At 46.5% G+C, this 144,179-nt stretch overlaps 2 protein-coding genes across 2 annotated transcripts in view; both read left to right on the top strand.

Moving 5' to 3' along the window:
- The first annotated feature begins 55,737 nt into the window (after window positions 1-55,737).
- Window positions 55,738-93,284, top strand: LOC143956854 (uncharacterized). Its single transcript, XM_077467022.1, has 5 exons — window positions 55,738-55,917; window positions 68,771-68,865; window positions 73,299-73,354; window positions 86,078-86,200; window positions 92,826-93,284. Exons 1-5 carry the CDS (start codon window positions 55,766-55,768, stop codon window positions 92,958-92,960), a joined length of 561 nt encoding a protein of 186 aa, XP_077323148.1. The 5' UTR covers window positions 55,738-55,765; the 3' UTR covers window positions 92,961-93,284.
- Window positions 93,285-119,249: 25,965 nt separating this feature from the next.
- LOC143956887 (uncharacterized) overlaps window positions 119,250-144,179 on the top strand; it is a 41,773-nt gene continuing 16,843 nt past the window's right edge. The window contains exons 1-6 of the mRNA XM_077467049.1: window positions 119,250-119,368; window positions 130,329-130,634; window positions 138,757-138,807; window positions 141,397-141,447; window positions 141,913-141,963; window positions 143,015-143,065. Of these exons, the coding sequence (XP_077323175.1) occupies window positions 119,326-119,368; window positions 130,329-130,634; window positions 138,757-138,807; window positions 141,397-141,447; window positions 141,913-141,963; window positions 143,015-143,065 (553 nt within the window). The 5' untranslated portion in view covers window positions 119,250-119,325. The remainder of the gene's footprint in view (window positions 119,369-130,328; window positions 130,635-138,756; window positions 138,808-141,396; window positions 141,448-141,912; window positions 141,964-143,014; window positions 143,066-144,179) is intronic.

Here is a 144,179-nt window from a genome sequence, read left to right as displayed (position 1 = left end):
GACCCGGCTTCTTCTGCGTCTGACGATCAGTCTCAATTGGCGATGGTGTGGAAGGATAATGTGCATACGGTTAAAGATGCTAATGTATTACATAATGTCAATTTGTCGTCTGTTGATTTGTCTGTGTCTCCTTCCAATGTTCCTGTATGTTCGGTTCCTGAACCGTATTTAAAAGAGGTGCTTTCTTGTGAGCTGTCACCGCTGGGTTTTCATTTACCTATGGCTCTCAAGGAAAAAATATGGAGATGTGAATATGTTGATTTAATGACACTTTTGCCGTCTTTTAAAGAGCATCGTTCTGAAAAAAAGGACTTTGACAGATTGGATATTGAGAGACATCGGTCGAGCCCTCGCAATTTTCAAAATTGGTTGCAAGCCTTTTGTATATATGCGAGTGTAATGGGTGAAAGACGCTCAGATTTATGCTGCGGTATGTTCCAGCACGTTGACATTATTTTGGAGGCCTATAAGAATTTTCCAGGTTTGTCTTGGTTTTTTTATGACGAAGCATTTAGACAAAAACTTTCTATTCATACCTCTTTGAAATGGGGTATGAAGGATGTGGGTCTTTGGCTTAATCTTTTGTTACCCCAAAAACCTGCGGCTAAACCTTTGATACCTGTAATTGGACCATTTCGTAAAGGTTTATGTTTTCAGTTTAATGAGGGTCATTGTAAATGGCTCCAAAATTGTAAATACAAGCATGAATGTGCTCATTGTGCTGGTTTACACCCTGCGGTCCGTTGTTTCAAGAAACAAGTTCATAATGCGCCTTCCAATGTGAAGGATTCCTTTCTTAAAAGCGGTAACGCCAGTGATTTTGGAAAAAATGCTTCCGTGGCTGCTTCAGTATCCAGATCGCAAGAAGGCGGACATTTTGCTTGATGGTTTTAGTTTGGGCTTCCTTTTGCCTGTTTTTTCTGGGGAAGGTTGTACTGTTCATAGGAATTTGGCATCTGTTTCTACTCATGCAGAGATTGTTCGGAATAAGATTTATAAAGAAATTGCGGCCGGGAGGGTTTCTGGTCCGTTTTTTACGCCTCCGTTTATTAATTTTAGGATTTCTCCGTTGGGAATTATTCCTAAAAAAGAAAAAGGTACTTTCCGACTTATTCATCATTTATCTTACCCGGAAGGTATGTCGTTAAATGATGATATTGACCCTGAATTGTGTGCGGTATCTTATTCTTCTTTTGATGATGCTTTGATATTGATCAGAGGTGTTGGTCAATCAGCTTTGTTGGCAAAAGCTGATATAAAGTCAGCTTTTAGGCTTCTGCCTATTCGTCCTGCTGCCTTTAATTCTCTTGGATTTGTGTTTGATGATTTGTTCTTTTTTGATAAATGTTTGCCTATGGGCTGTTCAATTTCTTGTTTTTACTTTGAACTTTTTTCTTCTTTTTTAGAATGGGTCCTTCGTTTCACCTCTCATTCTAGTAATTGCTTGCATTACCTTGATGATTTTTTGTTTGTAGGGAGTGCGAATAGTTCTGATTGCCTGAATCTATTTAATCAATTCCGATTTATTTGTGACCTTTTTGGAGTACCATTGGCTGATGAAAAATCAGTGCTGCCATGTACGTGTTTGGAATTTTTGGGTGTTCAAATAGATACGGTACGTATGGAGTTCCGACTTCCTCTGGACAAGATTCTTAAAACTAGATTTTTGTTAGATTTTATTTTATCTAAGCGAAAAGTACAATTAAAGACTATTCAATCTTTATTAGGTTTGTTGGCCTTTGCGGCTAGGGTTATTCCTGTAGGGAGGGTTTTCTCTAGACGACTTTATCGGGCCATTTCTGGTGTTTCCTCGCCGAAACACTATATTCGAATTACTCGTGATATTCGGGGGGATTTATTAGTTTGGCAAGAGTTCCTGGTTTCTTTTAATGGATGTTCCCTTTGGCAATCGTCATTTTGTGAGGCTTCTGCACTCGATCTTTATACGGATGCTTCGGGTGGTGTTGGATATGGTGCTTTTTGGTGTGGTAAGTGGTCGGCTGAAATGTGGCACCCTTCCTGGTCTGAGCAAGGTTTTCTTCAAAATATCGTTCTTCTTGAGCTTTTTCCTGTTGTCCTTGCTTTGGAATTGTGGGGCTCTCATTTTCGGGACAAACGTATACTTTTGCATTCTGATAATAAAGGGGTTGTTTTTGCTATTAATTGTTTAGTATCTAAATCTTTACCTGTTATTTCTCTTTTACGTTATTTGGTTTTGCAATGTCTACGATTAAATATTTGGTTGAAAGCAAAATATGTGCGTGGTGTTCACAATGTGGTAGCTGATGCTTTATCTTGCCTACAGATCAGCAAATTTCGAGAGTTGGTTCCGGGTGCGGAGGCGACTGGAGAACCTTGTCCTCCTCGATTGTGGACGTTGGTCTGATGCAAATACAATCTGCTATTACACAATCTTTGGCCCCTTCCACGTGGGCATGTTACGAGGCCGCGTGGGGGTTTTGGTGTTCTTTTTTGTCCCTTTATGGTCTTGATTGTGCTTATATTTCAGAAGGTATAGTTTTAGCTTTTGTTAATTCTTTAATGTTAAAAAATTACTCATATTCTTATATTGTTAAGACTTTAGCTGGTGTCTCTTTTTTTCGTAAATTAAATGGCGGTTCTTCATGCACTTCATATTTTTCTGTTCAATTGGCTCTTAAAGGGTATCGTAAAAGATTTAAGGTGCCTGATAGAAGATTGCCTATATCTGTTGATATTTTGGGTAAGCTTTGCGCTGCCACTGACATAGTGTGTTCTTCCCCTTTCGAAGCTTTATTGTTTAAAGTGTCTTTTTGTTTGTGTTTTTATGGGGCTTTGAGAATATCTGAGCTTCTTCCTCCAAATAAGTCTTCTAGTTTGGGCATGGCAATGTCTTCGGTTCACCTTGATACTGGGGTTCTTCGTTTATTTTTGACCAAGAGTAAATCTGATCAATTGGTTCGTGGTCATTGGATCACTATTCGCTGTCATGAGAATGTCGAGATTTGTGCAGTTTCTCTAGCATTTTCTTATTTGACCTTGAGGCCCTCTTTTAACAAGCAGTTCTTGATCCATTCCGATGGTTCCCCATTGACTGTTTTTCAATTTAATGCTGTTTTCAAGCGGTGTTTGGTTTATCTGAAATTGGATCATCTGGCCTTTTCTTCCCATTCCTTTCGTATTGGCGCAGCTACTGCTGCGGCTAAATTGGGTATGTCTGCCAGTGATATTAAATGTATTGGTAGATGGCGATCTCAATGTTTTCGTACTTATGTTTGTCTTGATAATTCTGTTTAAATTTCAGATTCTCCATACATCGTGTGGATCTTCGGTCATTCCTTTGTCTATTGGGCCCATGAAAGAGCGGCTTCCAGATGCTATGGTCAGAATTTGGATTTCTCTTCGTCAAAAATTTTGTTACATTGGTATGGACAAAGGGGTATGAGATGGCATCATTTGAGAGGGGTATTTTCTTTCTTGCTTTCCAGATGGCCTATTCCGCATATTGTGGTTTTCCATTTGGCTGGGAATGACCTCGGTTGTATTAGAACTTTGGATTTATTAGCTAATATGAAGGCTGATTTACTTTTCTTTCATAATATGATGCCTGGCTGCGTTTTTGTTTTTTCCGAGGTCATTCCTCGCTTACAATGGTTTTCTCCTCCTTTTAGGTATTTTGAGAAAATGAGAAAGAAAATTAATCGATCTATTGCTAAGTTCATTCCAGTTATTAATGGTTTTGCTTACCGACACGTGGAGCTGGAGGGTGGTGTGCTAGGCTTTTACCGCTCTGACGGCATTCACCTGTCGGATATTGCTCTGGATATTCTTAATATGAATGTCCAATCTAGTGTGGAGTTGGCCGTGGGCCGGGTGGGGTGCCTTGCTTATGTTTCATAAGCTCGGCTTATGGGACTGTTTATTCTGTGTGCTTAAATGGCTTGAGCTTTAATAGCTAAGCTATGTTAATGTTGTTGAAATATTATTTGTGTTTTTTGACAAATTTATGCTGAATAAAATAAATATATATTGATTTATATTTAAACCTATAATAAAAAGGCCGCGGCCGTTTAACTCCACACATATTGGTTTGTTTATTTATTATTAATGTTGATATATTAAATTTGGCTAGATATAAGTGCTGCCTAGCATACCATGAAAATGGTGGGAGGGGCAAGAATTGTCCCCACCCACCATGTATGGGATGCTGGCAGACCAATTGTCGTTAAACAGTTAAAATACTTACCTATGATTGGTGGTATCAAACAGCAACGGTCCTGGCACGAGTTGCTACCTATAAAAACAAAAAAAATTGCGTCACAAGCAGCAGTTACCGGGACAAGAAGAGAAGAAGACGTTCCCGCCCTCCCTTCCCATGTCGCGGCCTGTATTATGAGATTATTTGTCCTTTTCTTTGAAAAGGGACTGTTTATTCTGTGTGCTTAAATGGCTTGAGCTTTAATAGCTAAGCTATGTTAATGTTGTTGAAATATTATTTGTGTTTTTTGACAAATTTATGCTGAATAAAATAAATATATATTGATTTATATTTAAACCTATAATAAAAAGGCCGCGGCCGTTTAACTCCACACATATTGGTTTATTGTTTATTTATTATTAATGTTGATATATTAAATTTGGCTAGATATAAGTGCTGCCTAGCATACCATAGGAGGGGCCCAAGGACAGAACCTTGGGGTACCCCCAACAGAAAGAGGAGTAGAGGAGATGGAGTTGTAAGTGACACCTAAAGTGCTCTGAGATAGGTAGGAGGAAAACCAGGATAAAGCAGAATCACGGAGGCCAAGGGAGCGTAATTAGCTGAGGAGGAGCAGGTGGTCAATTGCATCAAAGGCAGCAGAGAGGTCTAAGCCCCTTGTACACACGGTCGGAGATTTCCACAACCAAATCCATCGGATTTTGTCCGTCGGATCTTGTCCGAAACTGTTGCATACACACGGTCGGGCCAAGTTGGCGAAAAATCCGATCTTTCAGAACGTGATGACGTAATTTCGTTACGATGGGACTACGTTCAGGCTAGTAGCCAATAGCTTTGATGTAGGAATTTGATCTGAGCATGCGTGGCACTTGGTCCGATGAAAATGCTCTACACATGATCGGATTAGGTCCGTCCGGCCCAGTTGGTCGGGAAATATTTCCAACATGTTGGAAAATTGGGTCGGACGGAGATTCGGACGGAATCAGTCCGATGCATACCACACACAGTCGGATTATCCGACGACACGGTCCGATAAGACGCAATCCGACAGATTATCCGACCGTGTGTACAAGGGCTTAAAGTATGAGTATGGAGTAGTGGTCATTGGTTTTAGCACTCAGTAGGTCATTGGTGAGTTTTAGTAGAGCGGTTTCAGTAGAATGTTGTGGGCGGAAGCCGGACTGTAGGGGGTCGAGAAGGTTGATGTCCATGAGGTAGCGACTCATTCGGTCATGGACAAAGACGTTTGATGAGCTTGGAGGCAAACGGGAGCAGGGAGATGGGTCTTAAGATATTCAGACAGGTGGGGTCTAGTGAGGGTTTTTTGAGTATGGGGGTAACCAGCGCATGCGGGGAAGGAAAGGTGGCGGAGGAGAGGGAGAGGTTGAGGTAGGGAGTTGAGGTGGGAAGGTGGTCACAGTAATTAAGAGGGGACAGGGTCCAGGGAGCAGGTAGTGAGGTGGGCCGTGGAGAGGAGTTTATCAACTTCATCTGTGGTAACTGGGCAAAAGGAGGAGAGTATTGAGCGTGGTGTTGGACCTGTTGTCTTGGGTAGGGGAGGAAGTTGGATGCTGGATATCTCCTTGCGAATTGTGTAGATTTTGCTATTGAAATGGTTGGCAATCTGTTGAGTGGTAAGCAAGTTGGTGGGTGGGGGCAGTGGGGGGGGGGGGGGGTGAAGTAAGGAATTAAGTGGTAGAAAAGAGTTGACGAGGTTTGGATGAGAGGGTTTTGATGAGAGTGTTGTAATAGGTTTGTTTAGCAGTGTGGAGGCAGGAGGTGTATTTGAGAAGGGCAGATTTGTAGAGGGTAAAGTCTTGCAGGGACTTAGATTTACGCCGCGCTCGCTCAAGAGCACGGCTGCGTCTCTTGAGACTTCTGGTGTCATCTGTTTGCCAGAGTTGTAGCAGATGGGGCTGGTTCTGCGTGTAGAAAGAGGAGCGAGTACATCTAGGGAGGATGGCAGCGTGGTGTTGTAGATGGAAGTGGATAGGTCTGGGCAGGACAGGGGTGCGATTTTGTCATTATATTATATTATGTTATGTTATATTATATTGCCTTGTATATTACCTCGTATCACATTGTATTGTATTGTATTACATTATATCATATTCAATTGAATTGTATTATATTATTTTATCTTATGTTGTGTTATATGACCTTGTATCACATTGTATTGTATCATATTACATTTCATTATATTATATTATGTTGTATTTATATTATACAATGTAAAAGAAGGTGCAGCGCAATAAATGAGTCCATACACTCATAGCTCATATATCATGTAAAGGGAGATGAAATCCACCACGTGATGAAAAGAGTGATTTTCAGCTGTGATAGGTGGGTTATATGGTGACCAGTCCTCCACCTTCAGGTTGCTGTGTGGAGCAGGGAGAGATTACAGTTACCCAAATCGCTAGCTATTTGGTACACAAAAGTTCTTTTCAGGACTGGTATAGGTGTAGTTCAGGATATAGGTTTGAGGCACTGCTATTCAAGTCATTGTTGCAGCAGATTGTCTTTTGTCAGTGCAGAGATGGACAGACAGGACGCTGTGTGTAGCAGAGAGGGACAGTCAGTTTAATCATTAGCTGTTACTATTAGGTCCACAAAAATCCTTTTCAGGACTGGTATGGTGTAGTACAGGATATAGGTTTGAGTGCACTGCTATTCAAGTTATTGTTGCAGCAGCCTGTGTTTTGTCAGTGTACAGAGGGACAGACAGGACGCTGTGTGTAGCAGTGAGGGACAGTCAGTTTAGTCATTAGCTGTTACTATTAGGTCCACAAAGGTCCTTTTCAGGACTGGTATGGTAATAGGGTTGTACACGTATAATATTCTTTCTTCCAAATATAGAAAGAATATTATACTTGACTGCTGCCCTTATGTTGCAGCAGTCCTTTATCAGTATAGGGACTGAGGTACAGTCTGCTAATCACAACCTACTAGTTCCACAAAGGTCCTTATAAGGACTGGTAAGGTATAGCGTAGTACAGTCTATAGGGTTGAGTGAGGTACAGTCTGCTAATCCTTAAGGACTGGTATAGGTCCACAATACATAGGGTTGAGGTGCACTACTGCTGACTGCTGCCCTATTCTGCAGCAGTCCTTTATCAGTATAGGGACTGAGGTACAGTCTGCTAATCACTAGCTACTAGTCCCACAAAGGTCCTTCTAAGGACTGGTATGGTATAGCGTAGTACAGTATATAGGGTTGAGTAAGGTACAGTCTGCTAATCACAACCTACTAGTTCCACAAAGGTCATGACGTTCCTAGATTTGGAAATATTTAGGGCCGGTTCACACAGCGAGGCGATGCGAGGCGACACGACTCGCCTCGCCTCGCTCCCGCAAGTCGCCCCCGTTCTGTACAATGGAACCGTTCTGAGAGGAGCGACTCGAGTCGCTCCGACTCAGAAAAAAGGTTCCTGTACTACTTCTGGGCGACTTCGGGGGCGACTTGCATTGACTTCTATACAGAAGTCCTCTGCAAGTCGCCGCTGAGGTCCCCGCAGGTCGCGGCGAGGCAAGTCGGAGACGCCTCACCACGCCTGCAGTGTGAACAGGCCCTTAAGGAAGATCAATGTCTCAAAACAAAAAAAATATTGTAAAGTGACAGACAGAAATGGATACATTCCACTAGACAGTTGCCATCATCGGTCCTGGTTATGTAATATACCAAAGGGGCAGTTTATGCGCCTTAGGCGCAACTGTACCAAGGATATAGATTATTACACACAGTCTAATATATTAGCTGAAAGGTTCCGACAGAAAGGATATAAAAAAAGAGGTGATTGCCAGTGAGATCCAAACTGTTGGAAGTTTAGATAGAGCAACTTTAGTGGCAGATAATAAAAATAAGAAAGTTAGGCAGGATAACGAATTTGAGATCATCCTTGATTTTAATATTCAGCACAAAAAGTTCAAAAAAATCATTATAAAACATTGGGGCATTTAAAAAAAAGGATCGAATTTTAGCTACTGTCTGATGTAATAAGCCCCTCGTGTGGTAGACCCTCCAGTTGTTAAAGAAAATGGGATTTTTTTTCTTTTCTTACAGGTTTTTATGCATGTGGTAAATGCCCTCCGTGTAAATGTAAATATTACAGCAAGAGGCGTAAAGACTTTACCGTTCCTACCACTGGCAGAACATATCCCATTAAAAACCTTATCACCTGTAACACTGCGGGTGTTGTATTTGTTCTCGAATGCCATTGCGGACTGCAGTATATAGGGAGAACATCTAGATCCCTGTGCATCCACATCGGAGAACATGTAAATAATATTAAAAAAGACTTGAGGTCACATAATGTACTCTAAACATTTTAGGAAATTTCCACAACAGGGACCCGCGATGTCTTAAGTTTTGGGGTCTTGAGAGGGTAAATGGACAATGGAGAGGGGGGGAAATTATATTCGCCAACTTAGTCAACGTGAATCCTTCTGGATCTATGAAACCAAAGTTTTGGTGCCAGGGGGCCTTACCGTTGACTTCGATCTAAATTGTTTTATTTCAGACAAATAAGTATTTTTAACACCAATGTGTGTGCACAGACGATCGGCAGGGTTCACGCCCTCTTATTCTGCATTTTTATGTGGTTTATGTGTTCTATGTATTTTAGATTTATGTTGCCTCTTTTTTAGGTATTCATATTTATTATTTTATTTTAACGTTATTGTTTATTATGTAATTATGCAATATGAATTGTATATATTTTATATATATATATATATATATATATATATATATATATATATATATATATATATTGTGGCAGCACGCAGGTAAAATCACCTGGTTGTATTCAGGATGGGAAATATGTGTGTCCTAGATTCAGGCTGTATGCAGACTTTTACAATTAGAGGGGAAGAGTTAATGAGCCCAGCTGTAGTAAGTGGGCTCATTAAGACCTCTACAAAAAACCCCAGCATGCATAGGGAGATGCTCCATCCTGGAACCAGTTTTGTGTGTATAGACTGGGGAGTCTGAGATCTGTTCTGTGCGGTGAGTTAACGCCTGTGTGGCAAACCCCTACAATATAGACAGGGACTGGGGCAGCACAAGGCTGCACCCAGTTGTTAGACAGGGAGTCTACGTGTGTAGTTAGAGGTCAAGCTGACCAGGATTTATTTTCTTGTTTTATTTTGTTTGGCTGTTATATGTATCACTGCATGTAGCCTAAATAAACCGGATCTTTTGTTTTTTGCACCTACACCGCTGTCTGCTGTGCCTGACTTTGTGTTGTGAACCCATCCAGGGGGTCACACACACCCGCTACCGAGCTAACCCCTCACAGTTGGTGGAGAATGCGGGCAGTTTTTTTTCAATTTTTTTTTTTAAAAGGCCAGCATGGAGGAGATACTGAGACAGCTGGCTCTAGCAAATGCAAATCAGCAGCAAACAAATGCGGCTTTACAAAAGAGCCTTGCAGCCCAGCAGAAAGCTCATCAGCAGAGTATGGAAGCTCAGCAACAAGCCCAGCAGCAGACAAATGCAAATCAGCAGCAGATAAATGCAACTTTGCAGCAGAGTTTGGAAGCTCAGCAACAAGCCCAGCAGCGATCTGAGGCCCGCTTCATAGACCTGTTGCAGAAGCAAGAGCAGAGCTTTCAACAGCAAATAGAGACATTGATACAGCAACGTCCGCAGACCAATGAAGCAAGTGGTTACAATAATACCGCATCCTTTGGTGTGAGCCGTTTATTGAGTTGTTGGTTGAGAGGATGATCCGGAGGTGTTTTTGAGCACATTTGAAAGGACTGCTGAAAGGGAAAAGTGGCCTAAGGAGCAATGGGCTGGACTGGTGGCCCCTCTGTTAACTGGGGAATCGCAGAAAGCTTATTATGACTTAGAGCCTGACCAAGCAAAAGACTATGTGGTACTAAAAACAGAAATATTGGCACGGCTGGGTGTCACCCTGGCCGTCCGGGCTCAGCGTGTGCATAATTGGACTTTTCAGGTTGGAAAACCCCCCAGATCTCAAATGTATGATCTCATTCACCTGAGCAGGAAGTGGCTGCAGCCAGAGATTTTGACCGCACCAAACATTGTGAAACGTGTGGTTATGGATCGTTTCCTGAGAGCTCTTCCTACTGCCATCCAAAAATGGGTAAGCCATGGAGACCCAGAAAATGCAGATAAACTTGTGGATCTGGTTGAGAGGTACTTGGCTACAGAGAACCTGACCACCTCTTCCAGGGACTCACGGACTTTCCATCCTAAGACCAGATCATCCCCAGTGGCGGGTAAGATGACTCCAAGGGGTGAGGGTGGAGAGAGTGAGAGGGTGGGAGTTCTACCTAAGGTCTGGCGGGAGCAGCCCAGGAAGCCCAGGCTGCAAGAGGCAGCGAAAAAAATTATTTGCTACCGCTGCCGGCAAGAGGGACATATTGCAGCCAATTGCCCAGTTGTGGATGAGCCTATGCAATGTGACTTTATAAGGGAGAGACGTCAGTCGCTGTTTGCGACAGTTGCATGCACTGCCATTCGGGGACCTGAGAAACATTTATGTAAAATGTGTATTAATGGTAGAAATGTTGATGTGTTGCTGGATTCAGGTAGCCTGGTAACATTGATAAAAGCTGAATTAGTTACTACAGAGGTCTCTGGGAAGAACAGGGTGGCTGTTATTTGTGTGCATGGGGACACCCGAGAGTATCCTGTAACTTCAGTGTTTTTTGAGACCCCCAAAGGTAACCTTTCTCATCAGGTGGGGTTAGTGTCTCACTTACCACATGATGCTATTGTGGGAAGGGATTTTCCAAAATTCTGGGAACTCTGGGATTGTCCTGAGCCCCCCACTGGTGCCCCTATAAACCAGGAAGATGACCAGAATTCCTCTGGGAGTGGCGAGGACTCGCCTGAATTTCCCTTGTCGGTATTGGCGGGGGAAACTCGAGAAACTGGGGAGGAGCCAACATCCTCAGATGAAAACATGCCGTCTGTGGAGTTTTCGGATCTTGAGGTTCACAGGGAAAATTTTGCCACAGAACAGTTAAAAGACCCCACCCTAATAAAGGCACGGGAAAATGTGGTGAAAATAGATGGCGAGTTAGTGAACCCAGATAAGACTTGCACTTATCCTTACTTCACTATGGAAAGGGACCTGCTGTATCGAGTGGCTCAAAGGGCAGAAGAAACCATTGAGCAACTTGTAGTGCCCAAACCTTACAGGAAGTTGGTGTTAGAATTGGCCCATGGGCACATTCTGGGAGGTCATTTGGGGACAGAGAAAACCAGAGAGAGGGTACTGCAGAGATTCTATTGGCCTGGGGTCATGAAGGAAATAGAAAATTATTGTTCCTCCTGCCCTGTGTGTCAGAAGTCGGCACCTATGCCACATTTCCGTAACCCACTGGTACCTCTTCCTATCATTGAGGTCCCCTTTGAAAGGATCGCAATGGATTTGGTAGGTCCGATAATGAAGTCCGCCAGGGGGCATCAGTACATTTTGGTTATATTGGACTATGCCACCCGTTATCCGGAAGCAATTCCTCTCCGAAATACCTCGGCCAAAACCATAGCCAAAGAGCTATCTCTTGTTTTTAGCCGCGTGGGTATTTGTAAGGAACTGCTTACGGACCAAGGTACACCCTTTATGTCCCGGGTTATGAAAGAATTATGCAAGTTGTACAAAGTGACGCAATTGCGTACATCTGTGTATCACCCCCAAACAGATGGGTTGGTTGAAAGATTCAACAAAACCCTAAAACAAATGTTAAAGAAGGTGGTGGATAGGGATGGAAAGAATTGGGATTGTCTAATACCCTATCTGATGTTTGCCATTAGGGAGGTACCCCAATCCTCTACGGGTTTCTCACCCTTCGAGTTGCTCTATGGGAGACACCCAAGAGGGCTGCTGGATATCGCCAAGGAAACTTGGGAAAATGAGAGTTCTCCTCACAGGAGTGTGATTGAGCATGTCGCCCTGATGCAAGATAGAATTGCACAGGTAATGACAATTGTAAAGGAACATTTAACCCAAGCGCAGTTAGCACAGCAGAGAGTGTACAACCGTGGGGCCAAGACCCGTACTTTTTCCCCGGGGGATAGGGTCTTGGTGCTAGTCCCTACGGTTGAAAGCAAATTTCTGGCCAAATGGCAAGGTCCATATGAAGTAATTGAAAAAATTAGTGAGGTGAACTACAGGGTTAGACAGCCAGGAAGGCGAAAGCCGGAGCAGATCTATCACGTCAATCTGCTGAAAGCCTGGAGGGATAGGGAATCCCTAGTCGCGGAGACTTTGTCACAAGCACAGCCTGATTGCTTAGTTCCTGAGGTTGGAATAGCAGACACCTTATCGAAACCCCAACAACAGGAGGTTAAAGAGTTTGTACTTCGTAACAAAGAGATTTTCTCTGAGCTTCCGGGACAAACATCTGGTGTAGAGCATGACATTATCACCCCGCCAGGAGAAAGGGTAAAACTAAAACCTTATAGAATACCAGAGGCCCGACGGGAGGCAATACGTGGGGAGGTTCAAAGGATGCTGGAATTGGGTGTGATAGAGGAGTCCCAGAGTGACTGGTCCAGTCCTATCGTACTAGTGCCCAAACCTGATGGGAGCTGGCGGTTTTGTAACGATTTTAGACAATTAAATAATGTTACAAAATTTGACACCTACCCCATGCCACGTATAGATGAGTTGATTGACCGGCTGGGAACAGCCCGATATATGACAACTCTTGATCTCACCAAAGGGTATTGGCAAATTCCCCTGGCCGAGTCGGCCAAGGAGAAAACTGCGTTTGTAACCCCAGATGGGGCATTCCAATATAAGAGTATGCCGTTTGGGTTACAGAATGCACCGGCAACATTCCAGTGGAAAATGGATAAGATTCTGAGGCCCCATCAGAAATATGCTGCAGCTTACCTGGATGATGTGATTATCCATAGCACAGACTGGGTCTCACATTTGCCAAAAGTACAAGCAGTCCTAGACTCTATCCGGGAAGCTGGGTTTACGGCCAATCCAAAGAAGTGTACCATTGGACAGGAGGAGGCCAAATATCTTGGGTACACTATTGGGAGGGGGGTGATAAAACCCCAAGTCAATAAAGTCGAGGCCATACAGAGTTGGCCACGTCCCAACAGCAAGAAACAGGTACGAGCCTTTCTGGGAATCGCTGGCTATTATCGACGATTCATTCCCCATTTTGCTTCTCAGGCTGTGCCCCTCACCAACCTGACAAAAGGGAAAGAGTCGGTCATGGTAAAATGGTCCCCAGAGGCTGAAGAAGCATTTCAGTCCTTAAAAACAGCCTTATGTAGCCAGCCAGTGTTGTACTCACCAGACTTCTCTAAGGACTTCGTGGTACAAACTGATGCATCAGACATTGGGTTAGGAGCAGTGTTATCCCAGGTCTGGAACGGGGAAGAGCACCCAGTCATTTACCTCAGCAGGAAGTTGAAGTCCCATGAGGTAAATTACTCCACGATTGAGAAGGAATGTTTAGCAGTGAAGTGGGCTCTAGATTCCCTTCGGTACTATCTGCTAGGTAGGCACTTTGACCTGGTGACTGATCACGCTCCTTTAAAGTGGATGGCTCAGAACAAGGAGACCAATAGAAGGGTAAATAGGTGGTTCCTGGCCCTACAGGAATTTAACTTTACAGTTAAGCATCGCCCTGGTGTTAAAATGGGGAATGTGGATGCTTTGTCTCGGATACATGCGTGTCTGGCTGCTTGTGTTACAACCCCAAGGTTGAAACAAGAGGGGGGGGTATGTGGCAGCACGCAGGTAAAATCACCTGGTTGTATTCAGGATGGGAAATATGTGTGTCCTAGATTCAGGCTGTATGCAGACTTTTACAATTAGAGGGGAAGAGTTAATGAGCCCAGCTGTAGTAAGTGGGCTCATTAAGACCTCTACAAAAAACCCCAGCATGCATAGGGAGAGGCTCCATCCCGGAACCAGTTTTGTGTGTATAGACTGGGGAGTCTGAGATCTGTTCTGTGCGGTGAGTTAACGCCTGTGTGGCAAACCCCTACAATAGAGACAGGGACTGGGGCAGCACAAGGCTGCACCCAGTTGTTAGACAGGGAGTCTACGTGTGTAGTTAGAGGTCAAGCTGACCAGGATTTATTTTCTTGTTTTATTTTGTTTGGCTGTTATATGTATCACTGCATGTAGCCTAAATAAACCGGATCTTTTGTTTTTTGCACCTACACCGCTGTCTGCTGTGCCTGACTTTGTGTTGTGAACCCATCCAGGGGGTCACACACACCCGCTACCGAGCTAACCCCCTCACAATATATATATATATATATATATATATATATATATATATGTTTTTTTTTGTATGCTGGCATATGTGCCTCCTGTGTCCCCATGAGAGGTCAAGGCGTCGTTGTACGCACGGGGGGTAGCCGAGCTTCCGGGTTTCCGCTTGCGGCTCCTTGTGTTTACATTCCGCTCTCCTTAACGACCAGGCTGTTATTTTAGGTCTCGGGTGACGCGGTAGCTCCACCCACCACTGACCAAGTCCATACAGGACGTAACGTGCGTGCGGTGGGGGGAGGAGCTACTCTGCGGACATCACCCGCTGTTTCTCGTTTGTGCTGTGTACTGCGGTTGTGAACTGAACCAGTAACACCGCTATTGTATGTTTTGTATTTTGAAGTTTTTTTTGGCCGCATGATTCGTCAGCATTTCAGTGTATTGTGCTGGCAATTTTAATAAATAGATCTACAGTGTGCACTTAGATTGTGTCTACATTTTTTATATTTTTTTTATATACCACGTATTTACCTTAGAATTTTTTTGGAATATGCTGCCGTTCTGGTCTCCATCTCCCTATTCCCTCTGTGGGAAATAAGCGTGTTTGATCATTGGTTCATTCAAGTGATCCACCTAATCTGGTAAGAGAGGATTATACTGAAGGTGGAGGACTTGTCACCATACAACCCACCTATTACAGCTGAAAATCACTCTTTTCATCACGTGGTGGATTTCATCTCCCTTTACATGATATATGAGCTATGAGTGTATGGACTCATTTATTGCGCTGCACCTTCTTTTACATTGTATCTTATTATTGAGGTGTTGTGATTTGCCTTTTGGTGTTTTCGGCTTGCAATTGTTTTATCTAGTTATTTGTTTATTTTTGTGCGCTGATTGTTTTCTATATTATATTTATATTACACTGTATCACATTGTATTGTATTATATTATATCATATTCGATTGAATTCTATTATATTATTTTATGTTATGTTGTGTTATATGACCTTGTATCACATTGTATTGTATTATGTTATATTTATATTATATTACACTGTATCACATTGTATTGTATTATATTATATTATATTATATTATATTATGTCATATTCAATTGAATTGTATTATATTATTTTATGTTATGTTGTGTTATATGACCTTGTATCACATTGTATTGTATTATATTATGTTATATTTATATTATATTATAATACAATACAATGTGATACAGTGTAAAATAACATAATATAATACAATACAATGTGACACAAGGTCCTATAACACAACATAACATAAAATAATATAATACAATTCAATCAAATATGATATAATATAATACAATACAATGTGATACAGTGTATTATATCATATTTGATTGAATTATATTATATTATTTTATGTTATGTTGTGCTATATGACCTTGTTTCAGTTTGTATTGTATTATATTATGTTATATTACACTGCATCACATTGTATTGTATTATATTATGTCATATTCGATTGAATTCTATTATATTATTTTATGTTATGTTGTGTTATATCACCTTGTTTCACATTGTATTGCATTATATTATGTTTTATTTATATTATATTACACTGTATCACATTGTATTGTATTATAATATATAATATTCGATTGAATTCTATTATATTATTTTATGTTATATTGTGTTATATGACCTTGTTTCACGTTGTATTGTATTATGTTTTATAATATTCGATTGGATTCTATTATATTATTTTATGTTATGTCGTGTTATACGACCTTGTTTCACATTGTATTGCATTATATTATGTTATATTTATATTATATTACACTGTATCACATTGCATTGTATTATATTATATCATATTCAATTGAATTCTACTATATTATTTTATGTTATGTTGTGTTATATGACCTTGTTTTCACATTGCATTGTGTTATATTATGTTATATTTATATTATATTACACTGTATCACATTGTATTGCATTATATTATGTTATATTATATTATGTTATATTATATTATGTTATGCTGTTAAGTATTATATTTTATACTCTATTTTATCTACAGTGGAGATCTGCTTCATTTTGGAGACATATTCAGCCAAAGTCTACATCCTCTTTGTACTTCCTTTTCAACAAAAAGATGAAACCACAGAAGAGGATGTTGTGATAAAAAAACTTGGACGATTATTTTTATATTTTGCTGATTTCTGTTGTTAACAATAAATAATGAAAAAGAGAAGTTTAGCAATTTCCTGATCACGGGATCGGGATCTCCCCTCCGATTATACTCCACACCCCGCTGGATCCGTTATTGGACTGGAACCCTCCCCCCACCCCACCCAGACAGACAGAATTTAAAGTCACAGAGCAGAGCGGACAACCAGGAGGAACCCGTGTAGCCTTCAGAACACCTCCAGGCATAGACCAACACAAAGTGGCACATAATTGTGAAGTGGAAGGAAAATGATAAATGGTTTTCTAAATTTTTTACAAATAAATATGTGAAAAGTGTGGGGGAGGGGCATTTGTATGGCGCCCCCCGGAGTCAATACTTTGTAGAACCCCCTTTCTCTACAAGTCTTTTTGGGGATGTCTCTACCAGCTTTGCACATCTAGAAAGGACATTGCTGCCCATTCTTCTTCTTTGCAAAATATCTCAAGCTCTGTCAGGTTGGATGGAGAGCGTCTGTGAACAGCAATTTTCAAGTCTTGCCACAGATTCTCAACGTGATTTAGGTCTGGACTGTGACTGGGCCATTCTAACACATGAATATGCTTTGATCTAAATCATTCCATTGTAGCTCTGGCTGGATGTTTCGGGTCGTTGTCCTGCTGGAAGGGGAACCTCCGCCCCGGTCTCAAGTCTTTTGCAGACTCTAACAGGTTTTCTTCTAAGATTGTCCTGTATTTGTCTCCATCCATCTTCCCATCAACTCTGACCAGCTTCCCTGTCCCTGCTGAAGAAAAGCATCCCCACCACATGATGCTGCCACCACCATGTCTCACGGTGGGGATGGTGTGTTCAGGGTGATGTGCAGTGTTAGTTTTCCACCACACATAGCGTTTTGCTTTTAGGCCAAAAAGTTGAATTTTTGTCTCATCTGACCAGATCACCTTTTCCACATGTTTGCTGCCCCCTCCCCCACATGGCTTCTCACAAACTACAAACAGGACTTCTTATGACTTTCTTCCTCCAATGTCTTTCTTCTTGTCACTCTTCCATAAAGGGCAGATTTGTGGAGAGACGACTAATAGTTGTCCTGTGGACAGATTCTCCCCCCTGAGCTGTGGATCTCCGCAGCTCCTCCAAAGTTACCATGGACCAATTGGTTCTTCTCTGATGAATGCTCTCCTTGCCCGGCCCGGTCAGTTTAGGTGGACGGCCATGTCTTGTTTGCAGTTGTGCCATACTCTTTCCATTTTCCGATGATGGATTGAACTGAGCTCCGTGAGATGTTCAAAGCTTGGGAGATTTTTTTTATAACCTAACCCTGCTTTATACTTCTACACAACTTTATCCCTGACCTGTCTGATGTGTTCCTTGGCCTTCATGATGCTGTTTGTTCACTAAAGGGTCTCTAACAAACCACTGAGGGCTTCACGGAACAGCAGCATTTCCATTCTGCCAAACAGACTTACTTTATCACTTTCAATAACACCCTCTCACGCAGTCCCCGCCAACTCTTTTCTACCTTTAATGCTCTACTCCGTCCTCCATTACCCCCACCCACTAACTTACTCACTGCCCCGGAGATTGGTAATCACTTCAAAAATAAGATTGAGACAATTTGTCTCGAGATCTCCTCCACTCTACAGATATCTCCTTCACTTTACACTCCTTGTCCTCCAGTACAATCAAAACTCTTGTTTAACCCAACTACTACAGAGGAAGTTAATCAACTTTTTTCTAACGCCCACCTAACCTCCTGCCCCCCACTGGACCCTGTTCCTTCTCAAATACTACGGTCACCCTCTGACTCTATCCTACACTCTTTAACTCAGATCTTCAGCCTCTCCCTCTCTACTGACATCTTCCCCAACCCTCTGAAACATGCGCTAGTAGTCACTCCCTGTCCCGGTCTGGAGTCAGGCTCAGAGGCCAGTAGCTATAGCAGCAGAGTAGGTATTCACACAGGTCACCCTGGCTGATGACACGGGTTCACCTGATGTGCGAGGTCTAAGCACTAACTGGTATTCACTAGAGCTCCTGATGGCGGAGATGGGCTTTGCTGCGTGTTAGTGCCAGGTTGCGGTCCTCAGGATGGCCCCACCAGGAGGTGAGCAAGCCGGGGTCCGGTAGCAGATATAACAGGTAGGGATCAAAGAGAAGCGTAGTCGAGAAACAAGCCAAAAGTCGGTAACAAATAGTTGCAGGTTAGGATTCAGCAGAAGCGTTGTCGAGGAATAAGCCAAATGTCGGTAATGAGTGGTAGCGAAGATACGGTGGGCAGCAGGAGAGGCAGGAGCAAGATATTGCCTGGTGAAGGCACAATTCCAGATGGCTCAGCAAGCAGAGTCACCACCAGATACACCAGAGGTCCCAGGTTCAAGCCAAGGTCCCAACACTCCAGTACCAAAAAAGGCCTCACTAGACCCCACCAATCTTAAAAACCTAATACCCATCTCCTTACTAGTGATGGACGAACTTCCGATGGAACGTTTCGCGAAAGCGAACCGCGAACACGGGCAATAGTTCGTGAACCGCAAAGTTCGCAGCAGACTCCATTGACTTTAATGGCAGGCGAACCTTAAAAACCTCCAGGTCATATTTTCAGCCACAAAATACTTACTAGCTGTGCACACATAGTCCCACAACATGGACACTGACATAACAAAGTATGAAGTGAATCTGGGATCGACAACTACAAGCATTCTTTTTTTATCTGTAAATTTTGACAATTCAGGAGCGCATGAAGGCCATGGAGGAGTGGCAAGGTCAGGGCAGGCTATGAAGGGGGTGCAGGAGATGATCAGTGCCACAGTCAGGGCAGCGCAGTCCTGTGCCAGTGTCCCAGTGTGCCAACCTGTGCTTGAGCCCCTCTCTCTGCCCGGCCCTTACCCCCACCTATGGAGGGCTCCACTGCGGTGGTCCAGAGGTGTCAGTCCAGTGCTGATCCTCAACCATGGTGATGGCACTGCCTGCTGATTGGTTTCTCCACTGCTATCTCCCTCACTGTCTGAAACCAGCACCGCAATAGAGACTGAGCACTGACACCAGCACCGTGATAGAGACTGAGCACTGACACCAGCACCGTGATACAGAGCACTGACACCAGCACCGTGATAGAGAGCACTGACACCAGCACCGTGATAGAGAACACTGACATCAGCACTGAGATAGAGAGCACTGACACCAGCACCGAGATAGAGAGCACTGACACCAGCACCATGATAGAGAGCACAGACACCAGCACCGAGATAGAGAGCACTGACACCAGCACCGAGATAGAGAGCACTGACACCAGCACCGTGATAGTGAGCACTGACACCAGCAACGTGAGAGAGAGCACTGACACCAGCAACTTGATAGAGAGCACTGACACCAGCACCAAGATAGAGAGCACTGACACCACACCAGCACCGTGATAGAGAGCACTGACACCAGCACCGAGATAGAGAGCACTGACACCAGCACCGTGATAGAGAGCACTGATCCCAGCAACATGATAGAGAGCACTGACACCAGCACCAAGACAGAGAGCACTGACACCACACCAGCACCGTGATAGAGGGCACTGACACCAGCACCGAGATAGAGAGCACTGACACCACGCCAGCACAGCGATAGAGAGCACTGACACCAGCACCGAGATAGAGAGCACTGACACCAGCACCGTGATAAAGAGCACTGACACCAGCACCGAGATAGAGAGCACTGACACCAGCACCGAGATAGAGAGCACTGACACCAGCACCGTGATAGAGAGCACTGAGAACACACCAGCACCGAGATAGAGAGCACTGACACCAGCACCGTGATAGAGAGCACTGACACCAGCACCGTGATAGAGAGCACTGACACCAGCACTGTGATAGAGAGCACTGAGACCACACCAGCACCGAGATAGAGAGCACTGAGACCACACCAGCACTGTGATAGAGAGCACCGACACCAGCACCGTGATAGAGAGCACTGAGACCACACCAGCACTGAGATAGAGGGCACTGAGACCACACCAGCACCGAGATAGAGAGCACTGAGACCACACCAGCACCGTGATAGAGAGCACTGACACCAGCACCGTGATAGAAAGCACTGACACCAGCACCGAGATAGAGAGCACTGACACCAGCACCGAGATAGAGAGCACTGACACCAGCACCGTGATAGAGATCACTGAGACCACACCAGCACCGAGATAGAGAGCACTGACACCACACCAGCACTGTGATAGAGAGCACTGAAACCAGCACCGTGATAGAGAGCACTGACACCAGCACCGTGATAGAGAGCACTGACACCACACCAGCACCGTGATAGAGAGCACTGAGACCACACCAGCACCGAGATAGAGAGCACTTAGACCACACCAGCACCGAGATAGAGGGCACTGAGACTACACCAGCACCGAGATACAGAGCACTGAGACCACACCAGCACCGAGATAGAGAGCACTGACACCACACCAGCACCGTGATAGAGAGCACTGACCCCAGCACTGTGATATAGAGCACTAAGACCACACCAGCACCGAGATAGAGGGCACTGAGACCACACCAGCACCAAGATAGAGAGCACTGAGACCACACCAGCACCGAGATAGAGAGCACTGACACCACACCAGCACCGTGATAGAGAGCACTGACACCAGCACCGAGATAGATAGCACTGACACCAGCACCGAGATAGAGAGAGAGCACTGACACCAGCACAGAGATAGAAAGCACTGACAGCAGCACTGATACCAGCAACTCGCTGCGGGACCCAAAAATATGACACCGCTCAACCTCTTCAAACAGGAGGGTACGGGCATATAGTACGGTGAGCTTTTTTTGTACAAGGAAGTGAGCCAAAGGTAGAAAAAAGGTCCGTGTGCTCGCTTAAATAAATCGTTTATAGAGTTATGCATATACTGTACATGGTCTACTGGTCACATGTGTTGAATTCCTCCGAGATCCATGCTTCATTCATTTTTGTAAATGTCAGGTAATCAACACTGTCGTGAGCTAGGCGAGTGCGCTTATCGGTCATGATCCCCCCTGCTGCACTGAACGTCCTTTCGGACAGGACACTGGACGACGGGCAAGCCAACAGTTCCATTGCAAATTGGGCAAGCTCTGGCCAGAGGTCAAGCCTGCCCACCCAGTAGTCCAGGGGTTCATCACTCCTCAGAGCGTCCACATCGGCCGTTAACCCAATGTAGTCGGACACCTGACGGTCTAGGCGTTCCCTGATGCTGGATCCGGATGACACCTGTCGATGGGTCGGCTGAAAGAATGACCTCATATCAGAAGTCACCAACACATCTTCAAACCACCCTCTTCTTGCAGGCGCTGTTGGATTGGTACCCGCAACTCCTTCTCTGGGAGTGGGAATTCCTCCTCTGCCAGCGCACGCAAAAGCAGAATGCAGCAGTTGTCGAAGCAAGGTCTGTAAGTGCTCCATTCTGACAGCCCTCTGTGACGGCGGTAACATTTCTGCCATTTTGTGTTTGTACCGGGGGTCTAAGTACGTTGCCACCCAGTACTGGTCCTTGACCCTTATGCTTTTTATATGGTGGTCCCTGTTAAAACACTGGAGCATGAAGGGCCCCATTTGCACTAAACTGGAAGTGGTGTGGTGGCCTGGCTCTTGCTCATCATACAGGATAATGTCGACCTCCTTGTTCTCCTCTCCCCATCCATGCACAACAACAGGGATCCCAGAAAGGTTTAAAGCATGCTCTTCTTGCTCCTCCTCATCCGCCCCGGCACCATCCTCCTCTGACTCCTCTTCAGACTCCTGTTGTTCACTTGTCTCAGATAGAGTAGCCCCCCCGGGAATTCATCCAGCATTGCGACTTCCTCATCTTCCCACTCCTGCTCCTCCACAGCTTGATCACTGACACGATGCAATGCACGCTCCATAAAGAAGGCATAAGGTACCATGTCACTGATGGCGCCATGGCTGCGACTGACCAGTTTGGTGATCTCATCAAATGAGCAGCCACTGGCGTGGTGAAACAAAACAAGCTCCCCAGAACCTGTTCTGCCGCAGAGTTAGTACAGGTAGTCGTTAACTGCACATTTCTGCTGGGGCAGCCTATCAAGCATATAGAAGGTTGAGTTCCATCGCGTCGGGCAATCGCAAGTAAGACGTCTGACCGGCATGATTGTGTCGCCGCTGAATGTCAGCAAGGCGAGCCTTGGCCGTGTAAGATCTTCTGAAATGGGCCGAGATTTTCCTTGCCTGCCGCAAGATGTCCTGGACCCCAGGGTATTTGACAACGAATCGCTGCACGACCAAGTTTAAAACGTGTGCCATGCATGGCATGTGCGTAATTTTGCCCTGTTTCAATGCGCTAAGCAGATTGGCAAAGCTGAAAGGAGTGCAGGGCCAGTGTGGCTCTTGGCTTCCAGGCACAACAGACGCAGCACAGCATGGCAACGTCTCACCTGGCATGTCGAATAGATTCTGGGGAGCTTGGGCGGCGCAGCGGAAGAGACGCTAGCAGTGTAAAAGGAGGAGTCAGCCGAGGAGGAGAGGGAGGAGGATGGAGTAGGAGGAGGAGGAGAAGAAGAGGCAACCATGCATGCAATCCGTGGCGGTAAAACCAAATCTACATGGGTGCCACGGTTTACATGCTTGACGGCCGTCAGAAGGTTCACCCAGTGGGCAGTAAAAGTGATATACCTTCCCTGCCCGTGTTTGTTAGACCACGTGTCTGTGGTCAGATGTATCTTGGCACCGACACTGTGTGCCAGAGATACATTCACTTGCCGCTGAACATGGCCATATAGCTCTGGGATGCCCTTCTCTGAGAAATACTTCCTTCCTGGGACCTTCCATTGTGGTGTTCCAATGGCCACAAATTTTCGAAAGGCCTCCGAGTCCACCAGTTTATATGGCAGTAGTTGGCGGGCTATGAGTTCTGACAAGCCAGCCGTCAACCGTTGGGCAAGAGGGTTATCCGGCATCATCATTTTTTTACGCTTGAACATTAGGCCCACGGAAGCCTGCCTTTTTCCAGAAAAACGTGAGCTTGGCGTGATGGAAGGTGGAATGGAGGACAATTGTGAGGAGAGAGGAGAAGGAGAAGTAGAAGACGAGGCTGGACGGTGAGAGCCTGGAGTGTGTCTTTGTGTGTTCCGTTGCTCCCACTGGGCTCGGTGATGGCTGCTCATGTGCCTTATTAAGGTGGTCGCCTCTAGGTGAGTGTTGGGCTTACCGCGAGTAATGCGTTGACTGCAAAGGCTGCAGATGGCAACACTATTGTCAGCAGCAGACACGTTAAAAAAAGCCCACACTGCGGAGCCATGTGACGGCGTCCTGGGAGCGTCAGATGTGACCGTACATGGTTGATGACTCGCTCCTGATACATTATCAGTCTGCTTTGTCCCTCCTGTGCAATGTAAGTTATTCCTGCTTCTCCTCCCTATCTGCTGGTCCATATCTCCCTCTGAACTCCCCTCCTCTTCCTCTCTTGTGGGCACCCACGTGACATCACTAGACACGTCATCATCAACGTCACCTTCCCCACCGCTATAATTAGAGATCTCGGAGTAGGCAGCAACAGCGGGGACCAACCTCCTCCTTGGGCTGATCTGGGTACTGTCGTCAGACTGCTGAGTGGCGGTTGTTGCTACTTCCTCTTCCTGATCCAATGCCAAGAGTGGCTGCGCATCAGAAATGTCTTGTGATGGATTGGAAAATAATTCCTGTGACTCAAGCGGAAGGTATGTGGTGGTGGTGGTGGTGGTGTTGTTGGTGGTAGTGTCTTTGGGGGTGCACATAGCAGAGAGTGAAGAGGGGGGTGCAGATCGAGAGGATGAGAAGGGTGCAGAAGAGTAAGGCTGAGTGAGCCACTCAACCAAGTCTGGTGCGTCCTTTGACGTAATCGCACGCACCTTCTGCAAATTTCCACTTTGGCTCAAGTCTGTTGCTCCTGCCCTACCCCTACCACCCCTGCGGAAGGGCCTGCCTCTTCCTCTGCCTGTCATTTTTTAAATGACCCTGTGACAAAAGTCTCTAGAGAAGTGCAGTATGTATGTGGAAAGTATATTATACATGTACAAGCCTATATACTGTACACCTATAAAAGGACCTTTGTGGACCTAGTAGCAAGTGATTTGCAGACTGTCCCTGCTCAGAACACCAAACTGTCCCTCAGTCCCTACACTGATAAAAGACAGCTGCAGAATCTGGCAGCACTCAGCAGCACACTAGTGCACCATAATATACTTTGTATATTTGAAAGAAAGTATATTATACGTGTACAATCCTATATACTGTACACCTATACCAGTCCTTAAAAGGACATTTGTGGACCTAATAGTAATAGCTAGTGATTAAACTGAATGTCCCTGCTCCACACAGCGTCCTTTCCCTACGCTGACAAAAGACAGCTGCAGAATCGGCTAATTAATAAAATTCAAAGTACTACCAACAATCTACAAAGCCATCCATAACTCTGCCCCTAGTTACATCACTAACCAAGTCCCGAAATACCAACCAAGCCACTCTCTTCAGTCCTCCTAAGGCCTCCTGCTCTCTAGCTCCCTTGTCACCTCCTCCCATTCTTGCCTCCTGGACTTCTCCAGAGCTTCTCCCATCCTTTAGAACTCCCTAGCCAAATCTGTCCGACTGTCCCCTAATCTATCCATCTTTAGGCGATCCCTGAAAACTCTTTTCTTTAAAGAAGCCTATCCTGCTTCTAAATAAAACTGTTTTACTTCCTCCATCAGCTCCTGCCCCCACAACTATTACCTTTTGTATCAATCGACTCTTCCTCCTAAATCTTCCTCCTCTAACAAGCAGGGCCCTCCGATTCCTCTTGTACCAAATTGTAATGTAACTGTAATGTCTGCCTTCATTTTGCAAAGCGCTGCGCAAACTGATGGCTTCTATGTTTGCTCCGCGGTTACTTTGTTTCTGTTGATGTCTCTGGTTCTGTACGGCTGATTTCCAAAAGTCCTATCCAGCCGGACATAGAGAAACGCGCTGACCTTCTTTTTTTTTTTTTTTTTTTGAAAAAAACGAGTTTATTGGTAGATGGCACAGTAGACAAAGAAGGGAATTACAATTTATGGTACATTCGGCAATCAAAAGTATAAACAATCGGGAGCGGCACCTGCACATCGAAAAATATACAGGACAGATCCATTAAAACTATGGCGTCGTACATGGGTAAGTACTACAGCTGTGCTAAATATCAAATAGAGAAGCAGGAGAAGAACTCCTCTCACATGAAAATACATCAATCGCATAGAGCGCCCATGAGGGTCTCAGCACGTCAATAAATCAATTCCAACAAGTATCTGGGTCATGAAGCCAACGGTCCCAGATCTTATTAAATTTGTTTGGGCACCCCCTGTGTACATATATGACCTTCTTCAACGGCAAAGTTGAATTAACCTCAGCCACCCAAGCCCTAAGTGTCGGGGTTTCCGACCGCATCCATAACCGGGCGATTAACTTCCTAGCACTGAACAGTGTTTCTTGGATGAAAATAACACTTGAGGGTTCCGCCGGGACGCCCAGCTCCATGCCTAATAAACAAGTTTTGGGGTCCACCTGAAGGGGGGAGCCCATATGGTCATGGAGGAATTGAATTACTTGCAGCCAGAAGGCCTGGACGTCCGGACAGGACCACATCAAATGGTAAAAGGAGCATGGGACACTCCCACAATGTGGACACCCCGGTTCTAGGGAGGGTTTGTACTTGCAAATTCTGGCCGGTGTAAGATAGGATTTGTGTAGGATGTACAGCTGAGTCAGTCTGTCAGTTATCCTAGGGGAGACTTGCGTGACCCTATCTAAGATCTCCTCCCACTCTTCCCCACCCCAAGCGGGCCCACGTCCTCTTCCCACCTGTATCTTGCCACCTCTATAAGTCCAGCTACAGCACGTCTTCTAAGGGAGTCGTATAGTGTCGATATTAGTTTCGTGGGCTCCTCTCCAATTATAATACCCACAACCGATAGTTCTTGAGGATCCGGGAACCCCCCCTCAAATTGAGCCCGAAGGGCATGGGACAGCTGCGCAAAATGAAAAATCATATGTGGGGGGGATCCCGAACTCCCTTTGCAGCGTCTGGAAATTACGTATCCCCAACGGGGTGACGACCTGGTACAGCTATACCACCCCCTTGGAGGCCCAGAGACCCGCACCCGGTAGCTCCCGAAGTTCCCGCAACTGAGAGTTGTACTACAGGGGTGTGTGGGAGTGCACCCAGTCTGCACCCAACATCTTTTGTGCAATGCCCCATATCCGTCTATGCTGAACCAGCAAGGGGGCATATCTCTTCACTCTCCTGTCAGACTCCTTCCCCCTAAACAGAACCTGAAGGGGAGAATGGGCACAGCTATTAGGCATTCCACATGGCAGTGCTTGATATCTGAAAGCATCCGCTTTGTGCAGGTGAAAGAAGTGGGAGAGCTGGGCCGCAATGTAATAGGCGTGGAAGTCAGGGAGTGCAGCTCCCCCCATATTGGTAGGATTCTTGAGCGTATTCCAGGCCAACTTATGCCTGCCGGAGCCCCAGACAAAGGAATTAAGAATAGTATCTATGGTTTTAAAATATTTAAGGGGGATAAGAGTAGAGGCCTGCCAGAATTTGTAGAGGAACTTGGGGAGAAGAATCATTTTGATTAAATTGATCCTTCCCATTACACCAAGGGGGAGTCTAGCCCATGATTGAGTTTTAGATTTCAAATACGAGATACGCGCTGACCTTCTTATGTACATTGATAGATGATGCCAGTGTGAGAATGATCGTCCTTTGTCTCCACCTCCTGGGCATATAGAGTATTGCATTATTGTTTTTTTTTTTTTTTTTTTTTTTTTTACTTTAAAATCTGTTTGCAGTAATAACTTTATTCAGACAAAAAAAGGTGAATTAACCTCCCTGGCGGTACCATTATTTCGGATTTTAGGTGCTAAAAGCGGTACCATTATTTTGCATGAAAATTTGGCGTTTTATATTGTAGTCCTGCAATTCTTAGGAATAACTCTCTTAAATCTGTCCAAACCAGAGTCTAGCAGACATCCCGGGTATGATAAAGTTTGAAAAATTAAATCATAAATTATAATATAAGAAATAATTATAAATAATTGTACCAAATAATAATATAACAATAATAAAAATTATTCAATAATGTAATCACATCAAAAACACTGAAATTTGCTCAGTTGCAGAATTGTCACTGTCATTACTTTTCAGTATTTGATGACGAATCTCCCCACAAATCGCTATCGCTCAATTCTGCGAGTGATTCTAATTTATTATCGCTGTTTTCTAGCTGCTCTAAAATCATTTTTGATGTACAGTGACAGTTTTGGTTGCTATGGACAATCTCCAGTTTCCAGGTATAAAGAACAGCTTTTATTACATAAAACTGCATGCAGGACACTGGGCAGACCGCTAGGGACAACGGGGATGTGAAATGTTTACATACAGCAATGTAATCTGTAAGATTACATTATACTGTATGTTTACTGTGTGTTTCACTTTTTGAATTTGGCGCCGATCTCCGTGCCCGTGGGTCGCAACACTCGCAGGGCGCGGAGATCGCCGATGTGATAGATCGAGCGAGACACGGCTCGCTCGTACAGCGGGGAGACGACGCTGGATCCGAGGGAGAAGGTGAGTATTCCTCCTCCTGGATCCAGCGATGCAGTCCCGAGTCTGACTCGGGGATACCGCTAATGGTATAAAAAATCCACCCCGAGTCAGACTCGGGAAAACCGTCAGGGGGGTTAAAAATAATGACCACAGTCAAAATTGGCAATATATATTTACAGGGTCCTCCTTGCTAGTAGCAGGTTGGACCCTCTTTATTAGGTCCTCCTTGCTATTAGAAGGTTGGACCCCCTTTATTAGGTCCTCCTTGCTAGTAGCAGTTTGGAACCTCTTTTTAGGTCCACCTTGCTAGTAGCGGGTTGGACCCTCTTTATTAGGTCCTCCTTGCTAGTAGCAGGTTGGACCCTCTTTATTAGGTCCACCTTGCTAGTAGTGGGTTGGACCCTATTTATTAGGTCCTCCTTGCTAGTAGTGGGTTGGACCCTCTTTATTAGGTCCTCCTTGCTATTAGAAGGTTGGACCCCCTTTATTAGGTCCTCCTTGCTAGTAGCAGTTTGGAACCTCTTTTTAGGTCCACCTTGCTAGTAGCGGGTTGGACCCTCTTTATTAGGTCCTCCTTGCTAGTAGCAGGTTGGACCCTCTTTATTAGGTCCACCTTGCTAGTAGTGGGTTGGACCCTATTTATTAGGTCCTCCTTGATAGTAGTGGGTTTAACCCTTCTATTAGGTCCTCCTTGCTAGTAGTGGGTTGGACCCTATTTATTAGATACACCTTGCTAGTAGCGGGTTGAACCCCTTTTATTAGGTCCTCCTTGCTAGTAGCAAGTTGGACCCCCTTTATTAGGTCCTCCTTGCTAGTAGTAGGTTGGACTCCCTTTATTAGGTCCTCCTTGCTAGTAGTAGGTTGGACTCCCTTTATTAGTTCCTCCTTGCTAGTAGTAGGTTGGACTCCCTTTATTAGTTCCTCCTTGCTAGTAGCGGGTTGGACACCCTTTATTAGGTCGTTCTTGCTAGTACCGGGTTTGACCCTATTTATTAGTTCCTCCTTGCTAGTAGTGGGTTGAACCCACTTTATTAGGTCCTCCTTGCTAGTAGTGGGTTGGACCCCCTTTATTAGGTCCTCCTTGCTAGTAGTGTGTTGGACCCCTTTTATTAGGCCCTCCTTGCTAGTAGTTGGTTGGACCCACTTTATTAGGTCCCCCTTGCTAGTAGTGGGTTAGACCCTCTTTATTAGGTCCTCCTTGCTAGTAGCAGGTCTATCTTCTTTATTAATTCCTCCTTGCTAGTAACGGGTTGGACCCCTTTTATTAGGTCCTCCTTGCTAGTAGCAAGTTGGACCCCCTTTATTAGGTCCTCCTTGCTAGTAGTAGGTTGGACTCCCTTTATTAGTTCCTCCTTGCTAGTAGCGGGTTGGACACCCTTTATTAGGTCGTTCTTGCTAGTACCGGGTTTGACCCTATTTATTAGTTCCTCCTTGCTAGTAGTGGGTTGAACCCACTTTATTAGGTCCTCCTTGCTAGTAGTGGGTTGGACCCCCTTTATTAGGTCCTCCTTGCTAGTAGTGTGTTGGACCCCTTTTATTAGGCCCTCCTTGCTAGTAGTTGGTTGGACCCACTTTATTAGGTCCCCCTTGCTAGTAGTGGGTTAGACCCTCTTTATTAGGTCCTCCTTGCTAGTAGCAGGTCTATCTTCTTTATTAATTCCTCCTTGCTAGTAACGGGTTGGACCCTCTTTATTAGGTCCTCCTTGCTAGTAGCAGGTTGGACCCTCTTTATTAGGTCCACCTTGCTAGTAGCGGGTTGGACCCTCTTTATTAGGTCCACCTTGCTAGTAGTGGGTTAGACCCTATTTATTAGGTCCTCCTTGCTAGTAGTGGGTTTAACCCCCTTTATTAGGTCCTCCTTGCTAGTAGCGGGTTGGACCCCCTTTATTAGGTCCTCCTTGCTAGTAGCGGGTTGGACCCATTTTATTAGGCCCTCCTTGCTAGTAGTTGGTTGGACCCCCTTTATTAGGTCCCCCTTGCTAGTAGTGGGTTGGACCCTATTTATTAGGCCCTCCTTGCTAGTAGTGGGTTGGACCCCCTTTATTAGGTCCTCCTTGCTAGTAGTGGGTTGGACCCCTTTTATTAGGTCCTCCTTGCTAGTAGTTGGTTGGACCGCCTTTATTAGGTCCCCCTTGCTAGTAGTGGGTTGGACCCTATTTATTAGGCCCTCCTTGCTAGTAGCGGGTTGGATCCCCTTTATTAGGTCCTTCTTGCTAGTACCGGGTTGGACCCTATTTATTAGTTCCTCCTTGCTAGTAGTGGGTTGAACCCAGTTTATTAGGTCCTCCTTGCTATTAGCAGGTTGGACCCTCTTTATTAGGTCCTCCTTAATATTAGCAGGTTGGACCATCTTTATTAGGCTCTCCTTGCTAGTAGCGGGTTGGACCCTCTTTATTAGGTCCACCTTGCTAGTAGCGGGTTGGACCCTCTTTATTAGGTCCTCCTTGCTAGTAGCGGGTTGGACCCTCTTTATTAGATCCCCCTTGCTAGTAGCGGGTTGGACCCTCTTTATTAGGTCCACCTTGCTAGTAGCGGGTTGGACCCTCTTTATTAGATCCCCCTTGCTAGTAGTGGGTTGGACCCTCTTTATTAGGTCCACCTTGCTAGTAGCGGGTTGGACCCTCTTTATTAGATCCCCCTTGCTAGTAGCGGGTTGGACCCTCTTTATTAGGTCCACCTTGCTAGTAGTGGGTTGGACCCTCTTTATTAGGTCCACCTTGCTAGTAGTGGGTTGGACCCTCTTTATTAGGTCCACCTTGCTAGTAGCGGGTTGGACCCTCTTTATTAGGTCCCCCTTGCTAGTAGTGGGTTGGACCCTCTTTATTAGGTCCACCTTGCTAGTAGCGGGTTGGACCCTCTTTATTAGGTCCTCCTTGCTAGTAGTGGGTTGGACCCTCTTTATTAGGTCCTCCTTGCTAGTAGTGGGTTGGACCCTCTTTATTAGGTCCACCTGGCTAGTAGTGGGTTGAACCCACTTTATTAGGTCCTCCTTGCTAGTAGTGGGTTGGACCCCCTTTATTAGGTCCTTCTTGATAGTAGTGGGTTGGACCCTTTTTATTAGGTCCTCCTTGCTAGTAGTAGGTTGGACTCCCTTTATTAGTTCCTCCTTGCTAGTAGCGGGTTGGACCCCCTTTATTAGGTTCTTCTTGCTAGTACGGGGTTGGACCCTATTTATTAGTTCCTCCTTGCTAGTAGTGGGTTGGACCCCCTTTATTAGGCCCTCCTTGCTAGTAGCAGATTGGACCCTCTTTTTAGGTCCTCCTTGCTAGTAGCGGGTTGGTCCCTCTTTATTAGGTCCTCCTTGCTAGTGGCATAGATACAACAAGGTGTTGGAAATGTTCCTCATATTTTGCTCCATTGTGACACGATAACATTATGCAGTTGCTGCAGATTTGTGGGCTGCACATCCATGATGCCAACCTCCTGTTCCACCACATCCCAAAAGGTGTTCTATTGGATGAGATGTGGTAAGTGTGGAGACCATTGGAGGACAGGGACCTCATTGTCCGGTGGTGAGATGATCGGAGCTTTGTGACATGGAGCATTATCCTGCTGGGAGGAGCCATCAGAAGATGGGGGACACTGTAATCATAAAGGGATAGACATGGTCAGCAACAATACTCAGGTAGGTCATCATGGTGTTTAATCCATGCTCAGTTGGTACTAAGGGGCCCAAAGTGTGCCAAGAAATTACCCCCCCCACACCATCACACCCCCACCACCAGCCTGAACCGGTGATATCTTATCCCCCACATCATTACATCCCCACCACCAGCCTGAGCCAGTGATATCTTATCCCCAACACCATTACACCACCACCACCAGCCTGAACCGGTGATACCCCATCCCCCACACCACTACTCCCCCACCACCAGCCTGAACCGGTGATACCCCATCCCCCACACCACTACTCCCCCACCACCAGCCTGAACCGGTGATACCCCATCCCCCACACCACTACTCCCCCACCACCAGCCTGAACCGGTGATACCCCATCCCCCACACCACTACTCCCCCACCACCAGCCTGAACCGGTGATACCCCATCCCCCACACCACTACTCCCCCACCACCAGCCTGAACCGGTGATACCCCATCCCCCACACCACTACTCCCCCACCACCAGCCTGAACCGGTGATACCCCATCCCCCACACCACTACTCCCCCACCACCAGCCTGAACCGGTGATACCCCATCCCCCGCACCATTACACCCCCACCACCAGCCTGAACCGGTGATACCCCATCCCCCACACCACTACTCCCCCACCACCAGCCTGAACCGGTGATACCCCATCCCCCACACCACTACTCCCCCACCACCAGCCTGAACCGGTGATACCCCATCCCCCACACCACTACTCCCCCACCACCAGCCTGAACCGGTGATACCCCATCCCCCACACCACTACTCCCCCACCACCAGCCTGAACCGGTGATACCCCATCCCCCACACCACTACTCCCCCACCACCAGCCTGAACCGGTGATACCCCATCCCCCACACCACTACTCCCCCACCACCAGCCTGAACCGGTGATACCCCATCCCCCACACCACTACTCCCCCACCACCAGCCTGAACCGGTGATACCCCATCCCCCACACCACTACTCCCCCACCACCAGCCTGAACCGGTGATACCCCATCCCCCACACCACTACTCCCCCACCACCAGCCTGAACCGGTGATACCCCATCCCCCACACCACTACTCCCCCACCACCAGCCTGAACCGGTGATCCCCCATCCCCCACACCACTACTCCCCCACCACCAGCCTGAACCGGTGATACCCCATCCCCCACACCACTACTCCCCCACCACCAGCCTGAACCGGTGATACCCCATCCCCCACACCACTACTCCCCCACCACCAGCCTGAACCGGTGATACCCCATCCCCCACACCACTACTCCCCCACCACCAGCCTGAACCGGTGATACCCCATCCCCCACACCACTACTCCCCCACCACCAGCCTGAACCGGTGATACCCCATCCCCCACACCACTACTCCCCCACCACCAGCCTGAACCGGTGATACAAGGCAGGACGGATCTATGTGCCAAATTCTGACCCCACCATCTGAATGTCGGGGCTGAAATGCAGACTCTTCAGACCAGGCAACGTTTTTCCAATCTTCTATCATCCAATTTTGTTGATCCTGTGCCAATTGTAGCCTCAGTTTCCTGTTCTTAGTGGACAGGACTGGCACCTGGTGTGGTCTTCTGCTCCTATAGCCCATCTGCTTCAAGGTTGGATGTGTTGTGTGTTCAGAGATGGTATTCTACATACCTTGGGTGTAATGAGTGGTTATTGGAGTTACTGTTGTCTTTCTATCATCTGGAACCAGTCTGCCAATTCTCCTCTGACATTTTCCTCCACACAACTGCCGCTCACTGGATATTTTCTCTTTTCCCCACCATTCTCTGTAAACCCAGAGAGATAGTTGTGTGTGAAAATCCCAGAAATACTCAGACTGGCCCGTCTGCCACCAACAACCATGCCACGCTCAAAGTCACTTCAATCCCCTTTCTTCCCCATTCTGATTCTCGGTTTGAACTTCAGCAAGTCATCTTCGCCACGTCTAGATGCCTAAATGCATTGAGTTGCTGCCACATAATTGGCTGATTAGCAATTTGTGTCACCAAGCACTTGAAGAGGTGTACCTAATAAAGTGTCCGGTGAGTGTATATTGGGGTGAATTGCACTCATTACATCACTATGGGGGGGGGGGGGTAACAACTCAATACCACCTTTCCTTTACCAGACTAGAGTGGGGATAGAGCCATCTAGTGGTATACCAGCTAACTGCACCTGCCTACAAGCTGCCTCACTGACAGTGCAATCTCGTTGGGGATCTATTGTTGCTTGGGGGGAATCTTATGTTGCTGGTAGGGATCTACTGTTGAGGGAGGGGTCTATTGATGCTGGCTGCTGAGAGATCTGTTGTTGCTGCTGGGGGGGTCTAATGATGCTGGGGTGTTTTTTTGTTGCGGGTGGTCTATTGTTGCTGGCTGCGGGGGATCTATTTTACTGTTTTTGTTCTTATTAGTAACAAATTCCATGCAAACTATTTAGCACCACAAAATTTGAATTGGTTCTGTATTCTCTGAAAGGGGCGGTACTGGGAGGTGGGTAGGGGATGGAACCAAGAGACGGTGCTCAGAGGTGGGTAGGGGGTGGAATCAAGAGACGGTGCTCAGGGAGGGTAGAGGGTGGAACCAAGAGACAGTGCTCAGAGGTGGGTAGAGGGGTGGAACCAAGAGATGGTGCTCAGAGGTGGATAGAGGGGGTAGAACCAAGAGACGGTGCTCAGAGGTGGGTAGAGGGGTGGAACCAAGAGACGGTGCTCAGAGGTGGGTAGAGAGACGGTGCTCAAAAGTGGGTAGAGAGACCGTTCTCAGAGGAGGGTAGAGAGATGGTGCGCAGAGGTGGGTAAGGGGTGGAACCAAGAGATGGTGCTCAGAGGTGTGTAGGGGGTGGAACCAAGAGACGTGATCAGAGGTGGGTAGGGGGTTGAACCAAGAGATGGTGCTCAGAGGTGGATAGAGGGGGTAGAACCAAGAGACGATGCTCAGAGGTGGGTAGAGGGGTGGAACCAAGAGACGGTGCTCAGAGGTGGGTAGAGGGGTGGAACCAAGAGACGGTGCTCAGAGGTGGGTAGAGAGACGGTGCTCAAAAGTGGGTAGAGAGACCGTTCTCAGAGGAGGGTAGAGAGATGGTGCGCAGAGGTGGGTAAGGGGTGGAACCAAGAGATGGTGCTCAGAGGTGTGTAGGGGGTGGAACCAAGAGACGTGATCAGAGGTGGGTAGGGGGTTGAACCAAGAGACGGTGCTCAGAGGTGGGTAGAGAGGTGGAACCAAGAGACGGTGCTCAGAGGTGGGTAGAGAGGTGGAAACAAGAGACGGTGCTCAGAGGTGGGTAGAGGGGTGGAACCAAGAGATGGTGCTCAGAGGTGGGTAGAGAGGTGGAACCAAGAGACGGTGCTCAGAGGTGGGGAAGGGGTGGAACCAAGAGATGGTGCTCAGAGGCGGGTAGGGGTGGACCCAAGAGACAGTGCTCAGAGGTGGGTAGGGGGTGGAACCAAGAGACGGTGCTCAGAGGTGGGTAGAGAGGTGAAACCAAGAGACGGTGCTCAGAGGTGGGTAGAGAGGTGGAAACAAGAGACGGTGCTCAGAGGTGGGTAAGAGGTGGAACCAAGAGACGGTGTTCAGAGGTGGGTAGGGGTGGACCCAAGAGACAGTGCTCAGAGGTAGGTAGGGGGTGGAACCAAGAGACGGTGCTTAGAGGTGGGTAGAGAGGTGGAACCAAAAAACGGTGCTTAGAGGTGGGTAGAGGAGTGGAACCAAAAGATAGTGCTAGGAGGTGGGTAGGGTGTGGAACCAAGAGACAGTGCTCAGAGGTTGGTAGAGAGACGGTGCTCAAAAGTGGGTAGAGAGACCGTTCTCAGAGGAGGGTAGAGAGATGGTGCGCAGAGGTGGGTAAGGGGTGGAACCAAGAGATGGTGCTCAGAGGTGTGTAGGGGGTGGAACCAAGAGACGTGATCAGAGGTGGGTAGGGGGTTGAACCAAGAGATGGTGCTCAGAGGTGGATAGAGGGGGTAGAACCAAGAGACGATGCTCAGAGGTGGGTAGAGGGGTGGAACCAAGAGACGGTGCTCAGAGGTGGGTAGAGAGACGGTGCTCAAAAGTGGGTAGAGAGACCGTTCTCAGAGGAGGGTAGAGAGATGGTGCGCAGAGGTGGGTAAGGGGTGGAACCAAGAGATGGTGCTCAGAGGTGTGTAGGGGGTGGAACCAAGAGACGTGATCAGAGGTGGGTAGGGGGTTGAACCAAGAGATGGTGCTCAGAGGTGGATAGAGGGGGTAGAACCAAGAGACGATGCTCAGAGGTGGGTAGAGGGGTGGAACCAAGAGACGGTGCTCAGAGGTGGGTAGAGGGGTGGAACCAAGAGACGGTGCTCAGAGGTGGGTAGAGAGACGGTGCTCAAAAGTGGGTAGAGAGACCGTTCTCAGAGGAGGGTAGAGAGATGGTGCGCAGAGGTGGGTAAGGGGTGGAACCAAGAGATGGTGCTCAGAGGTGTGTAGGGGGTGGAACCAAGAGACGTGATCAGAGGTGGGTAGGGGGTTGAACCAAGAGACGGTGCTCAGAGGTGGGTAGAGAGGTGGAACCAAGAGACGGTGCTCAGAGGTGGGTAGAGAGGTGGAAACAAGAGACGGTGCTCAGAGGTGGGTAGAGGGGTGGAACCAAGAGATGGTGCTCAGGGAGGGTAGAGGGTGGAACCAAGAGACAGTGCTCAGAGGTGGATAGAGGGGGTAGAACCAAGAGACGGTGCTCAGAGGTGGGTAGAGGGGTGGAACCAAGAGACGGTGCTCAGAGGTGGGTAGAGAGACGGTGCTCAAAAGTGGGTAGAGAGACCGTTCTCAGAGGAGGGTAGAGAGATGGTGCGCAGAGGTGGGTAAGGGGTGGAACCAAGAGATGGTGCTCAGAGGTGTGTAGGGGGTGGAACCAAGAGACGTGATCAGAGGTGGGTAGGGGGTTGAACCAAGAGATGGTGCTCAGAGGTGGATAGAGGGGGTAGAACCAAGAGACGATGCTCAGAGGTGGGTAGAGGGGTGGAACCAAGAGACGGTGCTCAGAGGTGGGTAGAGGGGTGGAACCAAGAGACGGTGCTCAGAGGTGGGTAGAGAGACGGTGCTCAAAAGTGGGTAGAGAGACCGTTCTCAGAGGAGGGTAGAGAGATGGTGCGCAGAGGTGGGTAAGGGGTGGAACCAAGAGATGGTGCTCAGAGGTGTGTAGGGGGTGGAACCAAGAGACGTGATCAGAGGTGGGTAGGGGGTTGAACCAAGAGACGGTGCTCAGAGGTGGGTAGAGAGGTGGAACCAAGAGACGGTGCTCAGAGGTGGGTAGAGAGGTGGAAACAAGAGACGGTGCTCAGAGGTGGGTAGAGGGGTGGAACCAAGAGATGGTGCTCAGAGGTGGGTAGAGAGGTGGAACCAAGAGACGGTGCTCAGAGGTGGGGAAGGGGTGGAACCAAGAGATGGTGCTCAGAGGCGGGTAGGGGTGGACCCAAGAGACAGTGCTCAGAGGTGGGTAGGGGGTGGAACCAAGAGACGGTGCTCAGAGGTGGGTAGAGAGGTGAAACCAAGAGACGGTGCTCAGAGGTGGGTAGAGAGGTGGAAACAAGAGACGGTGCTCAGAGGTGGGTAAGGGGTGGAACCAAGAGACGGTGTTCAGAGGTGGGTAGGGGTGGACCCAAGAGACAGTGCTCAGAGGTAGGTAGGGGGTGGAACCAAGAGACGGTGCTTAGAGGTGGGTAGAGAGGTGGAACCAAAAAACGGTGCTTAGAGGTGGGTAGAGGAGTGGAACCAAAAGATAGTGCTAGGAGGTGGGTAGGGTGTGGAACCAAGAGACGGTGCTCAGAGGTTGGTAGAGGGGTGGAACCAAGATGTGGTACTCAAAAGTGGGTAGAGGGGTGCAACCAAAAGACGGTGCTGAGAGGTGGGTAGAGGGGTGGGACCAAGAGATGGTGCTCAGAGGTGTGAAGAGCGGGTGGAACCAAGAGACAGTGCTCAGAGGTTGGTAGAGGGGTGGAACCAAAAGAGGATGCTCAGAGGTAGGTAGAGGGGGTGGAACAAAGAGACGGTGCTCAGAGGTGGGTAGAGGGGTGGGACCAAGAGACGGTGCTTAGAGGTGGGTAGAGGGGGTGGAACCAAGCGACGGTCCTCAGAGGTGGGTAGGGGGCGGAGACAAGGAGTGACTCAGAGGGGGGAGTTCCTGTATCTATTATCTGAGAACAGCTGGTTAACCCATTGATGACAGTTGAAAACTTTGCTGTTACAATGTTCTTCATTGTAACAACAAACAAAATGTAAAAAAACAAAAAACAAAACAAAATCCGTGATTTCCCCTCATATGGTGACACCGAACTAATCTGATGACATTAAAAACAGTAAAAAAAAAAAAAAAAGTAAAAAAAGAGCCTGGGTACTCCCAATAGGCTCTGTTATGTGCCGTTAACTTAGAAACCTGCAATAAAAATAATTTAAAAAACAAAATGAAAAAAAATATATATTTATTATTATTTTCATTATTTGTACATACTGTCACCGGTCAGTGTCCCTGATCACCACCGGTCATATGATGGCGCTGTACAGCACTGGTGAGAGTATATACAAAAAAAAAGGAAAAATTGTGAACAATATATATATATATATATTTTTTCAAAAAATGTGGCAAAATATTTACAACTTCAAAAAACAATTCCGGAAATCGGATGGTCACCGTCTCTCCGGCTGCTTTGTTTCTGTTGATATCTCTGGTTCTGTGCGGCTGATTCCTAACCGGACAAGGATGACGCCAGTGTGAGAAGGACAGTCCTTTGTCTCCACCTGCTGGTCATATATGGTATTGCAATACTTCTTTCATTTAAAAACTGTTTACGGTCAGTAACAGCTTTATTTATACATAAAAAAAGACAAAGAAAAGTTGAATTAAAAATAATGACTACAGTCAAAATTGCAAAAAAAAAAGAAGTAAGTATGTATAACAAAGTAATACCTTTAAATACCATATATGTAATATTATATTGTTATAATAAAATATATTTCTATTATTTATTATAGTTTCATTTTGTTATAGCTTTAAAAAACATAATAATCCCCCCCCCAGTACAAATCCGCCCCCTGCTGAAATCCCCCCCCCAGAACAAATCTTTGCCCTTCCTCACCTGCCACATCCCCCCAACACAAATGCATCCCCCAGCACATATCCACCCCACTTTCTAACACGTCTACTCCTCTCCTCAGCAACCCCCCCCCCTCCAGCCCCCTCCCCCAACTTCTAGCAACAATTGTCAGCCCCTCAAATTTCCCATCATCCCCCCTACTCCAAACCCCCCCCCCTTGCACAAATCCCACCCAATCATCCCTCCAAGCACAAATCCCCCCCCCCCCAATCATCTCTACTAGCACAAATTCCCCCCAATCATCTCTACTAGCACAAATCCCCCCTCCTAGCACAAATCCTGCCCAATCATCCCTACTAACACAAATCCCCCATCCTAGCACAAATCCCACCCAATCATCCCTCCAAGCACAAATCCCCCCCCAATCATCCCTACTAGCACAAATCCCCCCCCCCCCAATCATCCCTACTAGCACAAATTCCCCCCAATCATCCCTACTAGCACAAACCCCCCCCCCCAATCATCCCTACTAGCACAAATCCCCCCTCCTAGCACAAATCCTGCCCAATCATCCCTACTAACACAAATCCCCCATCCTAGCACAAATCCCACCCAATCATCCCTCCAAGCACAAATCCCCCCCCCAATCATCCCTACTAGCACAAATCCCCCCCCACCCAATCATCTCTACTAGCACAAACCCCCCTCCTAGCACAAATCCCCCCAATCATCTCTACTAGCACAAATCCCCCTCCTAGCACAAATCCTGCCCAATCATCCCTACTAACACAAATCCCCCCTCCTAGCACAAATCCCACCCAATCATCCCTCCAAGCACAAATCCCCCCCAATCATCCCTACTAGCACAAATCCCCCCCCCCAATCATCTCTACTAGCACAAACCCCCCCTCCTAGCACAAATCCCCCCCAATCATCTCTACTAACACAAATCCCCCTTCCTAGCACAAATCCCACCCAATCATCCCTCCAAGCACAAATCCCCCCCAATCATCCCTACTAGCACAAATCCCCCCCAATCATCTCTACTAGCACAAACCCCCCCTCCTAGCACAAATCCCGCCCAATCATCTCTACTGGCACAAATCCCCCCTCCTAGCACAAATCCTGCCCAATCATCCCTCCAAGCACAAATCCCCCCAATCAGCCCTACTAGCCCAAATCCCCCCTCCTAGCACAAATCCTGCCCAATCATTCCTCCAAGCACAAATGCCTCCCAATCATCCCTACTAGCACAAATCCCCCCTCCTAGCACAAATCCCACCCAATATCCCCCCAAGCACAAATCCCCCCAATCAGCCCTACTAACACAAATCCCCCCTCCTAGCGCAAATCCCACCCAATATCCCCCCAATCATCCCTACTAGCACAAATCCCCCCTCCTAGAACAAATCCTGCCCAATCATCCCTACTAGCACAAATCCCCCCTCCTAGAACAAATCCCGCCCAATCATCCCTACTACCACAAATCCCCCTCCTAGCACAAATCCCCCCCCCAATCATCCCTACTAACAGAAATCCCTCCTCCTAGCACAAATCCCCCCAATCATCCCTACTAACACAAATACCCCCCCCCCCCCAAATCCCCTCTTAGCACAATTTCACATCCCCGATCTACCATATCCTCTCTTCTAGCACAGACGGTGCCTTCAAACGTTCACATCTCCCCAAGCCACACTTCTGAAGGTAGCTGGTCAGAGATTGTTTGGTTCAGATAATAATAACCCAGAAATTGACCTTCCTGACTAATTACAGCTGGTAAAGTGCACTCACTACTTCACGTTTCGGGCAGAAACATGGAAATATCGGGAATTGTCGTGTTTTTAAACTGTGATGAATGAAACTGTTTCATCCCGAGGATGGGTGCTGCTTGAAGTATTTGTCATCCTATTTGAGGGCCAGCAGTTGCCGTAGCATGCACCTCATCTGCACTAAAAGCCAAGGACAGTGCGGGTTGAGCAGCAGTGGGTCTTTATCTATTTACTTGGTAAAATGTGCAGGTATAGCACGAGTTAAGTCCAAGAAGGTGCGTGCCACCTCCTGGACATATTTCTTTCATTTATATCTGAAGGTTTTACGGAGCTCCGGGAGCATAGCCATCCCTATGCTTCCGGCGCTCCGACCCCGGACCTTCGGGTCTCAGCTCCTTCAGCTACAGAATCAAATGTAGCTGTTGTGTCCGTCCCTCTTCCTCTTCATGCCCAATCACAAATCACTTTGTATAACGTGGACTCATTCACAAAATACAAAGGCTTCTGTGAATGGACAGCGGAGGGGCAGAGATGTTGTGTGTAAGAAGGCAGCGCCTCTCCTTTGAGAGCCCTAGAAGTGTAGTGATAGCTTTACTATGGTGTAAGCAGGTGCAGCTAGCTAGTCTGCCACTAGGTGTCTCTCTGCCAGAATGGTGTCTGTCTACAGAAAACAGCGTCATCGGGTGCTAGGCCACTTTTTTGTTAGAGCAGCATGCACCTCATCTGCACTAAAAGCCAAGGACAGTGCGGGTTGAGCAGCAGTGGGTCTTTATCTATTTACTTGGTAAAATGTGCAGGTATAGCACGAGTTAAGTCCAAGAAGGAGCGTGCCACCTCCTGGACATATTTCTTTCATTTATATCTGACGGTTTTACGGAGCTCCGGGAGCATAGCCATCCCTATGCTTCCGGCGCTCCGACCCCGGACCTTCGGGTCTCAGCTCCTTCAGCTACAGAATCAAATGCAGCTGTTGTGTCCGTCCCTCTTCCTCTTCATGCCCAATCACAAATCACTTTGTATAACGTGGACTCATTCACAAAATACAAAGGCTTCTGTGAATGGACAGCGGAGGGGGAGGGGCAGAGATGTTGCGTGTAAGAAGGCAGCGTCTCTCCTCTCAGAGCCCTAGGAGTGTAGTGATAGCTGTACTATGGTGTAAGCAGGTGCAGTTAGCTAGTCTGCCACTAGGCGTCTCTCTGCCAGAATGGTGTCTGGCTACAGAAAACAGCGTCATCAGGTGCTAGGCCCCTTTTTGTTAACGGCCACCTGCAGTGATGTCATTGACTCAGGGCCCAGGTTGGTAGGAGCCCTAGTGCAGTTGGGGTATGGTTGCCAGAAACCCCACCATCAGAGCCAGCAAGTAGAAGCCCTGGACAGGGCTGGAGGCCGGGCAGAGGTAGATCTGTACCCAGAGGAGCCGGCTGTAGACGTCCTGACCCTTATGGAGGTGGGGAGCTTGATTGGGTTGTAAAGGGTCTTATAGACCAGGCTAAGAGATCCCTGGAATGAGGCTTTCCCCCTGGAGGGTCCTGGAAGAGGTGTACCAATGGAGGAGGTGGCTGCAGAGATCCCACCCCAGCGAGTATTTATGACAATGGGTGAATAGAGACTGTTTAAGAGAAGATGGCTTACTGAAAGGGCTGTATGATGCTTTCACATATGACTTCTGCGGACCATCCATTGAACGTGATTGACAATGTGCTGTCAAGTGACCCCCACATAGTATTTCGGTGTGATTGGACTGTTTGTGCCACCTTCTTAAGTACCACCAGTAAAGTGTAGCAGTTCTATCTGTGTGTGGACAGTCCTTCCTTTTGGGGATATGAAGGTTATCAGGGCAGGAATGCCAGGAGGAGGCCTTCGACACGGAGTCAGGTACAAGCTGGTGAAGGGTTAAAGCCTAAGCCTGAAGGTCGCTGTGCTAACAGGAGGGGTGCGGGGCAGGGACTTGTGCTTTTGGTGCCGATTTCCCAAACCCCTCTTACAATGGGAGCTCCGTAAAACTGTCAGATGTAAATTAAAGAGATAAGTCCAGGAGGAGGCATGCACCTCGTTAGACTTGGTTCAAACTATGCCTGCACATTTTTTACAAAGGGGGCTGAATTCCTGGAGTTCGGCTTTAATTCCTGTCTAGCAGAAGGGAGCGGATATTGACCCAAGCCTTTGGACAAAAGAGGAATATTCTTCAATAAAGAAGTCTGGTAGTCACATTTTATAGTGAGCGTAGAAACATTTCTTTCCATACCCCCCAAGCTGCATTAGGGTTCCTCCCAACCTGGCCCTGACTCGCCCATGACATCACTACACTGAGGTTTCTAACTAAAAGGGGCCTAGCACCTGATGACACTGCTTTCTGTAACCAGAGACTATTTTGGAACAGAGCCACCTAGTGGCAAGCTAGTTAACTGCACCTGCTTACATTGTAGTACAGCTAATCACTACACACCTAGGCCTCCGAGAGGAAAAATGTTGCCTGCTTACACACACAGCAAACATCTTTGCTCTCAACCCTCCCCCCCCCCCCAGCTGTCCATTCACAGAAGCAGGATTGCCACCCAATGTGGGATTTACCCGGACAGTCCAGGTTTTGAACATTATTCATACAGACTGGACTGTGGCACCCCAAGTAACAGAGTGCCACAGCTGCTGAGTGCATAGGCGTGCACATGGGCTGGGATGTGCCTGGGCACACCCAGATAACAAGGGTCGCCAACCATCCATAGGGCTGGCTGCAGTTCTCCAAGTTGAGTGTCTCGGACACTCTCTCACACTGCCCAGTTCCGGCACAGTTCCCCCGCAAGACCAGGAGAGGAGAGAGGGCTTGATTTGTTCCTCCTCCTCCTGCCCTTACCCCTCGGTGTCTGCCCGCCAATACTCCAATCCCCGGCATGCCGTGCCTCAGAAAAGGAATGTGTGGGTGTGAAATCTGAAGCCCAGCAGCCAGAAGATACATTGAGGGCGGCACAGTGGTGTAGTGGTTAGCACTCTCACCTAGCAGTAAAAAGGGTCAGTGGTTCAAATCCCAACCACAACACTACCTGCCTGGAGTTTGCATGTTCTCCCTGTGCCTGCGTGGGTTTCCTCCAGGTACTCCGGTTTCCTCCCACACTCCAAAGACATTCAGCTAGGTTAATTGGCTTCTGTCCAAAATTGGCCCTAGTATATGAATGTGGACTTTGGATTGTGGGCTCCTTGAGGGTAGGGACCAATGTGAGTGTGTAATGTACAGGGATAGGGGTAGACACTCACTCAGGTTGAACTGGATGGACTGGTGTCTTTATTCAACCTTACTAACTATGGAACTACGAAAGGTGCCGATGCCTGAGTGAAGTCTCCTCCCTCTCTCCCTTCTCTCTCCTGCCTGCGAGTGAGTGAGTACACCAAGGTAAGGAGGACCCAGATATAAAGGGTGCTCTGCGGACTCTGATGTAAGGGGGGGCTTTGGGAACCATGATTTAAAGGGGGATACTGGGACCTCTGGTGTGAGTGAGGGCTTCGGTGAGCAGGAATCCCCTTACATCAGCGTTCCCCTTTGCACTAGAGTCCACAGCGTTGCCCCATAGAAAATAAAAATTACCGCTCACGGCTAAAGTGTTTTGGGTTTGGCTTGAAGAAAACGTGGCGACCCTACACAGAAGCCTTTGTATTTTGTGTGCGAGTTCACATAATACAACATGATTTGCGATTGGGCATGAGGAGGAGAGGGGTGGTTACAGGGGTTGCATTTGACTGAGCTGAAGGAGCTTAGTGTCAGGTCAGCTAGAGCCCAGGTGACAGATGCACACCGTAGGGCTTAGGAGTGCACCACAAGGTTGTGGACCCTACGGCTGACTGCTGCGGACAGGGGTCAAGGTGATAGGAAGGCAGGGCCTGCCAGAACACCAAGATGGATTCCACCGGGATTAGAGCGTAAGATTCCCCGGGGCACAGAGTCTAAGAGCCAGCAGGTGTTCACCAGAGCCTCGAGTGGTGATGATGGACTCGGCTGCAACTGGCTCCAGGTCGCGACCCCCAGGGTCCCCCAGCTCACACCCACAGTAGGCAACAGGAGGATAGGGATGGTGAGGGACAAAGCCAAGGTCCGGGCAACAAGCAGACAGGAATAGTCAGGGACACGCCAAAAGGTCAGGATCACAGGCAAACAGGGATAGTAAAGGACACGCCAAAGTCGGTAACGTAACAACAGCAGAGCACACGGCAGGAAACAGGAAGCTAAACACACAAAGGTTGATCAGCAGGGTTGGCCTGCAGTGCACAGGTTAATATAGAGTTCTCTGATAGGAGCTAGGGTGGAGCCATGCCAGAGGATGGATTATAAAAGCAGTCAGGTGAGGCTCGGCTGGTCTCTAGAAATGAACACATGGAGACAGGTAAGCAGACGAACTCTATTGCATAACCATGACACTTAGACCAGAAGGTCCAGCATTGGAGCACCGGAAGCATATGGATGACTATGCTCCAGGAGATCTGTAAAAATTGTCAGATGTTAATTTGAAGAGATAAATCCAGGAGGTGGCAGACACATTGTTGGACTCGGCTCAAAGTGGTGGAGTTCCTGGAGGTGGGATATTGTCTCAATTGTTGATCTCCGGTAAAAGAGGAACATTCTTCATTAAAGAATTTTATTTTTTTTGAGTTAATTCCAGACAGAAGTCTGATAACTGGTCAGATGCCCACATTTTATGGTGAATGTAGAAACCTTTCTTCCTGTCCCACATCCTCCATCCTACATACAACCGACACGTCTTACAGCCATAGTCTGTTCTGGGCGTTGTTGCTGCATGTATTCATTGCCGGAGGGGTCCACCGACTGGATTCTGGAGGAGAACAATGAGATGTTTCTATATCGGTGTCACCATGCTGTGTGTAATAGGTACGTCCTCAGCCTGACTATTCCAGGAGGTCTCTGTTCCTTGTCCTTCACTGAGGTCCATGTAGTGGACTTGGGAAATCATTAGCATGTAGCTACCATTTTCCATAAGGTTGCATTCACACCCGAGCGAAGCGAATTTCAGTATTTTTTTTTTTATGTGAGCGTTTTTAGAAGCACATTACAAGCTTTGTACAGCTTTAGTTGTTTTTGTTTAGCCAGAAGAAAGCACTAGGGGGAAGGAAAGGTAGAGGATGGAATATGGAGACCCCCTTTAGATATAATTTAATGAATAAAGACAGTGATTGGTAAATCTGCTTATTGGGCAGTTAGCAACTGCTTATACTGAACAATTGGAAGAAGGATACTAATGCATTATATATTTTTTTTTAATCTTGATAAAGTTAAATAATTATTATATGCTTTACTGATTTAATTACATTATTAAGTGCTTATATGCTAACGTTAGGATCATGATATAATAACAGGCTCTCTTGCTAGAATGACTTTACAGAAAGATGATATTAGAACAAATTGTTGATCTCCGGATCCTTGGAAGGCCTTGTTGTGGAACATGGAGAGAGTTGGTCTCCTTCTTCTACAATGAGGTATTTAGGAGTCTGGAGGTCGGTAAAGCTGATAAGGTGTTCAGAGATAACAGAAATGAATGTCTCTTGCAAGTGGGCAGCACAGTGGTGTAGTGGTTAGCACTCTCACCTAGCAGTAAGAAGGGTCACTGGTTCAAATCCCAACCACGACTCTACCTGCCTGGAGTTTGCATGTTCTCCCTGTGCCTGCGTGGGTTTCCTCCGGGTACTCCGGTTTCCTCCCACAATCCAAAGACATGCTGGTAGGTTAATTGGCTTCTGTCTAAAATTGGCCCTAGTATATGAATGGGGACCTTGGATTGTGGGCTCCTTGAGGGTAGGTGCCAACGTGAGTGTGCAATGCATAGGGATAATTGTAGACACTCACTCAGGTTGAACTGGATGGACTGGTGTCTTTATTCAACCTTACTAACTATGAAACTTTGAATGATGTGCTACTTGTACAAATTCTTCAGAAAATGATTTAATCTGTAAAATGTTGATGTTTGGGAAGGTCCTCCATGAGGACTGTCCAGTATTGGAGGGTAAAAGCTTCCCGTTTGATGAAGAGGTCAGATCCTTGGTCCTCTTGCCCTGTCTAAGCCCTTGTACACACGGTCGGAGAATCCGTCAGAATGTGTTTTGTCGGATATTCCGACTGTGTGTGGTCTGCATCGGACTGTTTCCGTCGGAATATCCGTCAGGCCCAATTTTCCAACTTGTTGGAAATATTTTCCGGCAAACTGCTCCGATCGGACATACTCCGATCATGTGTAGAGAATTCCGATCGGACCAAGTGCCACGCATGCTCAGATCAAATTCCTACATCAAAGCTATTGGCTACTAGCCTGAACGTAGTCCCGTCGTAACGAAATTATGTCATCAAGTTCTGAACGATCGGATTTTCCGACAACTTGGTCCGACAGTGTGTATGCAACAGTTTCGGACAAAATCCGACGGACAAAATCCAATGGATTTGGTTGGCAGAATGTCCGACCCGTGTGTACAGGGGCTAAGGATCTCCGCACACCTTCATCTCTCTACGTTCTAATCTTTACTGTTTACTTTGTAACTCTTCTAAATAAACTTCCAGAACCTTCAGCGTGATCAGAGGTTGTTGATTTTCTTATCCCCCAATCTTCTCTTCCAGGAGTCTGCGGAGAAGAGACATGGAATAGCACTCTCACCGCATGGACAGGTAAGGAACACCCTGAGATTCAGAATAATGTGCACAACGTCACTGACCCCTGCACTGTTCCAGGTTTGCCCCATTGGAGGTGATACTGTATGTAGGCAGCATCCTAGGGAGCAGAGAAGACAAGGGCACATTAGAACAGGAGAAGAACGGGAAACATACCTCTGAAGTTTGTGAATGAGGCTAAAAACCTAATTTACCAGAATATCTAAAATATATGCTGGGAAATATAAGAGAGCATGGAATTCTGAAAAAAAAAAAAAAAATTATGGTTTTGACGAGATAGGATGCGGCTTAAAATGTTGTGTTTTATATTTATTATTATTTGTGGGATTTGTACTATTGGTTACATTGGCATTTTTCTAAACTGGTAATTTAGTGAGAAAACTTTAAATTCAAAGTTGAACTTTGGTAAATATATATATATATAAGTGGAAGAGACATAATATATACAGTATATACACTTACCCGCCACTTTATTAGGTCAACCTGGCTAGTAGCAGGTTGGACCCCCTTTATTAGGTCCACCTTGCTAGTAGCAGGTTGGACCCCCTTTATTAGGTCTACCTGGCTAGTAGCAGGTTGGACCCCCTTTATTAGATACACTTGCTAGTAGCAGGTTGGACCCCCCTTATTAGGTCCACCTGGCTAGTAGCAGGTTGGACCCCCCTTATTAGGTCCACCTGGCTAGTAGCAGGTTGGACCCCCTTTATTAGGTCCACCTTGCTAGTAGCAGATTGCATCCCTTTTATTAGATACACCTTGCTAGTAGCGGGTTGGACCCCCTTTATTAAATCCACCTTGCTAGTAGCGGGTTGGACCCCCTTTATTAGGTCCACCTGGCTAGTAGCAGGTTGGACCCCCTTTATTAGGTCCACCTTGCTAGTAGCAGGTTGGACCCCCTTTATTAGATACACCTTGCTAGTAGCAGGTTGGACCCCCTTTATTAGATACACCTTGCTAGTAGCGGGTTGGACCCCCTTTATTAGATACACCTTACTAGTAGCGGGTTGGACCCTCTTTATTAGATACACAGGGGCGGACTGACCATTGGGCCACCTGGGCACTGCCCGAGGCCCCGTGCCACTAGGGGGCCCCATCAGGGTTGCCAGCCTCAGTAAAACCAGGGAAAGTATGTAAAAATATGTGTTTTTTTTACATCTGTCTCTGAAATGACCCTTACCGACATCCTTTTGGTCTAAAAATCCTTAGATTATAGCTACCCCACCCGTCCAGTACCTTCTCAGCCAATAGAAACGTGTCTGTGTATACTGTGTGATTGTATACTGTGTGTGTGTGTGTTTGTGTATACTGTGTGGCCCCATAATGTCTGATTGCCTGGGGGCCCCATAATCTCCTATTGCCCGGGGGCCCCATGATTTGTCAGTCCGCCCCTGTAGATACACCTTGCTAGTAGCGGGTTGGACCCCCTTTATTAGGTCCACCTGACTAGTAGCAGGTTGGATCCCTTTTATTAGATACACCTTGCTAGTAGCGGGTTGGACCCCCTTTATTAAATCCACCTTGCTAGTAGCCGGTTTGACCCCCTTTATTAGGTCCACCTGGCTAGTAGCAGGTTGGACCCCCTTTATTAGGTCCACCTTGCTAGTAGCAGGTTGGATCCCCTTTATTAGATACACCTTGCTAGTAGCGGGTTGGACCCCCTTTATTAAATCCACCTTGCTAGTAGCGGGTTGGACTCCCTTTATTAGGTCCACCTGGCTAGTAGAAGGTTGGACCCCCTTTATTAGGTCCACCTTGTTAGTAGCAGGTTGGACCCCCTTTATTAGATACACCTTGCTAGTAGCGGGTTGGACCCCCTTTATTAAATCCACCTTGCTAGTAGCAGGTTGAACCCCCTTTATTAGGTCCTTCTTGCTAGTAGCAGGTTGGACCCCCTTTGGCCTTCATTCTTGGTGGCATAGTTGCAACAAGGTGTTGGAAATGTTCCTCAGAGATTTTGCTCTATAGTGACATGTTAGCATCACACAGTTGCTGCAGATTTGTGGGCTGCACATCCATGATGCCAACCCCCTGTTCCACCACATCCCAAAGGTGCTCTATTGGATGAGATGTGGTGAGTGTGGAGACCCTTGGAGGACAGGGACCTCATTGTCCAGTGGTGAGATGATCGGAGCTTTGTGACATGGGGCATTATCCTGCTGGGAGGAGCCATCAGAAGATGGGGACACTGTAGTCATAAAGGGATGGACATGGTCAGCAACAATACTCAGGTAGGTCCGTGGTGTATAAACCATGCTCAATTGGTACTAAGGGGCCCAAAGTGTGCCAAGAAAATATCCCCCACACCATTACACCTCCACCACCAGTCTGAACCGGTGACACAAGGCAGGATGGATCCATGTGCCAAATTCTGACCCCACCATCTGAATGTTGCAGCTGAAATCCAGACTCATCAGACCAGGCAACGTTTTTCCAATCTTCTATTGTCCAATTTTGGTGATCCTGTGGCAATTGTAGCCTCAGTTTCCTGTTCTTAGCTGACAGGAGTGGCGCCTGGTGCTGTAGTCCACCTGCTTCCAGGTTGGATGTGTTGTGTGTTCAGAGATGGTATTCTGCATACCTTGGTTATAACGAGTGATTATTTGAGTTACTGTCGCCTTTCTATCATCTGGAACCAGTCTGCCCATTCTTCTCTGACCTCAACAAAGCATTTTCCTCCACACAACTGCCGCTCACTGGATATTTTTTCTTTTTCCCACCATTTTCTGTAAACCCGAGAGATGGTTGTGTGTGAAAATCCCAGAAATACTCAGACCGGCCCGTCTGCAACCAACAGCCATGCCACGTTCAAAAGTAACTAAAATCCCCTTTCTTCCCCATTCTGATGCTCAGTTTGAACTTCAGCAAGTCCTCTTCGCCACGTCTAGATGTCTAAATGCGTTGAGTTGCTGCCCTGTGATTGGCTGGCTAGCAATTTGTGTTACCAAGCAATTGAACAGGTGGACCTAATAAAGTGGCCGGTGAGTGTATATAGTACTGTAAATATTTATATAGAGCAGTATCTATCAAGAAATGAAAACACTAATGCAGCCACCACATCTAAGGACCGGTAATCTGGCATATGTAACATTTTTGTTCTCTGGTTTAGAGGCTCTTCAAGCTCACAGTGGTCATTGTTGCTTCATTATAAAGTGACTACATCTTGGTAAAATGGGAAGTAACTAAAAGAACAAGTGCATTAAAAAAAAATACAATAATATTGCTGGTTCAGGGGCTGTAAACAAGTTTCTAGTTCTAGAGAGTTCTTTTAGAAGAGAGATTATCGATTTTATGGAAATAATTGCCCAAATAGTCTTCCAGCTGTGGGGGGAATTTGGTGGTAACAACCATGTCCCCCAGGTGGGGGGAATTTGGTGGTAACCAGGCATGTACTGGCCATTGGGACTATCAGGAGTTTCCCGGTGGGCCGATGGCTCAGTGGGCCACTCTGATGTAAGGGGGCTGGTGATGGGACACTCTGATGTAAGGGGGCTGGTGATGGGCCACTCTGATGTAAGGGGTGCTGATGGGACACTCTGATGTAAGGGGGTGCTGATGGGACACTCTGATGTAAGGGGGCTGCTGATGGGACACTCTGATGTAAGGGGGTGCTGATGGGACACTCTGTTGTAAGGTGACTGGTGATGGGACACTCTGTTGTAAAGGGGCTGGTGATGGGACACTCTGATGTAAGGGGGCTGGTGATGGGACACTCTGATGTAAGGGGGCTGGTGATGGGCCACTCTGATGTAAGGGGTGCTGATGGGACACTCTGATGTAAGGGGGTGCTGATGGGACACTCTGTTGTAAGGTGACTGGTGATGGGACACTCTGTTGTAAAGGGGCTGGTGATGGGACACTCTGATATAAGGGAGTGCTGATGGGACACTCAAAATGTATGTGGGCCGATCTGGATGAAGTCCAGGGCCAAATTTCTGTCCCAGTCTAGCCCTGGTGGTAACAACCATGTCCCCCAGGTGGGGGGAATTTGGTGGTAACAACCATGTCCCCCAGGTGGGGGGAATTTTATGGTAGCAACCATGTCCCCCAGGTGGGGGGAATTTTATAGTAACAACCATGTCCCCCAGATGTGGTGAATTTGGTTGTAACAACCATGTCCCCCAGGTGTGGTCAATTTGTTTAGAACAATACCACAGCAAAATGACACTTCTAAAGCAAAAAAATGTAATTTAAAACTGCTCGCAGCTGTAATGAATTGTCGGTCTCAGCAATACAGATAAAACTCATTGAAAAAAAACGGCATGCCCCCCCCCCCAGTCCATTAGCAGGCCCTTTGGGTCTTGTATAAATTAAGGGGAGCCCCGCACCAAAATTAAAAAAGAAAATAGCATGGGGGTCCCCCCAAAATCCATACCAGGCCCTTCAGGTGCGCCAAATAAAACAAAAAAAGGGGGCCTAGGGGCCCCCCCCAGAATGTTGATGGGGTCAAGGGCCTCATCCCCACAACCATTGCCCAGTGATTGTGGATGTCTGCGGGCAGGGGGCTTATCTTATCGGAATCTGGAAGCCCCTTTAACAAGGGGACCCCTAGATCCCGGCCCCCTCCCTACATAGTGTGGGGCATGGACTCAGCTCCCTGAGACATGATTGGCCAAAGGCACCCCGGATTCCCAAATCTCGGTACAAATCTAAGGGGGAACGGAGATTCGCTGTTCAAGGACCACGGCTATGGAACGCTTTACCAACCAACATCCGCTTGGAAGAAAACCTCCAGGTCTTCAGGAAAAAAACTCAAGACCTTCCTCTTCTAGAAGCTGGACAACAAAGCTCCACACAGCGCCTTGATGCGATTCAGTTCGCTTTGAGCGCTATACAAATTATTCATTCATTCATTCAATCATGGCTCTCACAGCAGAGCGCGCTGTGATTGGCCAAAGCATGCAGGTCAGGTGCATGCTTTGGCCAATCAGCACCCGTCAATGCACTGCGATCTCACAGTGCATTGACGGTCGCACCGTTCATTATGGCATGTACATTTGAATTTCCCATGAACGCCCCATAATGTTCTGTATTCGGCGAACACACGATCTTCAAGTCGAACTATCAGCCATGTTCTCTAAGTGCGTGAATCTGGTGGTAGTAGTCATGTCTTCCGAGTTTGGCGTAGCTGGTGGTATCAGCCATGTCTTCCATATTTGATGAAGCTGGTGGTATCAGCCATGTCCTCCATGTGTGATGAATCTGGTGGTAGCAGCCATGACCCCCAGGTGTGATGCAGCTGGTGATACAAGCCATGTCCTCCAAGTGTGGGTAATCTGGCGGTAGCAGTCATATCTTCCAGGTTTGGTGAAGCTGGTGGTAGAAGTCGTGTCCTGTAGGTGTGTTGATGCTGGTGGTAGAAGCTTTGTCCTAAACGTGTGGAAAAACTAGTGATAAAAGCCATGTCTTCCAGGTATGATGATACTGGTGGTAATAGTAGGGTTGCCACCTCATCCCTTTAAACCCAAACACATATGAATTACACAGGTTAATTTAATGCAGATAAGGCACCAAGTGAGTTTAATTACCACCTTAATCAGCAACAGAACCCATGTAATTAATATGTATTTGAATTTAAAGGGATGAGGTGGCAACCCTAGGTAATAGACATGTCCCCCAAGCGTGGTGAATTTTGTAGTAGCAGCCATGTCTTTCAGGTTTGGTGAAACTGGTGGTAGAAGCTATGTTCTCTAGGTGTGGCGATGCTGAAGGTAGAAGCCATGTCCTCCAACTTTGGTAAAGCTGGTGATAAAGCTTTATCTTCCAGGCATGGTGATACTGATGGTAACAGCCATGTCCTCCAGGTGTGGTGAAACTTGTAGTAACATTTAATTACTCCAACAGCAACACATGCTAGTCGGTAAACTACCTGGTTACTTTGCCATCAATAAACCCAGCCAATGTCTACTGAAGGCTCTTCTTCACTTCTCTAAACACATACCATACTATATAAGTGGTATATAAGGGGCCGCACTGCGCATGCATTGGTAAATTGTCACCACACTGAGTATGCGTTGCCTCACGGACCACCTCAACTAACCTGAAAGAGAAAGACCTCCTGATGACGTCACATAAGAAGATGGTGGTGTGGGACCCCAAATGCTAAAAACGTGGTTGCTTACACCAGTCAAGACTGGACTCCCTGGGTGGGTATGTTTTTTGAGGACAACCCAGCTGTACTGGTGAAAGAGTAAAAAAAATTATAAAGAAGGGAGTGAAGTTCTTCTTTAAGAAGTACTGGGGCTCTAGTTTGATGCATTATACGTGTAGCACTAACCCCCGAAGGAGCTGCTGGTTATTTTTGGGCTTACCGTTACCTTTCGTTCTCCTTGTTTCACGTCTAGGGGATGTCCCGTGGTAGATGGCCCAGTAACTTGAGACTGACAATAGATCCACTTGAATAAATTTTATTTGCAAAAACTCAAACCATTGACCAGTCTTTTAACTTGGGATCAGAGGGTTGGAAAGGAAAGTTCAGGTACTCTCAATGTCAAAGTCCAAAAACGTTAAAGAACTTGTTTACTTTGACTGCATCCAGAGAATAGCCATTCGCAACTGGATGATCACTCAGGTTGGACAGTCCCTCTCTCACAAGGCCTACAAGGTGTTTACTCAGGAACAAAGTCTTTATCATCGACGTTGTTGTAGAACACATAGGGAAACTAAGCTGTAGAACACTTGTAGGATACCTGGATCTCTCAGCCTGCTTGGCGATATCCACAAGACCGGATTCTCTTGGTTACTTCAGCCCTTCCAGGCTCTTGTTAAGAAAACCAACCTCACACGTGGTGTTCTTCTAAAGAGTCCTCCTCTGGAATGCTCGAAGTTCAATGGGTCTCTCCCAAACCGAAGACAGCACCCATCCACCTTGGAATCCTTCCTTAGTTCTCTTGCCTTGGGCTAGCCAGCCCCGAGGTGTTAAAGTCAGGTGGATCCGCACCCCAGGCCATAGCCTTCCTGGGGGCAGGTCAGGAGGACCAGGGCCATGTAATCAGCACAGCATACTGGACCGGTACCCTGAACCACGTGACGTCCGCATCTTAAATACCCTCTCCCAGAGGGCACAGCGAGAGGGCCACTCCCACTGACCTAACTCCGAGGGAGAGTAAATTAAACGCCCAACCAGACCATAGTTCCACGCCTAGAATAAAAAAAGAAAATAAAAACGCGCTTGGCCCCCAAAAAAGGGAAATTTCTTTTCTTATTTATCAAGCAAGAAGAAAAATGTCAAGCAAGAAAAGAATATTTTTCTCAGATAAATATCCAAGAAATTAATCTTAAAGATAAATACAAATAGTCAAAAAAAAGGGAATAATCAAAAAAAGAAGAATACAAATGAATGTTTCACAGGATGTGAGGCTGCTGCTCCACAGTGGGATACACACACATAAACATAGATAAAAAATAAAGAAAAAGAGCTGCGCCAAATAATATGAGTCAGTAAACCATACAACTATAAAGAAAAGTCCATGGAAACTTTATGTTGTCCAAAGAAGGAAGACGATCGCACCACAGTGATTCCACACTTCATTATCACTATAGTGTCCCACCACCGACAAAAAAAGTGCGCTTACCAGACGGTAAAAGCACAAGGAGCGTTTAGAGTACCAAGCCACCGACAGCTCCTCGCCTTCACCAAACACTTTGTCCCTCAGGAACGAACGATACATACACTGAAGCCGCTCCACATTTTCATTAGTAACCCAGTTTCATGTTCATAATGTAAAAAGAAAAGAAGCCTCCCATAGTGTAAAAAACTTCAATGCTCTTTTAATTAATAGAAATGCACTTACATAAAAACGAACGATTTCCGTATGTAAAAACAAGCCGGCCGGCAAAAAACGAGAGCCCCTCCTCCTCTCGTAAAACACGTGGTGACGTCACAGCGTGCCCTCTCATACGCGTTTCGTCATACGTGACGTTTTCAATGGGGGGTTAAAACGTCACGTATGACGAAACGCGTATGGGAGGGCACGCTTGGTACTCTAAATGCTCCTTGTGCTTTTACCGTCTGGTAAGCGCACTTTTTTTGTCGGTGGTGGGACACTATAGTAATGAGGAAGTGTGGAATCACTGTGGTGCGATCGTCCTCCTTCTTTGGGCAACATAAAGTTTCCATGGACTTTTCTTTATAGTTGTATGGTTTATTGATTCATATTATTTGGCGCAGCTCTTTTTCTTTATTTTTTATCATAGTTCCACGCCTGCCACCAGAGACAGCGCCCTCCCCCCCCCCCCCTGTCGCCAGGCTGAACATCTCACGGCCCAGTCAGACTGACACAGAAGTCAAATTTAGGCAAATAGACCCAAACCAAACTGTAGTTTGGGTAAAGTTAAATTTTGAAAACACATAGGGCGTGCTCTTCGGGAGCCCGCCGCTACATACGTATAATATATGTAACACTGTCCAGCTACTTTTATGAGAATCCTTTGTGTCTTTTTTTAGAGTCCAATATCAGAACCTCCCCGGCGTCTCCTATGGATATCACTCATAGGAATACTAACCAAACAGAGGTTTATGGCACAAATGGATTGCTTGACTTTGCCAATATTAAGCTTGAGAATGATGACACCAATAAGGACAGAAACCCGCACCGCCGTGATGACAATGATCACAAAAGAAAAATGTGGTAAGAGCCAAAGATTTCTCCCATGGTGTAGAGAATGTTATATTGTCTGTGGTGAACTTGGAATGGTTTCTTATTGGTTGCAGGTATCTCCCAGCATGTTGTGAAGCGGTAATAGGGCATTCCAACTCTCCTCCATGCTCATTACAATGGTCCCCCCCTCCCCCCTCATATTACCCAGTTATTCATAGGTGTGCCCAGCCTATTGCATCATGTGGCCCTACAGATGAAAGACAAGGTGAGCATTAGCTGCTGGTGGGGTAAAAATCACCTGTGTACAGAGAAGCAGCTGGTTCCTTCACCTTCCCGCTTCTCCTCTGACTCTCCATTCACCTGCTGAGGGAAAACCCTGTGTAAGCTCTAAGCCAGTCTGGTCAGAGCTCACACAAGGTTTTAGGCTCTCTCCTCCCCTCACATGACATAACTGAGCCCTGGTGATTGGCTGCATTAAGGGGAGGGATTTACAGTATATGCTCCTCCATACCTTGAAGCAATGGCGTCGCTAGGGGGTGGCTGTTGGGGGCCATAGCCCCAAATCTGGGGCCCATAGACCCGAGTCTCTCAGAGGTGGCCATGGCCTCTCTGCAGCCGGGCCATGAGGGAGCATAGAGATGACATCATTTCTCACCGCCTGCCCTGCATCACTGCTGTTCCGCTCTCACTGTGCAGCCGCGGGCAGCAGAGAGATAACATCATATAGCACTGCCGTCCTATCTCTGGTGAACCTGATGTAAGGAAGGGCTCTCTGGGGACCCCGATGTAAGTGGGGGTCTCTCCGGGGACCCTGATGTAAATGGGTGGGGGCTCTTTGGGGACCCTGATGTAAGAAAAGGGGCTTTCTGGGGACTCTGATGTAAGGGGGGCTCTCTGGGGACCCCAATGTAAGGAAGGGGCTCTCCGGGGACCGTGATGTAAGTGGAGGGGCTCTCTGGGGACCCCGATGCAAGGCAGAGGCTCTCTGGGGACTCTGATGTAAGGAGGGGCTCTTTGGGGACTCTGATAGAAGGGGGGGGCTCTCTGGGGACCCTGATGTAAGGGGGGCGCTCTGGGGACCCTGATGTAAGGGGGGGCGCTCTGGGGACCCTGATGTAAGGGGGGCTCTCTGGGGACCCTGATGTAAGAGGGAGGCTCTCTGGGGAATAAAATAACAATATGTACTGCGCTAAGACCATCTGGTGAATAGATGACTAAATAAATAATTATATAAATAAAAAATACAATACAATAAGGTGAGTAAGTGAGTCCCACAAACTCTTCCTTTCTATATAAGAATAACCTAGTACACAAATCTCATAATAAATAACTATTTGGAATTTAATAATAAATGAACCCTGTGCAAATGGCCCAAAAACGTGCAGATAACATTCAAATATTATAATGTCCAAAATAAAGTGCAAGTGCTCCGTGTGCTGCACACTATCCTTAATATATTGAATAATAATCTTGACAGTCCATCATAGGGAGATGGATAAAAGTGAAGCTGGTGCCTTCATGCACTGTGCACACAATCCTGGTGTACCCCTCCACCGGATGTGCCCTCACCTTAAGGGTTTTTTTTTAAAAGAAAAGCCTGTAGTTCAGGGATATGCAATTAGCGGACCTCCAGCTGTTGCAAAACTACAAGTCCCATCATGCCTCTGCCTCTGGGTGTCATGCTCAGAGTCTTACTATGCCTCATGGGACTTGTAGTTCTGCAACAGCTGGAGGTCGGCTAATTGCATATCTCTGCTCCACATCAATATTCTCACATTTCATGATAAAAAAACAAGCCTTGGTATACTCGCGTGTATTAGGACGATGGTGTCACCTGAAGATGGATCTGCAGCCCCGACCCGTGGCGTTTCCCACCATCCTAAGCCTGTGTTTCAAAGCACTTCCTGATTCCTTACACGTCAGCCGATCAAGCTCTCTGGGGACCCTGATTTAAGTGGGGGGGCTCTCTGGGGACCCTGATGTAAGTGGGGAGCTCTCTGGGGACTCTGATATAAGGGGGAGCTCTCTGGGGACCCTGATGTAAGGGGGGAGAATCTCTGGGGACCCTGATGTAAGGGGGAGGATCTCTGGGGACCCTGATGTAAGGGGGAGGATCTCTGGGGACCCTGATGTAAGGAGGAGGTCTTTGGGGACCCTGATGTGGAGGGGAGGCTCTCTGGGGACACTGATGTAAGTGGGGGGCTCTCTGGGGACTCTAATGTAAGGGGGGATCTCTGCGGACCCTGATTTAAAGGGGGATCTTTTGGGACCCTGATGTAAGGTGGAGGATCTCTGGGAACCCTGATGTAAGTGGGAGACTCTCTGGGGACCCTGATATAAGGGGGATCTCGGGGGACCCTGATGTAAGGGGGAGAATCTCTGGGAACCCTGATGTAAGTGGGAGGCTCTCTGAGGACCCTGATGTAAGGAGGAGGCCTTTGGGGACCCTGATGCAAGGGGGAGGCTCTCTGGAGACCCTGATGTAAGTGGGGGGCTCTCTGGGGACTCTGATGTAAGGGGGAGGCTCTCTGGAGACCCTGATGTAAGGGGGAGGCTCTCTGGGGACTCTGATGTAAGGGGGAGGCTCTCTGGAGACCCTGATGTAAGTGGGGGGCTCTCTGGGGACTCTGATGTAAGGGGGAGGCTCTCTGGAGACCCTGATGTAAGGGGGAGGCTCTCTGGGGACTCTGATGTAAGGGGGAGGCCCTCTGGGGACCCTAATGTAACGGGGGGCTCTCTGTACAAAGCTGAAACTTTTTTTTATGTCATAGATAGAGTGTTACAAAAATTTCTACAGGGTTAAACCCGCAATAATGGCGGGATTTTTAAGGCACAACTTACACAATATTTGAAAACTGTACAAAAGTTTTATACAGAATTATTAAACAAAACATTAAAAAACAGTAACACAGTAAAATGTCAATGGGCACCATGCAAAACCTTTCCACAAAAGAATGTGGTAAGATGTTCAGTTATAAAGCTTTACATATAAGTGTACAATGACAGTAATAGCAGTGCAGCGGATTATAGAAAGCTCCAACACGCTCAACACGTTTCTTGGGGTTTTGCCCCGAGGGAGGGCGTCTGAAGTGCACACAGCTTATGCTAAGACACGCCGAGAGGACGTTTGGATTTCTTCCTTTTATAACAATTTTTTTTTTAGAGCTGAAAGCTTAAGCATTTAATGGTCGAAGTGAACCAACTTTAAAAATTAGCCTGGCCATTTTACGCAATTTGCAGATCTCAGACATTGTGCATGTCTATCTAAACATCTCCAAATAGTCTTCTTTGGTGTGGTGTCTGGGGGTTCTGCGCATGTACCATCTCCTAACGGGCATGAATGTTCCTCTCCTTTGCATTTTCTTTTCACATGCTTCTTCAATGAACTCCTGATGAAGTGGATTTTTATCCAAGAAACACGTTGAGGGTGTTGGAGCTTTCTATAATCTGCTGCACTGCTATTACTGTCATCGTACACTTTTATATGTGAAGCTTTAACTGAACATCTTACCACAATCTTTTCTGGAAGGGTTTTGTATGATGCCCATGGACATTTTTATGTGTTACTGTTTACAATGTTTTGTTTAATAATTTTGTAATAAACTTTTGTACAATTTACAAATATTGTGTAAGTTGTACCTTAAAATTCCGTCATAATTGGGGGTTTAAGGAATGAATGAATGAAGGATTTGTATAGCGCTGAAATTGCAAACTGAATCGCCTCAAGGCGCTTGATCAGCCTGTGTTGTCTAGCTTCTTAGAAGAGGTAGGTCTTGAGTTCTTTCCTGAACGCCTGGTGGTTTTCTTCCATATGGATGTAAGTCGGTAGAGCGTTCCATAGCCGTGGTCCTTGGACCGCGAATCTTCGCTCTCCCTTTGATTTGTAGTGGGATTTGGGAATGAGGAGGAGGTTTTGGTTAGATGATCGAAGAACTGCGGTTGGGTGTGTAGTGTGTTATCTTCTCGCGTAGGTATTGAGGAGCGTTTCCTTATATGCATTTGTGGGTGAGGCAGAGGGTCTTGAATGTGATCCGATTCTTTACGGTTAGCCAATGTAGGCTCCTCTGGGTGGGGGAGATGGATTCCCAGGGTTTTTTTTTTCCAGTTATCAGTCTAAGTTTAACCCTCTAGTGTTCTTTTTGATTATTGTAAGTGGGGTGTGGCACTATATAGCCCATAGATGGCCCTTTAGATATAATTCCATAGATAGTTATCTATGTCCCAATTGGGGGTTTTCCTTCACTCCCTGTCTTGGAAAGACAACAGGAAGTAAGATGAAATCTCTAAAAAGTAAGAAAAAACCTCTAGGACACTTGCCATTAGAGGATTTTTCTGGTGACCACACAACATTTATAATTTTCCTTCACTCTACGTTTTATGGCTGCCAATTAGGGATGCACCGAATGGGTTTTTTGGTGCGTAAAACGATACCGAAAATGAAAAATACACTAGGCCGAAAACCGAAACCGATACCGAAACAGCACCGATACCGAAAATGACTGTTTTTAAAAAATATTTTTATACAGGAGGTGGTCAGAGACTGGAGACATGGTACAGGAGGTGGTCAGAGACTGGGGACATGGTACAGGAGGTGGTCGGAGACTGGGGACATGGTACAGGAGATGGTCAGAGACTGGGGACATGGTACAGGAGATGGTCAGAGACTGGGGACATGGTACAGGAGGTGGTCAGAGACTGGGGACATGGTACAGAAGGTGGTCAGAGACTGGGGACATGATACAGAAGGTGGTCAGAGACTGGGGACATGGTACAGGAGGTGGTCAGAGACTGGGGACATGGTACAGGAGGTGGTTAGAAACTGGGGACATGGTACAGGAGGTGGTCAGAGACTGGGGACATGGTACAGGATGTGGTCAGAGACTGGGGACATGGTACAGGAGGTGGTCAGAGACTGGGGACATGGTACAGGAGGTGGTCAGAGACTGGGGACATGGTACAGGAGGTGGTCAGAGACTGGGGACATGGTACAGGAGGTGGTCAGAGACTGGGGACATGGTACAGGAGATGGTCAGAGACTGGGGACATGGTACAGAAGGTGGTCAGAGACTGGGGACATGGTACAGGAGGTGGTCAGAGACTGGGGACATGGTACAGAAGGTGGTCAGAGACTGGGGACATGGTACAGGAGGTGGTCAGAGACTGGGGACATGGTACAGGAGATGGTCAGAGACTGGGGACATGGTACAGGAGATGGTCAGAGACTGGGGACATGGTACAGGAGGTGGTCAGAGACTGCATGCATGGTACAGGAGGTGGTCAGAGACTGCATGCATGGTACAGGAGGTGGTCAGAGACTGGGGACACGGTACAGGAGATGGTCAGAGACTGGGGACACGGTACAGGAGATGGTCAGAGACTGGGGACATGGTACAGGAGATGGTCAGAGACAGAGGACGTGGTACAGGAGGCATCCCCCATTGCAGCCAGTGTGCCCCATTGCAGCCAGTGTGCCCAATTGCAGCCAGTGTGCCCAATTGCAGCCAATTGCAGCTAGTGTGCCCCATTGCAGCCAATTGCAACCAGTGTGCCCCATTGCAGCCAATTGCAGCCAGTGTGCCCCATTGCAGCCAGTGTGCCCCATTGCAGCCAGTGTGCCCCATTGCAGCCAATTGCAGCCAGTGTGTCCCATTGCAGCCTGTGTGCCATTTTGCAGCCAGCCTGTGCACTGTGTGCAGGGAAGAGAGCCGCCTCCGCTGCCTGTTTGATCACAGCGCCGGGAACATCACAGCTTTCATTTCAATAGCTGTGTGTTCCCGGCCGCGCGCCGTCACGCGCAGCCCCTCCCCCTTGTCCGGGCACTTTGATAGACAGATCATCCGTCCAATCCTGCGAATGATCTGTCTATCTAAGTGCCCGGACAAGGGGGAGGTGCTGTGTGTGACGGCGCGCGGCCGGGAACACACAGCTATTGAAATGAAAGCTGTGATGTTCCCCGCGCTGTGATCAAACAGGCGGCGGAGGTGGCTCTCCTGCGCTATACACCCCTCATGATGGGCGTCACCAGGGGCGGGGGCGGAGCCCCGCCCCCACCCAGGCCATGCCCCATTTTCGGCTCCATTATCGGCCGTTTTTCTCTTTCTGCAAATTGCCGAAAAGGGCATTTTTCGGCCGATATGTTTCGGCGGCCGAAATTTCGGTGCATCACTAATGCCAATATATAGGGGGTTATAGGCAGTACTCTAGTACTAGTGGCGGGCTTTGCTGCTGACCTCAAGGGGTCCGGCCCCATCCCAGCACAGCTGTAGACAAAAGTGTCTGCTACAAGTCTTCAGTTATCAGTTCTCCTCTCTTCCAACTTGGAACTCTGCTCTAGAGCAGGGTTTCTCAACCAGGGTTCCTCCAATGGTTGCTAGGGGTTCCTTAAACAATGACCAATGTTTGCCTCTCAGATAAGTTCCCAGTGACACCAATGATATTTTTAGCTACCTGTAGGGGGAAATTCTTCCCCAAGACCACAAATGTAAGGAGCACTCTTCCATTGACCATCCCACTGATGTATCATGAGTTGCAGATATAGCAATTTTTAACAGGGGTTCCCTGAGACCGAAAGGTTATTTCAAGGGTTCCTCTGTGTTAAAAAGGTTGAGAAAATCTGCTCTAGAGCTTCCCATCCCGCTGCCCTATTTATACCCTCACCAGTGGGACTGGGGCTACCTTGCCCTCCACCAATCCCAAGTCAGCAGCACACTCAAAGGCTCTTCTACTGCCGTTGCAATTCTGTAATATAAGAGGTAAACAGGTTTTCTAGAGGGGGGACCCAGTCTTATCAGGTAGGCTGTATGGGGCCCCAATGGTTTGTAATGGTGGCCCTGCCCAATGAAAATGGTAATAAAGGATAAATAGAAGGGTGAACCTCCCTGGTTGGGACACAGAGCTTGGCTGGCCTAATCCGCATGGGAGCTTCCTAATGCCATGTACACACGGCCAGACTTTTCGACAGCAAAGGTTTGACGGAACAAATCCGTCGGACAATTTGACCATGTGTGGGCTTCATCGGACCTTTGCCGTTGAAAAATCAGACGGACTTTAGATTTAGAACATATTTCAAATCTTTCCGACGGACTCAAGTCTGGTCGAAAAATCAGTTCGTCTGTATGCTAGTCCGACAGATGAAAACAGACGCTAGGGCAGCTATTGGCTACTGCCTATGAACTTCCTTATTCTAGTCCGGTCGTACATCATCACGTCCATGTCCATTTGGGCCACTTTTATTCCTATTACAAGGAATGTAAACATTCCTTGTAATAGAAAATAAAAGAATGACAGGACCTCTTGAATGTGAGATCTGGAGTAAAAAAAACCTCAGATCTCACATTTACACTTACATGCAATAAAAATAAATACATTTCTTTTTTTTTTTTCAATAAAAAAAGTCCCCTTTAAGACCATTGGGCAGAAGCAACGTCCCTTCCGTCATCCAATAGTATGGAGCCGAGTGGGGGCCACCTTTCCATCACTCGGCATCCAGTCTCAGAGGGGAAAGGACCGGATCGTCTCAACCGCTAACGATGGCTCCGGTAAGTGGTGGATACCACCGGGGAGTGGCGGGAGGGGGAGGGGGGCACCTTTCCCACCGCCGCTAAAAGTGATCATGCGGTGAATCCGAGACCGGATCTGTTGCCATAACAATGGTATTTCGCATTGAACAGCTGCCATATAATAGAAACAGATGGTAAAGAACAAACTGGACTTTAAAGGTACCAAAAATAATGTACAAATAGATATATAAAAATATCCATTTTATTAAACATCAGTTTCTTCAAAATGTTCAGGAAGCATATAATTCATAAAACACGGGCAACCACTTCTTACTGTACATGTTTCGCTCATTAGAGCTTCCTCAGGAGCTTTTGAAAGTGCTGCATGAAGTTAAATACTACAAAAGAAACAAAGAATTATGAATAATTGTACTGAAAGATTATTGTGACAATAGTGTCAAAAAGATTACATAACATATCATAAATTGTGATTATATACATATTTTCAAAAATTGATAATCAGCTGAGAATGCATGCCTACCAGATGGTTTTGTTAGCAATGACACGTGAATCAATCAAACAATTCTAATTCCTATACTGGAGCCTGAGTTATAGGGGCACATGTGCAACCATAGGGACCTCACAAGCACAAGCAAGATATTGAAAATGCACAATTATCGACACCTAAGCGCATTCCCAAAACAGGTCGGACCCAATCTAATGCGCGATCAGTACCGGGCAGATTATCCATATCTCAGACACAGATGGGCCCTTTGGATCAAGCAGGAGGGACTGTACTTTTATGGTGCGTCCCAAATGCCTCTTACACCTGCACCTAGTCACATAAAGCAGGCTATACATGGTCGATTTTTGAACAAATTTTCTTTTCAAAATCAGAAAGTTCATTTTTTTTGTGATCCGATGATTGATTTTCGAAATTCGGACGACCAAGCCTTCAATTTCACCTCATGTTCCTACAGAAAATAATTTTCGTGGCCGGGAATCTTCTTTTCTCTCTGTAAATTTTTATTTTCTTGCACATGCGCATTTTTTTCTCTTGTTACATTTCTGGCACGATTCTCCCATCATTGATTTAGAAAATCGTTAGTTTTTCAAAAAATTTCCAACATGTTCGAGTCCTCAAATTTATTTTCATGGAAACGAATGTTTTAGCCCTTGTACACACGGTCGGACATTCCGACAACCAATTTCGATGGATTTTGTCCGACGGATTTTGTCCGAAACTGTTGCATACACACGGTCGGACAAAGTTGTCAGAAAATCCGATCGTACTTAACGTGATGACGTTATTTCATTAGGACGGGACTACGTTCAGGCTAGTAGCCAATAGCTTTGGTCTAGGAATTTGATCTGAGCATGCGTGGCACTTTGTCCGGAATTCTCAACACATGATCGGACAAAGTCCGATCAGATCATGTTGTCGGAAAATTTTATAGCCCAGCTGGAAAACTTTGTCCGTCGGATACTCCGACGGAAACAGTCCGATGGAGCCCACACACTGTTGGATTATCCGACAACATGGTCCTATCGGACATTGTCCATCGGAATGTCCGACCGTGTGTACAAGGGCTAAAGCCATCTATGATAAAAATCAAAACCAAGAAACAACTCAATCTTTAAACAACCCCCCTATGGAGTGAAATGACAATCAATGATATCAAGGCCCTTGATGACTTGATGGAGCTTTGGGAGGAAGGCCCTACCGATGAGGCCGAGCCCACCTCTCAAGGGGAACCTCTGTCTCATTCGGAGGTTGTCCCTCCGGCCGACGCTCCATCAATTCCATTCTTTTCCAAAGAATATAAGCCCAGATCTCAAACATTTCCTGCTCTTCGAGCAAACCCAAATATGTGGGCATTTACACAGCAGGTTACTAATGAAATACATCAAACTAAATGGAAATGGATTTCCCATTCAAATTTAACCTCTGACCAACGGGAAGCTGTTCGATCCTTGCAACAGAATCCCAATTTAGTCATTAAACCCTAAGACAATGGGGGGCAACCTAGTGGTAATGGATTGTGCCCAGTATGAAAATATGGTTATGGACCTTCTCAATAATAGAGATTAGTACCAAAAGGGTATCTGAGGGCTTTGTTAAAAACATTGATCCAATATAGGAAATTAATAGGTTCCGCCTATCACAATAATGTTATTACTAAAAAAAAGTCGGAATTTTTGAATACTCAATCACCAAAAACCCCAACACTATATGCATTGCCCAAAATTCATAAGAGCTTAACCTATCCCCCCAGGCCGACCAATCGTCTCAGGGAATGGATGCCTTACGGAGGCAGCTAGCCTAGCCAGCTGGTGGACGAATATCTTTGACCACATGTGGGGTCATTGACTTCCCACATTAAGGATACTATCCCCGAGGGTGCCCTATTGGTGGCTATTGATGTAGAGGCCCTCTACAACTCCATCCCCCACAAATTGGGGGTTGGGGGGACTTCATTCAGGAACGAGATCGAACAGCTGGATCTTACAATAAATTAATTCTTGATTTGTTACGATTCATATTATCGAACAATGTTTTTCTTTTTAAACGCTCCCACTACCTCCAGATGCAGGGGGTGGCGATGGGGACCAAATGTGCCCCATCATACACCAACCTGTACCTGGGGGGTGGGAGCGTGACTTGTTCTACAAGGAAGATATGCAGGATTTTTTTGCAAAGGCGCTCATATGGCATCGTTTTATCGACAACATTTTTTTTTTATATGGACAGGAACACAAAATGAGTTGCTTGCTTTTTTTGACACTTTGAAAGTTAACAATCTAAAGTTCACTATTAATTATCATGAACAAATACTGAGCTTTTTGGATGTTCAGTTTATTAATCCTGATGGTAGTCTCAGTTCCACATTATTTAGAAAATCCTCAGCCGGGGACTCTATTCTACACGCTGATAGTTGTCATCCATCACCTCTGGTTATGAGTATTCCATATAGCCAGTACTTGCGATTAAAACGAAATTATAGCAGAGATGTTGATTTTGAGAAAGAGGCTAAGGCGTGATAATCTCCCCTATAAGAAAGAGGCTACAGCAACAAATGCCTCAAAAAGGCCTATAACCGAGCAAAGAATCAGGACAGGGTAGAACTCATTCATGGCAAAAAAGTTACTTAACCCGAGTGTGGGGTAAGACTGATTACCCGCTACTCTGGGCAACAAATACAAGTCAGGAGCATAATGCAAAAATATTGGTATTTACTACTTGCTGATCCAACTGTATCAAAATATTTAAAATATAATTAAAAATTGTAAATATTTAAAAACTTACCCGGTAATAACCTTCAGGAGATCCAAATCCCTAAGAGACAGTTTGGTCCACAGTCACCACCAATCCAAGAAAACAGGTCGGAATGAGCACACGGGAACGTTTCCCTGCGGTAAATGCAACTTCTGTTGATACATTCATGAAGCTCAGTAGATTACATTGGCTGATGGACACATCGTTAAACCACGATTTCTTGCCAACTTGCCAGTATTCTGATACCTGTCATTTTTTGGGAAGTCCAAATAAAAAGGATTTTGATCTACAGTGGTTTGCGGCCATTTCTTCTAAATTCATTGTGTGCGGAGGCGAGCCGAGGCGAGTACCTACTGAATCATTAGGCTTCCTGGTCTCCTGGTGTGTCTTTTTTCCATTGTATATCGGTTGGGGTGGTTTATATCATGATGTGTGATTGTGGTGCATACTATGTGGGCAAAACAAAAAGGCCGTTCTCTCCTCCCTATTCGTGATCACGTCAAATTAGTCTCTAAGTCCAGAATGGAGACACCCATTAGTCGACATATGGGTCTCTTCCTTGCATTTAACCTGTCAAAAATGCATTATTTGCTTTGGAATACTTACCAAAGAATGAGAGAGGGGGTGACAATGACAAGCTACTTCTACAGCGGGAGGCCCGGTGGATTCTGTTGACCCCAGATCTCATATTTAAGAGGACCTGTCATGCTTTTTTCTATTACAAGGGATGTTTACATTCCTTGTAATAGGAATAAAAGTGATTCAATTTTTTTTAAAGAGGAAGTAAACCCTGATGAGTTTACTTCCTCTTTCATTCCCTGCAAAGGCAAAGCATAATGGACTACTATGCATCTTCGGGCAAATATCTCCTAAACCGTATAGGTTTGGGAGATATTTCTTGGACCTACAGGTAAGCCTTAATCTAGGCTTACCTGTAGGTCAAAGTGGTTTGTAAAGGTTTACAACCACTTTAATAACAGTGTAAAAATAAATAAAATCAAGTAAAATAAATAAGAACTCGCGCGCAGAAGCGAACACATACATGTGTAGCGGCCACTTATGAAAACAGTGGTCAAACCACACATGTGAGGTATCGCCGCGATCGGTAGAGTGAGGGAAATAATTCTAGCCCTAGACCCCCTCTGTAACTCAAAACATGCAACCTGTAGAATTTTTTAAACGTCGCCTATGGAGATTTTCTATTTCTATCTTTCTATTTCTATGATCCTGGTTTTGATCAATTAGGGTCCTAAAGTTCAAAATGTATTTGTGGTTTCTATACATTTCAGAATCTTATCCTCTCCCTGTGGTTGCACATGTGCCCCTATAACTCAGGCTCCAGTCTAGGAATCAGAATTGTCCGATTAATTCAAGTGTCATTGCGAACAAAAGCATCTGGTAGGCATGCATTCTCAACTCGTTATCAATTTTTGAAAAAATGTAAAAAAATCAAGATTTAGGATATGTTATGTCATCTTTTTGACACTATTGTCACAATAATCTTTAAGTACAATTATTCATAATTATTTGTTTCTTTTGTAGTATTGAACTTCATGCAGCACTTTCAAAATCTCCTGAGGAAGCTCTTATGAGCGAAACGTGTAGAGTAAGAAGTGGTTGCACGTGTTATATGAATTATATGCTTCCTGAACATTTGAAAGAAACCAATGTTTAATAAAATTTATATTTTTATATATCTATTTGTTCATTATTTTTGTTACATTTAAAGTCCCGCTTGTTCTTTTCCAGTTGTTTCTATTTACCTCATCAGTTGTGGTGCCTAGTTCTGACCCCTCACTGCCCAGTTCCAAAATTAACCGTCGTATAATGTCGGCGGGTGGTCCGAAAGTAGCTAGACAGTTATCAGTATCACTTATTTACTTACAGGCTGCATGGAGTATATGGCTCTATTCACATCAGTCCATGTTCCTCAGAGGAGCTAACAGTCTAATGTCACCACCACACTTACTATATACACCCAGTAGGGGGTAATGTTTGGTGAGGTCAAAAGAACATCCTATAACACTGTCAGCCTATTCACCACTGGAGGATGCTACTATCTTCATGTGATGGTTGGTGTAATCTCTCTTTTACTTTTCTTTTACAGGATGATACAGATCTTGGTTCCTTGCCTCATTATGGCTGTCCTCATTCTGGCAACATGTGTTTTTCTTCTGTGGAGAAGAAATCGGAAACTTAAACGTAAGGAAGGAAGTATTGGATGGGTGGTTGTTGTTGAAGGGACTTTAAAGGGGCCAATGGACATCCCAAAGCACACACAACATCCAAGTACAATCCCAGTAAAAATAAAATTCATAGCATGGTCGATGGGGCCAGTGCCAGGACAAAGTCATCTAGAGCCCAGGGCGAGCATGCCAAATTGCGCCCCCCCCCCCCACTACCAAGATGTATGAGCACTATGTGTCAGCAAAAATCCCCACCCCTAAAAACCGAGCACTAATCTACATGCTTACCCCCTAAGCATAAATTCCCCCTCATCCCAATAAAAATCTGCCCCTTGTTGAAATCCCCTCTTCAGCACAAATCTTTGCCACACTCCCCCCCGCTCAAATCCTCCCATTTTCCATATGCCTCCAGCTTAAATCCACCCCCCCCAAATAAAAACTCCCCAGTACAAATCCTATACTCCTCAAATTTCCCCTCTTAGCACAAATCCCCCCCTCATCACAAAATCTTCCAGATTCCCCCTTCTAACGTCTCCCCCAAATTTCTCCTCCTAGAACAAATACCCCAGTCATCCCAACTAGCACAAACCCCAAACCCCCCCAAAAAACAACCTTCAACCGAGAGACACAGGGAAATTTATGTCCAGACTACACCATTAAAGCGAGAGTCCGCCGGGAGTTCCGCCGTTTTTTTTTTTTAAAAAGCCAGCAGCTACAAATACTGCAGCTGCTGACTTTTAAAATAATGACACTTACCCGCCCAGCGCGCCCGCGATGTCGGCACCCGAAGCCGATCTCTCGATCGTCTCTCGGGTGCTGCCGCCGCCATCTTGGGTATGGGAATCAGGAAGTGGAGCCTTTCGGCTTCATTTCCCGGTTCCCTACTGCGCATGCGCGAGTCGCGCTGCGCAATAAGGATGGTCCCCGCTGTCTCTGGGATCCGTGTGTTTCCCAGCAGGCAGCGGGGAACTTTCGGAAAGGGGCGTAGATTCTGCGGAAAGGGGCGTACCTTCTACAGAATCTACGCCGGAAGTGGGTGCAGATACCTGTACTGTACAGGTACCTGCACCCCCCTCCCCCCTGAAAGGTGCCAATTGTGGCGCCGGAGGGGGGGGATTCCAATGAGCGGAAGGTCCACTTTAGGGTGGACCTCCGCTTTAAGGCGTAACTTGTTATGTCTAGCCAGGTTCTATAGACCGGCTCACCAGCTTTATACTTTGGCATCTCTGGATGGCCTTTTAAATGATATACTTCTGACCAACCTTCCAGACCACCTGTGACCGGATTGTATTCTGGATAAATGTCATTCAGATTAAAATCCCGTATTTAGCGACCAGTCTTGAACTTTTAAGACATAGAAATTTCTGTGGCCTGGTCTCTCATACTGCTCCGGCCCCCTTTTAGGTTGGCACATTCCCACGCATGGTCAATTTATAGGCACCTTTCATCTCCATCCTGCTCTGGTTCCTGGGTGCTGCTTTGGCACTCTGGTCTCCTTTTACTTTTTGAGCTTTGATCTCTCTTGGTTGAAACACACAACACATGGAATTAAACATATATCTGGAAATCTTTAACCCATTGTCCCTGAAGAAGACTTCTAATCTATCTGTTGAAGCGCGTTGGATTTCCTCTGTCCCTCTGACAGTGGAATTGGGTTATTCCAATTTTTCTGTTGTATTTCACTATGTGTTTGTTTTTATCATTCAACAAGTATTGTTAAAATTCTATTTATGTAACAATAACATTCTTAATTTTATAAGAATCACCTATGTTCATGGTCCATTAAAGTCCCATGTTTGAAGAACCTTGTTGCACACTAGCACAAATCTTCTTCCCCATCGCCTCTCCCAACACAAATCCCATCAATAGTCCCAGCACACCTCCACAGAACAATTATTTTCCCCTGCCGCCCCTCACAGTGCAGAGGGAAGCCGCCCCTACTGCCCACCCTGTGTCCCAGCCCTGGATGGGACATTATGAACTGTACACATTTCACAGACTGAATCGGCTTCCTCAGGAGATGTGGAGCTTACAGATTATGTTATATGTACATTTTTTACACATCTACATTTATAAAAACCATATAATTTAGGACAGGGGTCTGTGGAGAGTATTAATGGAGGATTGCATGAAACCAAAACCAGAAATGGCTCACTCATTGATTAAACCAGGCTCTGAGTTTTCTAAGGTGTCACGTTATAGGGGACTTAGATCCAAATTGCCACATCCCGGAGTCATCTTTTATCCCCTGGTAAGTAGTACATTAGCCACTAAACCATATATCACCTACCTAGAGAAGACAGGAATGGTGTGGAGGCCTCTCTTGCACTTCCTACCCAACACTCCTGAAGGTGGAGACAAAGAGTGTGAGGGCACAGAGTGGCACGAGTGACCGAGTAGCTGGCTGGCATTGTCCGCTCTTTAGGCAGGTAGAGCTGGAAGTCGCAGTCTTCAGGACAGGATGCTGAAGCAGCTTGGCACCAGAGCAGTCAGCGACAGCCAGGGCAGCAAGGGACCAAATCGACAGGTAGAGAAACAGGCCAAGGTCGGTAATAGCCAAGCAAGGCAGTATAGAATCAGCAGGCAGAGACAAGTCCAGGAAACAGGCCAATGTCGGTAATAGCCAGGCAAGGCAGTATAGAATCAGCAGGCAGAGACAAGTCCAGAAAATAGGCCAGATCGGTAATAGCCGGCCAAGGCAGTATAGAATCAGCAGGCAGAGACAAGTCCAGAAAATAGGCCAGGTCGGTAATAGCCGGGCAAGGCAGTACAGAATCAGCAGGCAGAGACAAGTCCAGGAAACAGGCCAAGGTCGGTAATAGCCGAGCAAGGCAGTACAGAATCAGCAGGCAGAGACAAGTTCAGGAAACAGGCCAAGGTCGGTAAAAACCGGGCAAGACAGTACAGAATCAGCAGGCAGAGACAAGTCCAGGAAACAGGCCAAGGTCGGTAATAGCCAAGCAAGGCAGTACAGATTTAACAGACAGAGACAAGTCCAGAAAATAGGCCAGGTCGGTATTAGCCGGGCAAGGCAGTAGAGAATCAGCAGGCAGAGACAAGTCCAGAAAATAGGCCAGGTCGGTAATAGCCGGGCAAGGCAGTACTAAATCAGCAGGCAGAGACAAGTCCAGTGAACAGGCCAAGGTCAAAGTAACTAGATGAGCAAGGTTGAAGCAGAGAGCAGAGGCGAAGTCCAGGGAGAAGCCGGGTCATACACAGGTAGAAAAATACAACCTACAGAGAAACATTCTCCTCCCGGCTGAACAGGAAGTGTGTCCTGAGACATGATTGGCCAGGGAGTCCAAAGACTCCCTGGCCAATTGGGGCTTCCTGATTGGCCGGGAGGAGAATCAGGAAGACAATAGCAAATATTATTATTTTCGCTATAGTCGCACAAATGGGTGGGCTCGGACCGCAGAGCTCTGCGCCCCTAGTCCGCCCCTTTTTTTAAATCTATGCGTCCACTGGAATCTATGCGTCCGGTGCCCTGCATGTAGATTAGGGGCTGGGCGCATGGATTAGGGGGGCAGCACCCCTTTGCCCTGCTTGAATGGGCCGCCACTGCTGCTGGGTGCCAAGCGTGCATCCCAATTTCTATGTGCGCATGCATGCACGCAGAAACATCACAGCACGCCTGGTGTTGCCCTTTTTGCCCAAAAGTATGAGCAGCAGTGCAATGTGCACGAGGATAAGTCTGTACTGGTTTTCTGCGAGAATTTGCTTTGGTATATTTAAAAAAAAAAATGTAGATGTGCAAAAAGTACATATAATCTGGCACCTCCATATCTCCTGAGGAAGCGGACTTGTTCTGCGAAACGCGCAGAGTTCATAATATCCCATCATTGAAGCTGCAAATAATAGTTTTTATCTCTGTGTTGAATCCCATGATGTTGTATGGATATTACCAACTGTTGGGATTAGGTGTACAGCACTTTTACCTGACAGGTTCTTATGTTCATTTTTAAATAACTTGAATATCATTTATATTGGGATTGGACTTGGATGTTACTTTTTTTTTTGGAGGGTTATATGAGATACCCATTGACAACTTTAGGGTCCCTAATCTATTTGCAGTTATCTACATCAGCGGGGGGGGAGGGAGGGACACCTGCCACTGTCGCCTGCCGCCAAAGCCGCGTGCTGGACGGTTCCGTCACAAGTTGGATTGAAAAGCGGACGTTCCAAAACTGTATAATGGATAGAATGTATCATCTACGTATCTCATCTACGTATCTCAGAAGAAACCTGGGCACTCGGTAGAAGACCTGGGGCACGTGCCCTGGCTGAGGGTTTACCAATGCCCTCTGTAACCAATCAGATGTACTTTTCCTCTGGTTTTGTCAGTGAATGATCGATCGTTTGCTCTATTATAAACCAGAAGAGTCGTGACTTGTGTGGTTTCTCATGCTTGACTCCCACTAACAGCTTCTTTGTCTGAATTCATTCCAGGTAATCAGAAGGCATTGGGGGGCGCCAACATTCATCTAAGCCATGGATCAGTTCTGGTATGTACTACATACAAATGATTATACTGTAATAAGACTAACTACAAATAAATGCCCCCATCGAGGGGTATTCACGAGTCTTACCCACTGACTTTTATTTTATACCATTAGTTGTATGTCCATGTTTCTCTATCCATATGGACTATTGCATATTTTTCTGGGGCTATGTACTGTATATATATATATATATATGTCAAAAATAAAGTGTAAGCGCCCAACTTATATATGTGTGACTCTTAAAGTAATACAGACGTGTATGTGTACACCTGTGTGGCAAAATATATGTGAAATGACCCCAAAAAGAAAAATGGGGATAGTACTGTATTGAAACAATTAATAAGAAAAAAATAGTGACCTGTGAATATGTGCATAAAACTAATTGGGGACTGTATAAATACTTATCCCGGTGAAAAAAGAAACAAAGCAAAAACCAGTCAATATAAACACATACAAATATGACTAATAACAGTGATAGAGTCCATGAAAAATATAAAGTCCATATAAAGACGTGCAGGATATCAATCTCAACGTATTGTGATATCAACCAGGATTCTGTGGTGTTGTGACCAAAAAAGATAATTCACCCTGTGACGATCCCACCACCTTGTAGGGTACAGGCTTACCGGATCTGTATGACCCTAGCAGACATACGCCTCAGGGGTCAACCAGAGCTTGTAATCTCGGCCAAAGAAGTCCCAAAACTAGATGTTCCAATCATGCCACATACGGTTCGCACAAACGACTAGATGTAATCACCGTTTTTCATATACATGTACAACTCCGGCAACGGCTCAGGCATGGAAGATGAAGAAACAAGGCCAACATGGCATAATAACGTTTTTTTAAAAAAATCCTTTAATAAAAAAATTGCTCAAACTCACATTTCCAGGATGATCAATAAAGCATATCAGAGGAAAATTGGCAGTAGCGGAGTCCTCCCAACGCGTTTCGACCTACAGGTCATCATCTGGGGTGGGCTCCAACTACTGACATACTGCCTTATATAAGTACTTACACAATGAAGTGATGCCATTCCCCCATGTGTCACAATCATGCCCACTTCCGGTATATCCAAGATGGCGGACGGGCGTGCGTTCCACGCCTCCGTTTTTTGTGCGTTACACCCATATGTCCAATATACTTGGACATAAGAGGCATGATTGGGGATAATAGCGGCCCCACTTCCGGTTAAAATAAAATAAAATAAAATGGCGGCCTGGCGTGCGTTCCACGCCTCCATAACAATGCGTTCCACCCATTAATGCTAATACAAAGAGAAAAAGGGCAAAGGCCTACTTGATGTGTTAATGCAATTACTGCAAGAGGCCCTCCCCCTACATGAGCCCTCGTTCGAACCTACTAGATGCGCGTGGAAGCACGCCCGTCTCTCCATCGGGTCGCAACCCGAGACCGGGAGTGCGCATCTGCGATCGCACCGGAACCGGAAGTGAATGAACGTCACTTCCGGTACGGAACAAAAAAATGAGAACGAGGCCTGGATATAGGATAAACCCATTGCCTCCTCTCCAGTACTACTAGAAAGGGTGCTACAATGACACCTGGTGGCCACAAATAAAATAATCTTAATAATGAAAGACAATACATAAAATATATCATGTTATGGGTAATATATATCACATAGTTTAAAATTATTACCATATGATATAAATAAACTGTCTTATTAAATAAAATGAAATAAAATGAATATCAAAATAGTCATTAAAACGAACATCTACCAGTGAAATAGACCTGCGGATAAACTTGTATGATATCAAACTACATACTGCAAATACCAAAAAAAAAAAAAAAAAAAAAAAACGAAAGAAAAACATGTCAAAACTTTTATGAATCATCTATGAAGGCATTAATGTCCCACTCCACATTCATACCGAATGGGGAGTGGGACTGAAGCTCATAGATCCAATAAGTCTCCAACCTGGAGACCCCTCGTGTGAGGGGCCCCCCTCTCCAGGGTGGAGTATATCTATCTATCGCAACGAATTGTGTGCCCCGTAAATCGTTGTTGTGGCATTCCCTATAATGTCTCGGCACCGTGTGTTTAGACAATTTACTTTTGATCAAGGAAATATGTTCGCCAACCCTCGTGGAAAACGGCCTGGTGGTACGACCGACATACTGCTTCCCACAAGGGCAGGTTATTAGATAGACCACGTATTTAGTTTTACAGGTGCAGAAAGATTTGATTGAATAACTTCTCCCTGTCACTGTGGATGTAAATTCCAAAATTTTTCGTTGTGTCAATGTATTGTGTTGACACACACTGCATTTTTTGCACGGGAAATAACCTACCAGGTTGTGAAAAAAAGTAGGCCGAGTTGGGGGATTAGTGATGTTAGGGGCTATTTTACTTTGCAGAGTTGGAGCGCCTCTGAACAAAACATTCGCTTTTTCAGGAAGATTTGGACCCAACACAGGGTCTTTCTTTAGAACCCCCCAATATTTACTGAAGATCTTTTTTACTTGCCTGTATTGCATGTTAAAGGTGGTTATTAAAGACCACTTAAATTTGTCATTATCATTCCGGGGAGTTTTAGCCTGTAAAAGAGTACCCCTGTTTATATGTAAGACCTCTTGTAGTTGTTTTTCTAGAGTGGGCGCATGGTATCCCTTATCCAAGAACTGTTGCTTTAAATAATAATATGGTGACAGCTATCGATGGCAATATAGCTGTTACGATCAGTGGATTTGAAGTGGGTCTTAAAACTTAAACCCCCTGATGTAATTCCAATTTCCAAGTCCAGGAATTGTATTTTATCAGTACTGGTCTGATAGGTTAATGAAATCCCCCTATCATTGATATTCAAACCTCCAAAAAATTCACAAAGCGTGTCGGCGGTGCCTCCCCATAGGAGGAGGATGTCGTCTATGTATCGGACCCACAAAATCAGTGATGGGCTCCGCTGGGCATAGACGACATCCTCCTCCCATTTGGCCAGGAAAAGATTGGCCAGGCTGGGCGCAAATTTGGCCCCCATGGCCACACCCCTTTGTTGTGAGTAATACTGGCCATCAAACCAAAAGTAACTATGACTGGTAGCAAATTCTAATAGTTCGATGATATAATCGCGTTGGCAGGAGACTAACGATTGTTCTCTGTCTAGAAAACAACGTACCGCTTCGATTCCCTTCTCCTATGGTATACAGGTGTATAGGGATGCGACATCTGCGGTAGCTATGATACATTGTCCTTGGAACTGTATACCTTCCAATTTTTTGATGGTGTCACCTGTATCCTGTATATATGAAGGCATTTTTCTAACGAGTGGTTGGAGATAAAAATCAATATACCTGCCTATGCGTGCTGTGACGGAATTAATACCACTCACAATTGGTCTACCGGGGGGGGCCGTCAGACTCTTGTGGATCTTGGGCAGATAGTAGATGGTAGGTATTCTGGGGGATACCGGAAACCAAAAAAGCTCTTTCCTTTTTGTTCAAAATTTTTTGTTCGAAACCCTTATCAATGAGGGTTTTTAGTTGTTTTTTGTAAATATTAGTGGGGTTGTTAGGTAATTTGCAATACGTGTCTGGCTCACCCAAAATATTCGCCATTTCTTCCTCATATTGTGTCTTATCGAGAATAACTATACCCCCTCCCTTGTCGGCAGGACGTATAATAACCTGTTTCTGGTCACAAAGAGACCTCAATGCTGCTTTCGGCAAGGAAGTAGGGTAATGATTTTTAACTGGTAATTTAGCTAGATCACTGAGTACTAAATCTCTAAAGATTTTTACTGCGGGAGCAGTGGGTACTGGAGGAGAAAAGAGAGAGGGGTTAGATAACCCCGAATGGACAGTACCTGACGTACTGGCATGATAGTCTGTACGATACGGATTAGATGTGAGATATCTCTGGATATTCATCTTCCGTGTAAATTTGTGTATATCTATAAATGTGGAAAATTTATTAAGTTTGTTAGGGGGTGCAAACTTTAAGCCCTTATCTAAAATTGACATCTCTTCGGGCGTGAAAGATTTAGTGCTCAAGTTGAAGACACCCTGGCCTATCAGAGCCTTCTTCTTTTTCCGCCTTTGTGATCTCCTTCCCCCTCTACAACCTCTCTTCGTTCTTGGCCCCTTTTTTTGGTATACGGGTCTTCGTAAAAACCCTGTTGTTCGTAATTGGTATTAGGAGGATTGTATGGATAGGGGGAAGGAGAGTGCCTGGTATATGTATTGTCGGAGTTTCTCATGTCGCGCAAAGGTGCAAACCTGTTCTGTGAAGAAGGTATGTCCTCATAATGTTGAACTCCCCGATTATAGTAATTGGGGGAGTTTATCTCTCGGGGGGGGGGGGGTAGTTTTGATGATTGGAAGGATATGTTATTCGTGGGGAAGAATAGTACGGAGAATTATTATAGTCACCAGGAACAGAGGTGTTCCTATGACGAGAATGACCCCTTTGGTGCCCACGTCCTCCTCTTTTGCCTCTTGGGCCACCCCTACCCCTTCTTTGGTTATTCGACACATATGGACTATAGTGTTGAATATTTTGTGTTCCCTTGTCCGACCACTTCTGTACAACCTCACTGTATGATCTAGGAAACAATGTGTCCTGGGAGGAGGAAGTTCCCGGATTCGGGCTACTCACTATATTCACAGAAGGGATGGTTTGATTGAGGGGCGGTGCTATGAATAATTTTTGCCACCCAAATACATTATTTGTTTTGTAGTCATTCGTAATATTTTTTCTGTTTTTTGTTTTTTTGTTCACGGTCCTCTTTTTCCAAATGGTTGAGTAAATTGGACGAAAGGGAGGTGTATTCTGACGAACCTTTATATGTATTCAATTTATCTTTAATTTCTTTGATTTCCTTATCTATATTTGTTAAACGAGCCTTTTTCTTTGAAATTAGGAAAGAAAGAAGATTGGTTCCTGCCTCGTTAAAATATTTGAACCAAGAGTCTGGATCGGACTCTCCCTGCTGTGGGCAGATATACCATCTAAGGCTGCGAGGAACCATTTGTTCCGTGATGTACTGTTCCGTGATGTACCCCTAACAAACTTAATAAATTTTCCACATTTATAGATATACACAAATTTACACGGAAGATGAATATCCAGAGATATCTTACATCTAATCCGTATCGTACAGACTATCATGCCAGTACGTCAGGTACTGTCCATTCGGGGTTATCTAACCCCTCTCTCTTTTCTCCTCCAGTACCCACCGCTCCCGCAGTAAAAATCTTTAGAGATTTAGTACTCAGTGATCTAGCTAAATTACCAGTTAAAAATCATTACCCTACTTCCTTGCCGAAAGCAGCATTGAGGTCTCTTTGTGACCAGAAACAGGTTATTATACGTCCTGCCGACAAGGGAGGGGGTATAGTTATTCTCGATAAGACACAATATGAGGAAGAAATGGCGAATATTTTGGGTGAGCCAGACAGGTATTGCAAATTACCTAACAACCCCACTAATATTTACAAAAAACAACTAAAAACCCTCATTGATAAGGGTTTCGAACAGAAAATTTTGAACAAAAAGGAAAGAGCTTTTTTGGTTCCGGTATCCCCCAGAATACCTACCATCTACTATCTGCCCAAGATCAACAAGAGTCTGACGCCCCCCCCCCGGTAGACCAATTGTGAGTGGTATTAATTCCGTCACAGCACGCATAGGCAGGTATATTGATTTTTATCTCCAACCACTCGTTAGAAAAATGCCTTCATATATACAGGATACAGGTGACACCACCAAAAAATTGGAAGGTATACAGTTCCAAGGACAATGTATCATAGCTACCGCAGATGTCGCATCCCTATACACCTGTATACCACAGGAGAAGGGAATCGAAGCGGTACGTTGTTTTCTAGACAGAGAACAATCGTTAGTCTCCTGCCAACGCGATTATATCATCGAACTATTAGAATTTGCTACCAGTCATAGTTACTTTTGGTTTGATGGCCAGTATTACTCACAACAAAGGGGTGTGGCCATGGGGGCCAAATTTGCGCCCAGCCTGGCCAATCTTTTCATGGCCAAATGGGAGGAGGATGTCGTCTATGCCCAGCGGAGCACATCACTGATTTTGTGGGTCCGATACATAGACGACATCCTCCTCCTATGGGGAGGCACCGCCGACACGCTTTGTGAATTTTTTGGAGGTTTGAATATCAATGATAGGGGGATTTCATTAACCTATCAGACCAGTACTGATAAAATACAATTCCTGGACTTGGAAATTGGAATTACATCAGGGGGTTTAAGTTTTAAGACCCACTTCAAATCCACTGATCGTAACAGCTATATTGCCATCGATAGCTGTCACCATAAAAGCTGGCTTACCTCTGTCCCCCGTAGTCAATTCATTAGATTACGTCGTAATTGTACTGATGACCGTATCTTTCTAGATCAGGCGAATTATTTAAAGCAACAGTTCTTGGATAAGGGATACCATGCGCCCACTCTAGAAAAACAACTACAAGAGGTCTTACATATAAACAGGGGTACTCTTTTACAGGCTAAAACTCCCCGGAATGATAATGACAAATTTAAGTGGTCTTTAATAACCACCTTTAACATGCAATACAGGCAAGTAAAAAAGATCTTCAGTAAATATTGGGGGGTTCTAAAGAAAGACCCTGTGTTGGGTCCAAATCTTCCTGAAAAAGCGAATGTTTTGTTCAGAGGCGCTCCAACTCTGCAAAGTAAAATAGCCCCTAACATCACTAATCCCCCAACTCGGCCTACTTTTTTTCACAACCTGGTAGGTTATTTCCCGTGCAAAAAATGCAGTGTGTGTCAACACAATACATTGACACAACAAAAAATTTTGGAATTTACATCCACAGTGACAGGGAGAAGTTATTCAATCAAATCTTTCTGCACCTGTAAAACTAAATACGTGGTCTATCTAATAACCTGCCCTTGTGGGAAGCAGTATGTCGGTCGTACCACCAGGCCGTTTTCCACGAGGGTTGGCGAACATATTTCCTTGATCAAAAGTAAATTGTCTAAACACACGGCGCCGAGACATTATAGGGAATGCCACAACAACGATTTACGGGGCACACAATTCGTTGCGATAGATAGATATACTCCACCCTGGAGAGGGGGGCCCCTCACACGAGGGGTCTCCAGGTTGGAGACTTATTGGATCTATGAGCTTCAGTCCCACTCCCCATTCGGTATGAATGTGGAGTGGGACATTAATGCCTTCATAGATGATTCATAAAAGTTTTGACATGTTTTTCTTTCGTTTTTTTTTTTTTTTGGTATTTGCAGTATGTAGTTTGATATCATACAAGTTTATCCGCAGGTCTATTTCACTGGTAGATGTTCGTTTTAATGACTATTTTGATATTCATTTTATTTCATTTTATTTAATAAGACAGTTTATTTATATCATATGGTAATAATTTTAAACTATGTGATATATATTACCCATAACATGATATATTTTATGTATTGTCTTTCATTATTAAGATTATTTTATTTGTGGCCACCAGGTGTCATTGTAGCACCCTTTCTAGTAGTACTGGAGAGGAGGCAATGGGTTTATCCTATATCCAGGCCTCGTTCTCATTTTTTTGTTCCGTACCGGAAGTGACGTTCATTCACTTCCGGTTCCGGTGCGATCGCAGATGCGCACTTCCGGTCTCGGGTTGCGACCCGATGGAGAGACGGGCGTGCTTCCACGCGCATCTAGTAGGTTCGAACGAGGGCTCATGTAGGGGGAGGGCCTCTTGCAGTAATTGCATTAACACATCAAGTAGGCCTTTGCCCTTTTTCTCTTTGTATTAGCATTAATGGGTGGAACGCATTGTTATGGAGGCGTGGAACGCACGCCAGGCCGCCATTTTATTTTATTTTATTTTAACCGGAAGTGGGGCCGCTATTATCCCCAATCATGCCTCTTATGTCCAAGTATATTGGACATATGGGTGTAACGCACAAAAAACGGAGGCGTGGAACGCACGCCCGTCCGCCATCTTGGATATACCGGAAGTGGGCATGATTGTGACACATGGGGGAATGGCATCACTTCATTGTGTAAGTACTTATATAAGGCAGTATGTCAGTAGTTGGAGCCCACCCCAGATGATGACCTGTAGGTCGAAACGCGTTGGGAGGACTCTGCTACTGCCAATTTTCCTCTGATATGCTTTATTGATCATCCTGGAAATGTGAGTTTGAGCAATTTTTTTATTAAAGGATTTTTTTTAAAAAACGTTATTATGCCATGTTGGCCTTGTTTCTTCATCTTCCATGCCTGAGCCGTTGCCGGAGTTGTACATGTATATGAAAAACGGTGATTACATCTAGTCGTTTGTGCGAACCGTATGTGGCATGATTGGAACATCTAGTTTTGGGACTTCTTTGGCCGAGATTACAAGCTCTGGTTGACCCCTGAGGCGTATGTCTGCTAGGGTCATACAGATCCGGTAAGCCTGTACCCTACAAGGTGGTGGGATCGTCACAGGGTGAATTATCTTTTTTGATCACACCACCACAGAATCCTGGTTGATATCACAATACGTTGAGATTGATATCCTGCACGTCTTTATATGGACTTTATATTTTTCATGGACTCTATCACTTTTATTAGTCATATTTGTATGTGTTTATATTGACTGGTTTTTGCTTTGTTTCTTTTTTCACCGGGATAAGTATTTATACAGTCCCCAATTAGTTTTATGCACATATTCACAGGTCACTATTTTTTTCTTATTAATTGTTTCAATACAGTACTATCCCCATTTTTCTTTTTGGGGTCATTTCACATATATTTTGCCACACAGGTGTACACACACACGTCTGTATTACTTTAAGAGTCACACATATATAAGTTGGGCGCTTACACTTTATTTTTGACATTTTTCCCAGCTAAAAAGTTCCCAATTTTAGCGTGTCAGCAGCCTTTAGCTTATTTCTAATTCTTTCTCCAATCGACTATTGCGCAGTATTGTTGTTATATATATATATATATATATGCACATCCCCATCCAGAGGAGTCAGAGGACCTTCACTGTGGAAGCCATGTCCTGATTTCCCGTATTTTTGAATTTACAAATTATCAAATTTTCCAAAAAATTCATTAATTCGGGGGTTCGAATATTTCCAAATTACCAAATTTTGTCGAATTTAGTTGAAAAACGAATCCGGAACTAAACGAATTGCACATGTCTACAAATCACGTGTCGGGATGATATGCAGCTGCAGGCATCACCCCAGTAAAAAAATTTTTTAGCGCCGAGTGTCGGCTCTCTTCTAAAAACAACCGGAGCGGCTAACCAATGGGATGATGCCATTCCCCGACCCCCCCCCCCCCCCCGCCACCTTCCCCGGCTTGTTTGCAGATCTCCTGTTCCATGAAGAGACCCGAGCTACTAGCCCGGTAGTCAGAGAACCAAAAAAAGCCGGGATCGTTATGGTAACGCCAAAGCGATGACATGACGTCATTTTCGGTTTACCGACATCCTAACGGCACCATGTTTTTTTTTTTTGGAAGATCAAAAGTACTCAGAAATGCAGATCTTGGTGTTTTCAATGCTTTCAAGTGCAGAGGAAGTGTTTGGGGGTTTTACAGACCCCAGATCCCTCCATAAAGAGTACCTGTCACATGTCATATTACTGTCACATGGGATGTTTACATTTTATGTGACAGCAAAAAAAAAAAAAATGATAATAATAAAAAATGAAAGCAACAGTGTAATAAATAAATAAATGAATTAATAAATTAGTTAGTTCATAAAAAAATAAAAAATTAAAGTGCCCCCATCCCCCTGTGCTAGCGCACAAAGGTGAACCCGTGTCCCGGTCCCACGCGCACCAAAAGCCACGATTGTCCCCAATTAGGCGAGGTATCGCTGCGAACATCAGATCATGGGCAGTAATTCTTTTTTTTTTTTTATTGTATTTGGGCGGAAGGACCAAACCGGCCACAACATGTACAAAATCCAAATTCACAGTGCAATATAAAGTAGCGACATTCTGAATACATGACATAGTACAACTGCAACACAGGTATCTCCTGATAGTAACATGTAACATCATGCCGTTTAGGTCCGGCCAGGTCTCTCCCCCCCCTTTTTCTTTTTTCCTGTTAGTTGTAGAAGGATGTAAGAAAGCCCAGGAACTCCAACAGAGCCATGGGCAGTAATTCTTACACCAGGCCTCCTCTGTACATCTGAAGTGGCAACCTGTAAAAGGCTTTTAAAGCGTCACCTATGGATAGTAAAATGTACGCCGTTTGTCGCCGTTGCACCGGCGTGCGCAATTTTAAAGCGTAACGTGTTTGGTATCTATATTTATTTATATCAAAATATTTATATTCTGCTTTTTCACATTCAAATTTAAAAGAGTGTATTTTTTCCTAAATATTAGCGTTTGAAAAACCACTGCACAAATACCGCCTGACATAAAAAAAAATTGCAACACCCATCAATTTATTCTCTAGAGTCTCTGCTTTAAAAAATATATAGTGTTTTTAGTGGGGTTTCTAAGTAGTTGTTCTAGCAAAAAATACTGTTATATGTAAAGTGTCAGAAATGGCCTGGAGGTTAAAGTGATTCTAAAGGCTGAAGGTTGCATTCTGTGCATGGAGATAAAAAGCCTTTAGTGTGCAGCAAACCCCCCCCCCCCCCAATCCTTACCTGAGCTCCCTCCGATCCAGTGATGTTACATGAGAGCCTCAGCTGTCCTGGGACTCTCCTTCCTCATTGACTGAGACAGCAGTGAAAGCCAATTGGCCCAATGCCAATCAGTGCCCAGCAGTGATGCCAATCAGTGACCATCAATGCCACCTATCTGGGCCTCCTATCCGTGCCCATCAGTGCCACTTATCAGTGCCACCTATTAGTGCCTTTTTATCAGTGCCGTCTCATCGGTGCCCATCACTGCTGCCTCATCAGTGCAGCCTCATCAGTGCCCATCAGTGTTCATCAGGGCAGCCTCATCATTGCCAATCAGTGCCCATCACTGCTGTCTCCACAGTGCAGTCTATCAGTGCCCATCAGTGCTACCTCATCAGTGCAGCCTCATCATTGCCCATCAGTGTCCATCAGTGCAGCCTCATCAGTACAGCCTACCAGTGCCCATCAGTGTCCATCAGTGCTGCTTTATTATTGCCCATCATTGTTCATCAGTGCTACTTCATCAGTGCAGCCTCATCATTGCCCATCAGTGACCATCACTAGTGCCTCCTCAGTGCAGCCTATCAGTGCACATCAGTGTCCATTAGTGCTGCCTCATCAATGCAGCCTCATCATTGCCCATAGGTGTTCATCAGTGCTGCCTCATCAGTGCAGCCTCGCCATTGCCCATCAGTGTTCATCAGTGCAGCTTCATCAATGCCCATCACTGCTGCCTCATCTGTGCAGCCTATTAGTGCCCATCACTGCTGCCTCATCCTTGCAGCCTATCAGTGCCCATCAGTGCTGCCTTATCAGTGCAGCCTCATTATTGCCCATCAGTTTTCTTCAGCATGGCCTCATCAGTGCAGCTCCATCAGTGCCCATCGGTGTCCATCAGTGCTGCCTCATCGGTGCAGCCTCATCATTGCCCATCAGTGTCCACCAGTGCTGCCTCATCAGTACAGCCTCATTATTGCCCATCAGTTTTCTTCCGCACGGCCTCATCACTGCAGCTCCAGTGCAGTGCCCATCAGTTTTCATCAGTGCTGCCTCATCAGTGAAGACCATCAGTGCTGCTTCATCAGTGCAGCCTCATCATTGCCCATCAGTGTTGCTTCATCGGTGCTGCCACATCAGTTCCCATGAGTGTTCATCAATGATTCCTCATTAGTGCAGCCCATCAGTGCCCATCAGTGCTGCTTCATCGGTGCTGCCTCGTTATTGCCCATCAGTGCAGCCTCATCATTGCCCATCAGTGCTGCTTCATCAGTGCTGCCACATCAGTGCCCATCAGTGTTCATCAATGATTCCTCATCAGTGCAGCCCACCAGTGCCCATCAGTGCTGCTTCATCAGTGCTGCCTCATTAGTGCCCATCAGTGCAGCCTCATCATTGCCCATCAGTGCTGCTTCATCAGTGCTGCCTCATCAGTGCACCCTCATTAGTGCCCATCAGTGCAGCCTATCTGTGCCCACCGGTGAAGGAGAATACTTATACTTACTTGTTTTTCAGAAACTAAGAAAAACTTTTTTTTTTCCAAATTTTCAGCAATTTTCAGCAATAAATAAAAACCCCAGTGGTGAATAAATACCACCAAAAAAAAGCTCTACTTGTCTCTAAAAATTCATTAAAATGTCATATGTGTACAGAGTTAAATGACCGTGTAATTGTCATTCAAAATCTGACAGCACTGCAAACAGAAAATTGACCTGGGCAGGAAGGGGGTGAAAGTGGCCGATAGGCAAGTGGTTAGAAATGTCATACCATTCTCTTAAAATGGCAACACACAGAAGGGTCCACAGCTAAGATTTAAAGGGACGATGGATGCAAATCTCTGATCTGAGCTAATAGGGGGTCTTTTCTTCTTTTAGAACATTTATTTCTCTCTTAGTGAACACATATGACATGCCCAGGCAAACAATACTCATGGCGGGTTCACGTCCAACACTCATCTCCATCTCCAGTGCCGGCTTCTTCTGCCGGTAAATCTTACAGTTTGGAAATGGTAGAATACGGCACAGGAACAGGCTGTCGGCGATCGAATAACAAAGATTGGTGTTTCATGCCTACCCGGAGTTCAGCTTTAATGCCTCTTACATCATATTTTTATTTTTTTTATAGAATTTAGAAGAGGTGGATCCCGGGAACAAGATGGTAACCATCTATATTGCCACCAAAAATCCATCAGATGATCCGTGTGATAAACAGGACCCCGTCTACCAGGAAATTCCAGCTACACCGATGGTGAGGTTCTGGTTCATGGTGATGTCATCATAGAATAAGGGGCTTAATTCAATAAAACCCAACTTACCACCCTTTCATCCCCTGGTGCTCCCCTCTCTGGAAGCCCCTACTGCATCCATACTTCTTTTTTCTTACCTTTTCCAAATATCTGTCACATAATGCACCAGGTCATCTTTGTATCTCCTCCCAGTGGTAGGTGGTCCTCAATAGTGTTGGGTGAACGGTTTGGCCCTAGCATGAGTTTGCTCTGAACATTTGCCATTCCGGACGTTCAATGAGCACCCTGCAATGCACTGAGCGCTGTACCCTGATTGGCCAAAGCTTTGCCCAATCAGTGCGCAGTGTAAGCTGGTTGGGGCTGGGAAGCCGGCCATGGCATCCTTAACAACCGATGAATTAGCAACTGTCAATCGGCATCCCCGCTGATGGCTGAATAACAAAAAAAGTGAATTAAAAGTAGAGAAAAAAAGTGCCCCCCCCCAGTCCATACCAGACCCTTATCTGGGCATGCAGCCTGGCAGGTAGACATGTGCACTGCCAAAAAACGTGTTTGTTTTGATTTTTGTTTTTTTCTAGAAATTTTAAAATGTGGAAATTCGAAAAATTCGGAAATTCAAAAAATTCAAACACTCGGAATTCAGAAATTCAGAAATTCCAAAAGTCAAAAATTCGTAAATTCAAAAATTTGTAAATTCAAAACATTCGGAAATTCAAACATTCAGAATTCAGAAATTTGGAAATTCGAAAATTCGGATTTTAGAAAAATTTGAAAATTTGGAAATTCGAAAATTCAGAAATTAGAAAATTAGAGAATCCAAAAATAAGAAAGGAAAATCTGAAAACTCAAAAGATCGAAAATCTGAAAATCCAAAATAATAACTAACATTAAATTATAGGTATTGGAATTTCCATTCAAATTTGTCTGTTACAGTGAACGTAACGAATGTAAATTCATCCAAAGTTATGAATTATCCAATATAAAGAAAGCTGCATCTAAACATATGGATCGGAACAAAATAATAATAAATAATAATAATAATACTTTTTTTATTATTATTATTGTTACTTATTATTATGAATTCATTACGCTCCATTCGTTTAGATACGGCATTCGTTACGGATCTTATGTACCTTTGGATAAATTTGTATTCGTTACGTTCACTAACAGCTAAATTTCAAAGGAAATTCCATTACCTATAATTTAATAGTAATAGTTAAGCTATTATTAAGTTAGTTATTATTTCAGATTTTAGAATTTTCGGGTATTTGAATTTTTGCATTTTCGTTACTTTCAGATTTTCGTTCTTTTGGATTTTCGGATTTTCATTTTTATAATTGAATTCACGAATTTTAAAATTTATGAATGTTCGAATTTTAGAATTTTAGAATTTTCCGAAGCTGCGAATTTAGAATTTTCTAATTTCCGAATTTTAACATTTCTGAATATTCTGAAAAATTTGGATATGTCCGAATTAATGGATTTGTCTAAAGTCGTTAAAAAACTAATTTGGAAATAAATTAATTGCATCTCTACTGGCAGGTCAGGATAAGGGGGACGAGCAAGCACCTCCCCCTCCTGAACCATACCAGTCCACATGTCCTCAACCCCAAAGCACCTTGTCCCCATGTTGATGGGGACAAGGGCCTCATCCCCACAACTGCCTGCCACCTCCCCGAAAAATCAATCAATTTTAAAAACCCTTCCGCCTCCTGGGACGGCCGCCTGCCAAATGCCTGGTTTGTGCTTTGACAGTTCTTATATAGGTAAGGGATGGGGGCCACCTGGCTACATCATCTGGTGGCCACGCCCCCTTATGACACCATAGGCCCAGCCAGGGCCGGACTGGGACAGAAATTTGGCCCTGGACTTCATCCAGACAGACCCACTTACATTTTGAGTGTCCCATCACCAGCCCCCTTACATCAGAGTGTCCCATCACCAGCCCCCTTACATCAGAGTGTCCCATCACCAGCCCCCTTACAACAGAGTGTCCCATCACCAGCCCCCTTACATCAGAGTGTCCCATCACCAGCCCCCTTACAACAGAGTGTCCCATCACCAGCCCCCTTACATCAGAGTGTCCCATCACCAGCCCCCTTACATCAGAGTGTCCCATCACCAGCCCCCTTACATCAGAGTGTCCCATCACCAGCCCCCTTACAACAGAGTGTCCCATCACCAGCCCCCTTACATCAGAGTGTCCCATCACCAGCCCCCTTACATCAGAGTGTCCCATCACCAGCCCCCTTACATCAGAGTGTCCCATCACCAGCCCCCTTACATCAGAGTGTCCCATCACCAGCCCCTTACATCAGAGTGTCCCATCACCAGCCCCCTTACATCAGAGTGTCCCATCACCAGCCCCCTTACATCAGAGTGTCCCATCACCAGCCCCCTTACATCAGAGTGTCCCATTACCAGCCCCCTTACATCAGAGTGTCCCATCACCAGCCCCTTACATCAGAGTGTCCCATCACCAGCCCCCTTACATCAGAGTGTTCCATCACCAGCCCCCTTACATCAGAGTGTCCCATCACCAGCCCCCTTACATCAGAGTGTCCCATCACCAGCCCCCTTACATCAGAGTGTCCCATCACCAGCCCCCTTACATCAGAGTGTCCCATCACCAGCCCCCTTACATCAGAGTGTCCCATTACCAGCCCCCTTACATCAGAGTGTCCCATCACCAGCCCCCTTACATCAGAGTGTCCCATCAGCACCCCCTTACATCAGAGTGTCCCATCAGCACCCCCTTACATCAGAGTGTCCCATTACCAGCCCCTTACATCAGAGTGGCCCACTGAGCCATCGGCCCACCGGGAAACTCCCTGTATTCTCGATGGCCAGTACATGCCTGGGCCCAGCATGCACCAGTCCGTGACCCGAAGGGCCTAGTATGAACTGGAGAGGAGCCCCATGCCGATTTTTTCTTTATTGCATTTTTTTAGCCAGGTGCTGGCAATTGTAACCATGAGTCTTTTTAAATGGGATTTTAATATTTTTTTTTTCTTTAGAAATGTTTTGCAGCAGTGGGTTCTATACATGGTACAGATGTGCCACTTTAAGGGCAGACAAAGGAAATCCCCCCAGACACTATATTTAAGGGACTTTTTTTCATTTTTATTAATAATAAAATCACTGCTCCTGATTTTTTACATCCCGGCAAGTGGTGTTTGGAAGTGACTTTAATACAGTAACTAGGCCCAAGGACAGGAAGGACTTCAAGGACAGCCTGGGATATGATAAAGTTTTTTAAAATAGTATGGTTAGGAATGCTGGTCTTGTGGATGTGCACATGACACCGGGTTCAACTTTCATCAAGGTAGTAGTCAGGGTAGGATATATAGTTTTTTTTTTTAAGGAGACCTCTGCTTTCTCGCACCCAGTGGTGCAGGCAGTAGAGTTCTCTGATCACTGTATGCTATCTGTGGTCCAGAATGCTTCAGATGCCCCTCAGAAGGGCAAGGGCATCTGGAGTTTGAATTTGACTCTTTTCAAGGAAGAACATGTTAGACAATCCTTTGAGGAATTCTTTCAGGCACTGGTGACCATTCTGGATTTTTGTAGCAGCAAGGCTGAGTGGTGGGAGCGGACCAAAAAGAGGTTTGCTGGATTCTTCAGGTGCCTAGACAAAAGAAAACAGTTCAATAAATGCATGACTTGCCAACGTTTACGGTGGAAGCTGGATGCTCTTGTCTAGAGAGGAGGAGATCCTGGGGCAATCTCCGAAGTGAAACTTCTTCTCAGGAAGTGTCAATATGACCGCAATGCCTCTTTTGCTCTGGAGAGGGACTATGGGAAGTACCCCTTGCCTGACCCTTACCAGAACTGGAAACAAGGTGTAGCTGTTAAAACGATTGTTAGCCTTAAGTATAGTACAGGTTCATTGACAAAGTCCAGGTCAGGGATCCTGGAGGTCATGAGGTTTTTTTAAAGTGACCTGCTTAAGAGTAAAGAGCTTGACCGTGAAAGGATGGAAAGCTTTTTGGACCCTACTCGAGGTCTAAATGATGGAGATGTCCCATTGATGAATTTGACAGAGGAGATCACAGTTGAAGAGGTGATGAGGGCAATTGAACAGCTTGCCATCAAAAAGTCACCTGGAGCGGATGGCTTGATGGCTGAATTTTACAAAGCCTTTAAATCTATTCTGACTCCACATTTGGTACAGGTTTTTAACAGTTGCCTTGCTGAGGGGATGCTTTCTCCTTCCACGAGGCACCTGGCTGTGACTTCCTTCAAAAGGTAAAGATCCTTCGATGATTGAGAATTGGCGCACCATCAGCCTTCTTAATGTCAATAGAAAGGTGCTGGCAAAGATATTTTCTGGCACCTATCATCAGTAGCAAAGTCTTTGCTTTCTTGCCATCAGCACTGTTCGGTCCAGGGTAGAAGCACCTTCACAGCGGTTTTAACTGTCCGGGATGCCTTGGAGCAGTAAAGGGCTGCAGGCTGGGGAAAGTATTTGCTGACATTGTTCAGGCGAAGGCTTTTCATCATGTTAACCATGAGTACCTGTGGTTGCTCCTTAGTAAGTATGGTCTGTCGGGTGGTTTTTTTGATTGGTTGAAAGTCTTGTATAAGGGGGCAGAAAGTTTTCCTCTTGTTAAGGGTTGGGTTGGGCAGTCCTTTGAGGTTGGCTCTGGGGTGTGTCAGGGTTGTTCCCTGAGTCCCTTGCTCTATGTGTTTGCAATCAACGCCCTTATCAGGAGGCTCGAGAGCGGCATGTTGTATGGGGTACCAGTGGGGCTCCCAGGTAAGCTGCCGTTGAGGGTTGTTGCCTATGTGGATGATGTGTTGGTGATTGTGGAGGAGGTGGTCTCTCTGACATCACGTTACTCTGAAGCATCAGGCTCCAAGATTAATCAGGAAAAGAGTGAAGTTTTCTGGATGGGAAAGGAAGGTAAGGGGTTTGATCTTCTGGACACCTTTCCAGTGCCCCAGGATAAAAATAAGATACTAGGCAATGAATTTGGACCCGGCGATTATGGCCTCACAAACCTGGGAAGGAAGACTGGAAATTGCCAATACTAAGGTGGTCAGCTGGAAGAGGTGGACGTTATCTCTGAGGGAAAGGGTTGATCTCATTAAGACTTAACTGATTCCGATCTTCTTGTATGTCAGCTTGATCTGCATCTTGCCAGTGTCTCTCTATGCTAGGGTCAGTAGTGTGTTCTTCCAGATTATGAGGGGGAACAGACTAAACCCAGGGCCGTCTTTAGTATAGATTGGACCCTGGGCAAAAATTTTCTTGGGCCCCCCCCATGCAATTTCCCTCTCCACCTACTCTGAGACATACAATAAATAGCAGCTAGACTTAAAATCAGTTTTCTGTAACAGATCAGGCAGCAATTGAAATTGGTTGCCAGAAGTTACAGCATATCATTATTGCTTACTGACTGGTTGCTAGAGGTTACAGCACACATTACGGCTCACTGATTAGTTTCTAGAGGTTACAGCACATCACCTCCTCACAGCAGGGGAGCATGATATACATAGGAATGCCGCCTTTATTTGCATATCAATGCCACTGGCCACAGCTATTTACTTAGTATTGTCGCCGCTATTTACATACGAATGCCAGTTATTTACATGTAAACACGGGGTCTACGTGAGTCATCTGCACACAACAATAAGGCAGACATGGGCAGCATTAGTACCAGCACTTCACCCTGAGATATTGGGACACAGCACAGGAATAAAACTTCAAGGGACAATGGGATTTAAACCTGGATAGTTGGCAAGTATGAGGCAGCTGTTTTGGGCCCCACAACAATGACAGGGCCCAGAGCAGCTGCCCCTTTTGCCCTGCCTTAAAGACGGCCCTGACTGAACCCCAGCAAGAGGAATGTCACCTATCTATCCAGGAGGGAGAGTGGCTTAGGTATGGTCAACCCAGTTCTTTTCTTTTCGCTGCTTTTTCTGAAGTTTAACATTGGTAATATGCTTGCAGTGGAACCTCCTGGATGGGTAGGCATATTTAGATCTTGGTTTAGGCCTTTTCTACGACTTTGGGAGCAAGGTGGCCAAGTGAAGAATCTCAGATCGGTTCTGAGGAAAGTCATTATGAGTCAAGTCTTGAGCGAAGTCTTTCATGACCCGTGACTTAAGGGATTGCCCAGGCCCAGTTTTGAGGGCAGGGTTAAGACTAATTAATTTGGATAGAGTCCCCCTTAAATGTAGGGATCTGGCCTGGTTGTGCTTCCATGGGAGGCTCTATGTTTGGGGCAATTTGAAATTCCACAGTGAGATGGATAATAGCTGTCCTCGGGAGGAGTGTGCAGATGAGGAGGAGACTATGGACCATTTTCTGCTTCATTGCCCCTTTAACGTAGTGGTGTAAAAACAGGTGGGGCGGGCCCTCTGTGTTCCTTTCCTCTCCAGGCTGGGTTATGCTGAGTGGGTGTATGGAGCATTCAATACTGGTGGAGTTTTTTGTTTGGATACCCTTTTTTTAGTTAGCCTAGTAGTTTATTTCACCTGGAATGCGCAATGTCAGTCAGGTGTTGAAACGCCTGGACTGAATCGAGTTTGGTGGTGCTCTCATCCTATTATTTCCCTATAATGGAGTACATAAAAGGAAATATATTTCCAGGTGATACTGACTGTCTGTTCTCTTTCTAGGAGTCATTTCAGATCCGGCAGAACCCCCTCTACACCTCCAGGGGGCATAATTCTCAGGAGACACCATTCAGACGACAAGTCCAGCTGAAGGAAGACGGATCGTACAGTCTCCTTGGATTACCAGCCAAGCCGTGATAATGCCGCGCTCCGAGATTCTCAATATGGAAGAAAATACATTATTCGGAATACAAGTCTATCCTGTAATAATATCAGCAATTCATAGAAAAGTGCCCAAAATTATAAGAACATAAAATCTTAACTAAACCTTTCTACGCAAATACTGTTTTCTGTTCATGTATAACATACTTTTATTAAGAAGATCATATAGTGATGGCAACTTAAAGAGTAACTCCACTTTGAGAAGGAAAACATTCCCCTTCGGGTGATCTCTGTACATTGTAGGGATTGTAAGTAACATGCGTTGTTGCAGATTCCTACCTTTTGTTATTCTGAAGATATAGCTGTGTGTTTCTCTGTGTCCATGTGCCCAGTGAATGTGAATGGGAGTGACTTCATAATCATCAATTAGTGTTGGGGCGAACGGTTCGGCCCGTGCATGTGTTCGGGCTGAACATTGGCTGTTTGCCCCCGTTCGGGGGAACACCCGTATTTTCAGGGTGTTTGGCAGGTATTTGCCCTGCCGAACGCCCTGCAACTCACTGCGCGCTGCAGAGTGCATTCTGCGCCCTGATTGGACCCCCCCCCCCCAGACCCTTCAGGGGGTGATTTTTTAAATTTTTTATTGCCCCACAGCACCCCTCCCATGTTGAGGGCATTTGGCCTGGAATGGTTCGGAAGGGTGGGGGTGGGGGCGAGACCTTCCAGGCTGTGTGCTCAGAGAAGGCTCTGGTATGGATGGGGGGGACCCCACACCATTTTTTTCTTTATTTTTTGAATAGGTGTCGGCAATTGTTAAAAGCTACTCGGTTGTTATCCCAAACTAATGGGAGGGGACATCCCCCCCCTCCGCCACCGCCTTCCACCGCTCACTCCTGGCCTCCCATCCCACCGGGAGACACGATCTGCGATCTGGAACTTTCCCCCGGCTAGAGTAAGACTGAAAGCCAGAAGTGGCTTTGTTACAGTCTAAACACACAGAAGCAACGTCACTTCCGGTTTACTCCGCTGCCAATGGCGCTGATTTAAAAAAAAATTACAGTATTCAGAATCAACGTTTTTCGCAATCTGACTAATTTGAAGTGCAAAGGAGGGATTTGGGGTCCATGGACTCAACATGCCTCTCAGCAAATAGTTTTGGGTATCTACTTTCCAAAATGGGGTCATTTGGGGGGGTTTTGTGCCATCTTGGCATTTTATGGCCTTCGAAACTGTGATAGGTAGCGAGGAGTGAAATCAAAAATTTACACCCTTAGAAATCCTGAAGGCGGTGATTGGTTTTTGGGGCCTCGTACACGGCTAGGCTCCCAAAAAGTCCCCATACTCAGGAGAAGCAGCAGAATGTATTTTGGGATGTAATTCCGCATATGCCCATGACATGTTTGAGCAATATATCATTTAGTGACAATTTTGTGTCATTTTTCCGCAACTTGTGGCAAAAATAAAATATTCCATGGACCCAACATGCCTCTCAGCAAATAGTTTTGGGTGTCTACTTTCCAAAATGGGGTCATTTGGGGGGTGGGGGTTGTGCTATCTGGGCATTTTATGGCATATTTATTTTTCATCCATTCACTTATTCACTTGCTCTTTTTGTCTGATAAGCGCAGTCATTTTAATTATATCCTGCTCACTGGTGTCCACCCAGCACTCCTGCTCCGCTGTGGTCTACCAACGGTCTGAGCCTGCTCTTGTCTCCTGCACACTGGTGTCCATCCAGTACTCCTGCTCCACTGTTGTCTACTGATGGTCTCAGCCTGCTTCAGTCTCCTGCTTACTAGTATCCACCCAGAACTACTGCTCCGCTGTGGTCTACTGACGGTCTGTGCCTGCTCCTGTCTCCTGCACACAGGTGTTCATCCAGCACTCCTGCTCCACTGTTGTCTACTGATGGTCTCAGTCTGCTTCAGTCTCCTGCTTACTAGTGTCCACCCAGAACTCCTGCTTCGCTGTGGTCTACTGACGGTCTCAGCCTGCTCCTGTCTCCTGCACACTGGTGTCCATCCAGCACTCCTGCTCCACTGTTCTCTACTGATGGTCTCAGCCTGCTTCAGTCTCCTGCTTACTAGTGGCCACCCAGAACTCCTGCTCCACTGGGATCTACCAACAGTCTCAGACTGCCCCTGTCTTCTGCTCACTGGTGTCCACCCAGCACTCCTTCTCCACTACGGTCTACTGATGGTCTCAGTCTGCTCCTGTCTCCTGGTCACTGGTGTCAACCTAGCACTCCTTCTCCGCTGCAGTCTACTGACAGTCTCAGCCTGCTCCCGTCTCCTGCTCACTGGTGTCCACCCAGCTCTCCTGCTCCACTGCGGTCTACTGTCGGACTTCCCCTGCTTGATGCTGAGAGTCCATCCAGCCTTGCTGCTAGCAAAACCAATAGGCACTCATGCCACTCTGTACTCCTGCGCTACCTGTCTACTCTATCAGAGGTGTAAGAGAGGCCTTCTCCATTCTATCTAGCTCCTCTACCAGGTATATGACAGCGTGTGTCATGCGACAGCCAACCACATGGTCACAAACCCCGCCACTCCTCCTGGCATCTAAAACCCCTCAAAGAGCTGGGAGGCGCCAACCCTAAGGGGTTAAAATAAAGATGGATTTTATTTGGAGTGCAGTCATCCAGATTTTTGGGCATATACAGAGTATGATGTGACGAACTGGGCTTGCACCTAAAAAGTGAGAGGTGTGTATGAGATCGTAGTGGTGCGAGCCGGTCTTGGAGCAGCGCTATACTCAGGGTTGCCACCTGCCTGGGATTCACCCAGACAGTCCGGGTTTTGAATCATGTGTCCGGTTTCAGTCCGACTGGAACCCTGAGAGAATATTCAGACTGGAATGTGGCTCGGAACAGGGGGTGAGGGGGCACTATGTGCGCCACATTACTTTTCTCTTTGGAGTGCCCAAAGGTGTTCCAAGTCTGTTACAATCCTATAATGTACTGTATGCTAAAAAAAACTTTTTTTGCTGTGCCGCTAAAGTGTTTGGGTTTGGCTTGAAGAACCCTAAGCTATATCTCAATTACAGGAGGTCACATCCAGCCGTATTGCGCACCACGGTAAGATGTGGCCACACACCTTCCCGCTTCCTCTAATTTCAACCACAAGGACTCTGCAATATTCTCATATCACTATTGCAAATGTCCCCTCAATAAAATAAAGATCTGACCTAATTCTCTCCACTTGCATAACTTTTATTAGCCCCTTCAATACCGGCACTTTCACCCCCTTCCTGCCCAGGCCAATTTTCAGCTTTCAGCGCTGTCACATTTTGAATGACGATTGCACGGTCATGCTACACTGTATCCAAATGAGATTTTTTTTGTATTTTTTAATTACCACTGGGTATTTAATTTTTTGCTAAAAAAAATGAAAAAAGACAGAAAATCTTGAAAAAAATAAAGTTTTTCTTAGTTTCTGTCAGAAATTGTTGTAAATAAGTAATTTTTCTCCTGCACTGATGGGCATTGATGAGGAGGCACTGATAAGCACTGATGAGACAGCACTGACGGGCACTGATAAGGAGGCACTAATATGCAGAACTGATGGGCAATGATGAGGTGGCACGGAAGAGCACTGATGAGATGGCACTGATGAGAAGGGACTAATATGCTGATGAGGCGACAGTGATGGGCACTTATGAGATAGCACTGAAGGGTAATGATGAGGTGGAACTGATGAGGAGGCACTAATGTGCAGCACTGATGAGGACTGATAGCCATCAACGATGGGCACTGATAGGCGTCACTGATGGGCAATGATCGGCGTCACTGATGGGCAATGATAGGCAGCACTGATGGGCACTGATGATGCACTAATATGCGGCACTGATGAGGCGGCAGTGATGGGCACTTATGAGACAGCACTGAAGGGTAATGATGAGGTGGAACTGATGAGGAGGCACTAATGTGCAGCACTGATGAGCACTGATAGGCATCACTGATCGGCGTCACTGATGGGCAATGATCGGCGGAACTTATGGGCAATGATAGGCGGCACTGATGAGGAGGCACTGATGGGCAGCACTGATGAGGACTGATAGGCATCACTGATGGGCACTGATAGGCGTCACTAATGGGCAATGATCGGTGTCACTGATGGGCAATGATAGGCTGATGATAGACTGATGAGGAGGCACTGATGGGCACTGATGAGGTGGAACTGATGAGGCACTAATATGCAGCATTGATGGGCACTGATGAGGCAGCACTGTTGGTCACTGATGAGGCAGCACTGATGAGATGGCAATGATGGGCAAACAAGCAAAACAAATCCGGTGTGTGTGAAGATTGGGAGAAACGGCTCAAACCCCGGAGAGCGAATACACCACCGACACTTCCACTCTCTAGCGGTCACTCTGATAGATTCATTTTAGGTTAACTTAATATATAAATCTTTATTTTTAGGGACAAACAAGGCTTTGTTTTGGTGATAATGTCTTGAAAAACCTTATTTTATGTTTTTATGCCATCTTTAGAACCAACTCGCGGTGGATATAATAACCATTTGACCTCTGGAAGACTTTCCTAACAGCCCATTTTTTGCGATACTTCACTGCGTCGCCTTAACTGACAATTGCACGGTCCTGCAATGTTGTATACAAATAAAATCGACGTCCTTTTTTTTCCACAAATAGAGCTTTCTTTTGGTGGTATTTGATCAGCTCTGCGATTTTTATTTTTTGCGCTATAAACAAAAGAAGAGCGACAATTTTGAAAGAAAAATAATATTTTTTACTTTCTGCTATAAAACATCCAATAAAAAAAAATGTAACTTCTTCATCAATTTAGGCCGATATGTATTCTTTTAGGTTTTTTGGGTAAAAAAAAATTCCCAATAAGCATATATTGATTGGTTGGCGCAAAAGTTATAGAGTCTAAAAACTATGGGATTTTTTTTTTTATAGAAAACTATGGGATTTTTTATGGCAGTGATCAGCGACTTATAGCAGGACTGCGATATTGCGGCGGACATTCTGACACTAAGTGATGCTTTTTTAGGGACCTGTGACACTAATACAGTGATCAGTGCTAAAAATATGCACTGTCACTGTACTAATGACACTGGCTAGAAAGGGGTTAACATCGGGGCGATCAAAGGGTTAAGTGTGGGCCTAGCCAGTGTTTTACTGTACAGGGTAAAGAGGGGGGCACAGGCTGGATGAGGGGGTACACAGGCTGGATGAGGGGGCACAGGGGTACACAGGCTGGATGAGGGGGCACAGGGGTACACAGGCTGGATGAGGGGGGCACAGGAGTACACAGGCTGGATGAGGGGGGCACAGGCTAGATGAGGGGGTACACAGGCTGGATGAGGGGGGGACAGGAGTACACAGGGTGGATGAGGGGGGGGGCACAGGGCTACACAGGCTGGATGAGGGGGGACACAGGCTGGATATGGGGGGCACAGGCTGGATGAGGGGGTACACATGCTGGATGAGGGGGGCACAGGAGTACACAGGCTGGATGAGGGGGCACAGGGCTACACAGGCTGGATGAGGGGGGACACAGGCTGGATGAGGGGGGCACAGGGGTACACAGGCTGGATGAGGAGGGCACATCCTGGATGAGGGGGCACAGGCTGGATGAGGGGGGCACAGGAGTACACAGGCTGGATGAGGGGGCACAGGCTGGATGAGGGGGGCACAGGCTGAATAAGGGGGTACACTAGGATTGCCACCTTTTCTTCAAGTCAAACCCGAACACTTTAGTGGAGCATGCCATTTTTTTTTTTATAGTATAAACTTTATATATATTTTGCCATTAAATAACATTTCTAATCATATGACATTAATAACAAGAGTCCCCCTTTACATCAGAGTCCACAGAGTTCCCCATTTACATCTGAACTCACAGAGTTCCCTTTCACTGTAAGGGGGGGTTTCTGCAGACTCTGATGTACGGGAGAACTCTGGGGCCTCTAACATAAGCAATTCTCTGGGAACCCTGATTTAAGGGGGAACACTGAGAACTCTGATGTACGGAGAGAACTCTAATGTAAGGGGGAACACTGTGGCTTCTGGTATAAAGGGGAACTCTGATATAAGGGGTGCTCTGAGAACCCTGATTTGCCTTAGTGTACTCACTCAGAGGCAGGAGAGAGAAGGGGGGAGACTTCAGTGACAGACAGGGATGGATGGTGAGCTCACTCACCCCTTGGCAGTCAGCAGCTCTCATCCAGATGTATCCGAGGCTGCTGAATTGAAATTTCCAGGCCCCAACTTTCCTTTTCTGAGGCACAGCACCAGGGATTGGCATGTGGGCAGACACAGAGGGGTTGGGGGGGGAGGATGAGGTGCTGATCGAGCCCTCTCTCTTCTCCCGTGTGTGTGTGTGTGTTTGGGGGTGGATTGTTTAGTGTTGGCTTTGGGCAGTGTGAAAGAGTGTAACAGACACTCTCAGCCTAGACAACTGCAGCCAGCAACCCTGCTGGGAAGCCATAGTCCAGTCTAAATAATGTGTCCGGGTTTCAGGTAGTCTGAAACCCGGACGTATGATTCCAAACCCGAACTGCCCGGGTGAATCCTGGACAGGTGGCAACCCTAGGGTACACAGGGTGGATGATGGGGGACACAGAGTGGATGAGGGGGCACAGTAGTACAAAGGCTGGATGAGGGGGTACACAGGCTGGATGAGGGGGGCAAAGGAGTACACAGGCTGGATGAAGGGAGGCACAGGGCTACACAGGCTGGATGAGGGGGGACAAAGGCTGGATGAGGGGGGCACGGGGTACACAGGCTGGATGAGGGGGGCACAGGAGTACACAGGCTGGATGAGGGGGCACAGGGCTACACAGGCTGGATGAGGGGGGACACAGGCTAGATGAGGGGGGCACAGGCTGTATGAGGGGGTACACAGGCTGGATGAGGGGGGCACAGGAGTACACAGGCTGAATGAGGGGGCACAGGGCTACACAGGCTGGATGAGGGGGGACACAGGCTGGATGAGGGGGCACAGGGGTACACAGGCTGGATGAGGGGGCATAGGCTGGATGAGGGGGTACACAGGCTGGATGAGGGGGGCACAGGAGTACACAGGCTGGATGAGGGGGGCACAGGCTGGATGAGGGGGTACACAGGCTGGATGAGGGGGTACACAGGGTGGATGACTGGGGACACAGGCTGCATGAGGGGGCACAGTGGTACAAAGGCTGGATGAGGGGGTACACAGGCTGGATGAAGGGGGACACAGGCTGGATGAGGGGGCACAGTGGTACAAAGGCTGGATGAGGGGGGACACAGGCTGGATGAGGGGGGACACAGGGGTACACAGGCAGGATGAGGGGGGCACAGGGGTACACAGGCTGGATGAGGGGGGGCATAGGCTGGATGTCTCGCCATGTCCCGCTGTCATCCAGATCCACTCACTCGGGATGTAAGGGGTTAATTCACCTCAGTTGTCTTTGGCTGCAGCAGCTCTGCGCTCAGCTTGCTTTGCCCCAAACCAGCGCATGCGCAGTTGCAACAAGGGGTACCTACTTTCACATGATACCAATCTTACTGCTACACCGGCCGCTGTTGCATCCTGGGAATTGTAGTCCGCACTCAAGTGCAGAGAAAAATACAACTCCCAGACACCTGAGTCTTGGAGGCAGGGCAGTTCTCCCAGGAGGCCATGGCGTGCAAGGACCCGCTGACCAGAGATTCCAAGTAAGAGACCCTGACACCCCTATCTGACCCCCACATCCCATCTCCCCCCCATACACCCCGTTTGCCCTGCCCCAGTGATTAGGCTTCATTTATGGACACTGGTGAGGCTGCATTGATGGACAATAGTGAGGCTGCATTTGATGAACACTGATGAGGCTGCATTTGATGAACACTGGTGAGGCTGCATTTGATGGGCAGTGGTGAGGCTGCATTGATGAGCACTGGTGTGGCTGCATTGATGGGCACTGGTGAGGCTGCATTTGACGGGCACTGATGAAGCTGCATTAATGGGCATTGGTGAGGCTGCATTGATGGGTACTGGTGAGGCTGCATTTGATGGGTACTGGTGAGGCTGCATTTATGGGCAGTGGTGAGGCTGCATTGATGGGCACTGGTGTGGCTGCATTGATGCGCACTGATGAGGCTGCATTTATGGGCAGCGGTGAGGTTGCATTGATGGGCACTGGTGAGGCTGAGTTTGACAGGCACTGGTGAAGCTGCATTGATAGGCACTGGTGAGGCTGCATTAATGGGCACTGGTGAGGCTGATTGATGGTTACTGGTGAGGCTGCATAGATGGACACTGGTTAGGCTGCATTGATGGACACTGGTTAAGCTGCATTGATGGGCACTGTTAAAGCTCCATTGATGGGCACTGGTGAAGCTCCATTGATGGACACTGGTGAGGCTGCATTGATGGACACTGGTTAAGCTGCATTGATGGACACTGGTTAGGCTGCATTGATGGGCAGTGGTGAAGCTCCATTGATGGGCACTGGTGAAGCTCCATTGATGGACACTGGTGAGGCTGCATTGATGGACACTTTTGAGGCTGTATTTGATGAACACTGATGAGGCTGCATTGGATGGGCACTGGTGAGGCTGTATTGATGGGTACTGGTGAGGTTACATTTGATGGGCAGTGGTGAGGCTGCATCGATGGACACTGGTGTGGCTGCATTGATGGGTACTGGTGAGGCTGCATTTGACGGCACTGGTGAAGCTGCATTGATGGGCACTGGTGAGGCTGCATTAATGGGCACTGGTGAGGCTGCATTGATGGGTACTGGTGAGGCTGCATTTGATGGGCAGTGGTGAGGCTGCATTTATGGTCAGTGGTGAGGCTGCATTGATGGGCACTGGTGGGGCTGCATTGATGCGCACTGGTGTGGCTGCATTGATGCGCACTGGTGTGGCTGCATTGATGCGCACTGGTGTGGCTGCATTGATGGGCACTGATGAAGCTGCATTTATGGGCAGTGGTGAAGCTCCATTGATGGACACTGGTGAAGCTCCATTGATGGACACTGGTGAAGCTCCATTGATGGACACTGGTGAAGCTCCATTGATGGACACTGGTGAGGCTCTTTCAGCTACGTGCGGTTTCAGCTGTTGGTGGATTTGTACTGGAAGGGGGGGATTTCAGCTGTGGGTGGATTTGTACTGGGAGGAGGGGGGGATTTATCCTTAGGAGGCAAGCCGAGTCGTACACGGGGGCCGGCAGGTATAGCAGGTCAAAGTGTAGGTAAGCAGGAACTAGCTGAAGATCAATCAGCAATCTGTTTATGTCATAGTCCAGCTTAAATGGCGCCAGTGCCAATACCGGGAGTGCTGTTCCGTTTTGCATGCACGCTAATATGTTTGCACATGCGTGCCAATGTCTGTCTTGCCTTTTTTTCCCCAAATTATGAGCACGCGCATAAGTATTTATTAGCATTCGGGTTCCAATGCATACTGAGCTTCTCTGACAATGAGGAATCAGAAACCCTCTTGAAGCAAACAAAATCCCATCAACACACGTCCTTAATTACGTAATTAAATATACCGATGTGCCGTTACATCATAGCGGTAATCCACGGCAAAACCATCTTTTTTTCCGTTAACTGAATTCTGATAGGTTTCTTCACTCTGCAATTTCCTCTAATGAATATTTCGGAACACTTGTTGTTGTTTTTAGTGGTTCCTCATTTCTTTAATCTTTAGTCTCATTCTTTAACCGCTTCAACCCCCGGAAGATTTTACCCCCCTTCCTGACCAGAGCACTTTTTTTGCAATTCGGCGCTGCGTCGCCTTAGCTGACAATTGCGCGGTCGTGCCACATTGCACCCAAACAAAATTGACGTCTTTTCCCCCCCCCCCCACAAATAGAGATTTCTTTTTGGGGTATTTGATCGCCTCTGCGGTTTTTATTTTTTTAGAAACCAAAAAAAAATAGCACCAATTTTGTAAAAAAAAAAGCAATATTTTTAACTTTTTGCTATAATAAATATCCCCCCCAAAAAAATATATTAAAAAAACGTTTTTTTTTCCCTCAGTTTAGGCCGATACGTATTATTCTACATATTTTTGGTAAAAAAAAAATCCCAATAAGCGTATATTGATTGGTTTGAGCAAAACTTATCGCGTCTACAAAATAGGGGATATATTTATGGAATTTTTATTATTAATTAAAACATTTTAATTTACATTTTTTTATTTTTTTCATTAGAAATGGCGGCAATTGGCGATTTTTATTGGGACTGCGACATTATGGCGCACAGATCGGACACTTTTTACACTATTTTGGGACCAGTGTCATTTATACAGCGATCAGTGCTATAAAAATGCATTGAGTGTAAATGACACTGGCAGGGAAGGGGGTTAAACACTAGGGGGCGATCAAGGGGTTAAGTGTGTCCTGGGGAGTGATTCTAACTGTAGGGGGGGATGGGCTTCCATTCACATGACAGCGATCACCGCTCCCGATCACAGGGAGCAGTAGATCTCTGTCATGTCATTAGGCAGAATGGGGAAATGCCTTCTTTACAGCTGGCATCTCCGCATTCTGCGGCTCTGTGACACGATCGCCGGGACACCGGTGGGCATCGAGTCTGCGGGTCCCGAGGGCACGGTCACGTCCTACGCTAGCTCCACCAATTAAAGGGGACGTTCAGGTATGCCCATTTTCCCTACCGCTGACATTGTGCTGACGTATATCGACGTGCAGCCATCGGCAAGTGGTCAATCCGAATGTTTTCCCAGGTACCCTCAAGGCAGGGGGCGCCAGTGCAAAGGTAAGGAAAATGTCTCTGCTCCTTTCGAAAATCTGTCTAAATGCTCTATGTGGCCGCGTGCGCGCTCCCTATAGCTCCACCAATTAAAGGGGACGTACACGTATGCCACATTTGCCCACTGCCAGCACAGGTAATCAGATGAGCCAGGGTCAGGAAGCCAGAAGTCAGCGTAATAAGGAGCCAAAGCAGGAACAGGTATCGGAAGGGAAGTCACCCAGGCCAGGTCATACACAGGACAGGAACACAGATGGGAATTCCACCAAATATCGTTGATGTCAGGTAGGCAGTAGCCATAGTACAGATGAAGCCTCAAGATATACGCAGTTGAGCAGGTGCAGATAATGGTTTGCCTGTTAATAACCGTTAGCGAATATGCGTGACCGCACACGAGCACTCACGCGCGCTCCGTCGCTAATGTTGGCGCCAATGGGTCTATTTAAACGGAAGAAGTTCCATTAGCCCAGTGATTCTCTTCGTCCTCCACCCACCAACTCACTCACTGCCCAAGAGATCGCCAATCACTTCAAACAGAAGAGTGAGAGGAGATCTCTACTGTTCAGATACCCTCCACGCTTTACACTTCACGGTTGACCACCCCCTCCTCCTCAAAAAACGTGACGCCTTTGGTCTCCGTGACTGTACTCTTCGCTGGTTCTCTTCCTATTTATCCAACTGCACATTTAGCGTTACTTACAATTCTACTTCCTCCTCTCATTTTCCTTTCTCTGTTGGGGTCCCCCAAGGTTCTCTTCTTGGACCCAGGGCTGTCTTTAGCGCAGGGCAAAAGGGGCAGCTGCCTGGGCCCTGTCATTGCTGGGGGACCCAAGGCAGCTGCCACTTAAGCCCTGCGCTTCCTGCAGTTTTCCCGGAGTAGCACGTGCAGCCGATTTCAACCCCCCCCCCCCCCCGCGCTCTCCCAAGTGCTGGCCATATTTATTATACAGGATAGCAGGACAGCTGTGGGCTTCATGTGTTTGAGCCCGCTTGTCCCGCTTCTCCCTCTGTCAGGAGCTGCGGACTGGAGTCAATGACAGAGCGAGAGCGGCGCTCTGTGTTCCTCCCGCCCCCGCCCTCGCCTGGCAGACCTGTGTAGCACACAGCAGAGGGAAGTTTTCTGGCTGTGTGCTGGGTCTGATTGGTGGACTCCGGAGACTGTGTTGCACCGCCGTGTGATCAGGTAAGAAAGAACAACGTTGGACATGGGGGAGGGGGGTACAGAAGTGAGACATGGGGGGGTAAAGAGGTGGAGGAGGTACAGAGGTGGACATGGGGGAGTACAGAGGTGGACATGGGGGAGTACAGAGGTAGACATGGGGGGGTACAGAGTAGGGTTGCCACTTTTTCTTCAAGCCAAACCCGAGCACTTTAGTGGCGCACAGCAAAAAAAAATTTTTGGGGATTCTGTAAAGGATTGCAAAAGACATAGGACACCTTTGGGCGCTCCAAGGAGAATAGTAATGTGGCTTGCATAGTGCCCCCTCACCCTCACTGTTCTGCGCTGCATTACAGCCTTAATATTGTGTCCAGGTTTCAAGTGGACTGAAACCCGGACACATGATTCAAAACCCGAACTGTTCGGGTGAATCCTGGACAGGTGGCAACCCTAGTACAGAGGTGGATATGGGGGGTACAGAGATGGACATGGTGGTACAGAGATGGACATGGGGGGGTACAGAGGTGGAGGAGGTACAGAGATGGACATGGGGGGTACAGAGGTGGAGGAGGTACAGAGGTGAACATGGGGGGGTACAGAGGTGGACATGGGGGGGTACAGAGATGGACATGGGGGGGTACAGAGGTGGAGGAGGTACAGAGGTGGACATGGGGGGGTACAGAGGTGCAGGAGGTACAGAGGTGGACATGGGGGTACAGAGGTGGAGGAGGTACAGAGATGCACATGGGGGTTCAGAGATGGACATGAGGGGGGTACAGAGATGGACATGGGGGTACATAGGTGGAGGGGGTTACAGAGATGAACCCAGAGGTGGACGGGGTACAAAGGTTGACATGGGGGCTACAGAAGTGGACGGAAGGATAAAGAGATCAATGTGGATGGGGGGGATACAGAGGTGGATGGGGGATATAGAGGTGATCTGTGGATGGGAGGATGCAGAGGTGAACATGGATGAGGGGTAATACAGAGGTGGATGGGGAAAACAAAGGTGGACATGGGGGGGTACAGAGGTGGACATGGGGGGTACAGAGATGGATATGGGGTACAGAGGTGGACATGGGGGTACAGATGTGGACATGTGGGGTACAGAGGTGGAGGAGGTACACAGGTGGACATGGGGGGTACAGAGATGGAGGGGGTTATGGAGATGAACCCAGAGTTGGATGGGGGTACAAGGTTGACATGGGGGGGTACAGAGGTATACGAATGTGGATGGGGGGATACAGAGGAGGATGGGGGATATAGAGGTGATCTGTGGATGGGGAGATGCAGAGGTGAACATGGATGGGGGGTAATACAGAGGTGGATGGGGAAATCAAAGGGAGACATGGGGGGTACAGAGGTGGAGGGATGGTACAAAGGTGGATGGAAAGATATAGAGGTGGATGGAGGGGTACAGAGGGGAGCTGTGGATGGGGGGGGGCTACAGAGGTAGACAGGGGATACAGAATTGAGCTGTGGATGGAGCGGTACAGAGGTGAACGTGGAATACAGAGGTGAGCTGTGGGTGGAGGGGGGTACAGAGGTGAGCTGTAGATTAGGGAGCAGAGGTAAGCAAATTGATGTGCAGAGGTGACCAATAGATGGTTACTTTGGGGGAGGGGGGAGGATATGCAAGTACTGCCCCTTGTGCTGATTTTTTTCTGTGCCCTGTATGATACACACACCTCAAAGTACACACCCCCAATCCCTGTGTGTCATCCTGGACTCCTATCTCCCCCTTCTCCCCATCATCTTGAACTCCACCATCTCTTCCCCCCCAATCAGCTTGGACTCCCCTATGCCCCCATCATCTTGGACTCCGCTTTCTCCCCCCCCCCCCCCGCCATCCTGGACTTCTCTATCTCTTCCCCCATCATTCTTATTATTATTAGGGATTTATATCACGCCAACAGTTTGTGCAGTGCTTTACAACATGAGGGCAGACAGTACAGTTACAATACAATGCAATACATAAGTAATAGAAATGTGCATGGGGGGGCCCAAGAATTTTTTTTGCCCAGGGCCCAATCAATAGTAAAGACGGCCCTGCTTGGACCCACGCCTTCCAATACCACCTCTACGCTGACGAAACCCAAATCTATTTCTCTACCCCTCCGCTCACTCCCTCAGTCTTCTCACATATCACTAATTTACTATCAGATATATCAGTGGAGAGTTAATAACCAGGAGTTGAAAACAGGAGTTAAGACAGGAGTCTCTAACCTCCATCCTCCCCTCCATTTTAAAGATCCCACTGCAAGGGGCAACCAGACAGCTGTCCAGAAACATCAGGCTGACAGCAAGCCAGATTCACCGGAACCAGAGTGTTTAAAGGGGACAACCGCAGCCAGGTAAGCTCGCACCTCCACTCCCCCCCCCCCCCCCCCAGTGATTGTTCCAGGGACTCCGTCCGACCGCCTACCTACGGGGGTCAGGAAGGAATTTTTGCCCCACTGGTGCATTTGGCTGCTACTGTCAGGGGGTTTTTCGCCTTCCTCTGGAACAACCATAGGTTAGCATACCCCTACCTCCGGCCTCCTTTCCATTTTTTACGCTATCCTAGGACAACTATTCCAGATCACAGCCAGACTTCTTTTCTAAGCGGAGACCTCAACCTTAAGTAAAGGCAGCTGGAACAGCCAGCAACCGAATACAGCCAGCAACCGAATACAACAACTCCTTCCGCATCCATATAGGCATCCCCTGATCAACTTGCGCGCTAATAGCCTCAAGCACGGCGGCAAGTCTGATACCTAGCCCCACCTCAGGATCAATACCCTGATCAGGATCATCATCTTAGGCCCATAGTACCATCAACAGCATCCACAAACCATGTGCTACTTCAAATACTCAGCTGAAGTTCTGCACAGACTAAGGAACATCAACACCACATTGCCATCTTCCATACAAAAAATACTTCAAAGAGAACAACTATTAAAAACCGGACGACAACCAGCTCCCAACCACAGGAAGACATCTACTCGACCACTACAATTAGATTGCGCCTTGATTAACGCCAGGTCTGCAGTCAAACATAGACTGGAAGTACACGACTTCATCATCGAGAACAATGTAGACTGCCTCTTCATCACCGAAAGCTGGTTAACCTCTGACTGCAACACCATCCTCACCGAATTGGTGCCGGAAAACTACAGGATCATAACCGAACACCGGATAGGGAAAAAAGGAGGAGGCCTAGCAGTGATCTTTAAAGGTCACCTTGATCTCACTAAACCATCAGCTCAGAACCCAGTGTCTTTTATGGAAACCCTGACGCTACATTTTCAACCAACACCCCATGACACCACTCATATTCTACTGTGCTACAGACCACCGGGACCAAAGTCCAATCTTCTTTCACCCCTCACGGAATCCTTTGCAATGCACACCCTAAAATTCAAAAATTTCCTGGCACTCGGAGATTTCAACCTTTGGGCAAACGAGCCTAAAGACCCCATCGCGACTGCCTGCATCAATCAACTAGAAGAACTGGGTCTACAGCAACTGATAAAGACTCCCACGCATGGGTCAGGACACACCCTGGACCTCATTTTCAAACAGAACATCGACGTCAACATACTCGACAACATAACTCTGCCATGGACGGATCACCACGCCATCAAATTCAAAATCGCTACCAACATCACCAACGCAAAACGGAAACCTGTAACAACGCACTGGACCAGATCGCATAAAAAACTGTACTCCGTAGCCTTCAAAACCACTCTGTCCAAAAAAATATCTACAATAACCTTAAACCACTCTACGGAGGAAACACTCAACTCCCTGAACAAGGCATTACTGCAATCAGCAGACTCGGTAGCACCAAAACGCAGGGCTCTCATCAGGAAGAAAAATGCTGGATGGTTTAATAGCTCCCTCTCCGTACTAAAGCAAGAACGCAGAAGAGCGGAAAGAACATGGAGAAGAAATCCCACCGAGGAAAACCTATTTAACTACAAAGGTCTGACAGAGAATTATCGGAAAGCAATCTTCAAAGCCAAAAAGGACCACTTCTCATATACAATCTCAACGGCCGCAAACCAACCACGGGAACTGTTTAAACTGGTTAATCAATCAATGAATCCGGTGTGCCTAGAACCCCCAGAAAGCGAATCCCAGGATTACTGTGACAAACTGTCTGATTTTTGCATCGATAAAGTCAAAACCATCAGGGAAACAATTTGTCAGAAGAAAACATCCAACCTCAGCCAGCAAAAACATAAAGAGGATGTCTGCACCAACATACCGCAACCGCCAAAATTTTCACTATCCCCAATTACCGTAGACACCGCAAAAAACATCATTAATAAACTGCGTGACAGTACCTCACCTATTGACATCATCCCCACAAAACTACTGAAAGAATGCTCCGACATCGTGGCTCCAACCATAACCCACCTCATAAACCGATCATTCCCAGCATCCTCAAACAAGGCATTGTCAAACCTCTACTCAAGAAACCAAACCTGGACCCTCAGGATCCAAACAACCGTAGGCCGATTACAAGCCTCAACACCATTTCTAAGATCATGGAGAAAGCTGTAGTACATCAGCTACAACTTCACCTGGATACTCACAAACTCCTGGACCCGCTGCAATCAGGCTTCCGCCCGGGTCATGGAACAGAAACAGCTCTCCTCAAGATTTGGGATGACGCCCTCGAAGCAGCAGATGACGGAGAGCCGTGTCTCCTCGTACTGCTAGACCTAAGTGCAGCGTTTGATACAGTAGATCACAATACTCTACTCGTCCGCCTCACAGAAGTAGCCGGAGTCCAAGACATAGATCTCCATTGGTTCGCGTCCTTCCTAGGAAATCGGTCACAGACAGTGAAACTAGGAAAATTCCTCTCCGAAACTCGGGCAGTCACCTGCGGAGTCCCTCAAGGCTCTCCATTGTCACCCGTTCTCTTCAACATTTACATTCGCCCACTCCTCCAAATCATCAGATGCTCAGATCTCTGCTTCCACTCTTACGCTGACGACACGCAACTTTATTTCCGGATCAATGGAAAAAAAGATCACCAGCAACAACTTGAAAACTGCCTCAAATCAATAGAGGACTGGATGACCACCAACTCCCTCCAGCTGAACCAATCAAAGACAGAGCTTCTTATCTTACACCCAAATCATAAGCCCCCAACCAAAACCTCCTGGTCTCCACCAACCGTCTTTGTGCAGACTATCTCCCCAAAGACCAAAGCGAAGAGTCTCGGGGTTATTTTAGACGCACAAATGTCAATGGATGCGCAAATAGGATCTGTAGTCAGTGGATCTCACCATCTACTGCGCATGCTTCGCAGACTCATCCCTTTTATCCCAAAGAATGACAAAGCAGTGGTAGTTGGAACAATCATTAATTCAGGACTGGACTACGCAAACTCGCTTTACATAGGATTACCACAATATCAACTTGCGCGATTACAACTGATCCAAAACACGGCGGCAAGGCTGATAACAGGGAAAAAACCCTGGGAATCCATTTCTCCTTCACTGAGGAGCTTACATTGGCTAACCGTAAAAAATCGGATCACGTTCAAGACCCTTTGCCTCACCCACAAATGCGTGCATAGAGAAGCTCCGCAATACCTAATGGAGAAAATAAATCATTACACACCAAACCGCAGTCTTCGATCAGCCAACAAAAACCTCCTCCTCGTGCCCAAAGCCCGGTATAAATCCAAGGGTGATCGGAGATTCGCTGTCCAAGGGCCTCTGCTATGGAATGCTCTACCAATCAACATCCGCCTGGAAGAAAATCACCTGGCTTTTAGGAAAAAACTCAAGACCTTCCTCTTTTAGCAGATGATCAAAGCTCGCCACAGCGCCTAGAGGCGATTCGGTTCGCATTGCGCGCTATATAAGTATTTCATTCATTCATTCATTCATCAGTCTGGATGTCACACCACTTCCTCAAACTTAATATACCCAAAACCGAACTTATCATTTTTTTCCCCTGATCTCCCTGTCAAAATCAGTGGCACAACTATAAGCCCATCCCCACACGCCAAAGTCCTAGGTGTAGTCCTGGACTCTAAATTCTCCTTTAAGCCCCATGTTCAATCACTGTCCAAATCCTGCCGCCTCAACCTCCGCAACATCTCCAACATACGCCCCTTTCTAACCAATGACACAACAAAGCTCTTAATTCACTCGCTGGTCATCTCTCACAAAACCTTCCACAACGCTGCCCCCAGCTAAATCACTAACCTAGTCTCAAAATACCAACCAAATTGTTCTCTTCTTTCTTCTCAAAACCCCCTGCTCTCTAGCTCACTCATCACTTCCTCCCATGCTCGCCTCCAGGACTTTTCCAGAGCCTCTCCAATCCTATGAATCTCCTTACCCCAATCTGTCCGATTATCTCCTACTCTATAAGCTTTTAGACGATCCCTGAAAAACCTTCTCTTAAGAGAAGCCTACCCTACCCACACCTAACAACTGTATTTTCATTTTCTCCATCTGATCATCCCCACAGCTTTTACCTTTTGTTCTACTTGACCCTCCCTTCTAGAGTGTAAGCTCTAACGAGCAGGGCCCTCTGATTCCTCCTTTATTGATTTGTATTGTAACTGTACTGTCTGCCCTCATGTTGTAAAGCTCTGCGCAAACTGTTGGCGCTATATAAATCCTGTATTATAATAAGAAGAAGAATTCTCAACTCCTGTCCTCAGAACCCACCAACAGGCCAGGTTTGCAAGATAACTGAAAAACATCACAGGTGATATAATTTGCTGCTCAGTGATTGCAGTATTCTAGTCTGTCTCTCCCCAAGGTAATACATAAAATCTGGCCTGTTAGCGGGTCCTGAGAACAGGCGTTAAGAAATACTGCATTAGCCAGTGCTCTCTGATCTCCAGCTATTACCCGTGGTCTTGTATCTGTTCCCATGCTGATTTCTGTTATTGACCTGACTTGCCCTGAATTCGCTTGAATGCTACCTGCCCTGAACTTGACCCGTCTCTCGATTTTCTCTGCCTTCTGCTCATCTGCAGGATTCTACGTTGCTGACTTCTGCGTGTATCCTGACCATTCTCTGCCTGCGGTTTATGCCTGTACCTGACCGTCTGTTGCTGTCCTAGCTCATCTGAACTTGCACCCAGTTATCCACCCATCTTACACTGCATGCTACCTGGTCCCTACTGGTCCTGCACCTGCTACCTACCAGCTGCCTGTCAGGCACCTGCTGCCTACTGTCTGTCCGATATGGGGTATGTCATCTCTACCATCTGTTGTTCCAGCGACCTGACTCATATCTGGCGATGCACCTGCTACCCACTGCTGCAGCTGACGGACATCTCCCACCTAGCCGCACTCTCACGGTCACTGTCGTAACATCGGTGGTCACAGAGCCAGGGCTGTACAAGAGGCATAAAGATCTGGCTCTGCCACAAGGTACATGACACGCAAGGGCGAGGAGACAATGAGCTAAGCTGCTTAAATAGCCAAATGGGGCTGGCTGTAGGCTGGGCTAATGAAGCAGGTTAATGGTAACCAGAAGAGTCACTGTTGAAACAAGGAGTGACTGGTAATTAACCGACAGCTGAGCAGCCTCTGTGCACTGAAAGAAAAGAGCTGCTGGTAAGTAGCAGAAGCCAGTCCTGACAATGTTGAAGCCACAATTTCAGAGAACGCAGTACTTCCTCCCATGTACAATCCAACCGGTCACATCTATCAGGAAATAGCGCACACACTGCAGGTGAGCTACAAGTCCTGGACAATGAAGTAGAGTGTGATTTCTGGGGATACATTAAATTTATAAAGATGAAGTTCTTGTGTTACTCTAAGTGGTTATAGAATCCCTAATCTTCTAATCTTTCTTTTACAGCCTAGGAGGCTTAAAACACAATATTGAAGTGTATAGAGAAAGAGATATATCAATAATGATCTGATAGTGATCTGTATAGTCTATAGGCGGTTTAAACCACAATAATGGAGTGTATAGAGGAAGAGATATATTGATGATTATCTGATAGTGATCTGTATAGTCTATAGGGAGTTTAAACCACAAAAATGGAGTGTATAGAGGATGAGATATATCGATGATTATCTGATAGTTATCTGTGTAGATTATGGGCAGTTTATACCTAATAATGGCGTGTATAGAGGAAGAGATATATATCGATGATTATATGATAGTGATCTGTATAGTCTATAGGGAGTTTAAACCACAAAAATGGAGTGTATAGAGGATGAGATATATCGATGATTATCTGATAGTGATCTGTGTAGACTATGGGCAGTTTATACCACAATAATTTAGTGTAAAGAGGAAGAGATATATCGATGATTATCTGATAGTGATCTGTATAGCATATGGGCAGTTTATACCACAATAATGAAGTGTGTAGAGGAAGAGATATATTGATGATGATCTAATAGTGAGCTGTATAGTCTAGGCCACATGTGACAAACACAAGGCCCGCCAGCCCATTTATTGTAGCCCTCGCCCTTCTCCTGTAGATGTGGGAACTCCACTGGTCTCCACCCGCACCTTGTCTCAGCAGTCAGCAGCAGAAAGGACAGAATTCCTCTGCCAGATCCTGCACTTCTCTGTGCAGCTATGGAGAGGCTTGCCTCTGCCCCATCACCCTGTCACAGTAGTCGGTATCAGAGAGGAGGACAGAAAAATTCTCCTACATATCCTGTGCCTTTCTGTGAAGCTGCAGCATCCCCTCATCTCCCCCTCCCCTGATCTCAGCATTCAGCGCACTCTGGCAGCTGACTCCAGCCCTCCTCTGGTCCTACTCCAGACTCTGCACTTTCTGCTTCCCAGCTCTACCCTCAGCTTCTTTACACAGCTGCATAAAATAAGGGAGCGCACTGTGATGTAAAGGAGGGTGAACGGCTGTTGACTTCTGATAATGGGGGGGGGTCTTGACATCTGATGTAAGGGAGAGTGGGGTGCTTTGTACGTCCAGTCTTCTAGATACAACTGTCCCTTTTAGGTAAACCACAACGTTGATGCGGCCTGTAATGAAATTGAGTTTGACACCCCTGGTCTTGGTGGTTTAAACCACAATAATGGAGAGTATAGAGGAAGAGATATATCAGTGATTATCTGATAGTGATAGGTATAGTGTAGACAGTGTGATCTGACTAATGTTATGTGTATAGGAAGAAATAGTTTGACAATTACAGTGCCTTGAAAAAGTATTCATACACCTTGAAATTTTCCACATTTTGTCATGCTACAACCAAAAAATTAAATATATTTTATTGGGATTTTATTTGAGAGACACATAATTGTGAAATGGAAGGCAAATTTTAAATGGTTTTCAACATTTTTGACAAATAAATATGTGAAATGTGTTGTGTGTATTTGTATTCAGCCCCCTTTACTCTGATACCCCTAACTAAAATCTAGTGGAACCAATTGCCTTCAGAAGTAGAGTCCACCTGTGTGTAATTTAATCTCAGTATAAATACAGCTGTTCTGTGGAGCCCTCAGAAGTTTGTTAGAGAAAATTAGTGAACAAACAGCATCATGAAGACCAAGGAACACACCAGACAGGTCAGGGATAAAGTTGTGGAGAAGTATAAAGCAGGGTTAGGTTATAAAAAAAATCTCCCAAGCTTTAAACATCTCACAGAGCTCTGTTCAATCCATCATCCGAAAATGGAAAGAGTATGGGCACAACTGCAAACCTACAAAGACATGGCCGTCCACCTAAACTGACCGGCCGGGCAAGGAGAACATTCATCAGAGAAGAGCCAAGAGGTCCATAGTAACTCTGGAGGAGCTGCAGAGATCCACAGCTCAGGGGGGAGAATCTGTCCACAGGGCAGCTATTAGTCGTCTCTCCACAAATCTGCCCTTTATGGAAGAGTGGCAAGAAGAAAGACATTGGTGAAAGAAAGCCATAAGAAGCCATATGTGTACAGTGTTACATGACCGCGCAATTGCCAGTTAAAATAGCGCAGTACATAATAGCAAAAAATGCCCTGGTCATGAAGGAGGTAAAATCTTCCCTGCAATCAACCGACCGATCCTTCCTGTGATTGACTAACTGATCCTTCCTGCAATTGACCGACCAATCCTTCCTGTGACCTACCGATCCTTCCTGCGATTGACTGATCCTTACTGCGATTGATGGACCAATTCATCCTGCAATTGACCTACCAAACCTTCCTGCGATCAACCGATCCTTACTGTAATTGATCGATCAATTCTTCCTGCGATCAACCGATTCTTCCTTACTTTGATCCTTAGTGCCATCGCCAGACCAATCCTTCCTGCGATCGATCAACTGATCCTTCCTTTGACCAATCCTTCCTTATTTCGATTGATCCTCCCTTCATTATTTTTGTGCTAGTAATTTTTTGCAAGTTTATTTATCCTTTTCCATATAGTATAGTGCCTGGGTGATCCTGGCTGTTCCTGTGATCCTGACAGTAAACTGACTTTCCATCATCCTGCACTCTCTCTCTCTGCAGCATCTCCCTCCCTGTCATTTCTGTGGTCTGTGTGAAGCCCCTCCTCTCCTGGCCCCTCCCATCTCCTCCTGAAACTGAAGCTTAACCAGCAGAGGAATGTTAGCCCCTCCCACTGGAGTCTCTCTGCTTGGGAGAAAGACCTGAGAAAGCCATGTGACTGCACAGAAGTATGCTGGGAAAAGGTATTTACAGATTATATTACTGGAAAAAAAACACAGTACCATTACTAATTACTATTCCCCCTAAGAGAACCTGTCATGGGAGTTTATTGGGGAGACTTTAAAACCACTTGCTTACTGGGCACTTTCACCCCCTTCTTGCCCAGGCTAATTTTCAGCTTTCAGCGCTGTCACACTTTGAATGACAATTCCAAGGTAATGCAACACTGTACCCTAATTACATTTTTGTCATTTTTTTTTCACACAAATAGAGCTTTTGGTGGTATTTAATCACTACTGGGGTTTTTTATTTTTTGTTAAACAAAAAAAGACCGAAAATTTTGAAAAACAAAACAAAAAAAAGTTTTCAGATTTTGTTTTTAAATTGTGCAAACGGGTCATTTTTCTCTTTCACTGATAGGTGGCACTGATGAGGTGGCACTGATAGGTGGTATGGAGAGGTGGCACTGATGAGGCAACACTGATGGGTGGCACTGATTGGCACTGATAGGTGGTATGGATAATTGGCACTGATGGGCCCTGATGAGGCAGCACTGATGGGTGGCACTGATAGGTGGTACAGATGGGCACTGATAGGAGGCACTGATATGAGGCACTGATGAGCACTCACAAGTGGCACTGATGGGCACTGATAGTGGCATGGAGAGGTGGCACTGATGGGCACTTATAGGAGGCACTGATATGAGGCACGGATGGGCACTCATAGGTGGCACAGATGGGCACTCATAGGTGGCACAGAGAGGTGGCACTGATATGAGGCACTGATTGGCAGTACTGATGGGCACTCATAGGTGGCATTGGGCACTAATTAGAAGTACTGATGGGCTCTGATTGCCAGCACTGGGCACTCATAGGTGGCACTGGTGGGCACTGATTGGCAGTACTGATGGGCACTCATAAATGGCACTGGGCACTAATTAGCAGTACTGATGGGCACTGATTGGCAGCACTGGGCACTCATAGGTGGCACTGGTGGGCACTGGTTGGCAGTACTGATGGGCACTAATAAATGGCACTGGGCACTAATTAGCAGTACTGATGGGCACTGATTGGCAGCACTGGGCACTCATAGGTGGCACTGATCAGCAGTACGGATGGGCACTGATAGGTGGCACTGGAGGGAACTGATTAGCAGCACTTGTGGGCAGTAAGGGGGACTGATGTCCCACTAACAGAAGCCGGTTAAAAGCTTTCTTCTTGTCTTCATGCTGACAGCTCATCACGTGGCAAAGGCCCGCTGGTGATTGTCCCTTTACCCTGTTATCAGCCGAGCCCCATGGAGTGTGCAGGCGGTGTGAGAACGAGAGGACGTCCATGTACGCCCACCCAGCATTTGAAGCCCGCACTGTAGCCGTCTTTCGGCTATAGCGAGGGCGTCAGTGTGGTTAACCAAGGTTTAGAAACGTGTTAAAAAAAGAAATACAATTTTTTTTTTATTTGTAAGATTGCTTTTCTGTACACCCGATGCCGATCAAAGGCCTCCCCCCTGTGATCTTCTACGACTGAAGCAAAGCAATTACTATGTACCCACATAATACTGCTACATTGTAATTCTTCTTGACCCTGCAAACATTGTCCAATCGTGTAAATTGTAGCACAAGAGAAGCAGGATTGTCTCCTCTTCTACAAAACAAGTCCTGGCTGTCAGACAACTGGAATTTGCTGGTAAGCATGGGCAGGGAGGTGGCAGGGAGAGGGAGGGCAGATCACATCCGCCCCAATGTATTCAGATGATGTTTTTGTAAAGATGTAAATCTAAACCCATGGAATGGATTTTCTTGGGGGGGGTAGAGAATACTTTTCAATGATTTTTCAAGATTTCTTTGGTGTTTTTGGGTGATATATGAGATATGTATTTAGCTAGTATTATAATCTATAGTAAAAATGACTACGATGACTACGTCACAGGACAATTGTTCTCATTTTATGGGTCTCCTCAGTAATAAGCCCGTCATTAATTATTGTCTTTGGTTGAAGAAAGGATAAAGAAAAGCAACATTTTGTTCCCAGAAAAGAATCTCCCATAAAAAATTAAACTACTTTGTTGCTGAAATGTTTTGTTTCTTAATACATGGGTAACTGTATGGGGGAAGGTCGTGTGACGGGACCCCCACCTTTTCAGAAATTGCTTCCCCTGAGATTGTAGCACTTGGGGGCGTTGAGCCTCCGATAAGTGGGAGTTCTAACGGGAGAGTCCCAATGTTCTTAGCACTATTTACCTTTAGGGGTCTTGTGGATACAAGGACTGGTCATTGGATATTCTTGGTCCTCAGGATACATCACACCTGATCTTCTCAGCACTATAGGCCCTCTACCTATATGAGTCTAGTGGATATAAGAGGGACTGCCCATTGGACATTCTCAGTCCTCAGGATATATCGCACCTGATCTTCTTAGCACTAAAGGTCCTCTACCTATATAAGTCTTGTGGATGCAAGAAGGACTGCCCATTGAACATTCTTGGTCCTCAGGATAGATCACACCTGATCTTCTTAGCACTATAACGCCTCTACCCATATGAGTCTTGTGGATACAAGAAGGACTGCCCATTGGACATTCTTAGTCATCAGGATAGATCATACGTGCCCAATACAGAACCTGGCATCGGACATTCTATAGACCTGCAGGTCACTCTCCTGGCATTGGCCATTCTATAGACTTGCAGGTCAATCTCCTGGCATTGGCCATTCTATAGACCTGCAGGTCACTCTTCTGGCATCGGCCATTCTATAGACCTCCAGGTTACTCTCCTGGCATCGGTCATTCTATGAACCTGCAGGTTATTCTTCTGGCATTGGCCATTCTATGGACTTGCAGGTCACACTCCTGGCATCAGCCATTCTATAGACCTCCAGGTCACTCTCCAGGCACTGGCCATTTTAGAGGCCTGCAGGTCACTCTCCTTGCACTGGCCATTCTAAAGACCTCCTGATCACTCTCCTGACATCGGCCGTTCTATAGACCTCCAGGTCACTCTCCAGGCACTGGCCATTTTATGGGCCTGCAGGTCACTCTGCTTGCACTGGCCATTCTAAAGACCTCCTGATCACTCTCCTGGCATCGTCCATTCTAAAGACCTCCTGTTCACTCTCCTGGCATCGGCCATTCTAAAGACCTCCTGATCATTCTCCTGGCATTGGCCATTCTAAAGACCTCCTGATCACTCTCCTGGCATCGTCCATTTGAAAGACCTCCTGATCACTCTCCTGGCATCGTCCATTCTAAAGACCTCCTGATCACTCTCCTGGCATCGGCCATTCTAAAGACCTCCTGATCACTCTCCTGGCATCGTCCATTCTAAAGACCTCCTGATCACTCTCCTGGCATCGTCCATTCTAAAGACCTCCTGATCACTCTCCTGGCATCGGCCATTCTAAAGACCTCCTGATCATTCTCCTGGCATCGGCCGTTCTATAGACCTCCAGGTCACTCTCCAGGCACTGGCCATTTTATAGACCTCCAGGTCACTCTCCTGGCATCGGCCATTCTAAAGACCTCCTGATCACTCTCCTGGCATCGTCCATTCTAAAGACCTCCTGATCCCTCTACTGACATCGGCCGTTCTATAGACCTCCAGGTCACTCTCCAGGCACTAGCCATTTTATAGACCTGCAGGTCACTCTCCTGGCATTGGAAGTACATCAGTGTCCATAGAGTTAATGGAACTTCACCTCCTCTGATGGCTTTCATGACAAATAAAGTGGACATTATACTGTTCAGTAAAAATGTTTGTGTAACAAAAGCCTGATAGGATGTTGGCACCTCGCCTTGGAATATTAGGTAACGTTCCTTCCTGTACCATATATTATGTCCTAGCAGACGGCTCGCTCCTTTCTCAGACACGGATCGGTGTAGACTGAGCTGTTCCTCCATCCATTCACTGCCAGGTGGACTTCCCGGAGGTCAGACATGATGAACTTCTATCTCTTGGTCCTTGTTGTGGGTGTGATGGGTAAGTCTCCAACTTTATGAGTTCAAGGGAACCTGATAGCACAGAATTCTGGGAGATTCCTTCCATTCCTGACTTGTTTCTGAAGCTGCATCATCCTACGGCCGTCATTCCATCTCCACTGTGTGAGGAGCTGCTGACCTGGAACAAGTATGACCATCCCAGCTGTGGAGACACAAACCCGTCCTCATTGTGGGTCACTCAGTAGTGAAGAATAAAGACAGCTCTGGGATGTGTACCCTCAAAAACAAGTCAGCCGTGTAAATTCTTTACTATAGTAGATGTAACCATAACTGAGGGTCAGTTTTCTGTGCTCTGTAGATTGTAAACTCTTCTCATATAAAATCATTTTCACTTTTTTGTTATTAATACTTTATTCCATCCCGGCGATGCTGATCTTCTGCAGCCTCTTTACAGCCACATCTTGTCTCCATGTACTCCAGTGATGGCTGCCCAGCATTTCTCATCGTGGGGTTCCTGATGGTGAAAATAGAGCTGTGCCTGTGAATGTTCATATGGATGATTGTTAACTGAATTCTTGTACCTTCACTCCTCAGATCACCCCAATTCCTGCACCTTCACCCCTCATATCACCCCAATTCCTGCACCTTCACCCCTCATATCACCCCAATTCCTGCACCTTCGCCCCTCATATCACCCCAATTCCTGCACCTTCACCCCTCATATCACCCCAATTCCTGCACCTTCACCCCCTCAGATCACCCCAATTCCTGCACCTTCACCCCTCAGATCACCCCAATTCCTGCACCTTCACCCCTCATATCACCCCAATTCCTGCACCTTCACCCCTCAGGTCACCCCAATTCCTGCACCTTCACCCCTCATATCACCCCAATTCCTGCACCTTCACCCCTCAGGTCACCCCAATTCCTGCACCTTCACCCCTCAGGTCACCCCAATTCCTGCACCTTCACCCCTCAGATCACCCCAATTCCTGCACCTTCACCCCTCAGATCACCCCAATTCCTGCATCTTCACCCCTCAGATCACCCCAATTCCTGCACCTTCACCCCTCAGGTCACCCCAATTCCTGCACCTTCACCCCTCAGATCACCCCAATTCCTGCACCTTCACCCCTCAGATCACCCCAATTCCTGCACCTTCACCCCTCAGATCACCCCAATTCCTGCATCTTCACCCCTCAGATCACCCCAATTCCTGCACCTTCACCCCTCAGATCACCCCAATTCCTGCATCTTCACCCCTCAGATCACCCCAATTCCTGCATCTTCACCCCTCAGATCACCCCAATTCCTGCACCTTCACCCCTCAGATCACCCCAATTCCTGCACCTTCACCCCTCAGATCACCCCAATTCCTGCATCTTCACCCCTCAGATCACCCCAATTCCTGCATCTTCACCCCTCAAATCACCCCAATTCCTACACCTTCACCCCTCAGATCTCCCCAATTCCTGCACCTTCACCCCTCAGATCACCCCAATTCCTGCATCTTCACCCCTCAGATCACCCCAATTCCTGCACCTTCACCCCTCAGATCACCCCAATTCCTGCACTTTCACATCTCATATCACCCCAATTCCTGCACCTTCACCCCTCAGATCACCCCAATTCCTGCACCTTCACATCTCATATCACCCCAATTCCTGCACCTTCACATCTCAGATCACCCCAATTCCTGCACCTTCACATCTCATATCACCCCAATTCCTGCACCTTCACCCCTCAAATCATCCCAATTCCTGCACCTTCACCCCTCAGTTCACCCCAATTCCTGCACCTTCACCCCTCAGAACACCCCAATTCCTGCACCTTCACCCCTCCGATCACCCCAATTCCTGCACCTTCACCCCTCAGATCACCCCAATTCCTGTACCTTCACCCCTCAGATCTCCCCAATTCCTGCACCTTCACCCCTCAGATCACCCCAATTCCTGCACCTTCACCCCTCAGATCACCCCAATTCCTGTACCTTCACCCCTCAGATCTCCCCAATTCCTGCACCTTCACCCCTCAGGTCACCCCAATTCCTGCACCTTCACCCCTCAGATCACCCCAATTCCTACACCTTCACATCTCATATCACCCCAATTCCTGCACCTTCACCCCTCAGATCACCCCAATTCCTGCACCTTCACCCCTCAGATCACCCCAATTCCTGTACCTTCACCCCTCAGATCACCCCAATTCCTACACCTTCACATCTCATATCACCCCAATTCCTGCACCTTCACCCCTCAGATCATCCCAATTCCTGCACCTTCACCCCTCAGATCTCCCCAATTCCTGCACCTTCACCCCTCAGATCACCCCAATTCCTGCACCTTCACCCCTCAGATCACCCCAATTCCTACACCTTCACCCCTCAGATCACCCCAATTCCTGCACCTTCACCCCTCAGATCACCCCAATTCCTACACTTTCACCCTTCAGATCACCCCAATTCCTGCACCTTCACCCCTCAGAACACCCCAATTCCTGCACCTTCACCCCTCCGATCACCCCAATTCCTGCACCTCCACCCCTCAGATCACCCCAATTCCTGTACCTTTACCCCTCAGATCACCCCAATTCCTGTACCTTCACCCCTCAGATCACCCCAATTCTTACACCTATACCCCTAAGATCACCCGAATTCCTGCACCTTCCCATCTCAGATCACCCCAATTCCTGCACCTTCACCCCTCAGATCACCCCAATTTCTGCACCTTCACATTTTTTTTGTTTTGTTTTTTGTTTGGCGCTATGATCGATTTCCTGTAAGCCCTTGTACACATGGTCGGACATTCTGACAACCAAATCCGTTGGATTTTGTCGGACGGATTTTGTCCGAAACTGTTGCATACACACGGTCGGACAAAGTTGTCGGAAAATCCGATCGTTAAGAACGTGATGACACTATTTCATTACGATGGGACTACGTTCAGGCTAGTAGCCAATAGCTTTGGTCTAGGAATTTCATCTGAGCATGCGTGGCACTTTGTCCGATTGGAAATTCTCTACACACTGCTCTAAAACTTTGTTGGTCGGATATTCCGACGGACACAGTCCAATGGAGCGCACACACGGTCGGATTATCCGACAACACGGTCCGATCGGACATTTTCCATCAGAATGTTCGACCGTGTGTACAAGGGCTTATAGCAGGGGTCTCAAACTGGTGGCCCTCCAGCTGTTGCAAAACTACAAGTCCCATCATGCCTCTGCCTGTGGGAGTCATGCTTGTAACTGTCAGCCTTGCAATGCCTCATGGGACTTGTAGTTTCTCAACAGCTGGAGGGCTGCCAGTTTGAGACCCCCGGCTTAGAGGGTGGCTAAATACATTCACCATGGTGCCACTGTATGTAGGAACACACAGCGATGGAAAAAAGTATTTGATCGCCTGCTGATTTTGTATGTTCGCCCCACTGACAAAGAAACGATCAGTCTACAATTTTATTGGTCGGTTTATTTTAACAATGAGAGACAGAATAACAACAAAAATATCCAGAAAACCGCATTTAAAAAAAGGTATAAATTGATTTCCATTTTAATGAGTGAAATAAGTATTTGATCCCCTTCACAAAACATGACTTAGTAGTTGGTGGAGAAATCCTTGTTGGCGATCACAGAGGTCAGACGTTTCTTGGAGTTGGCCTCCAGGTTTGCACACATCTCCGGAGGAATTTTGTCCTCTTTGCAGATCCTCTCCAAGTCATTAAGGTTTCCAGGCTGACGTTTGGTAACTCCAACCTTCAGCTCCCTCCACATATTTTCTATGGGATTAAGGTCTGGTGGCTGGCTAGGCTTTATTTTGATCTCATCTGACCACAACACTTTCACCCAGTTCTCCTCTGAATAATTCAGATGTTCATTAGCAATCTTCAGACGGGCCTGTACATGTGCTTTCTTGAGCAGGGGGACTGTCATGGTTATGCAATAGAGTTGGTCTGCTTACCTGTTTCCATGTATTCATCTCTAGAGACCAGCCGACCCTCACCTGACTGCTTTTGTAATCCATCATCTGGCATGGCTCCACCCTAGCTCCTATCAGGGAGCCCTATATTAACCTGTGCACTGCAGGCCAACCCCGCTGATCAACCATTGTGTATTCCTTTGTGTGTTTGGCTTCCTGTTTCCTGCCGTGTGCTCTTCTGTTGTTCCGATACAGACTTTGGCGTGTCTTTGACTATCCATGTTTGACCTTTTGGCGTGTCCCTGACTATTCTTGTCTGCTTGTGGCCCCGACCTTGGCTTTGTCCCTCACCATCCCTATCCTCCTGTTGCCTACTGTGGGTGTGAGCTGGGGGACCCTGGGGGTCGCGACTTGGAGCCAGTTGCAGCCAAGTCCATCCTCACCACTCGAGGCTCTGGTGAACACCTGCTGGCTCTTAGACTCCGCGCCCCAGGGAATCTTACGCTCTATCCCCAATGGGACCTGTCTCCCGTCCGCAGCAGTCAGCCGTAGGGTCCACAACCTTGCGGTGCACTCCTGATCCCTACGGTGTGCATCTGTCACCTCGCCTCAAGGTGACCTGATAGGGACCTTGCGGGCGCTGCAGGATTTCAGCCCTTCATGGCGTAGTGTGTTACCAATTGTTTTCTTGGTGACTATGGTCCCAGCTCCCGTGTAGTTCTGGGCTGATTCCTCGCCGTTCTCATGATCATTGAAACCCCCGCAAGGTGAGATCATGCATTGAGCCCCAGACCGAGGGAGAGTGACAGTTATTTTGTGTTTTTTCCATTTGCGAATAATCACACCTTGTCACCCTCTCACCAAGCTGCTTGGCGATGGTCTTGTAGCTCATTACAACCTTGTGTAGGTCTACGAGCTTGTCCCTGACCTCCTTGGACAGCTCTTCTGGTCTTGTTCATGGTGGAGAGATTGGAATCTGATTGATTGATTGCTTCTGTGGACAGGTGTCTTTTATACAGGTAACAAGCTGAGATTAAGAGCACCCCCTTTAACCACTTACAGACCGGACCATTTTGCTGGTCAAAGACCAGACCACTTTTTGCGATTCGGCACTGCGTCGCTTTAACTGACAATTGCGCGGTCGTGCGACGTGGCTCCCAAACAAAATTGACGTCCTTTTTTTCCCCACAAATAGAGCTTTCTTTTGGTGGTATTTGATCACCCCTGCGGTTTTTATTTTTTGCGCTATAAACAAAAATAGAGCGACAATTTTGAAAAAAACGCATTATTTTTTACTTTTTGTTATAATAAATATCCCCCAAAAATATATAAAAAAACGTTTTTTTTCCCTCAGTTTAGGCCGATACGTATTCTTCTACATATTTTTAGTAAAAAAAATCGCAATAAGCGATTATTGATTGGTTTGCGCAAAAGTTATAGCGTTTACAAAATAGGGGATAGTTTTATAGCATTTGTATTAATAATTTTTTATTATTTTTTTTTTTGTAATGGCGGCGATCAGTGATTTTTATTGTGACTGCGACATTGTGGGGGACACATCGGACATTTTTGACACATTTTTGGGACCATTGTCATTTATACAGTAATCACTGCTATATAAATGCAGTGATTCCTGTGTAAATGACACTGGCAGTGAAAGGGTTAACCAGTGGGTGGCAGTGTAGGGGTTAAGTTTTCCTAGGGGCGTGTTACTAACTGTGGGGGGGTTGGGCTTTCATTTAGTGAACACTGATCTCTGCTCCAATCACATGGAGCAGAGACCAGCGTCACTAGTTGCTAGGCAGAATGGAGAAATGCTGTTTACACGGCATTCCCTCCATTCAGCCGTCCCGTGAGACGATCGCGGGGATGCCCACGGCGATCGAGTCCGCGGGTCCTGCGACCGGACTCACGGGGGTCCCAACCAGCGCGGGAGCGCGCCGCCGGCGGTGCGCTCCCGATGGCAGGGCGGCATTGAACATTGGACGTAACTGTACGCCAATATGCCTGCCCGTGCCATTCTGTCGACGTACATCGTCGTGCGCTGGTCGGGAACCGGTTAAGAGAGTTCTCCTAATTTCAGCTTGTTACCTGTATAGAAGACACCTGGGAGACAGAAATCTTGCTGATTGATAGGGGATCAAATGCTTATTTCACTCATTAAAATGCAAATCAATTTATAACTTTTTTGAAATGCGTTTTTCAGGATATTTTTGTTGTTATTCTGCCTCTCACTGTTATAATAAACTGACCATTAAAATTATAGACCGATCATTTCTTTGTCAGTGGGGCAAACGTACAGAATCAGCAGCCGATCAAATACTTTTTTCCCTCACTGTATACAAGGAAATGCCAGTTGTCGGCTCTCCTCGCCTCAGTCTGACAGCGTGTGAGGAGAGGAGAATCGATCAGCAGCATCTCTTCACAGGCGAGACCTGTACAGATAATCAGGGCACTGATCATCAGTGCAGCCTCAACAGTGCCCATCGGTGATGCCCTTCAGTGCTCATCAGTGCCGCCCATTGTTAAAGCGGGAGTCCGCCGTTTTTTTTTTAAAGCCAGCAGCTACAAATACTGCAGCTGCTGACTTTTAAAATAATGACACTTACCCGCCCAGCGCGCCCACGATGTCGGCACCCGAAGCCGATCTCTCGATCGTCTCTCGGGTGCTGCCGCCGCCATCTTGGGTATGGGAATCAGGAAGTGAAGCCTTTCGGCTTCATTTCCCGGTTCCCTACTGCGCATGCGCGAGTTGCGCTGCGCAATAAGGATGGTCCCCGCTGTCTCTGGGATCCGTGTGTTTCCCAGTAGGCAGCGGGGGACCTTCGGAAAGGGGCGTAGATTCTGCGGAAAGGGGCGTACCTTCTGCAAAATCTACGCCGGAAGTGGGTGCAGATACCTGTACTGTACAGGTACCTGCACCCCCCTCCCCCCCTGAAAGGTGCCAATTGTGGGGCCGGAGGGGGGGAGGGTTCCAATGAGCGGAAGGTCCACTTTAGGGTGGACCTCCGCTTTAAATACCGTTATTTGTGAAATTAATTTCAATATTCTGTAAATTATATTGATGAGGAAAGTGATGAGGAAAGTTCCAAGAAAGTCTGTTCAGTTCTTATGTAAAAACTCTAAAACATCAATAGTGTATTATATTCTTATGATGAAGATTGAATCAGATGCGTCTCTTTGTGTGAAGCTGAGGCGGCTTCCTTCAATGTCTCGTGGTGTGTCGTGTCTGCCAGCAAATCTCTCCGTTCAATTCCTTTCACTCCTAAATTCAGCCCCCACTTTCTTCTAAAAAGGCTGGTTCCGTCTTATAGTTCCACAAACTCGTCTAATGAGACATTCCCTCCCACCTCTCACGCAAGGATGGGGGTTGTTCAGTCTCTATGCATTGACACTCCTGAGGGGTAAGCAAGAACAATGTGTGAAACTGTTTAACATATACAATATAATTTTCCTTTTAAAATCTAAATCAAATAGACATGTGCAAAAGGAAAAAATTCGTTTAGTTTCGTTTCGTTTTAATTCGTTAATTCATTAATTTCGTTTAGTTATATTTGTTAACTTCCTTAAATTCGTTTTTGGATTTCGTTTAGTTTTCTACCAAATTCGAAAACTCGGCCACATTTGAAAATATTTCAACGAAATTCAAAATATTTCTATCGGATTCGAAATGATTTCAACATGATTCACATTATTTCAACCACATTCGAAAATATTTTGTGACCCGAATTTAGGGCCATGTATCTCGGGGTCACTTAGTGCTAGAAACTCCAAATTTGGACATGTTGTGGTGCTAGTACTATTGTGTTTGCATACCAAATTTGGGGTTTCTAGCTATAAGTGACCCCGAGATATGTGGCCCCAAAATCGGGTCGCAAAATGTTATTAGTTAATAGAGCAGAGAATGACATTTTGCGACCCGATTTTGGGGCCACATATCTCGGGGTCACTTAGTGCTAGAAACTCCAAATTTGGATATGTTGTAGTGCTAGTACTATTGTGTTTGCATACCAAATTTGGGGTTTCTAACTATAAGTGACCCCGAGATATGTGGCCCCAAAATCGGGTCGCAAAATGTCATTCTCTGCTCTAATAACTAATAACATTTTGTGACCCGATTTTGGGGCCACATATCTCGGGGTCACTTATAGCTAGAAACTTTGGTATGCAAACACAATAATACTAGCAATACAACATATCCAAATTTGAAGTGTCTAGCACCAAGTGACCCCAAGATACATGGCCCTAAATTCGGGTCACAAAATATTTTCGAATGCGGTTGAAATAATGTCGAATCATGTTGAAATAATTTCGAATGCGGTTGAAATAATTTCGAATCATGTCGAATTCATTCGAATTCATTCGTTATATTTCTTTCGTATTCGTTGTAATTTGTTATTTTTTTTATTCTGACATTCGGATGCATCCGAATGTCCGAAAGATGCAAAATTCGGCCGAATTTCGATTCGTTACGAAACGAATTGCACAAGCCTAAAATCAAATACTACATATACATATATACATATACTGTATAAATTATATTCATTGAAAACCCAATGTTCTCATTAATATCCTAATCAAGAAATATTGTAGTATAAAGGATTTATAATCTTAACTAAAATTGAAACTTTTTAGGGCTGTGGAAATTAAAGATTAATTCCTCGATTAATCGTTAATTCTTTTGATCGGTACTCACCTCTCCGCCAGATTCCGGGTCTTCAGGGAGTTTCGTCGGAGATCCGGTTGACGCCTTTAAATTTTATTCTTATTGCTCCATAGGACCCAATAGATTAATAGAGAGGGAATACCATAGTGTAGTATCTCACAAATAGCATTTATTAAAAATGAAAATGAAATACTACACTATGGTATTCCCTCTCTATTAATCTATTGGGTCCTCTGGAGCAATACGAATAAAATTTAAAGGAGAAGGTGACGGAATTTACCAGGAGAGAAGACATATAAAGAAATCTATATACCTCTATGCCAATCCCTCCTTGCTATAGGTCAGGGGCCACTGCCCACTAAAGTGTGATCACAGCGGGATTAAGCACTGGGAGATCCGCACCTCAGTTGAATTTGCACAAAGAACTTGCACTTAAAGGAGACTGTTGTTTATTTATGGACTTGAATATTTATATCTTTTTCTTTTTGATGGATTTCAATATGTATATTTAATCTATAGAGGCCGGATTCATTCTGATATAATGTATGTTACAGCCGGCTCTGTAGTGCGTTTACTACTATATATATTTCTTGTTTATTTCCATGTGATCAGGAGAGGGTACCCTCTTTTTGGTCTAGGTATACTCTTTCTTTATTTTCTTGTATATCATTTGTTTATTATCAGGGTGGTTCACTTATATCACCTCTGGAGAGTGTTTACTTATTTGCACATTTATAAGACGCACTTGGCACTTTATGATCAATTCACTGTTTTTTTGGCTTTGCACTCAATTGAAGCAGTTGTGTTTCCGTGGAGGTTTTCAATTGACTCTGTAGTGCGTTTACTTTTTTTTTTTTTTTTTGCATTTTCTCTGCACTTTATCAAAATAGTAATTTTTTAAGAGACTGTTTTTAGTTACTTACCTTTTGTTCACTTGATTTTCATTTATTTGGATTCTATCACCTCTGTGGTGTGTTTATTTTATTTTATTTAATGTAGCACTTTTTGATATTATTCAGTAGACATTTATATATTTTTATATATATATATATATATATATATATATATATATATATATATATATATATATATATTTTTATATATATATATATATATATTTTTTTTATATATATATATATATATATATATATATATATATATATATATATATATATATATATATATATTTTATATATATATATATATATATATATATATATATTTTATATTACACTATTGATTTATGTAGGCATTATACTTATCACCCTCGGAGGGTTATTTAATATAGGGGCAGCGCAATATATATATATATATATATATATATATATATATATATATATATATATATATATATATATATATTTCTTTATATATATATATATATATATATATATATATATATATATATATATATATATATATATATATATATTACACTATTGATTTATGTAATTAGGCATTATACTTATCACCCTCGGAGGGTAATTTAATATAGGGGCAGCGCAATACCAACATATCTTTAGTTACAGTGTTACATGACCGCGCAATCGTCATTCAAAGTGTGACAGCGCTGAAGGCTGAAAATCAGCCTAGGCAGGAAAGGGGTGTAAAGTGAACCGGTATTGAAGTGGTTAAAGTGGTTCTAAAGTCTCAAGGTTCTTTATCTTCGTGCTTTCTATGTATGAAGGTAAAGAACCTTCTGTATACAGGAGCCCCCCCCCCCCCCCCCCAATACTTACCTGAGCCCCATCATGATCCAGCGATGTGCACGAGAGCCTCGGCTTTCTGCTGACTCTCTCATCTCATTGGCTGAGACAGCAGCAGGAGCCAATGTCAATCAAGGCAGGGAGCCAATGAAAAGAGGGAAGAGGGTGGGGCCGAACCACAGCTCTGTGTCTGAATGGACACGCAGAGCAGAGTCTTGGCTCAGGTGCCCCCACAGAAAGCTGTTTGCTCTGGGGTCACTTAGCCGGAGGGAGGGGCCAGGAGCGCCGGTGGGGGACCCGAGAAGAGGAGGATCTGGGCTGATCTGTGCAAAACCATTACAGAGCAGGTAAGTATAACATGTTTGTTATTTGAAAGAAAAACAAAACTTGCCTATGGTATGTGTGTGCATGTATATAGAGGAGATAGTGACTTTAGATTGTCAGCTCCTTGGGGGCGGGTACTAACATGGAGCATATGTCTAGCGTTGATAAATTGATGGTGCTATATAGACACCTGTGATTAAAAAAAATCCTCTGTTTTATATGATGACATAAAATTAGAAATGTTTTCTCCTGTGTGTCATTCTGAATATCGGCATGTCGTCAAAGGCTTGCTGGTCTTCTTTTTTGGGATATTGTGGGGTCATGGGGGGGTCATTTCCTCTGACCTCCTTCCTTGTCTCTGTCTGATGGCTGCATTTATCTCCCTTTCCAGGGCAATTCGATGAAGAATTCATGTTTTGTCGCCTAGGGAATAGGGGTTATGATACGTCATGCTGGGAGGACAATTATTACCCGATCCCTCTGGAAGATTATAAGAACGACATTCATTTACTGTTGGGTACGGGAGTGAGAGCTTCCTGCCCAATAATCCCAAATCTGAATATTGTGGAAAATAAATATGGACGCTACGTCCTGATGTGTATGCTAAAGAAAGACGAATGGTTCCAGAGATGTGAGCTATACTATTGTGCTTTAATAAGGCGCATCTACATATCGGCCCTCCTCTCCGCTCTTCCAGGTAAGATTCTTTATATCTGATGGTGATTCTTCCCTGGTTCCCCCCTCCCCCACATGGTCACATTCATTTATATCATTATTGGGTCTCTGTGCTTCTCTATACAATGCAGGTAGATCATGGCTGGTGAGGAGGGGGGGGGGCGGCACCCTGTCTCAGCGCTCCTCTCAAGAGAGGAGGAGCCAATGATGGGACTGAGTGAGTAATCCCTACAATACCCGGCACTGAATACGGCTTGGTCCGGGCGATGCCAACTGTGTGCATGTACAGCATAGTTGCCAACTGTCCCGAATTTCGCGGGACATTCCGAATTAATTTTGTCCCGGGAAATGTCCCGCCAAATTCGGTTTGTCCCGGGACAATTGAATTTCCCGTTTTTTTGCCGCCGGCCGCTAGAGGTCGGCAGCCGGCGGAGACATTTTTAAGAAGACCAGAAGTTGGTCTACACCTGTGGCGCCACCCACCCCCGCTGCTAGTGTGTGTTTGTGTCAGTGTAAAGGGCGGTGGGCGGCGCCACAGTTAAATGTCTGCGCGCGGCAATGGCAGCATGTCGGGGGCCAGTCTGTCAATGTGGATGTCGGGGCAGGGGCCAGTCGGATGTCGGGGGCCAGTGACAGTCATGGTATGTGGATGTGGGGGCCAGTCTGTAAATGTGGGGGCCAGTGGTATGTTGGGGGCCAGTGACAGTCATGGTATGTGGATATCGGGGGCCAGTCTGTGAATGTGGGGGCCAGTGGTATGTCGGGGGCCAGTCTGTGAGTGTGGGGGCCAGTCTGTGGATGTGGGGGCCAGTCTGTGAATGTGGGGGGCCAGTCTGTGAATGTGGTTGGCCAGTCTGTGGATGTGGGGGGCCAGTCTGTGGATGTGGGGGGCCAGTCCGTGGATGTGGGGGGCCAGTCTGTGGATGTCGGGGGCCAGTCTGTGGATGTGGGGGGCCAGTCCGTGGATGTGGGGGGCCAGTCTGTGAATGTGGGGGGCCAGTCCGTGGATGTGGGGGGGCCAGTCTGTGGATGTCGGGGGCCAGTCTGTGGATGTTGGGGGCCAGTGGTATGTCGGGGGCCAGTCTGGAGATGTGGGGGCCGGTCTGTGGAGTATGTGGGGGCCGGCCTGTGCAGAATGTGGGGGGCGGTCTGTGCAGGATGTGGGGGGGGGTGGTCTGTGCAGGATGTGGGGGGGGGGGCGGTCTGTGGATGTCAGAGGGGCACCAGATGTAAGGAGGGGCTCCGCTGATGGACACAGATGTGAGGAAGGTACCTCTGATGGGGCACCTGATGTAAGGACAGACTCCGCTTGGGACACCTGATGGCATCTGGTGGCAGGCAACGTGGCTAGTGACACGCTCATGGCTCCCACTGATTCTGCATTATGGTGAGTTGAATGATTTCATTTCATATTACAATGAAATAATAGAAATAATGCGCTTCAATCATCCTGACACCATAACAATCATGGCGCCGGGATGATGGAAGTGCCAACACCAGGTATTTGGAGTATCTTTATCTGCTGATTGTCAAACTCTGGAAAACACATATTGCTATTGTGGTGTAGGATTGGGGGGCTGCTGTCCCTCCTTTCCCTCTCCCCCCCCCCTTCCCTCTCTCCATCCCCCTCCTTTCCCTCTCCACCCCCCTCCTTTCCCTCTCCATCCCGCATTCATCTCAGACTCTAACCACACCCCTTTGAGCCACGCCCCATGTAAGCCACGGCCACTATTTTACGTAAACCACACCCGTTTTTCGCCGCGGCGCACACTGCGCGCCGCCGCATTTTTACCTTTTCCTATGGCACACCTATAAACGCATGCCCCCCCCCCTAATTATACCACGACTCCGCCCACTGCCAAAAAAGTGTCCCGAATTTTTTTTTTACAATGTTGGCAACTATGGTACAGGATGTGCAGGAAACAGGTGAGGGCTGAGGAGACGGGGGGTCTCACTCTTCTCTCTCACCCCCACCACCCCTCTGTCACACCCCTACCCCCTCTCTATCACCCCCACCCTCCTCCCTCTCACCCCTCCCCCCTCTCACCCCTCCCTCACCTCACCTCCCTCTCTCTTTCTCTCTCACTCCTTCCTATCTCTCTTACCCCCACTCCTCTCTCTCTTTCATCCCCCCTCACCCTCACCCCCTCTCCCCGCCCTCATCTCCCTCTCTCACCCCCTCTCTGTCTTTCACCTTTACCTCATACCCACCCCCCCTCTCTCTCTCCCTCCTCCCTATATCGCTTACCTCCCACCCCCTCTCTCTCACCCCTCATTCATCCCCACCCCTTCTCTCTCTCTCACCACATCCTTCATCCCCACCCCCTTTCTCTCACCCCCACCACTCTCTCACCCCCTCTCTTCCATTCCCCACCCCCTCTCCTTCTCTCACCCCATCTCTCTCTCAGCCCCCTCCCTCTTTCTCCTAATTTCCCATCTCCCCCATCTCTCTCCCTCTTATTCCTATCCCTCCTCCCTCTCCCCCTTTCTGTCTCTATCCCTCTTTCCCTCTTAGCCCTTGTACACACGGTCGGACGTTCCGCCAACCAAATCCGTCGGATTTTGTCCAAAACAGTTGCATACACACGGTCGGACAAAGTTGTCGGAAAATCCGATCGTTCAGAACGTGATGATGTTATTTCGTTACGATGGGACTACGTTCAGGCTAGTAGCCAATAGCTTTGGTGTAGGAATTTGATCTGAGCATGCGTGGCACGATCGGAATTCTCTACACATGATCGGAGTATGTCCGATCGGAGCATTTTGTCGGAAAATTTTACCAACAAGTTGGAAAACTTGGTCCGACGGATACTCCGACGGAAACAGTCCGATGGAGACCACACACAGTCGGAATATCCGACAAAACGATCCGATCGGACACATTCCGTCGGAATCTCCGACCGTGTGTACAAGGGCTTAGGGTAAATTCACACTGAATCAGCATGAAATTGCAGAGCAGTCGCAGCAATCCAGCGCTCCAGCTGCTCTCTTCCAGGCTGCTAGGGGGCAGTATGATGCACAATTCACAAATTCTTTTTTTGTTTCTGCTTTATTTGAAATTTGAAACAAAAAGGAGAGATAACGGATAGAAAGAGATAACAGCCAAAGGAGAAAGACAGTACGGCATAAATATATGGAGAAAAAAATTAATGGGGGGGGAGGGGTGACACCATGTTTTACCCCCCCAGGTGACGCCAATCCTAGTGACGCCACTGGATGCAAGCAGTGGGCGGGCTCTTGGGAGGAGTTATGGAAATATCCAAATGCCTTGATGGGTGGATGTCCGTCTGGAGGAGGGGGCGTTCCCAGGCAGGCTGTATTTGCATGCAGACCACGCCCAATAGGCGTAGATCTAAAACACATTTGCAAACATTTTGTTCTTCTCCCAGCTGATTATTAAACCTGACCCCTGACCTCTGACCTCCTCTCCAGTCTTGCACAGTTGTACCGGCTCCTCTCCTCGACTGAAACGGCTTCCTACGATTTTCACTGCACACTGTGAGCTTCTCATCGTGTTCATTAGTAGCTCCAGCAAGTCAACTAGAGCCCCGCCTCATTTCCAGCATCATCTAGCCCAGGGGGGTCTCAAACTGGTGGCCCCTCCAGCTGTTTTGCGAAACTACAAGTCCCATGAGGCATTGCAAGGCTGAATGTTACAAGCATGACTCCCAGAGGCAGAAGCATGATGGGACTTGTAGTTTCGTAAAAAAGCTGGAGGGCCACCAGTTTGAGGCCCCCTGATATTCTAGCCCTTTCCTTCCAAGCTTGACTGTTCCTGGCCCCGCCCCTTTCATTCATTGGATTTAAGTTCTTGTAATCATGGAGGCTCAGCGTCACATGTAGACAGTTGCCGGGACAAGGTCATCTAGAGTCCGGGGTGAACATGCCAAATTGTGCCCCCCCCCCCCACTTGTCAGTAAAAATCAAAAATCCCCAAATGCTCAAAACTGATGTGCATGATTACCCCCTAAGCATAAATCCCCCCTCCTCCCAGTATACTGACAGAAAATTACACACATAGGTTGATCACACACATAGGTTGGACTTGGGTCTTTTTTCAACCTCACCAACTATATACTACTATAAATCCACCCCCCCCTTCTGAAATCCCCCCTCCCAGTACAAATATTTGCCCCCCCCCCATATCCCCAGGACCGGTGCTACCACTAGACAAACTAGGCAGCTGCCTAGGGTCACCCGGCCACTGGTGTTCCTACTCTCTTCTCTCTGCAGCAAGCAACTAAGTCTCAGCATCAGCAGGCAGCCGCCGCTCTGTTCGCACATAATGTCAGAGGCGCAAGCAAGCAAACATTCATTCATGGGGGCTGGTGAGGCTGCATTTGATGGGCACTGGTGGGCTGCATTTGATGGGTGCTGGTGAGGTTGCATTTGATGGGGGCTGATGAGGCTGCAGTTGATGGGTGTTGGTGAGGCTGCATTTGATGGGTGCTGGTGAGGCTGCATTTGATGGGTGTTGGTGAGGTAGCATTTGATGGGTGTTGGTGAGGCTGCATTTGATGGGCGCTGGTGAGGCTGCATTTGATGGGCGTTGGTGAGGTTGCATTTGATGGGGGCTGGTGAGGGTGCATTTGATGGACGCTGGTGAGGGTGCATTTGATGGGCGCTGGTGAGGAAGCATTTGATGGGTGTTGGTGAGGCTGCATTTGATGGGGGCTGGTGAGGCTGCATTTGATGGGCGCTGGTGAGGCTGCATTTGATGGGCGCTGATGAGGTTGCATTTGATGGGGGCTGATGAGGCTGCATTTGATGGGGGCTGATAAGGCTGCATTTGATGGGTTTTTCGTGAGGCTGAATTTGATGGGAGCTAGTGAGGCTGCATTTGATGGGCGCTGGTGAGGGTGCATTTGATGGGCGCTGGTGAGGCGGCATTTGATGGGTGTTGGTGAGGCTGCATTTGATGGTCGCTGGTGAGGCTGCATTTGATGGGCGTTGGTGAGGTTGCATTTGATGGGGGCTGGTGAGGGTGAATTTGATGGGCGCTGGTGAGGGTGCATTTGATGGACGCTGGTGAGGCAGCATTTGATGGGTGTTGGTGAGGCTGCATTTGATGGGGGCTGGTGAGGCTGAATTTGATGGGCACTTCATTAAAAAGGTGGGGTTTACATGGGCAGGGCAAAGGGGTGGAGTTAGGGGGTGGGGAAAATGGGGGGGCAGCAAAATGAGGTTTCGCCTAGGGTGTCAAAAATCCTTGCACCAACCCTGCATCCCCCAAATCCCCCCAGCACAAATGCCCCCTCTTAAGCATAACCCCCTAAACATAAATTCCCCCTCCTCCCAGTATCAATCCCCCCCCGTTTAAATCCCTCCCCCCTCAAATCCTGTCCTCTCCAAGTACACATCCTCTCCCCCCACTCCAAATCTCCTTCTCCCAGTACATACTCCTTCCTAGCACAATTACTCCAACTCCTCTTCTTCCCCCATTCCCTTGACGGTGCCCTCCCACCTCACATAATACCCCAGTGTCCAGGGCAAATGCCCCTCCTGCCAATCCCTTGTCCCGGCCCTGCATGTGGGCATTACCTAGGGTGGTCTGTATGACACGGCAGCCTGTGGGGGGAATGTTGGGTATCCCTGCCCACATACTGGGTATTGCCACACACGCCGGAGTGAGACCAATAACTCCGGAGCCTTCACCGACATTTAACTCTAAATCCATAACTTGTGAGGGTTTTTAAAACGTTCTCTATGGACAGTTTTGGGTTGTGTCACTTTGCAGATGCACTAACTTTTGACATGTTTTGGCATTTACACCGATCATCACCCACCTAATATTGGGTAGGTCCCCCACTTTCAGAACCACTGAGGTATGGACTCCCTCAGACCTTTGAAGGTACGCTGTGGTATCTGGCACCAAGCCCTCAGTGGCAGATCCTTTATGTCCTGTAAGTTGGGAGGTGGGGCCTCCATGGATCAGACCTGTTTTTCAAACACATACCTCAGATTAGATTGAGATCTGGAGAATTTGGAGGCCAAGTCAACACCTCAAAGCCATTGTTGTGTTCTTCAAACCATCAGACCAGGCCACCTTCTTCCGATGCTTCCTCTGATGCTCACATGTCTATTGTAGGTGCTTTTGGCTGTGGACACGGGTCAGCATGGGCCACCCTTACCATCTCCCCATGCACAACAAACTGCCACACCCATTTTTTTCTGCTTTCAATACATCACCTTCAGGGACAACATGTTCACTAGCTGCCTACTATATCGACATTCAGATACCATTGTACAGGATAATCAATGTTCTTCACTTTACCTGTCCGCTGCCATAAAGTTATGGCTGATCGGTGAAAAGGAAAAGGAACAACACTCCACACCAAATACTTAACCAAAAACGTATTTTTACTGAGGTTAGTGTAAAATAGTAACTATAACATTTGTACTGTCACACCAACATAGTGTAATAGCACATAGGTATACACAATAGATTATATGACACAACACAACTACACGGGAGCTCCCCCTACTTTAATGAAGGTGCAAGGCCTTGCAACAACACACTGTTTTTGATCTTCTTTCTTCTGCTAGCTATAAAGGTCTGTAATAATTTGTAATCCAAAAAGTGAGAGAATAAAGGTTAACTAAAGAGGGATCCTGGAACTGTTCCTGTAGATACTCCAATGGTTATTGCCTCTAGTATGGCACAGTGCTAAAATGCAGTGAGGAGTAATAGGCTTTAAGCCTGCCTAATGTCAGTCTCTGTTAGATCCTCTTCCGTGGGACTACAGGTCCCAGCATCACTGTGTATAAGTCTAACTGAATGCAAGTGCGTAATAAACTGTGGGCCGCAGCCCGCTCACCAACTGGATCTGAAGAAATACAACAGCTCTGCTCCGGTTCACTATGTCTTGCTTCTAGCCGGCAGGCTCCGTCACACCGCTCTCCGCTTTGCAAGGTGAACCAGGTCCCTCTGATGCTCTGACATGTGTCTCTGGAGCCTTCCTGATCCGATCACTCAGTCTTTCCAGCGGTCAGGTGAATGGCAGAGTCTGTAACTGCTGCGCTCCACAGTGGCTGTAGACTGTGCTCTCTGGAAACCTCCTCACAGGTCCTTACAGGCAGGCCATGCGTCCAGAAGAGACAGAAAATGGCCGCGCAGGCTCCTATATAGTCTACCCAGCGTGCAGTTCAGCACAGGGTGACCATGGGTAGGTCACCTGGCATTCTGGGTAGATAGGTCAAATAATAAAAGTAAACACAATCACTTCCTGTTCCTTGTTTAGTGCTCTAGAAGGAAAATAATTCATTGAAAGTCCATTTCCTGTTTTTGGCCACTAGATGGCGCCGAATACTAAGTTATACCATTGTCCATAGGTTTACATATCAAAGCATTAGTAGGCAAAAATATCATTGCTACATATACATTAAGCTAAACAAATTTTCTGTGTGCAGAAGCCCCCCTAATACTTACCTGAGCCCCATCTCTATCCAGCAATGTTGCAAAAGAGACTTGGCCATCCAGATTGGCTGAGACACAGCAGCGGCGCCATTGCCTACCACTGCTGTTAGCCAATGAGGGAAAAGAGAGGGGCAGGGCCGAACCGCGGCTCCGTGTCTGAATGGCCACGCGGAGCTGCGGCTCGCCTCGGGTGCCCCCCCATAGCAAGCTGCTTGCTGTGGGGGGCACTCAGTAAGAGGGAGGAGCCAGGAGCGCCGAGGAGGGACTCGAGAAGAGGAGGATCGGGGGCCGCTCTGTGCAAAACCAACTGCACAGAGGAGGTAAGTATGTAATGTCTGTTATTTTTAAACGTACAACAAAAAAAAAACCAAACTTTACAATCACTTTAATGCAACCGCATCTTTTATATTTGACAAGAAACGACTGTTATGTTGTGTTTGTGTCACTAAAATCAAACTGAGTGTCATTTGTTTATACTGAAAATATTGATTGGATTAACAGTTGTTCCACTATTTTATTCTCCAGGGTCTCTGCTTCTAGAAAATATCAAATGTTGTGGGGGTTTTAAGTAATCTTCAGGCCTAAAATGTGCAAAAGAAGCTTCTGCTAATGCCCTGTACAGAAGATTGCGGGGGGGGGGGGGCAGAATGGTGAGCCAATCAGGCAGGACTACACAGCTCATCAAAGTGAAAAGTGAGGCCACTGACCTCTCTGTGTCGTCTGACAGGTAAACTCGGATCACAAGACTGGAAGGACAAAGTAACAGATATTTTTGAAGGTAAGTACATTTTTGTAATGTGTATTTTAAAGCAGCTAATAGAAGTACCAGAGCCTGTCTCTGTATTTGCTTCCTGTGATCTCCAACAGAACAGAACTCACATTGGGGGGAGGGGATATCCCACACTCTGAGCACAGGGCTGCATTCTAATACTGGGAGCTTGCTGGTGGACAGGTAGGTGGTCAACATTCCATTTCTACCTAATCGACAAGATGGGAGAGGGGGGTGACCAACCCATGTGGCTTTATGTTGTAATGACCCCCAAAGGAGCAGCTGAAATTTCAGTACCCCCCAGCTTTTCAACTGGTGATTTGTTTCAGAGGTGTAGTGAGGTAGGGCCACAGGGGCGACTGCCCCGGGTGCCCAATTCTTAGGGGGCGCGGAGAAACTGTCATTGCCGACAGCCAATCATAGGCATTAGAGGCATTTCCACCCAGAAACACGCCCCTTGCATATGTGCCGCTGCAGGGCAGAGTTTTTTTTCTCCACTTCCTATGATTCGTTCTCAGCTTTGACAGCGCCCAGGTGGGTAAGCTTGGTCAGGTTTGGACTTGTGCCTGAACACTCCTGAGCTCATCCCTACCCAAGAGGGCACCTGCAACCCATGCTATGCCACTAATTTGTTCTATAGCTGCACCCAAACAGTGACCCACCGACAGAAACCGATAGACAGACTGCCTCCATGTCAATCTTTATTTGTTCTTTTATTGGCTCAGTTGAGTTGGGGGTACAGAATAACCAGAAAGAACAGCCATCAATCCCTGCCACTCAATAGTATCTTTAACCTCTGCCATAGGCTAATATAGATTTGGTAGGTCAGGTGGACAGCTACCTTCAAGTATCTTCAGTAGTGTACCCTTGATCTGAGACCAGCAATTGGTAGTAATGGACCTTTGAGCTGAGACCAGCAATTGATACAAGTTGACCTCTGAGCTGAGACCAGCAATTAGTAGAAGGAAGCCTTTGACCTGAGACCAGCATGTAGTAGAAGTGGACCTTTGAGTTAAGATCAGAAATTGTTCGTCATGGACTTTTCAGCTGAGACCAGAAATTAGCGGGCGTGCACTTTACAGTTGAGATCAGTAGTTGGTATAAGTAGACCTTTCAGCTGAGACCAGCAGTTATTAGTAACGGACCTTTAAACTGAGATCAGCAATTGGTAGTAATGGACCTTTGAGCTGAGACCAGCAATTGGTAGAAGTTGACCTCTGAGCTGAGATCAGCAATTAGTAGAAGGAAGCCCCCCCCCCCCCCCAGATTTTCAACTGGTGATTTGTTTCAGCGGTGTAGTGAGGTAGGGCCACAGGGGCGACTGCCCCGGGTGCCAAATTCTTAGGGAGCGCTGAGAAACTGTTGTAGCCTTTGAGCTGAGACCAGCATTTAGTAGAAGTGGACCTTTGAGTTAAGATCAGAAATTTTTAGTCATGGACTTTTCAGTTGAGAACAGAAATTAGCGGATGTACACTTTTGAGAGGAGACCAGCAATTGGTATAGGTAGACCATTGAGCTGAGACCAGCAATTTGTAGCAATGGACCTTTGAGCTGAGACCAGCAATTGGTAGTAGTGGACCTCTGAGCTGAGACCAGCAATAGGTAGTGGTGGACCTTTGAGTTTAGACCACCAATTAGTAGTAATGGACGTTTGGGAGCTGGGACCAGCAATTAGTAGAAGTGGACCTTTGAGCTGAGACCAGCAATTGGTAGTATTGGACCTCTGAGCTGAGATCAACAATTAGTAGAAGGAAACCTTTGAGCTGAGACCAGAATTTAGTAGAAGTGGTCCTTTGAGTTAAGATCAGAAATTGTTAGTCATGAACTTTTTAGCTGAGACCAGAAATTGGAGGACGGGCTCTTTTGGGTTGGGATCAGCAGTTGGTATAAGTAGACCTTTCAGCTGAGACCATAAATTAGTAGTAATGGACCTTTAAACTGAGACCAGCGATTGGTAGTAGTAATGATTAAGCAGAATCCTTCTTAAGCTTTAGCTCCCCGCTTAGCAAAGGGGTCTAAGAAGCTTGAAGTGGACCTCCTGATTTACATTCTCTCCAGGCAACAGGTCCAGGAAGAAAGGACCCCTGGACTCACCCCCTCCCCAGATAGCAGGTCTGGGAGGTTAGGACCCCTGGACTCACCCCCTCCCCAGATAGCAGGTCTGGGAGGTTAGGACCCCTGGACTCACCCCCTCCACCAGATAGCAGGTCTGGGAGGCAAATGAACTTCCAACACTACCCACTCTCTAGGCAAAGCCTGGGAAGAAAAAAATCCAATCTAGAATTTTTCCCCAAATATTTATCCTCTTCACAGCCCAAATCACTGGCATATACCACTCCGTGATTGGGCAAGGTGGAATAAATATACATATAACCCCAAAGATTGTATCTTCTCACTCTATTTACTGGAGAACACTCTCCAGAAACAGGCAGAAGCAATCAAAGTCCTTGGTTCTTAGGAGAAAACTTACAATCCCCGATAACAAACAGAGCTCAGGCTGGCTACACTAAATCTAAACTAGACTCCAGCTCATGACAAGATCCTTACATGTATAATGGAGAAAAGTGATGTCACTAAGTTGTCTATGTTGTCTGGCAGGGGTGCCTGGAGTACAAGAGTGGCTGAACAAAAGTGAGGAATTCTGGGAAGGTAGGCATTTTTTGTTTTAAAATGTATATTTTATTATAATTAGTAGTAATATCTCAATCTCTCTCTGTATTAGTGTGTTGTGTCCTCTGCTTATTAGAAATCAGGCCGGGGGGGAGGGGGGGAACTGAGCTGTGTGCGTTGATCGGTCTCTTCTGCATTGCATGATGGCAGAATTGGGATATTAGGATTGGGCAGTGGTGGCCCTTCCATTGAGGGCGCAATGGGTGCCGCCTCCCCTGTCCATGCCGTCGCCCCTATCCATGTGTTCGGCCCCTTGCAGGACACAGGGTGCATGAATTCCAATGGCGGGGCGTGTGTTTTTTTTTTACCACCCTCCCCCCCCCCCAAAAAAAAAAAACACCATTCACTATTGGGCTTGGGACATTTACAGTAGGTGACTAACCTGTATTGATTCACAACACTGGAGAAACCTGAGATCTCTGACCTGTATATGTTGTCTGGCAGGACTTCGAAGACCACAAGACTGGAAAAGAGAAACTGGAGACTTCTTGAAAAGTATGTACAAATTTAAAATGTATATTTCATTCTGTTTCATTTTTTTTATTCCTTACCTTACCCCCCCGTAGACCCCCCATAGAGCAGAGCAATTTTTCCATATGAATTTAGAAATAACTTGATCATTGTATGAGATAACAAAGTAACACATAGATCTTCTGCCTGATCAACGTTTATAAACAACGTTACTTTGTATCTCTCTATCTCCTGTCTGATCAATGTCTATAAACAATGTTACTTTGTATCTCTCTATCTCCTGTCTGATCAATGTTTATAAACAATGTTACTTTGTATCTCTCTATCTCCTGTCTGATCAATGTTTATAAACAATGTTACTTTGTATCTCTCTATCTCCCGTCTGATCAATGTTTATAAACAATGTTACTTTGTATCTCTCTGTCTTTTCTGAATAATATTTATAAACCTTTTTTTTACATCCTCACCTTCTCCCGTTTCTGTATTTGCACAGCACCTCCTGGCAGGTGAGAGGAGGGAGCTATATATACACTCTGTATACTTCAATTACGTTTTTCTTGGTGTAAGTAGTACACCCGATGTCCTCCTCTGGTTATCCTCCATTCTGTAGAAGGAAGGTGGACTTTACCGCCAGGCTGCCGCACATGTCTGGCCACTCTCGGTACACTGAGTTGTCGCTGACAGTTGTCAGTCAAGCCTTCCAATCAGGGGCCATTGGGACAGGTCCACAATCATGTGACTGCTGTGAGAGCCAATCACAGTGGTCACATAATACTGGTGGCACTTTAATGGGGTTTAATGCCTGTATCATGTGATCACTGTGATGGTCATTAAGGGGTTATAAATCTAGTATTGGTTCCTGGATCCGCTTCTGTATTATCTGACTGTAATCCTCTGCACAGTAAAACCCAGACTGGGAGAGGGAAGGCAGGCACTGGGAGTCATTCTAACAGTTTGCTGGCAGGAGGAGCGAGCAGAGAGAAGAGCTCATTAAGGGGCGGGTCTCTGACCAAACCGTATTACTTATGTGATTGGAGAAAAGTCAGGTCACTAAGTGATGTTTTCTTCTTGGCAGATGTGTCTAAATCACAGGACTGGCTGGGAAACTTCAGGAAATATTTTACAGGTAAAGCCAACCACACATGTGTATTTCATCTGTGCTTACTCTAATTTTACAGGGACCCCGAGGACAGAAGTATAAGACCCCCGAGGACAGAAATATAAGTCCTCCGAGGACAGAAACATAAGTCCTCCGAGGACAGAAACATAAGATCACTGAGGACAGAAACATAAGACCCCCAAGGACAGAAATATAAGACCCCCAAGGACAGAAATGTAAGACCCCCGAGGACAGAAATGTAAGACCCCCGAGGACAGAAATGTAAGACCCCCGAGGACAGAAATGTAAGACCCCCGAGGACAGAAATGTAAGTCCCCCGAGGACAGAAATATAAGACCCCCGAGGACAGAAACATAAGGCCCCCAAGGACAGAAATATAAGACCCCCGAGGACAGAAATGTAAGTCCCCCGAGGACAGAAATATAAGTCCCCTGAGGACAGAAATGTAAGACCCCTGAGGACAGAAATGTAAGACCCCCTGAGGACAGAAATGTAAGACCCTTGAGGACAGAAATGTAAGACCCCTGAGGACAGAAATATATGACCCCCCGAGGACAGAAATGTAAGACCCCCGAGGACAGAAATGTAAGACCCCCGAGGACAGAAATGTAAGACCCCCGAGGACAGAAATGTAAGTCCCCCGAGGACAGAAATATAAGACCCCCGAGGACAGAAACATAAGGCCCCCAAGGACAGAAATATAAGACCCCCGAGGACAGAAATGTAAGTCCCCCGAGGACAGAAATATAAGTCCCCTGAGGACAGAAATGTAAGACCCCTGAGGACAGAAATGTAAGACCCCCTGAGGACAGAAATGTAAGACCCTTGAGGACAGAAATGTAAGACCCCTGAGGACAGAAATATATGACCCCCCGAGGACAGAAATGTAAGAACCCCCGATGACAGAAATGTAAGACCCCTGAGGACAGAAACATAAGACCCCCGAGGACAGAAACGTAAGACCCAGAGGACAGAAATGTGAGACCCCTGAGGACAGAAATATAAGACCCCCGAGGACAGAAATATAAGACCCCTGAGGACATAAATGTAAGACCCCCGAGGACAGAAATATAAGACCCCTGAGGACAGAAATGTAATACCATGCATATTTACAGTGAAA

Source organism: Lithobates pipiens, unplaced genomic scaffold (assembly GCF_037356315.1).
Source record: "Lithobates pipiens isolate NorthernLeopardFrog02 unplaced genomic scaffold, aLitPip1_a1.2 Scaffold_44, whole genome shotgun sequence".
Classification (NCBI taxonomy): domain Eukaryota; kingdom Metazoa; phylum Chordata; class Amphibia; order Anura; family Ranidae; genus Lithobates; species Lithobates pipiens.
This window is presented reverse-complemented; position numbering and strand designations above follow the sequence as displayed.

What these genes read in the sequence shown, in the direction of transcription:
- LOC143956854 (XM_077467022.1), top strand. Translation starts at nt 55,766, where the DNA reads ATGGATATCACTCATAGGAATACTAACCAAACAGAGGTTTATGGCACA. An exon ending in AAGAAATCGGAAACTTAAAC is followed by an intron (nt 68,866 to 73,298) that starts GTAAGGAAGGAA and finishes AATTCATTCCAG; the next exon opens with GTAATCAGAAGGCATTGGGG. An exon ending in TAAGCCATGGATCAGTTCTG is followed by an intron (nt 73,355 to 86,077) that starts GTATGTACTACA and finishes TTTTTTTTATAG; the next exon opens with AATTTAGAAGAGGTGGATCC.